The sequence below is a fragment of the Globicephala melas genome, chromosome 2 (genome assembly GCF_963455315.2).
Source record: "Globicephala melas chromosome 2, mGloMel1.2, whole genome shotgun sequence".
Classification (NCBI taxonomy): Eukaryota; Metazoa; Chordata; class Mammalia; order Artiodactyla; family Delphinidae; genus Globicephala; species Globicephala melas.
In genome coordinates, this window is record NC_083315.2 from 32179878 (window position 1) to 32289664 (window position 109787).

The 109787-nt window shown below is 44.7% G+C and overlaps 2 protein-coding genes and 1 long non-coding RNA gene across 5 annotated transcripts; 2 read left to right on the top strand and 1 right to left on the bottom strand.

Annotated features, from left to right (window-relative positions):
• Positions 1-16065: 16065 nt before the first annotated feature.
• On the bottom strand, positions 16066-74786 carry LOC115864580 (uncharacterized). Of its 3 annotated transcripts, XR_009562826.1 has the most exons (5): positions 52737-53017; positions 49998-50111; positions 38300-38384; positions 26429-26511; positions 16066-16841 (listed from the first exon to the last, which is right to left on the bottom strand). It is a non-coding gene; the product is annotated as an uncharacterized lncRNA (long non-coding RNA). The 3 variants fall into 3 exon arrangements; XR_009562827.1 differs by lacking the exons at positions 26429-26511; positions 52737-53017 and adding an exon at positions 74603-74786; XR_009562825.1 differs by lacking the exon at positions 26429-26511.
• Positions 51903-63052, top strand: ANKRD34C (ankyrin repeat domain 34C). The gene is made up of 2 exons (XM_030878444.2): positions 51903-52309; positions 60521-63052. Exon 2 carries the CDS (start codon positions 60565-60567, stop codon positions 62170-62172), a length of 1608 nt encoding a protein of 535 aa, XP_030734304.1. The 5' UTR covers positions 51903-52309; positions 60521-60564; the 3' UTR covers positions 62173-63052.
• On the top strand, positions 74669-85937 carry TMED3 (transmembrane p24 trafficking protein 3). Its single transcript, XM_030878445.2, has 3 exons — positions 74669-75265; positions 76955-77203; positions 85075-85937. Exons 1-3 carry the CDS (start codon positions 74705-74707, stop codon positions 85309-85311), a joined length of 1047 nt encoding a protein of 348 aa, XP_030734305.1. The 5' UTR covers positions 74669-74704; the 3' UTR covers positions 85312-85937.
• Positions 85938-109787: the final 23850 nt, after the last annotated feature.

Genomic DNA, 109787 nt, shown 5'->3' on the forward strand with positions numbered 1-109787 from the left:
AAGCAGAGATCAAGGTCTAGGGGAAGAATCCCCGGCCCCACTCTGGGTGGGGCTGAGAGAAACAGTCTACCTGCCTGGCTGTCTTATTTCTGTGTCTCTGCTGATCGAGCTGACATATAGCCAAGCTACGGTTCACCAGTTTGGCTGGGTTATTTTTGGAATGATTCTGTAATCGTTTTGCTTCTATGAGTGCAGGGCAAGCTTAACAAATGTCTCTCCTAACCTACAGTATGCCTCCTGATGTACCCAGAGACACTAATTGGATACTAAGTGCTTGCTTTCCTGCTGAGGGAAATGTCAGATTCTAATAATGTTCCATTATTAGGCCCACATAATTTCCTGCCTGGACTATTCTAACAGCCTCATCACTGGTCTTCCTGCTTTAAATACTTTCCTTTATGGTCTATCCTCAACACTGCTGATTTGGAATTGCTATTTCTCTACTCAAAACACTTCAATGATTCCCTAAGATATAGGTCTAGGAACTAAGAGATGAAGGAAGAGTGGGCCTGCTCCCAGGACCCACTTTCAGAATGTCTGCATCCTGTTCCCACAACTTTGGACTCAGTGGGTTTGGAGGTCTTGACGCTCGAGGCGGGGTGGGGAATGATTCCATCAAAGGAGATAACATGAGTTCCACTAAATTTCAAATTATGGCTACTGCCTGCTCCCTTTGGGCTCTTTGTGCTGACAGGGACAAAAAGGGAGTCACCATCTTGACAGTGGTAACTGATTCATCACCAGGTGAAAATAGGGCTCCTGTCATGCAAAGGGGGCAAAGAAGAATACATCTGGCACCAAAGTGATCCACAAGGGCGTCTCTTAGGTCTCCCCTGTCCAAATTTGATGGTAAATGGTCAGTTGTTATAGCCACAGCCTGAGAAGGGCGTAATGACCAGGAGCTCAGACCACAGGGTAACCCACAAAAGGAAACCACCTAGATCAGAAGAGGTGCTTCCTCAGAGTGGGGGGATCTCACAGGGGTAGTAGAGGAAGGAGCTGATGCAGTTATGACCTTGAGACAAGCTGCAACGGCAAAGCCTTCTCTTTGTAAGTTTCCCCCAGGAAAAGAGGCCCACCGGAATCCTGACGGTGCTCCTCTCAAAACGTATACAAAGCAAGTGGATCTGAGTAGCTCAAGGGATGGACTGTAGTGGATTCTGTCATTTCCCACCCAGACTTCTCCCATGTTCAGTACTGCAGCACTTGTTCTCCCAGCTACAAAGAATGGTGAGTGCTGACAGTTTTCAGCTGAGTCCCTTTCTCCAGTGATTGTCCTTAGCTATGAGAGCCACCCCACCCCAAGTGATGCCCCTTCCTAGTGCAGCCTGCATCTGCTGACAGTTTTCAGCTGAGTCCCTTTCTCCAGTGATTGTCCTTAACTATGAGAGCCACCCCTCCCCAAGTGATGCCCCTTCCTAGTGCAGCCTGCATCTGGTGACTGGGTGAAGTGGGGATAAAATGATCTGGTCCCCTTGCCCCATTTGGGAAAACTCTTGAGGACCATCTGCAGAATTTCCTGTAGGATTGGCTGAGGTCTTATAGTCCAGCTTCTCCTTCTGCCCAGTCCAACTTCTGTTACTCACCCCCAGCGGTTGACCTTAGGTGTACATCCCAATGAAATTCTTGTATGCAAGCAACCGTCTCCGAGTGTGCCGCCCGTGGAATTTGACCTGCAACAGCTCCTTCATCACCCCTTCCTTCATCATGCTGCTTGGAACTCTGTTACGATGGATGGGGCTCCATCTTGTGCCACGAGGTTGAAGGCCACACTCTAAGTGTGTTGGAGTAGAAATCTAGTAATGTTTGGGTCCTAGATGTCTGTGGAGCCGCCATGCTGGCCACAAATGGCCTATAGCTGAGCTTTTATCCTTTTAAATTCACCGACATTTTGGGTCTTTGCTACATGCAACTGAACATTAATTGAGACCCAAGTAGAGATGGGGTGTAGGCGATTGAATATATGCATCTGGATCTGGGAAGTAAGGATTGAAGCTAGTGATGTAAATTTGGGATTCATCAGCAGAGAGATGGTGCTGAAAGCTACGGGAGTGTGTATGTATGGAGAAGAGAAACAGGCCAAAAACTGAGCCTTGGGGCATGCTCGTACTTAGAGGGTGGAAAAGGGGGAGGATCATGACAAGGAGACCACTCAGAGAAGCTACTGAGGAGGAAAATCAGGAGTGTCCAGTGCAGAGGCCAAGGGCAGAAAGTGATTCAGCAAAGACGGTTTGGTCAGCGGGTCCCCATCACTAACTTGATGAAATACCAAGACTTGGAAGAGAGGACCCAAGGTGCTTCATGGCCACTGCCTGCCCTGGACTTGATGCGCCCATAATATGAACCTGCTTTTGCCTCCAGCACACACTATGCTGTTTCTGATCTCAGTGCCTTTGCTCATGTGGACTGCTCTACCAGGAATGCCTTTGCCACCTTCACTAGGCTAACTTCTACTCATCCAGTCACACTCAGCTCTGTCTTAATTCCTCCCGGAAGCCTTCCCTGACTTCTCTCCCTTCTCTCCCTCCCAAACAGTATTAAGCACCCTTCCTTTGGACAGACATCAGGTCTCTATCATGGGGCTGATGACGCTGCTTTGTAATTGGTACTTCACTTCTGTCTCCACAGTAGACTGTCAACCTTTTGATGGCAGGGTGTGGAAGAATCATCTCCACACCATAGCTGGTATGTGAAACCCAACAGGCACTCTACAAACATCTATGGGATGAAGTAATAGTTCTATGCAACTAATATAGCTTATTCAAATCTCTCCATCTATTTAGGAATCCCATAATAAATCCCTTTATTAGGCTATCATGTGTATTTATCCATTTTATTTGAAATGCTAAATATACAAAAGCTCTTTGTAAGCCGTAAGCTACCCACTGAATTTAAGGGATGCTGGAAGGGTCAGGATTAGGGAATAGCCCCTGCTGGTCTTCTCTGGGCTGAGGGCTGGGCCTTCTCAAAGGGACGCCCCTGGCTGTCAGGAGATCTGCAGGCTCGTTCCTCATTCTTTTTGCAAGAACGTTTACGTTCAGTTTCTCTCACTCACCCCACCTACATCTTTAAAACCTCTTCTTTGGAACAGCAGACTTCGCCTCCCACTCCAGACAGGTTTCTGTGCTAATCTTAATTTGGGAATAATCAGTACAAATTGGATTTTTATTCAGCACCTCCTACACCTCTCTATTAATTCCAGTACATTAACAAATACCAAAATATTCATGTAAAAATATTTCTCCCTTCAGAGAACATTGTTCCTTGTTCCGTGTTCCTCTGTTTAATGCCATCTGATCAGAGTTGACTATAGATTTAATTATTGTTTTACTGAAACCTGACATCTCTCTGTCAGACATGCAGGGAAAAGAGCTCAGATTGGGGACTAGAAGGGAGATGGGTGTGCATGACGATGGAGTACAGACGAACATGTAACCTCCTTCTCCGTACACTTAATAAGAAACAGACAGAGGAGGCACACCGGCTGAGGATCAAGGGGTCATGTTCAAGTAAGGCAAGTACTGAAACCTCTGACCACAAATGTGAAAGGCGTCATCAGAGATGGAAGTTTCTAGAACTCCGAGCAGTGGCTTTCTCCACAGCTGAGAAGCAGCATGTCTGCCATACATCTCACTCTGAAATCTGTATTTGGAGGGAACAGGTGCGCATAGGTGGGTGAGAAGCCTGACAGAAAGGTGTGGAACGGCCCTTCTAGGTGTGGATGGGCCCTTCTTAAACAGGGGAGATTTTTGTCCTCCAACAAACGCTTGGCGAAGTTTGGAGACATTCTTGGTTGTCACAACCAGGGGTGGGGATGGGGGAGTGCTACTGGTACTTAGTGGGTAAGCCAGGGATGCTGTGACATATCCTACAGTGCACAGGACAGCCCCACTGCAAGAAATATTCCAGCCCCAAAAGTCAATAGTGCCGAGGTTGAGATCCTGCTATAGATGTAAGAGCTCTTATCTTCCTTCTAGGGATAAATTGTATTCACTGGGAGTGGAGGAAATATTTTGTTTTTCTCTGACCATATTCTTTGTGTTTACTGGTTACTTGGACGGTATGTATCAGCTCAGTGAAAACCCAGCTGTATGCTGTCTACAAAAAAACTCATCTAAAAGAGCAATTCGGATCAGTAAAATGCAAACAAAAGGAAAATGCATACAAATGCGTATCAGGAAAAGGCAAACAAAAGCAGAAGTATATTAACATCAATAAAAATGTAAGATAACAGGAGAAACACAAATGGGGGAATTTCATACAGATAAAATTGACGGTTTCCAATGAAATCCTTAAATTCTAAGTAAAATAACATCAATGTAAACTTTTTAGAAGTTGCAAAAAAAAAAGAGGGAAATGAATAGATACAAAATAATAAGAGGGCTTCCCTGGTGGCAGAGTGGATAAGAATCTGCCTGCCAATGCAGGCGACATGGGTTCAATCCCTGGTCTGGGAAGATCCCACATGCTGCGGAGCAACTAAGCCCGTATGTCACAACTACTGAGCCTGCGCTCTAGAGCCCGCGAGCCACAACTACTGAAGCCCATGCACCTAGAGCCCGTGCTCCGCAACAAGAGAAGCCACTGCAATGAGAAGCCCTCTCGCCACAACTAGAGAAAGCCCATGTGCAGAAACGAAGACCCAACACAGCCAAATAATAATAATAATAATAATAGGAGATGTTACATTAGTTTATGGTGGTTTTATGGTAGATAGATGTATATCACTTGGTTCATGGTAGACCTCCCCCCCACATAATAGACATAAACAATGAAACGAACACTACACCCAAAAAACAGACAATTCATCTCTTTTGCAAGGACCCATGGAACATTTATTTAAAAATATGATTAATATTAATATGACATACATCAGCCAGTTTCAAAAAATGGAAAATATCATATTTTCCCATCAACAATCGAATAGATCATATTCCCTGATCCCAGTGTAATCAAACTATAAAGACAAAACATAAACAAAAAGCCTAACTCTGCTTACGTCTTAATCTCTTCCTTAAACACCTCTGTCGTAGAGGAGACCAAAGCTGAAATTCTGAAGCAGTGCAGCTCCATATGGTAGCTACGAGCCCCATGTAGCTATTGAAACGTGGCGCCTGACACGTGGCTAGTCTGAATTGCTGTGGGCGTGAACACACTGGATTTCCAAGACTTAACATGAAAAAAGAATGTAAACTATCTCATTAATGTATTGATATTTTTATTGATTACATGTTTAGATGATAATATTTGGGGTATACTGGGTTAAATAATAAATATTATTAAAATAATTTCACCTGTTTCTTCTTTCTACTTTTTAAATGGGGATACTGTACACTGTAAAATGACAGATGATGTCACATTATATTTCTATTGGTAGTTCTGCTCTAGAATATCCACAAAAATAAAATGTGATGACACAACAAACACTACATATTAAACACTATAGAATGTGGCTAGAGCAGTGTTTGGAAAAAAATTACTAGCTTACATATCTATGCTACTAAGTAAGAAAGAATGAAATGAAATAAAATTAAGCAATTAATATAAGAATTTAGAAAACATAATTAAACTAACCTAAGGAAAGTAGAGGGAAGACACTAATGAAGAGAAAAGTAGCAAGCAATTTAGAAGACAGAACAAAAATGATACAGAGATTCAAGAACATAAATTGAAGATTTGCTGAAAAAATTATAAAATATAATAACCACTGCCTTACCTATTTTTTTTAAGTGGAGAAAACTCAAACAAAATTTGAATTAAGAAAAAAAAGAAATTAAATTTAAAAAATGATTATAGAGTGATTTGCACAACCTCTGTGGTTAAACATTAGAAAATCTAGATAAAATGCATAATTTTCTAAAAAATATTATGTCATCAAAATTTAATAAAGAGGAGTCAGACCATGGAAGAAATTGGGAAAGGGACCTAAGACCTACCCCTTTCAACCATCCCACCTCCACAAGGATGAGGCTGGTTTCGTAGGTGAATTCCATCTGTACGGAAAATATAAGGAGTTATGATGACTGTTTAAAGGTTCGAAGGTGGGGATGTATGTATATGTATAGCTGATTCACTTTGTTATACAGCAGAAACTAACACACCATTGTAAAGCAATTATACTCCAATAAAGACGTTAAAAAATAATAAAGGTTCTAAGGTACAGAACTCAATTGATAAAATCATAATAAAGCTACTCTCTTTAAAAGTACTAAGTCCCTAGATTTCACAGGTAACTTCTTCCAAACCTTTGAGAAACAGATAACCACAGTGCTACTTAAACTGTTCCCAGAGACAGGAGAATCTCACCAAAACTTTACCAAAGCCTGAAAGAAAAAGGCAAAAGAGAAAAGAAAGACATCTACAGATCAAACTCAGTTATGACAACCAACGCAAAAATCCTTAATATAGTATCAGCAAAGAGAAGCAGAAGACACTAAAAGAAAGATACATGAAGAGAGATCAATCTGAAGAATGTAAGGATGGTTTAATATTAGAAAATTTTATGCTAAAGAATGCATTTGCTATCGTGCAAACTTCATTTCAGTTTGTATTTTATTTATTTATTTACTTATTTAAAATCTTAACCTTTTTTGATTTTTATGCAGAAGTTATTAGGACCACTTTAAAAAACTTTGTTTATTTGACTGTGCCAGGTCTTAGTCGCAGCATGTGGGATCTTTCGTTGCGACATGTGAACTCTTAGTTGTGGCATGTGGGATCTAGTTCCCCAACCAGGGTTCGAACCTGGGTCCCCTGCATTGGGAGCATGGAGTCTTAGACACTGGACCACCATGGAAGTCCCTCAGTTTTTTTTAAATTAACAAAATAAATACTAATGGATATTTCCTTAACATTATAAAATATTATAATCTTCCATCCAAAAAGCTAGCACAGCTTAATGTGAAAAGCCAGACACATTCCCGTTAAGGTCAGAAACAAGAACTCCCACTATCATATATGAGAAAGATATAAAAGGTACAAAACTCAGAAAGGAAGAGGCATCTGGTTGTAAAGTTTATGCCAAAAATCAAACCTTTACTATATTACAAATAATAACCAGTTAGAAAATCTAAGGGAAGAAAAGATGCCATTTACAATAGAAACATAAAAATACTTAAGAACAAATGTGTTAATCAATGTTAGTACAGTCCTAACCTTATATAGTACAGTACAGTGTAGTCCTAACCCTATGCCAAAAACTTAAAATTCCTATTAAAAGCTGCACAAATTATTTTAGTAAGTGAAAAACCTCCCTTGTTTTTCTTTGGAAGACTATTCAGTAGGGTAGTTTTAATTCCTGAATTTAATCTCTAAATTAAGTGTGTTCCCAGCCCAATTACCAATAGATTTTTGTTTGGAATTTGAATTAAAGCTAAATTTCATCTCGTAAAATAAACACATGATTGGAAGCAGAGGAAGATCTGAAAAAGAATAACAAGTATGACTATGATACTATCAGGTATATTAAACCATTGTTTAAGGCCACAGACATTTCAGAGTAGGAATATACCAAGAAATCAATGTAAGAGCGTCAAAAAATAAATTCAAGCACGTATGGGAAATGAGTATTTGATTAAAATGGCATCATTAAATTTATCAGCACGGATGGGGCATTCAATAAACTGCATTGGGAAAACTGGTTAGTTATGTGGGACTCGAGGGACATTGTTCCAGCTAATGATTAAGAACTCTCCAGACAATAGGGGCTTCTTAGACAATGGGTGAATTTCCAGGATGTCCGGCCCCCTTCCGAGAAGGAGGGAGATAACAAAATGTAAAAAAGGTGTCTGTCAAAGACCAATCAGGAAGCTGGGGAGAAGGAGGGAGATAACAAAATGTAAAAAAGGTGTCTGTCAAAGACCAATCAGGCAGCTGGGGACAAGTTCCCTCTCTGGTTCGAGCCTAAGCCGGGACCAATCAGCAGGAGAACACAACCAAATCTATAATTTACATACGGGGAAATGGGAACCTATAAAACTGACATATTCGCGCCCAAAAGGGTTCCTTCTTCGACCTCCTGCGTGAGGACCAAGGAACCCCGGTGCACCGGCCTTCAATAAACCTCTTGGTTTTGCATCGACTTCCGACTCTTGTTGTTTCCTGGGCGAGTCGAAACTCCTAGGAGACCGCGCAGGTCTAACATTTGGGGGCTCGTCCGGGATTCCACTCGCCCCGGACCGCAAGAACATCGGGAGTTGGAGGTACCAGGTAAGCTCGAGCTTGATTGTCTGTTTGTCCCTTGTTCTTTGTGGGCCATTATCGGAGGAAAGCCGTAAGAATCGGCTTATTATGGAATCTGTATCGGACCTCTGGCTAGGCAGACGTGCTAATAGCCGGCGTCCATGAGCCCTAGGGGACGCCCTGGTGGCTCATCTGGAAGGAGAGGCAAACTCTGTCTCCCCTTCACTCGGTTTCGGCAGTTCCCTTGGTGATAACTGCCATCTGAAGAAGTTTCGGTTTTGAAGCGAGCTCGCGGTGGCCCATACGTATATGTGTTTCGTGGAGTTTTAACTGTTTCTGTATTGTGGTCTATTCTTCTTCTCTGACGGACGACAATGGGACAAACTATGACGACTTCTCTTTCCCTTACCCTAAGCTATTGGACCGAAGTTCGGGCCAGAGCCCATAATTTTTCGGTAGAGGTAAAGAAAGGAAAGTGGCAGACTTTGTGTGCCTCTGAATGGCCAACATTTCAGATAGGATGGCCCCCCGAAGGATCCTTTTTATTAGACAAGATTAAGCTGCTGAAGTCTAAGATATTTAATATAGATCCCCACGGACATCCAGACCAAGTACCATATGTCTTGGTCTGGGAAGATTTAATTCTCTCCCCACCTCCGTGGGTCCGGCCCTTTGTTTCCTCAACAGGTACGTCCACGCATACATCAGCAGCGTCGGAAATATTAGCCTTAAAGAAAAACCCCAACACGGAGAAGCTACCCGACGCCCCGGATCTACCGAAGGCGATTTATCCTGACCCGCAGTCCGATTTGCTTCTTTTGGATTCCCCACCCCCTTATCCTCCGGCCCCGAATCCCCTACCACCTAGAGGACTCCCAGCTCCACTGCCCTCGGCACCAAGGGAACCATCCATGATGGAAGAAGAAAGGGGTCCCTCAGTGGGCACTAGGAGCCGGAGGGCTATCTCCCCGGACTCCACTGCCCTACCTCTTAGAGAATATGGCCCCCCCAATGGCCAAGGGAATAGACCTCTCCAATATTGGCCCTTTTCCTCTGCAGATCTTTATAATTGGAAAATGCATAACCCAACTTTTTCCGAAAATCCACAGGCCCTTACCGCTTTAATAGAATCTCTTGTTTTCTCCCACCAGCCCACCTGGGATGATTGTCAGCAGCTGCTCCAGACTCTCCTAACGACTGAGGAGAGGCAACGGGTTCTTTTAGAAGCCAGAAAAAATGTATTAGGCGCCAATGGGCAACCTACCCAGCTGCCTAACGAGATTGATGCTGGTTTCCCACTCGTCAGGCCAAACTGGGATTTCAATGCCCCGGAAGGTAGGGAGCGCCTGAAAATGTATCGCCAGGCTCTGGTGGCGGGTCTCCATGGAGCGGCCAGACGGCCCACTAATTTGGCTAAGGTAAGGGAAGTAACTCAGGGGCCCCAGGAATCGCCAACTGTGTTCCTGGAACGTTTAATGGAAGCCTTTAGACGCTTTACCCCTTATGATCCAACTTCGGAGGGACATAGGGCTACTATAGCAATGGTTTTCATAGATCAAGTGGCCCCTGATATTAAGAAGAAATTACAGAGGCTAGATGGCTTGCAGGGATTTTCGCTTCAGGAGTTAGTAAAAGAGGCAGATAAAGTATATAACAAAAGAGAAACAGAGGAAGAGAAGGAAGAAAGAAAGCAGAAAGAGCAGGAAGCCCGTGAAATAAGACGGGATAAGAGACAGGAGAGGAATTTAAGTAAGATACTGGCCACTGTGGTTGGAGGAAGAAATATAGGGGATAGAAATAGGCAGGAAGGGCGAACGGCAGACAGAAGGCGGCCATTAGACAAGGACCAATGTGCCTACTGTAAAGAAAAAGGACATTGGGCGAGAGAATGCCCTAAGAAAAAGAATGGAGGAAGGCCAACCAAAAACAAAATCTTAACATTGAAAGAAGAAGACTAGGAAAGTCAGGGCTCGAACCCTCTCCCCGAGCCCCGGGTAACTCTTAAAGTGGAGGGGGAACCTGTTCAATTTTTGGTAGATACCGGAGCCCAGCACTCCGTCCTTCTCCACTCAAAAGGTCCTATCTCAGCTAAAAGGTCATGGGTACAAGGAGCCACTGGGAATAAACAATATTCATGGACCACACGAAGGACAGTAGATCTTGGGATTGGACGAGTAACCCATTCATTTTTGATTATTCCGGAATGCCCCTATCCTTTGCTGGGAAGAGATTTACTCTCCAAAGTAGGGGCTCAAATCCACTTTCAGCCGGAAGGTCCCACCATAACTGATAATAAGGGAAGGTTACTTCAAATATTGACTATGAAATTAGAAGATGAATATAAATTATACGAGCAGCCTTCATCCTCACGAGTTAATGTTACTGATTGGGTAACTCGGTTCCCTCAAGCCTGGGCAGAAACTGCCGGAATGGGGATGGCCAAAAATCGGTCCCCCGTGCTAGTGGAACTCAAGGCAACTTCCACCCCAATAACGGTCCGTCAATACCCCATGAGTAGAGAAGCCAAAGACAGTATCCGTCCCCATATACAGAGGCTACTAGACTTGGGCATCTTAATAAGATGTCAATCAGCATGGAACACCCCTCTCCTGCCGGTAAAGAAACCAGGAACAAATGATTATCGGCCGGTGCAGGATCTACGAGAGGTAAACAAACGGGTGGCAGACCTCCACCCCACAGTTCCAAACCCTTACAACCTCCTGAGCACTCTTCCACCTCAACATACGTGGTATACTGTTTTGGACCTTAAAGATGCTTTTTTCTGTTTAAGACTCTCTCCCCTGAGCCAACCCTACTTTGCCTTCGAATGGAAAGATCCAACATCGGGAATGTCTGGTCAGCTGACATGGACACGGCTACCTCAGGGATTTAAGAACTCCCCGACCATCTTTGATGAAGCCCTCCATCAGGATTTGGCATTATATAGAGAATCAAATCCCCAGGTAACATTACTCCAATACGTTGATGATATTTTATTAGCTGCTGAGACCCAAGAAGATTGTATCAAGGGTACTGAAAAACTGTTAACGGAACTTGGAACCCTGGGATATAGAGCCTCAGCCAAGAAAGCACAAATATGCCAACAACAGGTCAGTTACCTGGGGTATCTATTAAAAGGGGGGCAAAGATGGCTCACGGAGAGCAGAAAGGATACGGTGGCCCAAATTCCGGCTCCCAAAAACGCCAGGCAGGTTAGAGAATTTTTGGGGACGGCCGGATTCTGTAGACTATGGATTCCAGGGTTTGCTGAGCTGGCAGCCCCATTGTACCCCCTAACCAAAAACAGCACTCCTTTCGTTTGGGGCGATAAGGAACAACGGGCTTTTGACAAAATCAAATGAGCTTTACTTTCAGCTCCAGCCCTAGGACTGCCAGATGTAACCAAACCTTTTCATTTATATGTGGCCGAAAATAAGGGCATTGCAAAAGGAGTATTGACTCAGAAATTGGGTCCCTGGAATCGCCCAGTTGCTTATTTGTCAAAAAAATTGGACCCTGTGGCATCAGGATGGCCCACCTGTTTAAAGATAATCGCTGCAGTGGCCGTTCTAGTCAAAGATGCTGACAAACTAACTTTAGGACAAAATCTAACGATAACAGCTCCTCATGCCCTGGAAAATGTAGTCCGTCAACCACCGGATAGGTGGCTAACTAATGCCAGGATGACCCATTACCAAACCCTGTTGCTAAACTCAGATTGCATCAAGTTTGCTCCAGCCACAGGACTCAATCCAGCCACCTTGCTACCTGATCCTGACTTGGAAGGCTCCACCATCATACATGATTGTCAGGAAGTACTAGCCGCAGCACACGGCAGTAGGCCAGATCTGATGGACCTGCCCCTCCCTGATGCTGATTTCACCTGGTTCACGGATGGGAGCAGTTTCCTGGAGGAAGGTAAGCGTCGAACTGGGGCAGCCGTGGTAGACGGAAAACAAGTCATGGGCAGCGGCGCTACCACAAGGGACCTCAGCCCAACGAGCTGAATTAATTGCCCTGACGAGGGCATTAGAGATGGCAGAGAATAAAAAAGTAAACATCTACACAGACAGTAGATATGCGTTTGCTACCGCTCATATCCACGGTGCCATTTACCAACAGAGAGGGCTACTAACTTCAGGTGGCAAAGAAATTAAAAACAAAGACGAAATCGTGGCTTTGTTGACTGCACTCATGCTTCCTACTAAAGTCAGTATCATCCACTGCCCTGGACATCAAAAAGGAAATACCCCAATAATTAGGGGAAATAATATGGCTGACCAAGTGGCCCGAGAAATAGCATCGGGAGAAGTCATTTTAGGACTGTCAGATAAAGTTCCTGAAAAACCAGGCCGCGATGAAGAAATCATCCCGGCCACAACAAAAGGAACTTTGTCCCCTCAGCAAGCAGAATCCATGTTACAACAGATGCACAGATGGACACATTTGGGGACTAAAAAGATGGTAGCCTTGTTACAAAAAGCCGGGTACGAAACCCCTGGAATGACAAAATTAGCTGAACAAATTGTGCAGGAATGCGTCCCATGTCAACAGGTAAATGCTCACAAAGGGAAACTTGAAACTGGAAAGAGACTCGGGGGGACCGCCCAGGAACTTACTTGGAAGTGGACTTTACCGAAGTGCGTCCTGGAAGGTACGGTAATAAATACCTTTTAGTTTTTGTAGACACTTTTTCAGGATGGATAGAGGCTTTCCCAACAAAGAAAGAAACAGCTGCTGTAGTAGCCAAGAAGATTTTAGAAGAAATTTTTCCTCGATTTGGAGCATCAAAGGTAATAGGGTCTGATAATGGTCCAGTCTTCGTCGCCCAGGTAAGTCAGGATGTGGCCAGATATTTGGGGACTGATTGGAAATTACATTGTGCCTATAGACCCCAAAGTTTAGGTCAGGTAGAAAGAATGAATAGGACTCTAAAAGAGACCCTAACTAAATTGTCCTTGGAGACTGGCGGTACCGATTGGACGGTGCTCCTTCCTTTGGCCCTATTCCGGGTTAGAAATACACCTTCCCGATACCATCTTACTCCTTTTGAAATATTATATGGTGCCCCGCCTCCCCTCCTCATTTTAGGAAAAGGAATAAAACCTGATTGTCAAAATAACACTGACTTATATGCTAGGCTACTGGGACTCCAATTGGTCCAGAAAGAAATATGGTCCCAACTCGCCAAGGCCTACCAACCGGGAACACCGGGAGAAACTCATCCTTTCCAAGTCAGAGACTCCGTATACGTCCGTCGGCATCGAACCCAGACGTTGGAACCTCGATGGAAAGGACCATACACCGTCCTCCTCACCACCCCAATGGCCATAAAAGTGGACGGCATCGCTGCCTGGATCCATGCTTCACATGTGAAGGCTGCACCAGCGACGGCATCATCAGGATGGCGGGCCCAAAGAACCAACAACCCGGTCAAACTCAAGCTTCTACGAACCTAAGACTTATAATTTTGGTTTTACTGCCTTTACTGACTGTAAGTGATTTTAGCCCTCACCTCCCCCAACGTTTAACTTGGCAGGTAATTTCTCAGACTGGAGATGTAACCTGGTCCATTAGTCATACTGCACCCCCCTGGACCTGGTGGCCAGATCTTTTTCCTGATGTTTGTAAATTGGCTATAGGAGCACCTTATTGGTATACAGAAGATTCTCATGATATGAACACTGCCCCTTCCAAAGTTTCGGAAACTGATTGGTTTGGGCCGGGTTGCAAAAATGCAGGCAAAAGAATGATGCTTGGTATCCTCACTTTCTACGTATGCCCCGGGTTCCACCGCCCTTGATCTCTGAATTATAAATGTGGTGGAACTGAAAACTTTTATTGCAAAAGCTGGGGATGTGAAACTACCGGGGATACTAATTGGAAACCCACCTCAACTTGGGATTTTATTACTGTAACGGCTAATTATTCTCATAATGAGGATACCGGACACCGGAGTAAATGTTCAGGATGGTGTCATCCCCTTAAAATTTCCTTTAGTAATCCCGGAAAAAGAGATAAAAAATGGATAAATGGTCATTCTTGGGGCGTTAGATTTTACATGAGGGGATATGATTTAGGAATATTAATGACCCTTAAGCTAAAGATTGAGACTCCTGCTCCTATATCAATAGGCCCAAATCCCATACTTGGCCCCCCTTTGCTTCCCCCGGCCCCTTCAACTACGTCAACAAAGAATGAGACTAATGAAACCTCTGGATCCAAAGAACCCACAGTTAAGCCTGGGACTCCTCAGGATAGGATGCTTTCTTTGGTGCAGGCAGCCTTTACGGTTCTCAATGCTACAAACCCAGAGGCTACAAAATCATGTTGGCTTTGCTATGCTGCCCCTCCCCCTTATTATGATGCTATAGGATATAGCTCCAACTATACTAATTCTACCTCCTCAGACCAATGTCGATGGAAGCGAGAAGGGAACAGTAAATTAACCCTGTCCTCGGTTTTTGGAAATGGTACTTATATAGGAACACCTCCCCAGTCCCATAGACACCTTTGTCATGATTTTAGCCTCCCTTCAGGCTCAGGATATCTTGTACCTCCTCAAGATGGATGGTGGACATGTAACACGGGGCTCACCCCTTGTGTCTCTTTAGAGGTTCTTAATACTTCAGCTGACTTTTGTGTGTTAGTGCAATTAGTCCCTAGACTTATCTACCATTCAGACTCATCCTTTTTAAATGAATATGTAGGAAAAACAAAAAACAAAAGAGAACCTGTAACCCTCACATTGGCTGTCCTTCTAGGACTAGGAATATCTGCCGGGATAGGAACAGGAACCACAGCCCTCATACAACAACCCCAGTATTATGCAAGTTTAAGACAGGCTGTAGACATCGACCTTCGAGCATTAGAAAGTTCCATAACTCAACTAAAGGAATCACTCACCTCACTTTTCAGAAATGGTGTTGCAGCCTAGATTTGCTGTTTCTTAAGGAAGGGGGATTATGCGCCGCTCTAAAAGAAGAATGTTGCTTTTATATTGATCATTCAGGAACCATTACCAAAACCATGGATAAACTAAGGGAACGCTTAGATAAAAGGCAAAGGGAGAGAGAGAACGAAAAAGGATGGTTTCAATCATGGTTTGATAAGTCCCCCTGGTTTACCACCTTAATCTCTACTCTGTTGGGACCTCTTATTGTTTTATTGTTGATTTTAACTTTTGGACCATGTGTTCTAAATCGCCTGATAGCATTTATTAGAGAACGTATCAGTACTGTACAAGTTCTAATGTTAAGACAACAGTACCAAAGTTTACGAACAGAAGGTTGAGATTCCATGATTGGAATCAATAGTCACAAGAAAAAGGGGGGAATGTGGGACTCGAGGGACATTGTTCCAGCTAATGATTAAGAACTCTCCAGACAATAGGGGCTTCTTAGACAATGGGTGAATTTCCAGGATGTCCGGCCCCCTTCCGAGAAGGAGGGAGATAACAAAATGTAAAAAAGGTGTCTGTCAAAGACCAATCAGGAAGCTGGGGAGAAGGAGGGAGATAACAAAATGTAAAAAAGGTGTCTGTCAAAGACCAATCAGGCAGCTGGGGACAAGTTCCCTCTCTGGTTCGAGCCTAAGCCGGGACCAATCAGCAGGAGAACACAACCAAATCTATAATTTACATACGGGGAAATGGGAACCTATAAAACTGACATATTCGCGCCCAAAAGGGTTCCTTCTTCGACCTCCTGCGTGAGGACCAAGGAACCCCGGTGCACCGGCCTTCAATAAACCTCTTGGTTTTGCATCGACTTCCGACTCTTGTTGTTTCCTGGGCGAGTCGAAACTCCTAGGAGACCGCGCAGGTCTAACAGTTATCTGAAGGAAAAAAATGGTTTATTACTGTTACCAAGTCCAAGCTCGCTCTGCTCACCGTGTGACAGGCCAATGAATCGGAGACAAGGTGTTGAGGCAAAGGAATACGACTTTATTCGGAAAGCCGGAAGACCGAGAAGACGGCAGACTAATGTCTCTAAATAACCGTCTTATCAGGGCCTGGATGTCAGTTTCTTTTATAAAACAGAGACGGGGAGAAGGTGAGGAAGTAGAGTAAAAAGACCATAAGTCTTGCAAATATCTCCTGGAATGGCCAGCCTCTGGGAGAGGATGTGTTAATTTCTTCTTTCTTGCAGCCATCCATAGGTGGACAGGGTCCGGATGTTCCCCTGAACAAAGGCCCTTTGGTTTAACATTCAGGCAGAGGGGCAGGGCTCCCCAAGGCAGGCCATTATGTATAAACAGTATCCTTTTAGTGAACAAAAGCAACGGGAGTAAAAGAAACAGATCTAACAGGTAGCCAGATTTTGTTCTCCCCTGTAACATTACCTTATTCTTCACATGCAAAGAAATTCCATATGGATCCAAGAGTTATATACAAAAATGGATCTATAAAAGCTAAAGTAAGAGAATGATTACAGAATTGTCTGTATAACTCTATGCAAACAAATTTTAAAACTTGGATTAAAACAAAGGTAAAAAAACTCCAAAAACCCAAAGGTGAATTTACCAGGTGAGTCCCAAAGGCTACGTTAAGCTCAGGTAGGTGGCCAGGTGAGAAGTGTGTTCCAGGACAAGTCTGGCCCCCTAAATGCCCTTCCTTCCACCATCTTTTGTCAAATCTGTCCACTCATCCAGGTGGGCCCCTGAAGCGGAAATGCAAATAATAAACATTAGGCCCAAAGTCGGCAGTATTATTATTCAAAAGACACCTTGAGAAAGACAGACAAACCAGCTGTCAAAAAGGACTAGAAGTAAAGAGGTCAGAAAAATGAGTGATTACCGATGAATGCACAGGATGCTATATGAATACCAGGCATCGTCAGTTAGAAAATCCACAGCTAAGGAGAGCCCATTCACAGTAACAAAATATAGTAAGTACTTTGGAATAAACTCAATGCAGGATGTTTGTGACCGGGTAGAGAAAACCATAATACTTGTGATTCCTGCAGGAGAGCAGAAGGAGAATTGCATTTTCCTGGCAAGCAGGAGTAATATTGTGAAGATATCGACCCTCCTCATGTATAGGTCACGTATGGTCCAATTATTGATACAACGAATCTGGCTTTGTTGCAGCTCTTCTAGATTTGCCGGCATCCTTCCTTCAAAGTTTCTTCTGCGCAGCTGACCAGGCTACCAGCATGCCTGAGATCTCAGAAATAAGCAGAGGTAGACTTTGAGTAAATCTAAGCTTGTTTAATCCAGTGGCTCTCAATTTCAAGCATTCAGTCATGGGGAGGCTTGTTAAAAAAACAGATTGCTGGGCTCCACACCCAGATTCAATTCTTGGGGTGAGGCCCAAGAATTTACATTTCTATCAAGTTCCCAGGGGCTGCTGGTAGGGAGCCCTCCACCTGGAAATCCACTGGGATTTCCACTGGGATGTAATGGGAAACTAGTAAAGCAGGTCTAGACTCCGAGGTTCTTAGGATTTCCCTTGAACTTGCCCATCACTGGACTAATTTCCAGCCTCATCCCTATGCCTTTTAACGCGAGGCAGGCCTGGCAAGGGGTCATAATTGGGTACCAGATGGTTGTCATTTACTGTCTTCTTCCTATCGGTGGGGAAGGGTTGGAGGGGCAAGCAGGGAACAGGGTTGGCTGTGTATATATGTGTACGTGTGTATGTCCATGTATGTGTGTGTGCGCATGTATGTGTGTGCGCATGTATGTGTACTGTGTACATGCATATATGTGTGTGTGCATATGTGCATGTGTGTGTGTATGTGTGTGACCACTTGAGATTTCAAGGCTTGTGGAATTCCCCAAAGTGCTAGCCCTCACATCCTCTGTGTACCCAGCAAATCCTCGTTTAAAGCTCCAGAACTTCTCATGGAACCTGACAAAAGAGTATGGCTGGAAGAATAAGTGGCCAAGAAAAATAAATAATTCGGGTGGGGGTGGGAGAGCAGGAGTGGGGAGATTTATCTGCCTGGTTATAAGAACCTATTTTAGAGCAAATGGTAATAAAAACAGCTGGAGTGCAGCTACAAAGAGAAAACTATATCTAAGTTATGCAGAAGAGGGCCAAGAATTAGACCAAATTATATGAGAGACTGTCATATACGATGAGTAAGCAATATGGAAGGGAAAGCTCACTTAATAAATCATGTTGGAAGACCGAAGATTGAGTTTGAAAAAGGAATTAGATTTGTACCTTACCCTACTCACCAACATGAGAGTCAAATATTTAAAACTAAGAAATCACAGAGGAAAACGTAGCATGATCAGAATGTACCATTTGCTGTACTTTGCAAGTATGGGGCGGGGAGGTGAAGGAAATAGCACTTGCTGAGTGCCTACTGTATGCCACACATGTATTACCTTATCCCATTAGGACTCTCAGCAACCCTGTGAGACAGGGATTACCCTCAACTTTCAGATAAGGAAACTGAGGCACAGAGAAACCAGTTACTTTCTCAAATGGAGAGCAATCAGAAGCGCCTCACTCTGTCTGACTCCATGCCCTGTACTGCCCAGTCACTGCCCACCAGCCCAACGGGTCCAAGGGAGATGGGGTGCCTAGTTCAGTGCCAGCCTATTCCTAGATGGACCTGGGGTGGTAGAAAGTGAAACAAGTCAGAACCGAGGTTGAGGACAAGGCAGCTGCACAGTGGTACAGAGCTGATGAGTTCGGCCAGGAGAACAGGGGCAGTAAGTGTGTTCCAGGGGCCACCTGCCTGGAGTTGGGAAGCAGGATGAATGGCTGGGTCCCAGGAAAGGTTGGGATGTTTAATGTGGTGACACTGGGGCACACAACAGCTGTAATTTGTGGTCCATCCCTACTCCTTCCTTCTACCAGACATAACCTTAACTCCCCTTCCTAGGGGCCTGGAGAAGCCACGTGGTATCATGAAAGAGCAGGTGCATGAGAGGTCAAGAAAACTTGGGTTTAATTGTGCTTTGTCGCTTTCTAGGTGCATGGCCTTGATCCAGTAACCTAACCCCTCTGAGGCTTAGTTTCCTAATTTTCACATCAGGGTGCCCACCTCACAGAATTCATGTGGGGATTAAATGGACAAGTCAGGTAAAGCGTTAAGCATAATAAATGGTGCAGAGTAGGTGATCAATCGATATTTATTGAATAAGCGAATTTATACATTTGCTTAACGTGTGCGTTTATTCATTAGCTCTGAAGAAAACTTGAAGTCCAGGGAAAGGAGGTTTATCCGCCTAGTTCTGCTAGGTAGACAAGAATTTCACATCGTTCATCAGTTGTAGTTGAAACATTCTAATTTGGGAAACTGGGTCAAGCCATATCACTGTGCGTTAATTATAAGTTGTGATTCTAGCAACCTGTGGAAAGATGAGAAAATGGTCCAGTGCCTGCATTTCCCACAGCAACAAATGTGCCTCCGATGACACTTCCATAATCGCCACCCCTTCCAACTGCATACATCTTGGCACCTTACAAAGAAGTGCTCACACCCAGGGTGACAGAAACCCGCCTTCAAGGAAGGTCATGTCATCCCATTTTGTGGATGAGGAGACTAAGGCTCTAGGAGGTGCAGGGACCTTCTCAGTGGTTGGCGGCAGAGCCGGAGCTGGAATCCCCGGATGTGCATGAACTGATCATCACTACGGCATAGGCTTCGTTACCTTGTTACAGGCTTAAAGGGTGATGCTATACAGTGTCCTGCTTGCTTGCATCTGCTTCTGTCTCCCCTGAGGCCCTCATGTGGATCTGAGGCTCTGAGGATCCCATCTGTACATCTTACCCCATCCCCATTCCAGAGCCAATTTGGAAGGAGACAGAAGGAGTGCAGCAGCCTCCATCCTGCAGACGTACGAGGCCACAGGAACTTTGCAGCCCATCATCTGGCAGCGCAGCGTGGATGCTGGAACCCATGCTGGAGCTGCAGAGATCTGGCCAGAGAACTTGGGTCAAGTCCTGTCCAGGGCTAGGGGTGGTGATGTTTGCCTGGAGTGACAGGCTGTTACACAGGTGAGGAAGAGCCTGCTGTTTAGTAATCACCTCTACGTGACAGGCTCACACATTATCAATAATTCCCACAGCATCTTGTGATACTATCATCGTCGTACTGATGATGGAACAGTACCTTGGAGAGTGACATCTTATGCAGCATCTCGAAGTGGGTAGTTGTCGAAGATTCAAACCCAGCTCTGTTTACTATGACCCCATGCCCTTCTCAGCAAGGCCCCTGTCACAAGTTGGACTCTGACATCCTCTATGCTTTCTGGAGAGAAATGGGTGACAGCCTTTGATTACCACTGCCATTGGGAAGGTGGGAGTTAAATGTAATGCTCTGTTTAGATCCATAACTGGTACCTACTCAGCTGTTGGGTTCCTGTAGAGCCTGTGCAGATGGAACAAAGCCTCCCTCCTGTACTCTGCACATACGTAGGAGGGTAAGACCAACAGGCAGAACCAGACTGGAGTCTGGAGCCCCAGTAGCCATAAAGATGTCTGTGGGGACCTCACATGGGACCCAGCACCTGCTACCTCCAGAGACAGGGAGCTGTGATCTCCTTGCTCCCTGAAGGCTTTCCCAGCCTGTCTCTTACTCTTCCTCCCTGGGGCAAAGGGGAGAGTCTGACACACCTGATGAGATTGGAGAAAGAGCCTGAGATTGCGCCCGCCAGCCCCTCCCAGGCGTCCTCCCCTTTGACCCTCCTGCACACGAGCACCTGTTTCCCGCCTGGTCCACCCCTCCATGCTGCTGAGCATGGCGGGCTCTGCCCTGGTTGGGATGTGCCCGTAGTTTGAAGTGGGTAAGCCCAATTCAGAGGAAAGTATTGGGAAAACAGACTCTGGCTGCAGAGTCAAGATGCTTTTCCAGGGGAGCTTTCGCAGCTATCGATCTGGCTCTCTGAAGCCTCCTTTGTCATACTGCTGGGGACCCATGGGGGAAAGGGCTGGATTGATTTCCATCTTTGTGGTTAGTGATAAGCCCTGAAATTCCATCGTGAGAAATGTGTGAGGAGGAGAGAAGGAAGCAGAGGTGGCACACAGGCAAACATTCACGTCCTGCAGTAGTTCCTGCCCCTGAGATAGTTGCTGCTCCCTGGCTCCCAAACTCCTCACTCTTTCACCAAACACGTCCAGGGGAGGCTGGGGTCCCAATTCAAGCTCCGTCCACGCGTCCAGACTCCTCTCCCATGTGCTCTGACCCACTTGGTCGGTACTAGCACTGTACCCAGAATACCCCTGCTCAATTCCTGCATCTGTGGCTTGCTCCCTGCTGGCAATGCCAAGGTTAAATAATAGAATCTGGAAGGAGCTGTGGAGGTCACGTTGCTCAGCCCTCCTTCTGGAGAAGGGGCCATCGGAACTTGCTTCCATGTCTTGCTGCTGGGAGCAACCTCTCCTGTAACTTGGCATTTCTGTTTCTTTTACATTTTTATTTTTTTTTTAGACAACAAGGCATCTGCCTTCTTGCTACTCATGTCTGGTACAGGTGTCTTCTTTGCCACCTACACACATTCCAGGCAGCCCTCCCTGGGCACTTCAACCTTACCATAGGAATTAGGTGGTGTTTTATCATCATGCAGGCATGAAACAAGCACTGCTAGCTTCCTTTGTCTGCTCTCCTGGGTGCCTTTAGAACACGGGGTTCTAAGCTCCTTGAGGCTGAGGCTGCGCTCGAGCCTGGCACACAGGAGGTGCCCAGGAAACCTGTGAGTTGTCCGGGCCCAGCAGACATGTCAGATGGGATTGCTCGGTGGGCCATGCACAGTCCTGTTTGTTCATCGCCCACCGAGGGTCTTCTGTGGGTCAGCCCAGCCCTGAACTTGCTCACCGCCTAAAGGTGGAAACTGACACACTCACAGAAAACCACAACACAGCGTGCCGCCTGCTAGGAGGCGTGTTGGGGATGCTGAGGGAACGTGGGAGGGAGCAGTCATCAGGCCAGCACTGGGGCGAGCTGAGCCCAGAAGGATGAGCAGGAACTCGTCGGTTGGTAGCGGCAGGAAGGGCAAGCAGCAGGGAGCACCGGGCCGGAGAGGTTAGGCTTCCCACTCTCCACGGCCTCCAACGTGGCCTTTAAGCTAACATCAGGCAGACAGCCACAGAGATACACTGACGGTTCTGAAGGAAGAAGGCCATCATACGCCTGTCAACCGCTGTTTTATACTTACGGTGACCAGCGTGTCCTGCTTTGCCCAGGCCTTTCCTGATTTTACCACTGACAGTCCTGCTTCCTGGGAAACCCCTTAGCCCTGGCAGACCTGGAGAGATGGGCTGGAAGGGCAGCCTGAATGATTATATTCCATAAACCCTTTCATTAACTTCTTTTTGTTTCATTTTTAACTCTTTTTTAATTTTATTTTACTTTTTTTCCGGTACGTGGGCCTCTCACTGCTGTGGCCTCTCCCGTTGCAGAGCACAGGCTCCGGACGCGCAGGCTCAGTGGCCATGGCTCACGGGCCCAGCCGCTCCGCGGCATGTGGGATCCTCCCGGACCGGGGCACGAACCCGTGTCCCCTGCATCGGCAGGCGGACTCTCAACCACTGCGCCACCAGGGAAGCCCTAACTCTTTATTTTATATTGGAGTACAGTTGATTAACAATGTTGTGTTAGCTTTAGGTGTACCAGGAAGTGATTCAATTATACATATACATGTATCTATTCTTTTTTCAAATTTTTTTCCCAATTAGTTGTTACAGAATATTGAGCAGAGTGCCCTGTGCTATACAGGAGGTCCTTTTTGGTTATCTGTTTTAAATATAGAGGTGTGTACATGTCAATCCCATACTCCCTAACTATCCTCCCCACTGGTAGGTAACCATAAGTTTGTTCTCTAAGTCTGTGAGTCTGTTTCTGTTTTGTAAATAAGTTCATTTGTATTATTTATCTTTTTTTCAGATTCTCATTATCCTCTGACTGGCACAATTACATTGCATTACAAGGTCTTTGTGACAAAGGCATTAGCGAATTAGTTGTAAACGTTGAAAATATGCTGCCTTTTTGGAAACCCTGGATGGGGATTTCTTTATATTTTAAACATACCGAGCTCTCCTCTCCCCAGGCTTCAAAGGGCTGTGGCAGCAGCGGAGGACGTGCTGTGAGAGACAGCATGGTGGATTTGGGGGCCTGCGAGGAGGGAGAATGTCCGGGGCACAGGGGATATGACTTTGTGCAGGCAGGGTTGTGGAGGTGAGACTGGAGCGGGGCAGAGGTCACAGAGCTCCCGGGGCCGGGCCAAGGTCTCAATCTCACAGCCTTGGGGAGCCCAGAATGCTGTCACACAGAGGAGTGTCACAGTTGGATCAGAAAGTTTACCCAGGTGGAGTTCTGGAGAATTGATTTGGGTGGGTGCTGTAGAGGCCATGATGAGAGACGGAAGACCACTCTGGGTGCTGCCGTCATTATGCAGGTGAGTTTCACAGAGGTGGAGAGAAACGGACAGGACAGTGATCTGAGGGTGAATGTGTGGCAGGGGGAGGTGACTCACTTGTGCTCTGGCTACAATGACAACCACCAAGACAGGGACTTAAGGAGGAAAATAGCTTCAGGGGTAGACGTTGCGTTTGGCTTTGGATGTGTCGTTTGGGCCCTGGGACCGCCAAGTGGAGACATCTCCTGGGCAGAGGGATATAAATGTCTGAAACTTTGGAGAGAAAGGTAGCCTGGAGATAAAGATTTGGCTTTCATTCACCTTCTAAGTCCAAGGTGATTGAAATGGGTGAGTTACTGATGGTGAAACTGAGTCCCCCTAAAACTGAGTTCCCTTACCGAGTTTATGATTAATCTCTCTATCCAAAACTTTATTCCTTTTCTTGTCCCCTCTGACCTCAATCCTGTGCTAACTGAACAGTCAGATGACTACCACTGCTGTTGTCAGTAACATTGTAAATGTACTAAAATTACCGTTACAGATCACATCATTAACGTACAAACTCAGGTTGTTTCTCCAGGGCAAGATGAGCTAACGGACCCCCAGCTGTGAACTTGGTCAGAGAATCACAAACCAGAGATACCTTGACTCCCAAAACTATGATTAAGCAATGTTCCAAGATATGAGTAACCCCGGCTTCTTTGTTCTTCCCCTTAAAAAAAAAAACCCAAACTCAAAGACCGAGTGGGAGTGGTCTGAGGCTTGTCTTCCACTCCCTTGCTTGGCACCCTGCAATAAACACTGTCTTTTCCTTCACCACTGCCTTTGCTGCCCACCGCGCCGGGCAAGCAGACCCCATTTGGTTCAGAAACAACGGAGGATGTGAGTGAGAAGGCAAGAGGCCCCAGCCCCGCAGGGGAGAGGATGGTTGATTCTCTATTTCCTAGAGGAAGGGCTGTGATGGTTGACAGGCTTGAACAGGGCAGCAGCTTTTGCTGGTGTCTTCAACGTGCCTGAGCACAGTCGGATCCCTGGGAGCCATCTGGAAAGTCAGTCTTTTCTGGTGTGACCCAGTTCTAGATAAGATGACACTAATAATACCCATTCACTCCTCGGAGCTGTGAGGAATCGGGAGCTAAGGTATGCGCGGGGCTCGTTATGCAAATAACCTGTCCTGCGGCACAGACAGGGCTGGCTGGTCCTTCACTCCTTCCTCTCCTCTCCCAGGATTCTGGAATGGTCTGCTGCTGCCCACACACAGCCCTTGCCTTCTTCCTCCGGGTACCTGAAGGCCTCCTGGATGTAAGCATCTCTTGAAAAACAACAATCTTCATTTGCCAGAATTGTTTTAAAACAATTCTGGCTATGAGAATGCTCAGATAAAGTCAGTTTCTCTTTCTCAATAAGAAAAATGAGGAAAGAGAAAGCATTGCACGGGGCGGGTGGGCTGGGGGTGGACTCAGGAGATGGATGCTGTCCAACTAAGCACACGTCTGTCTCTGAATTTCTGTGAAATGCGGGTGTAGAGCTGCGTGAGCCGTCAAGACCCGGCCCAGACGTGCTGAGTATGATTCTAGCCAACCTATACAAGTCAGCGCTTGCTAGCGCGTGAGTCAGAAATATTAAAATATGGCTCAAAACAAGGAGTTAAAAATGGTAATTTTCAAGGTCTTATGTATTTATTCAATAAGTATGTATGGAGCACCCACTGAAAGTCAGGTACCGTGGTAGCTGCAGGTGAGGTAAAGGGGAGCAAAGGTGCTCCAGGGGCCCCCATAAGAGTCTAGTGGAGGGCACGCGACTGGGGCAGTAGCTGCACAGTGTGAGGGGTGCGTGTTGGGGGGAGGGCGGCAGGGAGGCCGGAGAGGAGGCTGTTCCAATAGTTCTGCTCCTTCCCTCCACTCTCTGACAACGTTCCCACAGGATGTTCCTGGCCCACCTCTATCTCCATAGGAAAAATCTCGGAAGCGCCCAGAGGATGTGGTGCACCCCACACTTTGCAAGGAGCACCCCGTGCTGGGAGGGAATGCACTCATCCTTCCAGACCGCCGACGGGAGCTTTCCCAGTGTCAGTGCGCACTGACGCCTCAACTTGTGCCTGAACTATTTTTAACTGCCTGTCGCCATGGCAGCGTGAGAACCGCTGGGAAAGATGTGGCCTTTCTGACAGCAGTCAAGATGCTGGCTGCCCTCTCATCTCACTTAATCCCCTGCGCGCCAGAGCCGAGATAATCTACATTAAATTCCCGCCTTCTATTGGCAGAGCTGGAGCCCAGACACCACTCTGTGCTTCCTCATCTGCAAAGTAGGGATCTTAATAAAACAAAACCCAAAACCAACAAAACATCTCCCTTTGTGGGTCTGTTGTGGGAATCAAATCAAGTCGTTAATGCATGAATGCACTCTGCATGGCCCATGTTAGTTTCTTTCTTGCTTTCTTTTTATTTTTTTTAAAGATGTTTTGATGTGGACCATTTTCAAAGTCTTTATTGAATTTGTTACAATATTCCTTCTGTTTTATGTTTTGGTTTTTTGGTCCCGAGGCACGTGGGATCTTAGTTCACCGACCAGGGATGGAGACTGTACCCCCTGCACCGGAAGGCGAAGTCTTAACCACTGGACCACCAGGGAAGTCCTGGCCCAGGTCTTAATGGCAACACCAATCCCCACCCCCTTCTGCCCTTCATCTCTGCTTTATGGGCTGATGCCCGTGAGCCTTCTACAGGTTTCCACGAAGTCTGGAAACATAGGCAGTATCATTTCTTTCTTGACAGACTGGTGATGTCCTTGACATTCTGCACATTTGCCCACGTTTCCAGACTTTCCAGACCCCCTGCAGGACCAGGTCAAGGGCCTGCCTCTCCCTGGCAGAGGTGGGAGCTGATGCAGACAGGGAGCTCTCTCTGTCACTGGGCTTTTTGCAGTTACATACCTGGATCCCTGCCTTGTCTTTACTCCTTGAGGGCCGGGACTGTGTGTCTTTTCACCTTGTACCCCAGCACCCAGCACCAGGCCCTGAGGACAGGTAGACACTTGATTAGTATTTATTGAATGAAGAAAGGAAGGAAGGAATACAAGGGCCAATGGAGAGTGCAAGTGTGACATTGTGATTTATAATAAGAAATATATATTTGGGACTTCCCTGGTGGTACAGTGGTTAAGAATCCGCCTGCCAATGCAGGGGACATGGGTTTGATTCCTGGTCTGGCAAGATCCCACATTCCGTGGAGCAACTAAGCCTGTGTGCCACAACTACTGAGTGCATGCACCACAACTACTGAAGCCTGCGCACCTAGAGCCTGTGAGCCACAACTACTGAGCCCCCGTGCTACAACTACTGAAGCCCGTGTGCCACAACTACTGAGCCTGTGCTCTAGAGCCCGCGAATCACAACTACTGAGCCTGCCTGCTGCAACTACCGAGCCTGTATGCTGCAACTACTGAAGCCTGCGCGCCTAGAGCCCGTGCTCCGCGACAAGAGAAGCCTCCGCGATGAGAAGTCGGTGCACCGCAACAAAGAGTAGCCCCAGCTCGCGGCAACTAGGGAAAGCCCGCGCGCAGCAACAAAGACCCAATGCAGCCCAAAATAAATAAAATTAAAAAAAAAACGAAATATATATTTGGTCTTCCCATTTCTGGCAGAGCTCCTAAAATCTCTGGAATTTCCTAAGGGCTGACCACGATCAAAGTGTCTTTTGTTATGTAAACTTAGCTGACTTTTGAAATGCCCCTAAGTCACCTATGGTTGCATGCTGGTCATCAGAGGAGCTGACCATGGGATGAGAAGGGTGGAACAGTTCCACCCCTCTGAACTCTGGGGAGAGGACAGGGGCTGGAGATTGAGTTCAGTCACCAATTGCCGATGATGTAATCCATCATGGCTATGTAACAACGCCTCCTCCGTGAAAACACAAAAGGATGGGATTTGGAGAGCTTCTGGGTTGGCGAGCGTGTGGAGGTGCTGGGAGCTCTGCGCCCTTTCCCTGTACCTTGCCCTCTGCATCTCTTCCATCTGGCTGTTTCCGAGTTATATCCTTTTATAATAAACCGACAATCTAGTAAATAAAATGGTTAAGCTCTATGACGCCTGCAGCCAGGGAGAGGTCAGCTGGCAGGAAGTGATGTCTTTCTGGAGAAGAGCTGCCATGGAGGGGAAGGAGTGGTTCCTGGGAGCACAAGGCTGGGACAGACTGCTCACCTGCATGGTGTCATGGAGAGCCACATGGCCTGGAAGCCTGACCTCAGGGCCCTGAGCCCTGGGGAGGCGTTTGATCTGGTCTTGGTTCTGCAAAGAGCCTGAGAAACATGCCCTTGATGGAGGGAAGGAGCATATCCAGAGGGAATGCATCTTGATTCCTCCTCTGGGGAGTCGTGGGGAAAACTGGAGGGAACTTCTGATTGAAGAGGTGAAGACCCTATGTCAGGGTCCCTTCAGGTCACAGTAGTTTTGCTTGAGACAGGAGATAGCCATCCCCAGGAAAAATGGTCCAGGCTTTTGCAGAGCATTCAAGAGCATTTAAGCAGTAGTTGGAACTTTCAGGAAAACGAAGGAGACAACCTGTGGGTTCTGTCTGCGTAGCTGAGAGACTGACTCACCTATTCACCCTTTGCCCTCCCTCCCTCCCGCCAAGGTTATCCATGAAGGCTGGACTTGAACAACAGGGGTCTGATCTATGTCGTCATCCTAGTCTCCTCCCCAGGCTGGTTTTTAAAAATAACTTTTATTTTTTCTTAGAACACAAGTAATTGACACTCTGTAGATTCAGAAATGCAGAAAAGAACAAAGAAAAAGAACCAGCTGTAATCCAGTTGCTCAGAGATAATCACTCTTCATATTATGGTATCTAGTCTTTTCTGCATGAGTATGTATTATACATGCACATACGTGTATGCACACTTATTTATAGAAATGCGTATTTATGCAACGTGTAATTCTTTTTAGAAAAAAGATGTCAAATCGTGTTTGAGAGCTTAGACACTGGAGCCAGGTTTGGGTTCTAATCCTGGCTCTGTTGTGTGCTGCCTGTGTCGTCTTGATTGGAACCTTTCTGTGCCTCAGTTTCCTTATCTGTAAACAGCCAAATTGGTTGATGAAAAATAGTATCTCACTGTTGCCTGAAGTTGAAGTTTTCTGTTGGTCATTCATGTTTCTTGGAACTGCTCGGTCGTACCCTCTGTCCACAGGAGGGTATGCCTCATGCTTTCATGGTGTGTGAAGGTGCTGTGTGTTCCTGCCACTTCCAAGTTTGGGGCTCTGGACCCCACCCTTAGCCTCTGATTATCCACCATCTTTGCTGTCTCTTCAACTTCTCCCTCTGTGTTGCCGCCTTTCCACCAATCAATACAATCAATTAAAATGTTGATTTCAATAATAAATTCTGGAGAAGGTGCGGAGAAAAGGGAAGCCTCCTACACTGTTGGTGGGAATGTAAATTTGTGGAGCCACTACCAAGAACAGTACGGATGTTCCTTAAAAAACTAAAAATAGAACTACCGTATGACCCAGCAATCCCACTCCTGGGCATATATCTGGAGAAAATCATAATCCAAAAAGATACATGCACCCCCGTGTTCACAGCAGCACTATTCACAATAGCCAGGACATGGAAGCAACCTAAACGTCCATGGACAGATGAGTGGATAAAGAAGATTTGGTACATGTATACAATGAAATACAATTCAGCCATAAAAAAGAATGAAATAATGCCATTTGCAGCAACATGGATGGACCTAGAGATTATCACACCAAGTGAAGTAAGCCAGACACAGAAAGACAAATATCATATGATATTACTTATATGTGGAATCTAAAATATGATACAGATGAACTTATTTACAAAACAGAAACAGACTCACAGGCATAGAGAACAGACTTACGGTTACCACACGGGAAGGAGGGTAGGGATAAACTGGAAGTTTGGGATTAGCAGGTACAAACTACTGTACATAAAATAGATAAACAACAAGGACTAACTGTATAGCACAGGGAACTATATTCAACATCTTGTAATAACCTATAATGGAAAAGAATCTGAAAAAGAATCTATATGTATACCTGAATCACTTTGCTGTACACCAGAAACTAACACAACATTGTAAACCAACTATACATCAATAAAATAAAATTTTAAAGGGTTGATTTTTAAAACATGCTCAAGTCTCTCCCTTTTTAAATAAATAAGCAAAAACTCTTGCTGAATGCTATGTCAGCCAAACTTCCTTTGCCAGCCAAACTTCCTATGGGTTGTCTATACCCATCATCTCTCTTCCCCATCCCCCTTTCTCGATCTCATTCTGGTTGCTGTCCCACAGCCCCACCCAGATTGCTTGGGAATGGGCTCCCAGTGGCCTCCTTGCTACCAGATCCACTAGGCACCTCTGTCTTTATTCTTCCCGGGCCTCTTGCCTTTGGCACTACCTCCTCCTCCCTCTTTCCCTTGTCTTCCTGGACCACAAACTCTCCTGCTTCCTGGGCTCCCTCCCATCTCCTCCCCTCTGCTCATTCTTTGCTGGTCCCCTTTGTAAGCGTCCCTCCTTGAATGTGCTTTTCCTCAGCCTTCCTCCTTGCTTCTTCTCCTCTCTGAGACTCTGACTGAACCCAAACATATCTTCACTATGTAAATGCGGTCCATTCTCAAATCTCTACCTCTTAGCTCAGACGGCTCTTCTGAGCTCCCGATCAATATACCCAACTGGACACTTCCATTAAGACATCCCCTAGAGCCATCAAATCGATGTGTCTCAAATAAAATTAAATATCTTCTCTGCTAATACAGCCCTCCCCTTTGGTTTCTATCTTTGGGAAGGGTCAGACTCATCTCCCTGTTAAAGTGTCAGTGAGTCATTTTGAAAGAAATCAAAGCAGTGTTCCATTAATAGTTGAATTTTGGGAATAGAACGATGGAAGGGTGGCCGGGGCATCTGGGTCTTCTGATGTCACTGAAATCACAGATGCTACTGTGCTTTGTATTCTTGTCCTGTACGAGGCAGACCCTGATGCCTGAGAGACAATCAACACTTATAATTACTAAATGCATGGAAACTCATGGGACCAAGAGGAATAGCTTTTCACAGAGTGCTTTAGCTGGAAGGGCTCTCAAAGATCATCTGGTCCAACTGTAGCCCCGAGAGGAGTCTGTGGTCCTCAGCACATGTCTAGTGGTGCAGAGAAGTGACCTCAGACCCTTCCCAATTCCCACTGTGATTTCCCGGGGGCCACTAGGCATGGCCATCAAAGATACCCCTGCGATGAGCTGGGAGTCTTGGCCCCAGGTAAGAGCATTTGATCTGACGTTGTTTTCCTTCACCCTCCAGGTCCCTGTCCTTAGGCGCCCTTGGAAAGGGGTGGGAACTCCGTGTTGCTTACAGAGGATTTTCTTACCTCTGGCTGGGCTCCCAGGCCCTGAAATCACAGGAAAGCATGGGCAGGTGTAGTTATCAACAACCCAGGGAGGGAAATGCTCTCTTTAAAAACCTAATTAATTACAGAAATTTGAAGCGTACTAAGAAGAGAGAGAAGAGTACAAAAGAATCTGCATGCATCCAGTCCCCAACTTCAACTCACTCCTGTCATACATGTAAGTCTCCTTCCCCTCAACATCTTTTTGTTTGGTTTTGTTCAATATCATTTTATTTTATTGTCATTCTTTTTTTAAAAAACTATTTATTTATTGGAGTACAGTTGATTTTTTCTTTTGGCTGCTCCACACGGCATGTGGGATCTTAGTTTCCCGGACCAGGGATGGAACCTGCACCCACTGCACTGGAAGCTCAGAGTCTCACTAGACTGCCAGGGAAGTCCCAAAATAGAGCTGATTTACAATATCGTGTTAGTTTCAGGTGTACAGCATAGTGATCCAGTTTTATATATAAAACTTTTAAGATTCTTTTCCCTTATAGGTTATTACAAAATATTGAGTATAGTTCCCTGTGCTGTATCAAGATCATTTTAAAGCAGGGTTTCTCAAACTTTTTGGTCTCAGGACTCCCTTGCACTTTCAAAAGATATGAAGGACCCCCAAAAGTTTTGGTTTATGTGAGTTAAATTTTTGATACTTCTATTAGATATTAAAACTGAGAAACTTTAAAATATTTACTTATTAATTCATGTAAAAATTATAACACTTATTACATGTTAACATAAATGACATGCTTTTTAAGGAAAAATAACTATACGTAAACTAGTAAGAAGAGTGGCATTGTTTTACACTTTTTACAAGTCTCTCCAGTGTCTGGTTAATAGAAGACAACTGGATTCTTAATAGAAGAGAGCTGAATTCTTTTTGCGGTACGCGGGCCTATCACCGTTGTGGCCTCTCCCGTTGCGGAGCACAGGCTCCGGACGCGCAGGCTCAGCGGCCATGGCTCACGGGCCCAGCCGCTCCGCGGCATGTGGGATCTTCCCGGACCGGGGCACGAACCCGTGTCCCCTGCATCGGCAGGCGGACTCTCAACCACTGCGCCACCAGGGAAGCCCTGTGCTTTTTTTTTTTTTTCCTTAAATTTAAATTTGTCACCGTAGCCTGGAGAGCCCTCCATGGTAGAGCACAGAAGTCTTTCCTTAACCATTTTGGTTGAACAGTTTTACTGAGGTATCATTTACATAGCATAAAATCTACTCATTATATTATTCAATAATTTTAGTAAATTTATAGAGTTGTGCAAGCGTAGCCCGGTGCATCTTAGAACATTTCCATCATCCCAAAAAGTTCCTATCAGTAGTCAATCCTAACAACTCCAGCCCTAGGAAACCACTGGTCTGCTTTTTTATTTTTTTCTTTAAAACAGCTTTTTCTAAATATTTTATGTGGTCATATGGTCTTTTATGTCTAACTTCTTTCACTTAGCATAATGTTTCTGAGTTTCATTCATGCTGCAGAATGTGTCAGCACTTTGTTCATTTTAAATGTCTAATTGTGTTCCACTGTACGACTGTACCACATTTTGTTTATCCATTCACCCGTCAATGGGCATTCGGATTGCTTCCAGTTTGGGGCTATTACGGATAACACTGCTGTGAACATTCACATATGTATCTTTGTATGAACATATACTTTGATTTCTATTGGCTAGATTCCTAGAAATGGAATCACCGGTTGTCCTCATTCATTTCTACAATGGCATCGAACCCCATGGCGTAACTTATTCAACCAGTAACTTATTCAAGCAGTCCTCTATTGATGGACATTTGTGTTGTTTCAGCTTTCCTTTTTGCTATTGCAAAAACAGTGCTACAATAAATAGCCCGTGCATGTGTAATTTATTCCATTTGCCAGTGTATCTTTTTGATCGATTCTTAGACATGCGTTTGCTGGGTCAAATGGCAACCACATATGCAGTTTGGCTAGATATTGCCAAGTTCCCCTCATAGATACTGTGTCATTTTTCATCCCTACCAACAGTCTGTGAGAGTTGTTTTCCATAGCCCTGCTGGCAGCCTGTATTATTCAACTCTTGTATTTTCATCAGTATGTGTAAAAGATGTTATCTCAGCATAGTTTTTAATTAGGAATGCTCTCTTTTCTAATGTGTCATTTCATTCATTCATTTATTCATTCATCCATGCCATACCACAAAGAGGCAATGCCCCATAGGTTGCTCTAATTGCTATTCTTATTGTCACAGGTGCCAAGCAGAGCTCAGAACAAGGCAGGAAATATTCCCGCTACCCTGGAGCTTACATTCCGATAAGGAAAGGAAAATAATACAGCTAATTAATATGAACATGTTCACACAGTGGTAAGTACTCTGATGAGAACTGAAAGAGGGTGACAGATCAGTGGACGACATCCATTCGTTCAATTGCTGAGTCACACCTACAGTGTGTGGGGCTCCAGGTGAAGTGCTAGAGCTTTCCTGGTCAAGGTGCAGCCAGTCTTTTGTGAAGGTGATGGGGGTGAGTGTGTACGCTGCCTTAGGTCATATAGAGCAGTCGGCACAAGCTGACCCTCTTCTACTGGGCCCTGGGGACACAGAGAAGAGCAGAGGTGGTCTCTGTTCACAGTCTAGTGGAGGAGAAAGACAATGAAACCAAGCCATTCCGGAAGGAAAATGCCCTAATAGTGCAGTGGGAGCATATGAGGAGATTCCAGAAAATTCCTCAGGGTGGTTGAGGCTCAGGGAAGGCCATGCAGGGCCTCTGAAGATGAGTGAGGGGGCCCAGCAGCCTTGCAGGGAGAGGGCATGTCGGCTGCCCTGGGCACGGAGCACGGCCCCCGTGGTGGAACTGTGAGGTCATGAGGGTCTCAATCGATTAGGCAGCGTCTGAGGGGCAGGATAGTAGCCATAGGTGTTCTTCTCTTAGAGTTCTTAGCACTTCTTTGTTTGTTTGTTTTTAATTGGGGTATAGTTGCTTTACAATGTTGTCTAGCTCCTGCTGCACCATGAAGTGAACCAGCCATATATGTACACATATCCCCTCCCTTTTGGATTTCCCTCCATCCAGGTCACCACAGAGCACTGAGTAGAGTTCCCCGTGCTATACAGTAGGTCCTCACTTGTTATCTATTTCATACCCAGTGGCATATATACATTAATCCCAATCTCCCAATTCATCCCACCCCAACTTCCCCCCCTTGGTGTCCACATGTTTGTTCTCTACATCTATGTCTCTATTTCTACTTTGCAAATACGTTCATCTGTACCATTTTTCTAGATTCCACATATATGCGTTAATATACGATATTTGTTTTTCTCTTTCTGACTTACTTCACTCTGTATGACAGTCTCTAGGTCCATCCACCTCACTACAAATAACTCAGTTTCATTCCTTTTTATGGCTGAGTAATATTCCATTGTATATATGTGCCACATCTTCTTTATCCATTCATCTGTCGATGGACATTTAGGTTACTTCCATGACCTGGCTATTGTAAACAGTGCTGCAATGAACACTGGGGTGCATGTATATTTTTGAATTATGGTTTTCTCAGGGTATATGCCCAGGAGTGGGATTCCTGGGTTATATGGTAGTTCAGTAGGAGGGGTTTGGGCCGGGTGCTGCATTCTTGACCTGGGCCGTTGCCCTTCCCTCCCGTTTAGAAATCAGTGAGAGATGATCCCTGGTCCCTGTGCTCCTGCTGCTGAGATAGTTCTCCTAGCCCAGCTTCAGCCACCCTACCCCCATCCTTACTGAGCCTGCTTCCAGAAAACGGGCCTCACTGACCAACTCCAGTACCTCCCACTGCCACTGAACTTCTGTCTGACATGTGGCAGAGTTTCCCAAAGTGGTTTTCCAGAACCCCTGCATCAGAATAACCTTGGATACTGCTGGTTAAAAAGTTAATTCCTGAGCCCTGCACAGGATATATAGAGTCAGAATATCTGGGCTCAGAGATGGACATTTTCAATCAGCTCTCCAGGTTCTCCCTGTGTACACCAAAGTCTGAACGTCACTTTTCTAAGGTAGTGGTTCTCATCCGGGGTACTTGTTAGAAATGCAAGTTCTCTGGCCTTGTCCATGCCACCTGCATCGGGAGCTCTGAGGGTGGGCTGGGCAGGCTGTGTTCTGACAAGCCTCGGGGTGATTCTGATGCACGCTCAAGTGTGAGAACCACTGGATTAAGGCCAGGGTCCTCCACCAAGGCTGCATGTTAGAATCACATTGGAGAAGTCCCAAGGAGCTTCTAAAATTCCTGCTGCTCAGGCCCCAGCTCCCAGGGATCCTGGTTTGGGTGACCTGAGGTGGAGTCTGAGCATCTGTGAGCTCCCCAGGCGAGCTGAACGTGCAGCCAGCGACGAGAACTACTGGTCCAGGACAGTGGTTCTCTGGGCGCAATTTTGCGTATCACGGGACGCTTGGCGAAATCTGGAGACATTATTTGTTGTCACAGCACGGGCATGCCACGGGCATCTAGTGGTGAGAGATCAGGGATGCTGCTAAACATCTTGCAATGCACAGGATAGCTCCCGCAACACCCGGGCTAAAAGGTCAGTAAGGCCAAAGTTGAGGCATCCTGTTCTAGGGAAACAGTCATACCCAAGAATCTTAGCTTCTAGACTTAGCCCCACCCCTCCCCGCAATAAGATATATATTTGCAGAGTATTTTTTTATTCTCAGAAACAAGACATTCCATAGAGCTTAATTCTCACCTACATGACAACTAATACAGATATGCTTATACACACTAACATTCGTAAAAAGGTATCCCCGATACGCACGTAGATGCATGCAGAAAGATACATGTAAGTGTTTGTCTGCACAGATGCCCGCACTCATATTTACTGAACCACACACATGGAGCCATACCCCCTACGGTAACTCACAGTCATTAAAGTGCACACACACATATACACACTCACACACTGACAACCCCATTTGTTAAGTGCAAGGGCCCTAGTGTCACCCAGAGTTCTCATGTTCTCCCCATCCCCATTCTTTTTTTTTAAATTAATTAATTAATTTATATTTATTTTTGGCTGTGTTGGGTCTTCGTTTCTGTGCAAGGGCTTTCTCCAGTGGCGGCGAGCGGGGGCCACTCTTCATCGCGATGCGCGGGCCTCTCACTGTCGCGGCCTCTCCCGTTGCGGAGCACAGGCTCCAGACGCGCAGGCTCAGTAGTTGTGGCTCACGGGCCTAGTTGCTCCGCGGCATGTGGGATCTTCCCAGACCAGGGGTCGAACCCGTTTCCCCTGCATTGGCAGGTGGATTCTTTAACCACTGAGCCACCAGGGAAGCCCTCCCCATCCCCATTCTTGCTCTGCTTTGCCTGAATGGCCTAGGTATTGACATGGTGGAGACTCCACATGCCAAGGTCATGGTTGCATGTCCTTGGGGTGGCAGATAATCAGGCGGGGTGGAAGGAGAGCCTGTAGCGGGCATGGTGCTTGGGTGCAGCACGAGGGGACAGTGAGAAGGGACTTGGGGTCCCAGGCGCTCCAGGAACCTGAGAGAGATGAGGGCAGGGAGGGGAAAGGAGTCAGACTGATGCTCAGGGAACTCCAGGGGGAGAAAGGGAGGAAGGGAGGATGAGGGGGAGGGTGGACCTGAGCCAAGGTGCCCGATGGAGCACACTGCCATCGCTGTCTGCTTCTGCTGTCTCCTCAGCGCCTACTCAGATTCAGGCAGAAATATTTGCTAAGGGTTCACTCAATATTTCTTTAGACACTCATGCATACCTTAAAGGATGGTAGTGGAAGCACATAGGTCTTTGAAGACAGGTAAAGCAGATCTGAATCCCAGGCCTGCCACTTGCATGGATAAGTTTCCCAAACTCTCTAATCCTTTTTTTTTTAATTAATTTTTTATTTTTGGCTGCGTTGGGTCTTCGTTGCGGACTTTCTCTAGTTGCGGAGAGCGGGGGCTACTCTTCGTTGCGGTGCGTGGGCTTCTTATTGCGGGGGCTTCTCTTGTTGTGGAGCATAGGCTCTAGGCACGTGGGCTCAGTAGTTGTGGCACACGGGCTTAGTTGCTCTGCCGCACGTGGGATCTTCCTGGACCAGGGATCGAACCTGTGTCCCCTGCATTGGCAGGTGGATTCTTAACCAGTGCGCCACCAGGGAAGCCCTAAATTTTTTTTTATTGAAGTATATTTGATTTACAATGTTGTGTCAAACTCTCTGATCCTTGGATTTCTTAGGTAAAAAGTGGGGATGACAATACCTACTCCAAATGGCTTTGTAAAGATTAAATTGCATGATATGTATACATTTCTTACAAAGCGCCTAGCACAGGGTAAGCCCTTAAGAGTACTAGATCCTTTCTCTTACCCTCCATCTCCTCCAGGTATTTTTTGTTTTTTATTGAAGTATAGTTGATTTACAATGTTGTGTTAATTTCTGCTGTACAGCAAAGTGACTCAGTTATACACATATATACATTTAAAAATATTCTTTTCCATTATGATTTATCCAGGATAGTGGATATAGTTCCCTGTGCTATACAGTAGGACCTTGTTGTTTATCCATGCTATATGTAATAGTTTGCATCTACTAACCCCAAACTTCCAGTCCATCCCTCCCTATACCCCACTGCTTTGGCAACCACAAGTCTGTTCTCTATGTCTGTGAGCCTGTTTCTGTTCCTCCAGCTACTTTGGACTCATTCATATATGTCTATTTCCTAGAATAAAAGCCTCATCATGCCTTATTGAACTGGAAAACATTTCCAGAAACATGATAAGTGAGTTAAAGGATATGACCATTTTGATGACCTTTCAGATTACTGTCGATTGCTTTTCAAATACTATTTCTGGATATTTTTTTCCAACGGACGTCTCTCAAAGAGATGAAAAACTTATGTATGAAGGTGTTCATTTCGGCATTATTTATAAGAACATCATTATACAACAGAAGGATAATAACTGACTTAATCCTGTTAGGAATAAGGCAGCATGTAGTCAAATAAGCAATTAATGGTTAAACCACTTGTGAATGATACTACTTCTTGATAGATTATTGATCAGCTGTTGAATAATAAAGACAAATACTAAATAGTAAAATTTAAAACTCTACCTGACAAAATGAAAAGAGAAAGCTTGAAATAGATTCTCAATAGATTCTCAACAATTGTTACAATGTTTTAATACACACACATTCGAATACAACTTTAGATAATACTTTAAAATGAAGCTTGGCAAACTTTTTCTGTAAAGGGCCAGACAGGAAATATTTTAGGCTTTACAGGCACTGCCCAGTACTCAGTACTGCCCCTGTAGTGTGAAAGCAGCCATAGACATACAGTATGTGAATGAATGAGCATGGCTGCGTTCTAATAAAACTTTATTTACAAAAACAGGTTGCAGGCTGGATTTGGCCCACGGGTCAGTTTGCAAACCCCTGTGTTAAAGGGAATAGAGGGACTTACCTGACGGTACAGTGGTTAAGACTTCATCTTCCAGTGAAGGGAGTGCATGTTCTATCCCTGGTCAAGGAGCTAAGATCCCACATGCCTCGTGGCCAAAAAACCAAAAACATAAAACAGAAGCAGTATTATAACCAATTCAATAAAGACTTTAAAAAAAAAGGTTCACATTGAAAAAACTCTTTAAAAAAAAATAAAGGGAAAAGAACTGTGTTTGTGAATATATGAGAATATTTTTCTAAGTTTCCTTTTATAACCTTACTATATGACCATCTTTTAAAAGTTTAAGAAAAAGGTGGACATATAATATAAAAATGGGCAAAAGTCCTGACCTGATGATTCACAGAAGGAATACCACAATACCATAAACACAGGAAAAATGAAGTATTCACCACTTCTGAAATATGAAATGGAACTTTTAAGAACCCCAAAATACTTAGTGCTCACAGAAGTGTAGTGAGGTAGTCATGCTATTACAGTACCAGTTGGAAAGTCAAATGGCAACCCTCCTCTAGTCAGAAAGGTGTTAATATGCCAAGAGTCTGCCACTGTTCAAAGCCAAAACTTCAGAAAATATAAGTAATGAGGGGCAATTCATCCAACCAACTGTGAAAACAAAACGTAAAGTTTGAGTAACGAAATTAATGTGGAACATAGGAGAGAGACAGAGCAATGGAAAAGGAGAAAAGGTTCAGAAATAAACACCAAAGTATGTGGGAATTTATTATATCTTATAGGTGGCATTTCTGATCAGAGAGCAAAAATATTAGGACAACTGGACAGCCATTTGGAAAGAAAAACTGGATCCCTACCTCACACCTTCCCCCCAATTAATTCTATATGAAAGATTTGAAGAAAAAAAAACTATAAATGTACCTTTAAAAATTGGGCAGTTTTTTTAAAAGAGCAAACTCAGAGAGAGGAAGGCCTTTTAAAGTATGCTGCAGAAACCATAAACAATATGACTGTGGGATAATATTTTTCTTAAAACTTTTTTTCAGACTTAGGGCTTCCCTGGTGGCGCAGTGGTTGAGAGTCCGCTTGCCGATGCAGGGGACATGGGTTCGTGCCCTGTTCCGGGAAGATCCCACATGACGCGGAGCGGCTGGGCCGGTGAGCCATGGCCGCTGAGCCTGCGCGTCCGGAGCCTGTGCTCCGCAACGGGAGAGGCCACAACAGTGAGAGGCCCACGTACCGCAAAAAAAAAAATTTTCAGACTTACTGTATCAGAAAATTATAAAAAATTTGATAACACACTGTGTTGGGGAGGGTGTGGGAAAACATGTCCTCTTATGCTCTGCTGTATTGAAATGCAGTGATATCTAGCTAAATAAAAACGCACATACCCTCTGACTCAGCAATAATTTCACCCCTAAACATTTACTTTATAAATATAATTGCACATTTAAATGAAATATATATAAAGGTCATTATGTCTTTCAATATTGCTTGTAACAGCAAAAGATTGGAAACAAAAGCTTAAATGTCTATCAACAAGGGAGTTAAAAATAATACTGTATACGTTACATGTATTTATACAAGTGAAAACTGTGAAAACTATGTCATTATGAAGAATGACAATGCTCTTTCCTTACTGATATGGAAATATTGCAAGACATCTGGTTAAGTGAAAAAGGCATGGGGGAAAATTGTGTTCATATCATGCTAAAATTTTATTGGAGAGAAAAGGAAAACGTATACTTATAAAAGTGTAGACGGTTTCTGGAAGGATATATGAAAAACTTGTAAAAGAGGATGTATCTGGGGAGAAGAGATGGGTGGCTAGGTGGAGGAAAGGGAAATAAACTTAGTTTTCATTGTATACCCTTTTTTAAGTTCTTTAAATTTATAATAAAGCATTACCTATTTAAAATTTAGATTTTCTAATAATATTTAAAGACTCAGGGAAATATTTTTCTCAACAGCATCCCCTATTTTTCCACTTGGATGGCTAAGAACCAACTAAAACGCAACATGTCCAAAGCTGCACCCCAGATTCTGCCCAGACTCTGCTCCATCCGCCTCACATCAGTTAATGGCAACTCTATTCTGGTAGTCGTTCAGGCTGAAAATCACGGAACTATCAACCGCTTCGCTCTCTCACGTCCTACATCCAAACTCTGGCCACACTCTGTTTCTTGTTACCATCCAGTCTTTGGGCGGTTGTACTGGCTGTGCTGTCCCCGCTGCAGGGCTCCTCCTCGCAACCTGCATGCTTCACGCCCTCTCTTCGCTCAAGGCTGTGTCCATAAATCACCTCACTGAACTGAGAAGGAACCAGCCCTCTAGCCAGCACTCCTGACCCACTTTGCTTAAAAAAATTACAGGGTATCCATGACCTTTTAGCATAATGTACAACTTCCTTTTATATTTGTTGTCTATCTCTTACTAGTTGACTAAGCTTCATGAGTGCATTAATTTTTGCCTATTTTGTTCATTGATGTTTCCTTCGTAAGCCCACAAAACTATTCAGTAAGCCCACAAAACTATTCGCTGAGTGAACGAATTCATTAATGTAAAGTTTACAGAGCACAATATAAAATTGCACCTACAGTATAATGAGTTTTGTAGAAAAATATATTTAAAATATTTAAAGATTTTTTAAAAAAGATGTTACATTATGGGCCTTTGCGTATTTTGCAATATTTTTTCCTCCTGTTGCTCGTGAAAGAGTATTCTCTCATTGTTGGCTTGGCTTCTTCTCCTCCAATTTCTGGGGGAAGGAATGTATCTGCTTAGCTCAGATTCTTCCAGGTAGAACTGGGGAAACGGGCAGAAAGAAAAGATGAACGGCAAGAAGTGAAACAAGTTTAATTAATTTAATATTGGGAATGGAAGCAGAGTCTCTGAGAGGAAAAAGAAACTTGAAAAAGGTGAGGAAGGGAAAAAGGGAAGAGAAATCCCTTGATGTTGGGCTTTATGAGAGATTTTTGCTGGTAGGTGAGAGTGAGGGCTAAGGAGTTTTGGGGAAGCTGCAGGGTGTGGGAGGTGACAAGAGGATGGAAATGGGAAAGAAAATTTTAAGAAGTGTTTCTATTGATTATAAATGAGATTCCCTTTGATTTTCTTTAAGAATCTCCAGTGAAGATCTCAATGGCTTTTGATTACTTGCTGGCACTGGACCACATAAATTCTTGGCTTTTTTAGGGAGAAAGAAATATATGGCAATATCGTAAAAAGGAACGAAATTGTGTCATTTGCAGAGATGTGGATGGACCTAGAGGCTATCATACAGAGTGAAGTAAGTCAAAAAGAGAAAAACAAGTATCGCATGTTAATGAATACATGTGGAATCTAGAAAAATGGTACAGATGAACTTACTTGCAAAGCAGAACTAGAGACACAGATGTAGAGAACAAACGTATGCATACCAAGGGGGAAGGGAGTAGGGTGGGATGACCTGGGAGATTGGGATTGACATATATACACTACTATGTTTAATAGCTACTGTATAGCACAGGGAACTACTCGGTGCCCTGTGGTGACCTAAATGGGACGGAAATCCAAAAAAGAGCGGATATATGTACACATCTAGCTGATTCACTTTGCTGTACAGCAGAAACTGACACAGCAGTGCAAAGCAACTATACTCCAATAAAATATATATATAATAATATATAATATTATAATTATAATATTATAATATATAATAATATATATATATGGCAACATTACAAATGGTTTGTTCAGGGTGGTGGCTTTCTGTATTATTTTAATTTTCTTCTTTATATTTGTCTGTACTTTTCACATTTTCCTCCATTATAAATGTATTCCTTTTATAGTATAGAAGGACATGATTTAACATTTTTCTTTACCCTTCATCCTTCAAAGAGTCTCTGTAGCAGTCAGTAGCTGCCTGAGGCATCTGTCCTTTGCCTGCCTATTTTAGGCAGGCTCCTGGACCAGGAAAGGGGGCCTGCTGTGCTGCAGACGGAGTCTTCTCCTGACCGTGGCTCTGGCCCTCTTCCCTCTGACTCTCACATGACTTGCACCCTGGCTGGCTCTGTTCTGTGCTGGCCTCAGCTCCCCAGTACCCTCCGCAGCTGGCTGCTTTGGGTGGGGTCCTTTGTCTTAGCTCTGGCCCTTTGGACCGGAAACTGAAGCCAATCTACCTTCATCTCTCCCGAAAATGGGGGTTTGGTTAATAGCCGTACCCATCTGACTCCTGTACATGAAATCTTTGGTTTTTTAATTTTAAATTTTATAACATTTCATCATGATACTCAGCAGGGGCTACCCTTCCACATCATAAGAGTGGTGGCTTTGGGCTGCCACCTAGGGTCACCAGTTGTTCTGGTTTGCCCAGGACTGAGAGGGTTCTTGGGACAATGGCCTTTTCAGTGCTGAAACTGAAAGTCCCGGGCAAATCAGGATGAGCTGGTCACTGCTGTCATCACAGGCACCAGTAGGCTTTATCGCCACTGTCTTAGTTGACTTCTGAGGTTAGCGGTGAGGACACTCTCCTCACTCTGATACAAGTATATTCTCTCCACAACAGGTGAAGACCATGCCCGCTTCTCTCCCCAATCATGGCAGGAATCAGATTAAAATGCAGGATTTTTCCTCCACATCTGTTGCTCTAGAGGGACTGACAAAAGTGTCAGAGCAGGAGAAGGGGCTCCACACCGGCCCATGCCACCAGCGGAGAAACACAGCCCAAAGGAAACATGGCTGAGGGGCTCCAAAGGGTCTTCTACTCAGATACTGTTCCCGGTACAAACAATACGGCTCTTCCCCGGGGTTGTGCAGACAAGAGCTGTACCTCTACAAACAGGTCAGCTCAGTGCTCCCAGTTCCTGGAAATTTGCATATCATGAATCTCCTTTGAGAGATGAGAAGGGTTTTTAGACAAAATTATTTTAAAAACACAAGGCTCTCACAGGACCCAAAAGCACAAACTCACAGCTTCTAACTAGGTTAGCTAAACAAGGACACTCCTTGGAGGGAACTGCTAGCACAGACTCTATTTTAGGCATTTCAGGGGAACACTGGTGATCATGACTTACACTGGATAGCGTGACTATTTAGGGACATTTATTTTTGCTGAAATATTTGCTGAGTATTTTTATAAAGCACTTCAAATCTGAAAAGATAAAAACAATTTCTGTAGGAGCCTTTAGAAGAGGGTGGGAAGGAAGATGGTGATCATAACACTGTAGCATTTATGTTGTGACACTTTCTGATACATTCAATGCCATTTCTTTAGAGTGAAGCTAAGGAACCAGAGCAGAGATGACAGCATAAACTTGGCATGAAACAAATGTTGTGAGCTTGGTGCCTCTGTTGGTTTTCCCACAGCTTTCATCTTCCCAAAGGGATAGGATAATAACTAAAGTTCCAAGGAGGCAATGACTCCTTCCATTGGGTGGAAACGGGCGGTTGGGAATTGTGGATGCATTCAGGTTTTGGGATTTGGTTTTCAGGCAACTTGCCAGGGATGGGTTCCAGCCACCCAGACCATTGTCATTGTGCCTCCTCCAGGAGCACTTGCACCCCTGCTTCTCAGAAAGAGTTAGGGAGTCTTGGAGGAACGGTATACCCGAGAGCCTTAGTCCTGCTTCCACACTAACATTATCTGGAGATCTTTTAAAGCCATTCACGAGGGCTTCCCTGGTGGCACAGTGGTTGAGAGTCCGCCTGCCGATGCAGGGAGCACGGGTTCGTGCCCCAGTCCGGAAAGATCCCACATGCCGCAGAGTGGCTGGGCCCGTGAGCCATGGCCGCTGAGCTTGCGTGTCCAGAGCCTGTGCTCCGCAACGGGAGAGGCCACAATGGTGAGAGGCCCGTGTACCGCAAAACAAAAACAAAAACAAAAACGAACAAAAAAACCATTCATGCTTGTGCTCTCCTCCATCTAAGAAACAACTTCTGAGGGTGGGACACAGGTATGGATACTTTTTTTTTTTTAATACTCCAGGTAAATTCTAATGGACAGTCTGCGTGAGAACCACTGCTGAAATTCAATGCTGTTCAAACTTGAATGAAATAATCACAAGCTAGGTAGGTGGATAGATAGATTGAATGATAAATGGTTGGATAGATGGGAGATGCGAGAGGGAGAGAGAGAAACAAATATATAACCCGTATGAATAATAGATGAATAATAGTGATTATCTGTGGTTAGGGAAATTATGAACAATTTTATTTACTTTATGTCTATTTTCTAGTCAACTGTGAAACACCAACAGAAAAAGGATTAGAAGATATAATGAGTAATTTTACAGAAAGATAGACAATAAGCATTAAAAAAAATCAACTTGACTAGTAATAAAAAAATACAAATTAAAACAATGACATGATACATTTTAAAATGATCCTACTGGCACATTTCTTTAATAATGAGCTCCAGAAAGGCACCCAGGATCTCTGTGTGTTCTTTCTCACGACTGCATGGGAATCTACAATTACCTCAAAATTAAAAATTTAATTTAAAAAAATGATACAAAAAAGAACAGATGCATACTAGAAAGACTGATTCAAAATATTGGAAAGAGAAAATATAGCTGTGGGGAAAAGCCCAATAGATGTGACAACCTCCACTGGACAGAGTTAAGAGAATAAGTGAACTTGAACCATCAGGGACCAGGAAGATTACCTAGTCCAGGACGTGAAGACTCAGGCGTCTGCGGGAGTAGGAAGTCTCAGAGTGAGTGAAGTGGGATGACCAGGGACTACGGTGAACAGAGAGGACACATCCTTTCTAAAGAGGCATCCACTACTCACCTCCAAGACGTTTTTGCCAAGCGAGGAAGCAAACCCAGTGTCAGATTTTCCAATTTTTTTTAGAAAAAGTAAAATCTGAAGTTTAATAAGAAATCGTCCCATTTTTAAACGTTGGCAACTAATTGAAAAATTCCAAAATGCTATGCAGGTCAAATAAAATTAACTGTGACTTGTATTCAAACTTATAAAAACAAAAATGAGATCCAGTGTGGTTGATGATGCATTTAAAAATGAGCAAGGGGTAATGAAAATTGGTACAATCTTTCTGGAGGACACATTTGCAATCTGTATGAAAAATATTAAAATTTTGCATACCTTTTTGTCTAAAATCTCAAATATTTTGCTCTAAGGAAATAATTCTGAAATCTGAAAAAGATTAACTAAAAGATCTTCAGTGCAACGTTATTTACAAAAAAGAGAAACTATGTGAAACCTTCACATCTTTAGCAGAATTGAGTAAAGAAATTATGCTTCATGCATACATCAAAATATAATGTAGCCATTAACAATGAAGTAGAAGAACAGCATGAAATCATGTGGAAATAAGTTCTCAGAGTGAAAAAATATATAATTTAAATTGATAGCTTTATAGCTGATGTTTTGAGGAAGGAAAGGATGCAGTATAGAGTATACTCTGTTTAATTCTAGCTTTGTAAAATTATACTTATATTACATATTATAAATATTGTATATAGTCTCTTTTTATTGCTCATCTGCATTTTCCAAGTTTTCAGTAACAAACCCTGCTATGGTCACCTTATCCATTTCCTATTTTTTTCTTGCTAACAGAATTCTATTTTCATTGGGGTGGCATTAGACCCTACCAAAGAAAGGCGTCATTTCTTGGTCTAAGCCAACCATAGCAATCTTGCTTTCTGTTTCCCCAACATGTCTTGCATCTGACTGATTTCTAACAAAGATTCAAGGAGGAATCGGCTGTGAGATGTACCGGGGAAGGTGTGCTCATCTGATAGAAGGGACAGATGTGTCTGGCTCTACTCTTGGCAGTTTTCCTGTCTGGAAAGTGGATGTCGTGGCTGGAGCCATAGTCACGGCCTTCTAGCACACTTAAGGGAAAGGCTACCAGCATCACTGCTGGTCCTGAAAGTTCTGAGCCTCTGAACCATCAGTAACAACTGCCCACCTTCAGACATTTTGTTATGTAAGAAAACAAGTCCCTCTGTTTAGATGGAGTTTTCTGTTACTTGCAGCAGAAAGCATTTCTAACTGATTTAAATGTGCCCCCAAAACGCTTGAAAGAAACTATTTTTTTAAAAAAATTAAGAGGTGGAGGGCTTCCCTGGTGGCACAGTGGTTGAGAATCCGCCTGCCAATGCAGGGGACACAGGTTCGAGCCCTGGTCTGGGAGGATCCCACATGCCGCGGAGCAACTAAGCCCGTGAGCCACAACTGCTGAGCCTGCGTGTCTGGAGCCTGTGCTCCGCAACAAGAGAGGCCGCGATACTGAGAGGCCCGCGCACCGCGATGAAGAGTGGCCCCCGCTCGCTGCAACTAGAGAAAGCCCTCGCACAGAAATGAAGACCCAACACAGCCAAAACTAAATTAATTAATTAATAAAAAATTAAAAAAAAATAACTTTCTGATAAAAACAATGATTTTAAAAAAAGTGGAAAAAAAGGACTGGAAGAATAAGTCTGTATCTTATCTGTATTTTCTAGAATATACCTGTAACGCATTTGTAATAATAATCCAGTAAAAGTTATTTCAAATTTTCTAATAGTCTGGAGCACATCCAATCCCGGCAATGCTGGTCTCCCAAGACCTGGCAGTCCTGGTATTGATTTGCTGTGTGATCTTGGGAAAGCACCTCATCATTCTAGAACTCAGCCTCCCAAACTGTGTAGTGACAAGGAATCAAATGATTCTTAAGGCTCCTTGTTAGCAGCTCCAGCGAAAGAGCTCAGTGCTCGTCTCTGAGTCTGTCATTCTCTTCCCTATGGACAATGACTGATTGAACAGATACTCTATGCAGGGAAACTGCTCAAGAATGGGAAATAAACACTATACTTCCTTGGCTTAAAAACAGGGGGCAGGGACTTCCCTAGTGGCGCAGTGGTTGAGAATCCAGCCGCCAATGCAGGGGACACGGGTTCGAGCCCTGGTCCGGGAAGATCCCACATGCCGCGGAGCAACTAAGCTCGTGCGCCACAACTACTGAGCCTGTGCTCTAGAGCCCGTGAGCCACAACTACTGAAGCCTGCGCGCCTAGAGCCCATGCTCCGCAACAAGAGAAGCCACCGCAATGAGAAGCTTGAGCACCGCAACGAAGAGTAGCTCCTGCTCGCTGCAACTAGAGAAAAGCCCGCACTCACCAACACAGCCAAAAATAAATAAATAAAATATAAATAAATTTAAAAAAACAACAAGAGAGGGCATACTCATGGATACAGAGACCAGATTGGTGGTTACCAGAAGTGGGGAGGGCATGGGGGGTGTGGGTGAAATGGGAGAAGGGGGTTAAACAATACAAACTCCCAGCTATAAAATAAGTCATGGAGATGTAATGTACAGCATGGGGACTATAGTTAATAACACTGTACTGTATGTATATTTGAAAGTTGCTGAGACAGTCAATCTCAAAAGTTTTCACCACATACACAGAAAATCTTGTAACTATGTATGGTGACGATGTTAACCAGACATTTATTTCACAATATATACAAGTATCGAATCATTATGTTATACACTTGAAACTAACATAATGCTATAACATAATGATATAATTATATCAATAAAAAACAAACAACAACAACAAACCCAGAGTGCACAGGGAACTAAGCCACCAAAGATCACTTTATAATTTTCTTTGTGGTGTCAGAATACCATCTAATGTGATTCTCTTCTGTTAAGTGTGGAGGGAACTCTCCCCAAATCTCCCAACCAAAGCCCAAATTCTATAACACGTTCTTTCTAACACCTTCTTACTGAGATGCTCCATGCTTTTCCATGGTGTGCTTTCCCCCTTGCTGCAACAGGTAATAAATCCAACTTGTTCAACTACAGGTGTGTTCCTGGAGGTCTTTGATTAGAGGGCACTGACAATATTAAGCATTCAAAACCATTTATTGCTATTATTAGCAATTGCTATTTTATATATTTATTTGGCTGCGTTGGGTCTTCGTTGTTGCACACGGGCTTTCTCTAGTTGCGGTGAGCAGGGCTTCTCTTGTTGCGGAGCATGGGCTCTAGGCTTGCAGGCTCAGTAGTTGTGGCTCGCGGGCTCTAGAGTGCAGCCTCAGTAGTTGTGGCGCACAGGCTTAGTTGCTCCGTGGCATGTGGAATCTTCCCGGACCAGGGCTTGAACCCGTGTCCCCTGCACTGGCAGGCGGATTCTTAACCACTGCACCACGAGGGAAGTCCCAGCAATTATTATTTTAAAAAATAATTATTACAGTAAGTCCCCTACATACGAACCTTCAAGTTGCGAACTTTAAAAGATGTGAACGTGTGTTCTCGTGTCCAATCACGTAAGTTAATTCACGAGTCTGGAGTACATTGTCATGTGCGTGCATCCTCTACAAGTGGTTGTGCTTTTGTGTACTTCACTGTACAGTGCTGTACAGAGTACAGTGGATGTCCAGAAGCAAAAATAAAAGCAGCGGTATATAGCTGATTGTGTTAGTTGGGTACCTAGGCTAACTTTGTTGTACTTACGAAAAAACTGGACTTACGAACGCGCTCTCGGAATGGAGCTCGTTTGTATGTAGGGGACTTGTATTGTTATTAATCATGTGAGTCTAGCATATAAGGTGCATCTCTGGGGATGTGGCTGAGATACCACCAGAAGGCAGACTTGGAATAGGTTGCAAAAGGCCTTTGTCTCACATTGTCTTGTATGAAATGGATGGCAGAGCCCTGATACACACCACACACACACACACACACACACACACACACACACACACAGATACTGACAAATCTCAATCTTTAGAAGGTTCCTCCACAAAGGGAGAAAACTTGTCTTTCCTGTTCACCGCTGAGTCTCCAGCATGCAAAGGAAAGCAGGTCACATCATATAGCCTCAACTCGGTAAATTTTTCCTGAATGAATGAATTCAAGCATCCTGGGAGACTTTAACAGTTTAATTTAAACATTAATGGATCAGGTAGACAAACATAGCTAAGACATCTATAGTGCTTACTCCCTACCAGGAACTGCACTAAACACTGAACATGTATTAACTCAGCTGTCTCTGGTCCCCATCCTATGAAGTAGATACTATTATGAACTCAGTTTTACGGAGGTGAAAACTGAGGCATAGGGCGGTTTAGTGGTTCACCAGGGATCCCATGGCAGGTAGGTGGCTGAGTGAGGATTTAAATCCAGGTAGTCTGACTTCAGAGCCTGCACTCATAACCAACATGCTTTACTGCCTTGCAGTATAAAATAAAGATATAGAGAGTAATAATGTGCAATTAACTTTGCAGGCAGATTTGTGTTGTTTGTATCTAAAAACACAGAAAGTACATTTTTTTCTTCCTTGAGTATGAGGGAAAAATGCTCTTTGCGTATTTTTAATTGGTCATTTCATGGGCCACAGAGTGGAAATTACGTAGATCATATAATTTGACCACAGCAAAATAACATTAGCTATAAACACCAAAAATAACAGGGGGAAAGCAGGAATGAAATATCAGGAATGAAAAAGGGGATATAAGAACAGATTCAGAGGAGATGAAAAATTATAAAGGTGTTCTATTTGTAACTTTATGCCAATAAATTTGAAAACGTAAATGAGACAGACTTATTTTCTAAGCAAAGATAAATGATCCACAATTGACTCAAGAAGAATCAGAAAATGAATACTCCATTACTTACCAATAACTTTGGAAAGAATAATTAAAGATCTAGCCTTCTAAAATCCATCAAGTCCAGATTGTTTTGTAGATGCATTCTTTAAATCATCAATGAGCAGATAGATATCTTGATAATTTAAAAATACCAGTGTGGGGCTTACCTGGTGGCGCAGTGGTTGACAGTTTGTGCCCCGGTCCGGGAGGATCCCATATGCCGCGGAGCGGCTGGGCCCGTGAGCCATGGCTGCTGAGCCTGCGCGTCTGGAGCCTGTGCTCTGCAATGGGAGAGGCCACAACAGTGAGAGGCCCGCGTACCGCAAAAAAAAAAAAAAAAAAAAAAAAAAAAAAAACAACCAGTGTGTAGGAAAAAACCAGGATGCTTTCAAAATCATCCTAGAAAGTTAGCATAACCTTGTATCAAATTTGAATGAGAACCTCACCGTCCCCTAAAAAGGAAAAAAATAATTTTATTTGTTAATATGGATGCCCCCTAAAAGCCCTAAGGTAAATAAATAATTCCAATCCAACAGTGTATTTTAATAAAAGAACATACATTGACCACATAAAGCTTGTTGGGGGAATATATATGTGGTATAATTAAGGGTGGCATCTTGAATCAGTAAGAGGAGGAAGGACTATTCAGATTTGGTGCTGGGACAGCTGGCTTCTCGCCTTCATCAAATCCTTGCCCTACCTTATGCATAAATCTAATTTCCAGATGAATTGATAACCTAACCAACAATATCATCATCAACAACAACAATAACAAAAAAGTTCTAAGTTACTAGAACATTTAAGCAATTATTCTTGCGATTCTGGGTCTCCTTAAGCAAGGTAGGAAATCTAGAAGCCATGAAAGATAAGACTTACAGATTTGAGTACACAAAACCTTGTAACTGCTTTACAGAGAAAGACCCCCCTCAATATTATTCGGTACTTAACAAATAATGGATGCCACATGAAAACATTTCCATAGGTAACACTATGGAAACATTAAGTGACAAAGGCAAACTACAGAACAATATTTATATTTTTAAGATTGATAAAATCGATAACGCTCTGGCAAGTTTGGTAAAAAAAAATTGGCATGGGGAGGGAGAAAATACAAATCAACAATATTAAGAATGAAAAGGGGGTATAATTTCAGAGAAAAGCAAACACTATAAGGTAATACTAGTTGTAACTTTGTGCCTGTGAACTTGAAATTGTGAGATGGACAATTTTCTAGGAAAATGTAAATGTATAAAACTGACTCAAGAAGTAGGACTTTTTTTGTAAAGGAAAAATAGAACTTTGTGTGTGTGTGTATAGATAGACAGATACAGATATAGATAGATAATATATATCAGTGGGTTTGTGGTTTGAAAATGCAGGTTGCCTCGGGGAATGGGACTAATAATGGAAGGTGACCAGCTAGGCTGAGGGGGGACAGCTGCTTTCTAAATATAATGCCGCGTGCTTTGAATTCTATACAAGCCACGAATTACTTCTGTTAGAAAGGGAGCAAATATTGTTGGTGAATGGCTCCCCGGGAAGTCCTAGGAACAAGCAGGAGGTGGGCTAAAGGATGGAGTTGGAATGGAATCCAATAGTTTGTCTGTGATAATCAGATTCCTCTCAGGTCTTACAGTCTCACTCGCCCCCTCTTCTCTCCCTCTCCTTCCCACACTGTGGACAGACATCCTGAGATCCGAGGGCGTTTTATGAAGGAAGGCAGAGCCGCGGAAAGAGCAAAGGAGACAGGAGTTCAAATCCCTACCCTAGTCTGGGATCTGCAGTGTCAGACTTTGGGAGCGTCCCCTCACTTCGCCTGATCCAAGGGTCGCCGTGTCCCAACTGCACCCACCCTCTGGGGCTCCTAGAGGCTCAAGTTAAGTTGTTAAGCGAGTCTAATCCCTCAAGAGCTGGAGATGAGGGGGCGGGGTGGCCGGCGCCTCTGCCCGCAGCTGCAGGTAGGCACATCCCCACCCCCGCTGCCCCCTCCTTCCTCCTTCCTCCCCAGCACACACACCCACACAAACCGCTCGCGTCGCGGCTGGAGAGATGCTCTCAGGCGCCAGCGGGCAGCAGAGCCTCGGCAGCCAGTAGAGCCGAATAAAGAGCTGGAGGGCTGGGGTTGCGCAGGAGATCTGCAAACCACAACGGGGGACAATTCTTATCTTTCTTTCATGCTTCTTTCTTTCTCTTAAAAAAAACCCTCCCTTGTTCCCACTGTAACTTGGAGGAACAAGGAGTGGTTTGAAGGAACTGACGCAGAAGTTTTATTTATAAACCTTAAAGAAGTTCTGGGCAAGTCACTCAACAGAACCCGCGAGGCCCCAGGTAACCCCAGCTCCCGGCGCTGGCTCAGCCTGGCAAGCCAACCCACAGCCTCAGGCAGGGGTGCGGGGCGCCCTCTGACTTTGCTTTTGGAGTAATGACACGACCCGTGACGTGGACCCAGGTGGCCTCGCTTGGTGAGCGTCCCCACCAGGTAAGCGCACTCCCGGGGTCTCCACTGGTCACCTGGGTGGGACCTTCAGCTCCTAAGAAGTAAGTCTGCACAGTTTAGCCACATGCATGAGTGGGAGGTTGGTAGGAGAGAGTCTGCTTTTATCACAGGAAATTGTGGGAGATAGGAGTGAAAGATGGTTAAAAAAAAATTCCTTTTTTTAAAATTTTTGCATTGACGCGCGGGGATGAGATGCATAGGGGGATGAAGTTTTGTAGGAAATGGTTGTGGATCGGGGCTGGAGACGGGCGTCTGAATTTCTGCAGGGACTGAAGGGGGAGCAAAGTCCACATTATTGCAGAAACCTATGATGAACGGGAGGTGAGAGGTTATGAGCCTGAAAATGTGCAAGAAATGGTAAAGAGTATGAATCTAAGCATTTTAGAGAAATGATGGGAGAAGCACTTACCGTCCTGGTTTCACCTGACCCCCGTGCTCTGCCTTCTCCACGAAGATGCTCACAGACACTGACAACAGTGGACGCCCTCACGCACTGCCCGCGCGCCCGGAGTCCGCGGCGTTCAGCACCTCGGACAGAGCCCAAAAGGGCTGCGCGCGGCGCCCTGTGAGCCCAGGGCGTCCTGTCTCCTTCGCCCCAGGCCACCGCGGCTCGCCTCTGAGGGCGACTACCTAACCCCGCCCCTAGAGCTGGGAGAAAGGATTTTCGAATCGCAAGAGCAAACGTGGAACTCAGTTTCTGATCCGCTTCTAACTGCTTCCCGTGACTGTAGAAGGAAGAGGCGGAGTATAAAGATAGCCCCCAAGCTTCTGCAAATACTACAGCTGAACGGGGTGGCCTCCTGGATTTGGAAAGGTGTACCCAAACTTCTTCAAATTTTAACATTTATTGAGCGTTTTCCATGTGCCAAGGCCCTGTGCTAGGAGCTCTACCTGAGTTATTTTATTGTTATAGCACACCACAAATGTGTCTGTGATTATCCCCATTTTACAGATGAGAAAACTGAGGCAAGAGAGGCTGAGTAACTTGGCCCAGTTTCTACAACCACCGAATGGTAGAGCTGTGTTCTTAAACTCCACTCCCGGCTGCAGTAGTCAGGAGATGTGTCCGAGCAGAATTCTCACTGTGAAAGAGCTCTGAACTTGGGCTCAGAGGAACAGAGTTTGAATCCAAGCTATACCACTTACAAACGTGTGCTCTTGGGCAAAATTACTTAACACGTCTGAACTTCAGACTCTGTATCTGTAAAATTAGGATAATAAAGCTTCCCTTGCAGAAGTGTGAGGGGAGGGTGGTCAAAGAGATCATGAATGTGGAAAGACTCAGCAAACTTTGAATTGTGGTTGGGTGGTGGAGGCAAGAAAGGAGGCAGCAGGTGATTGGAAGAGAAAGAGGACTGGTAATGGCATTAGTGGCACTCTACAGGGTGCTGGGAGGGCTTAGAGGTAGGATTCTGGATGAGCTTAATTCAACATAATAACCCCGTGGCTCTTAGAGGACTTTGTAGATAGTGTTCACATATAGCCTACCCTTTGATCCTTATAACAATCTTGTAAGGCAGCATCGGAGTTCTATTCATTTGGAAAGACGACGCTTGCCCTTAATTACTCAGCTACCTAGTAGCACAGCTGAGGTTAGAATCCAGATCTCCTGCTTCTCTATCCTGTAATCCTTCCACCATGACTGGTGCATCCTCCAGAGCTTGGATTACGGAGCAATTACAGCACCAAAATATACGGAGATAAGCACTGTAAATATCAGGTTGGACCGTGTGAAACTGATGATGGTTTGACCATTTTTTACCTACAGACACAGTAACGTCATATGGACCAATCTAATAAATGTTCATTGATTATATTCTATTTTGTTCCACACAGAATTTAAAACAACTTATAAAGGTCCACAAGATGCCAGGTTTATATATATTAGAAGCAGTCAAGAAAATAGAGGAGAAACAAGATGAAGGCTGTAGCCAGAAATAAGATGAATATAAACTATGCATATTATAAAGTCCTAGACACTTGCTTTGGGTCACAAAGTACAATAAAGTGTATATACAGTCCCTTGCATAGGGATATGAGAAACTTTGCAGACGTTTGTAGGAGTCTGTTGCTCCTCCACTTTTGCATAATTTTTCTGCTAGCACTAATATAAGTAGTCTTGAAACCAATGCAATGCCTCAACCCTCTGAAAGATTTACCACTGTGCCAAACAAGGGAAGTTTAACTGGAAATCTGATGCCAATGAGACTCAAGAAAGGGGAGGTAAAGCGAATGGTATTTTATCTGCACTGAAGTAATGAAGTGTTAGCTATTTATAATGGTTCACACGAGCACATCATACTTTAAAGTTTATAAAAAGGGCTTCTGTATCCATCAGCTCGTTGGAGCCTCCTAACAAACCTGTAGAGGTGAGAGACTAGGAAGCGAGGGGAAGAACAAAAACACAACATCATGACTTGTAGCCCATGTATTTTACTCTTTATGCTTCATGTCATAAACCCACATACCTACAGAGGCTAGGTAAGTCACTTGAATGTGTGAACTGGGCCAAATGTAAGACTACAGAGAATGGCAGGGCCTTTGTCAAACTGGACAATGAATAATCCATCTTAAAACATTCAAATTAAAAAAAAAAAGTTAAAGCAGGTCTTCCCTGGTGGCGCAGTGGTTGAGAGTCCGCCTGTCGATGCAGGGGACATGGGTTCGTGCCCTGGTCCGGGAAGATCCCACATGCCGCGGAGCGGCTGGGCCCGTGAGCCATGGCCGCTGAGCCTGCGCGTCCGGAGCCTGTGCTCCGCAACGGGGGAGGCCACGACAGTGAGGGCCCCGTGTACCGAAAAAAAAAAAAAAAAGTTAAAGCACTGTTCCAGTGGAGCAATACATAACTGGGCACCACATTTAGCCCTCAGCCCAGTATTATGCAGCCTTGTTCTACACTAATCAGGCTAAAGGTCTGGGAAGACATGGGAGTGAAGGAGCCTAGATTCAGTGAGATTAAAGACTCAATCTCTGTCTTTAAACTTTCCACTTATAAACTGGGAGAGATTGAACAAGATGGCTCCTCTCAGCTTCAAAAGTCTAAGACTTCCATAATTTTGTGGATAATGAAATAATTCAAAGATTTCTGGACAAAAAAGGCAAATAATTCCACCCATTCATCCCCTCCATCAAAACAATTTTTTTTTGGGGGGCGTTAGTGATGTTTTAGTTTTCAGCATTTCTTTTCCAGTCCCTGTGCCTTCAGAAATTATGTTAGTCACCATTATAGTGGAGATGAATTAAACAGAAAACAGCCCTGAAAAGTGAAAAGGATGGCGGGGGTGGGAGGTGGGGGTGGGAAGGGAGCACGACAGGGAGGAACCCGCCAAACTTTGCTCACTTCTCAGTTTACTCCCTTTCTGAAACACTTGAAGAAACACCTCACCACTTTGGGGTTGCTAATTTTTAAAGATAAAAACGTGGTGCCTAGAGCAGCCAAAGGGGATGGGATTTCAAAATTCTGGGCATGTACCAGCTCTTTTCACTCAGGACTGCTTCCTTTTCTTCCAAGAAGCTTAGAAAGCCTGAAAGGCATCTGCTGTTTCCAGCATTAGGTGTTTTTAACATTCATTCTGTGTGATGCACAGTAGGAGATAAATTCCCAAATTAAAGTAAATTCGGGGACTTTCCTGGTGGCACAGTGGTTAAGAATCTGCCTGCCAGTGAAGGGGACACGGGTTCGAGCCCTGGTCTGGAAAGATCCCACATGTCATCCCTGTGTGCCACAACTACTGAGCCCGCGTGCCACAACTACTGAAGCCTACGCGCCTAGAGCCCGTGCTCTGCAACAAGCGAAGCCACCGCAATGAGAAGCCTACGCACTGCAACGAAGAGTAGCCCCTGCTCGCCGCAACTAGAGAAAGCCTGTGCACAACAACGAAGACCTAATGCAGCCAAAAAAAAATTTTAAAAAGTAAATTTGGTCTTGGTTGACTCCCACATTCGATGGGTCACTATGCAATTCTAGCTTTCGAACATCTCTGCAGCTTGATTCTTCCATAACTTCCTCATTTTGGTGCTTCTGAGCCTCGTCATCTCTCAGAGGCTCCTGCAGCCTCCCGTCTCACCCTTCCAATCCTGAATTCTATAGATTTCTTTAGAATTCTACAGATTTCTTTAACACCTAATGTGGAGTGGACACATTGAGTGTTTGATGATGAATATATGAATGAATGAGCCAGCAAGTAATGCCAGTGTTTTAGTGAAGGTTTACCATGTTATAAATAATAAAAATTAACTCAAGCTCTGCTAAACAGAAACATGGCTCCTCGAGTGTTCACAGACCCCAGAGGGAGCTGAACTGCTGAAGAGAACGGGGATTCTCTCCACCTCTCATATCAGCTTCTCAGTGTGTTAACTTCATTCTTCTCACTGTGCACTTCAGCCTTTCTGCTTCTCTGTGCATGTGGCTACCTGACCAAAGCAGCCTTATCTCCAGAGTCCCTAACACTTCAGTTCCTACAAACAGCCCAAGATAACTGGTGTTTCTCAGTCTCAATGTCAAATTCTACCCAAGGTCAAGTCAGTCAAGCACATGGGGCAGGTCAGAGAGTACAAAGTCACCTACCAAAAGCTGAACACTGTGCGGGGAGATGGATGACAGAGAGAAGGGTCAGTGTGGGCTGGTGGGACATCTCAGAAGAGTCACCCACTCACTGATCTCTGAATGACCCAGGGCAAGCCAACCCTTCACTCTTGGCTTCAGTTTCTTCATTTGTTAAGTGGGGGAGAGAGGACATCTGATAGGGCCATTTGACGCTTCAAAGAAGGCAGCTGGTATCAGCCTGGGGCAAAAACATACGCAGTAACACTTCATTGGGTTATAAAACCTTGGGAAGTCTAATGAGAACCTGCTGCATAGCACGGGGGACTCTATTCAATGCTCTGCGGTGACCTAAATGGGAAGGAAGTCCAAAAAAGAGGGGATATATGTATACTTATAACTGATTCACTTTGCTGTATAACAAGAAACTAACACAACATTGTAAAGCAACTATACTCCAATAAAAGTTAATTAAAAAAAATAAAAGTAAAAGATTGCAGTTCACGTAGCTAGTTGACAAGAGCCTTGCCAATGACGCCAGACTCGCTTTATGTATCATCCCAGTTTCACACAGCCCTGTCTGCTTACCCTCTCTGGGGGTTGGCCGCTCACCTTGCTCTCTTGCCTGAGTGGCCTTAGCAGGTTCTATACCTCAGTCTTAGAGTCAGGACACTGCTGCTGCTGTCACTGCTACAGACGGCTGAGCCCCACACCTGGTTCCAACTGATCAGGAGAAACTGACTATTGTAGAAAGTGTTTCTCCAACAGCTGCCTGGAGAGACAGAATTACTCAGCTCAGAAGTGTGGGGGGATTAGTCCTTTGTAGAGCACAATATTGACCAATGGGAGATGGGAAGTAGACGTCAGGAAAACGCTTTTCCCTTTCGTCTCCTAATAGCCTGGTTTTGGTGAGTTTAAAAGATTTGGGTGGGATGCAATGGATTATACAACTTCCGCAAGACTGAGCAATCAGTGCACTTGTCTTTAACACGTGAGTAGCTCAGTAATGTAGCGCTTGTATTTGCTCTTCCTCTTGCCTGGCCTCGTGTTCCATTTCCCCTTATTCCTACTTCCCAAGGGTTTTGTTTGTTTGGTTTTTATTTTTTAATTTTTATTGGAGTATAGTTGATTTACAATGTTGTGTTAGTTTCAGGTGTACAGCAAAGTGAATCAGTTATACATATACATATATCCACTATTTTTTTAGATTCTTTTTCCATATAGGTCATTACAGAGTATTGAGTAGAGTTCCCTGTGCTATACAGTAGATTCTTTTTTTTTTTTTATTGGAGTATAGTTGCTTTACAATGTTGTGTTAGTTTCCTGAATCTTCCCATCTTTCTCCATCCTTGGTACTGTCGGTCTAATTTTAGCTGCGCTGGAGGGTGTACTGGTATCTCATTGTGCTGTAATTTGATTTTCCTTGATTACTAACAAGGCTGAGCACCTTTTTCTGGGCTTATTGGCCATTTGTGTATCCTCTTTTGGAGGAAGTGATTTGTAGGAGTTCTTTATATAGTCTGGATATGAGTCAGTTGTCATTTTATTCCTCTTTCTCCCTTCCAGCCTGAGTGATTTTTCTCTTGATTAAAAAGGAAGTAACATTTGAGCTGAGATTTGAGGGATGATGAATAATTAAAGAAGAGCAGGGAGGTCTTAGAGTTAGAAACATGAACAGGGTTAGAAGGAAGAGAAATAAAAAGTGGGGCATTTGAGAAATGACCAGATTTCAAGATAGATGGAGTATAAAGAGAACAGGAGTAGCAGGGCAGATGCTGAAGAGGTGTGGCCAGGAGGTGAAGGGCCCCTTGGATGGAATGGAAAACAGCATGTTTTCACCGCACATTGCCTTTTCTTTATTTAGCCCTTGAAAATTCCGCTTTAGATGCCCAGAGTTTGGGGACTAACAAGCTTATAGACACATAGAACTGTAGTAAAATGATCACATGACCACAGAAGAGTTAAAATGACAGAAACAGAAGAGAGAGAATGGCCACATTTGGGGGGCGCAGGCGGGTAGAGACAGAGAGGGAGAGAGGAAGAAGGACTCAGTAGGAGATTGAAGAAAGAAGCATAGAGTTGAAGAGACAGAAACAAACGTCTTGTGAATACATTTAATAATATACAGTGTCTTTGGAGGGTAGGGATTTTACAGAAAATCTTATAGGAACACACAAACACAAGTGCAACAAGATCAGACTGAGATGGCATTATCAGAATAATGCATTTGGAAGAAGCAGAAAATGATCTGAAGCAGAAAGATACAACCTAGACTGTTAACCACAGTTAATTCTGAAGAGATGAGTGGCTTCAAGGTGGGCTGGGGGCGTGTAAAGGGTACTCTTCTTCTTTATATACTTAAGTGTGATTTGGGCTTTTTTTTTTTTTAAACAAAGTATCTATTCATGGATTAAAAGTTTTAAAAGGCAATACACCCATCTCTCAACTTTAGCCAAGAAAAGCTGCTGACTTCCTGTTTAATAGAGGAATAGAAATTGATCAATAACTGCTCAGGGTAGTGGGGTAAGAGGAAGGATGACATGCATCAGAGAAGGAAAACTCAGGCATTGTGACACCTGCCCAGTGGAGCCTGAGGGACAAAAAGTCCACATGGAGGGGCCATGCTGGCAGAGCATGGCCAGTGAGGGACCCGGGGCTGGTAGGGCATCAATTCTGGGAGACCATTTCTCCTTATTCGTGGGAGACCTCGTGACCAACACCCATTTTGGAAGCTCTGAGTCCAGGAATTAGGTAATTGACATGAGGAGAACCAAAGCAGAAAACCCAGGTTTGACAGACCTCAGCGGGGGGAGCTCTGGAACGAGCTTTATTTCCTAATATTGGTGAGCAAAATGGCAATCCCCTTGTCCATCCTCTGCCTCAGATCTGTTCAACCAGAGAGGACGATGTAGCATTGCATTATTTGAGCTATTCTGAGAGCCTGAATGAGGTGGATGAGAACTCGGACATCTGCTTGAATAGTGGGGACTACAACATGGAAATGGACAGCTGGATTGCTTTTGTTTTACATTTCCCCCCTACGACAATGGTGATACACGTTTAGTTTAGGAAGTACAGCAAAAAGGAAAACTCTTCATAATCCTATCACCATTTTGGCGTACTTCCTACTGGTCTTTTTGATGCACACCTAGAACTACACTGCATTAAACCATTATTTACGAGGTAACCTATTAAGTGTGGCTCATTGCTAAATGCTGAGGCTACAACAGTGAACAAGATAGACTCAGACCTTTCCTTATGGAAACTTAGACTTTAGTGATGCCAACAGACAGAAAACAAAGTTTCTGCTATCACAAAACTGCATTTGTGATAAGTGTCATGCAGTCAACCCAGTAAGAGCTTTGCACGTTTTATTGCTTGCTCTCTCCTAGGCGTCATGCCAACCGCTTTACGTGTGGTACACTGTCTCATTTAATCTTCACAAAGTCAGGTAGTTTGCCACTATCACCACAGTCACCCCTGCCATGTTACAGATGAAGGAATAAACCCAGAGAGGTTAAATAACCAAGCAAGGTGGCATAACTTGGGATCAAACTGGGACACGGCTGTATCCAGAGTCTCTAACAGCCTTGCTGCTCAGATCAGCTCTATAGAATACATGACCCTTTTCTCTCTTCTTCCCTTGCTAGGTCTGATCGCCACTGTGGCTCAGAGACTCTAAGCTGTAGCCAGTATGATGGATGACAACACCGAATTAAGGACTGATGGAAACTCACTTTTAAAGGCCGTGTGGCTGGGGAGGCTCAGGCTGACCAGACTCCTCCTGGAAGGGGGTGCTTATATCAACGAAAGCAACGACAAAGGCGAAACGGCTCTCATGGTGGCATGTATCACCAAACATGTGGACCAGCAGAGCATCAGCAAGTCCAAGATGGTGAAGTATCTGCTGGACAACAGGGCAGACCCCAATATCCAGGATAAGTCTGGCAAGACCGCCCTCATCCATGCTTGCATCAGAAGAGCTGGGGGAGAAGTGGTCTCCTTGCTATTGGAGAATGGAGCAGACCCCAGCCTCGAGGATCGCACAGGGGCTTCAGCTCTGGTTTACGCAATAAATGCAGATGACCAGGATGCATTGAAACATCTCCTGGATGCCTGCAAAGCCAAAGGCAAGGAGGTGATTATTATAACAACGGATAAATCATCTTCAGGAACCAAAACCACCAAACAGTATCTTAATGTCCCTCCTTCACCCAAAGAGGAAGACAGACAGTCACCTCCACGGTGTGCATCTCCCTCGGGTATTGAACTGAAGGCTCCAGGCCTGGGCTCTCCACCCAGTGAGAAGGAAGATGACTTCTTTAGCCTCCAGTCAGGGCATCCAGGTGGTTGCAACACCTCCAAGCCTCCTAATGATCCTGGGTCACTCACTAGGAAGGTCGGGAACCTCAAAAGGGCCCGTTTGCCTCAACTGAAGAGGCTCCAATCTGAGCCCTGGGGCCTGACCGCGCCCTCCGTGTTGGCCGCCTCTATGCGCCAGGATGGGAGCCATGGCGCAGGTGCAGACAGCGAGGTCATCAAGAGCATCAGTGACATGTCCTTCCCCAAAAGGGGCCCCCTTTCCAGAACCAACAGTACTGATGGCAAAGACCCCAGCCTCTTCCTCACGGTCACGGAGCAGGTTCTGAAGATCCCAGCCTCTTTGGCACCAGCCTCGTGGAAGGCAGCCTACGAGAAAAGTCAGCCTCCCCACCCACGTCTGGCCGGAAGAGGAACTCTCCCTATTGACCAAGAGAAGGGTGGCATTGGCCCATCAGGCCCCTCTGCTCTCAAAGACGCAGTGTCCCTCAAACGGCTGGAAAATGACCTCTATGATTTAGATTTACAGCCAGGGGCCGATCCGCCCAACTCCATCTCCCTTGAATCAGGCAAAGGACCCGTAGATTGGAAGAAGCTCAACAACTCCCACTTGTCTCTCTTCCAGGGCTCCAGGGAGGCCCTGGATGCTGCGTCCTGCACATCTCCCAGCTCAGCGCGCCACAGGCCACCCCATCTTCTAGAAAGACGGGGTTCCGGAACTCTGCTACTAGACCGAATTTCCCAGACCAGGCCTGGCTTCCTTCCGCCTTTAAATGTAAATCTGAACCCACCTATCCCGGATATTAGATCGAGCAGCAAACCTTCCTCTCCACTTGCTAGTGGCTTAAAATCCATGGTACCTGTTGCTCCAAGTTCACCAAAGAGAGTTGACTTGAGAAGTAAAAGGAAGCTCCTCAGAAGGCATTCTATGCAAGTTGAACAGATGAAGCAGCTGTCTGACTTTGAAGAAATCATGACCTAGAAGCTTTTTCAGCGAGGTTTTTTTTTTTTTTTAAATCTACGTAGTTTATGAAAAGTACCATAATCTAGACCAACACGGTCATGCAGAGTCTCTGCATCTTGATCACTCCTTACTGTGGGTGTGTGGCTACTTCAGGAGAGATGGAAACGGTGCCGCTTCCCTTCTGAAAGAACATCTGGGTTTTTATAGGCCTACTCGAAAAGAGCCCAGTATAATTGGGTTTTGGAGATGAAAATATCTCCAAAGGAAGAAAACCTTTGGAGTTTGAAAGTCACACCGCAGGTACAATGATCTAAGCGGCTGACGCCCATTATTTTCTACCAGACAAACAACTTAAATCACAAGATGGTATCTGGAGGACGTCATGGGTAATAAATCTATAAAGTGCCTATAAAGAAAACGAGGCTTTTTCGAATGTGCAAAAGTTCAAAACCGATCTTTGGGCTGTTAAATATGGGTATCTGTGTCACATCTGGAGGAACAGAAGTAGAATTCTCCCATCAGAGGGGTTCTGGTATTCGGGTCCTGCCTCTTCCCATGTCATGGGGCACTGGCTGGGGTAGCATAGTTGAGATCTTTCAGAACTCCGGTAACAGGCTTTATCCACGTACTAATTCGGGTGTGCTTTGAGTCCCCAAATATTAGATCTACGTGTCCCCCAAATTCTGTTATGTCACAGTAGCTGGTGCCTCAGAGACGAATCTTGCCCAGAAATGAAACTGGCCTTGGCCTCCTGCCCTGACACAGGTTCTGTGTTGAGATCTTGTGAAAAACAGTCAGGGGCTATTGGCTAATTTGGAGTTTTGTACATACAACTCATAGAATAGACCCATAAGAAGCGTTTCCTGATTATCCTTTAAAAAAAAAAAACACTTGGTAAGATCTCTCCAAACTAGAATGATACATGGTGATGGGAGATGCACATCTTACAAGGTAGAGTAGATGGTTCTCAGGCCAGAGGCAGTGGGGACCACTTGTAGCCTGAAAATTTTAAGGGATGCAAACTGTCACTTCCCCTTCACTTTTCTGGGAAATTCAAGAACATCTGGTTTCTTCTTTGCCTGAATTATCTATGTGATGAGAGGTGTGTAGAAATAACCTGTACAACCTTTTCGAGCCACTTTGTACGAACCCAAGAACGGAAGCAGACATTTAGCACGTTTGGTGTAATGTAGCCACGTTCTAGATGAAGATATTTCTGGTTATTTTCCCATTTACTGTTTTCTTTCATGCTGCTTAGATATGTTTGCTCTATGGTTAAAAAAATTCAGTAGTCCTTGGGGATAGCATCACATAGAGGAAAGAGGAGAGACTTTGAGATTTGGGTTTGTATCTCTATTTCATCATTTACCAGCTGCGTGACCTTGAGGAAGTGGCTTAACTTCTCCAAGCCTCCACTCCCTCCTCTGTAAAATGGGGTTAGTAATGCTTCACCTTACAGGTGTGTGGTGAGAATTAAATGAGATAATGTATGAAAGTGCCTGTAACTGTGCCTGGCACAGGTAGAAGTAATTGGAAACGAGGCAGCTGATTTTCATACTCCTTTAGACCGCCGGAGCCTCAAAATCTCAAATAATACCTAATACCCTACACAAAGTGAAGCAAAGTCTAGCTGCAATATTCAAAGGGCCCCTTGAGATTCTCAGGGGTTCTGTCAATACTGAGCCTTAAACTCACTTGTAGAGTAAAAGAAATTCTGCCACAGAAGCTCTGCACATCAGACCATTTCTATAATGACATTTGCTAGAAAGGTATCTGTATATCCCAATCAAAAGTGCTAATGATGGTTATAAATACACCGAGTGTTTGTTCTTTAGTAATTCCTTTAGGGAAGGCACGTGCTCAGCCTCGGCACTATGGGTCTTTCGGGCTGGATGATTCTTTCCTGTGGGAGACTGTCCCGTACGTTGTAAGTTGTTTAGCAGCATTCCTGGTCTCTACCCATTAGATATCGGTAGCATCCTCATCCTAAACTGTGACAACCAAAAACGCTTTCAGACGTGGCCAGACATCTCCTGGAGGTGATATCACCTTAGCTGATCACCACTGCTCTAGGAGAACGATTGTGTACACGGTAGAAATATGCCAAGAGCAACCAAGCTGCATGAAGGTGTAGGTCTGGCTGGCTGGCTAGGCTGTTCCACTAACTTCAGGGCAATTCAAACTGTAACTTAGTAAGATGACTCATATACAACGTGCGTCTTCAGGATTCTCGACCTCAGTGCTAATGGCCTCTTGTACTTGGCAGGAAGGGAAGAAAATGAGAAGAATAGCACATAAGCTAGTGAAACTCTAGGGCTCATGACCTCGGTTGAGTGTCCCAACCCATACGCTCTTCAGGACCATTTAGATGGTAATAGTTCTCACCAACTGGCCATGATTACAGGCAAAGCAACAACTCTGATGTATTAAAGAGAGAACCAGGCAGACAACCACTGTTCTCAGCAGCTCATTAAAGGAACGCACACACACTATTTTAAGTACTTTTCCAATGGTCGTCAGTGTCAGTTAAAACTAACGTCTGCCAGTATTGATAGTATCTAACTGGGGCGAGAGCAAGACACTGCATAAGGGAATTTTTCTAAACCTTTAGCTAAGATTTGAAAGCCTAATTTATCCTAAGTAGTGAATGTGGTACATTCATAGCAATTAGCTTAGGTGAAACACTAAACATGATGAGTTGCCCGTTTGGAATAGCCTGTCCATCCGTCACACAGATGCGTAACAGCAGGTACGCTCATGCCACTTACTGCCTGCATCCATCAGTTGTGACCTTTCCATTGGCCTTTCTGTAGACGGTCATCAGGATAGTACCTTGTTTCATGACTATCTGACGATGCATTAGTTGAACTAGACCGTTCCAAACTAGGACAACCACTGCAATGCTTAATTACGGTTAATGCATACATGGGCAATTTTCTTCGTGTTAACAAACCTCAGAGAAATGCTTTTTAAAAGCATATTTGGATTGAATCATGCTTCCTAGATCAGAGGTTTGGGGGAGCCTAGGGTCACTACAGAAGATAGCCACAAACTAGTTTCAATAACCCATCTACTTAAGACTCTCTGGAATGTTTATCAAAATATATTATAGAATGTGAGTCTAAAGTTTCAAATCTGGAATTTGGGTTCAATTTCTAGACATTCTAAAGCCTTTGTCTGCTTGCTTAAGTCCCTCGTCGAGCCTCTTAGAATTTCATCAAGTAAACGCAGGTTTTGTCTGACCTTCCTCCTTTGTGTGTGTTGGTACTTCAGATGTATCGTGTGTTGCTTGAACTGGTTCTCTACCGTGTTCTATCCTAGTCTCGAGCTGACGATGTGCTCAAGGATGTATCAAAATCCATGTAATGGAACTATTTAGATATTTCTAATATGTCAATAAAAGATATATTACAATCCTTCAATAGTAAGTATTTCCCATTTTTCTTAGTGAAATCTCAATTATACATATTACCTTTTCCTTAAGATGGGTTTGGCATGACTGCCTGGTAACATCGACCTGAGCAAACACCTACTATTTTATGTACACGTGATTTAGAAAATGAATTTTTAACTACACAGGTATTATAGTTTCTTTTCTGGTTTAAAAAAAAAAGCTAAGAAGGAGAAGGTGCATTGCCGCAATGGGGGTGAATTCTTTTCCTCTGGCCCTTCTGCTCAGTTCCCCCCAGGGCTGCACCTGCCATCTGCTACTGGTAAGGTCCCTGGATATCCCTCCTTGGGCCCTATTTCTAATGTCGATGAATGTTAACATAAGCTGATTTCTCTTAGCTCTTACTCCAGGGCAGGCTGGTAAGTATCAAATAAACCAGGTGGATGGTCTCTCTTCTCTCTTAAACTCTAGAATTCTGTGATTCAGACTTCATCCAGACTTCCTCATTCCCTGGAAAGTTCCAAACCTTACCCCTAGGTTCCTTCCTAGACGGTTGAAATAAATTATATTGTTTTGTGCCCGTCTCAGCCTGTTGATAACCAATGTTATGGCTGGACCAGCCCTTGTGGTTCTTATTGTGGTTGCAAGAAGCCCTCAGCAATAATCATCAGGAAACTTTGAAAAAAAAAGGTTTGTTGCTTACAGGTCCTGAAAATTACGTGGCACACCTGGGGTCACACAGTGAGGCTGTGGGTAGACAGACGGCCCAGGCCTGGGGTTCTGCTTTTATTGGGGTCCAAGCTGAGGACCTAGGGTTTCATGGGCTCACTCTTTATGAGTGAATTTAAAACATAAGAGAAGGAATTTAAAGTGTGAGAAGAGAAAAAACAAGGGGCCCAAATGCTCAGTCACTGAAATCAACCAAGATCTCTAAAACAAAGCTGGGGAGCGGGTGGGGGCATGACCTGGCTCTTTATTTAGTCCTTTGTGGCTGGCAATGTGTATTTATCGAGATAGGCATCTCTGAGGTGGAGGCCCCCTTTGAAGTGGATGCCTCAGACATCAAAATTAAGTCAGGCACTTGCATGGCAAAAAGAAAAGCCAGCTCTCAGGCTTACACTACAGTTAGCAAGGGGGAGAAAAGGGAAGCAACCTAAGTGTCCATCAACAGACGAATGGATAAAGAAGATGTGGTATTTATACACATACAATAGAATATCACTCAGCCATAAAAATAAATGAAATAGTGCCATTTGCAGAGACCTGGATGGACCTAGAGACTGTCATACAGGGTGAAGTAAGTCAGAAAGAGAAAAACAAATATCGTATAATATCGCTTATATTTGGAATCTAGAAAAATGGTACAGATGAACTTATTTGCAAAAGTGAAATAGAGACACAGATGTAGAGAACAAACTTACGCCTACCAAGGGGGGAAGCGGGGGTGGGATGAATTGGGAGATTGGGATCGACATACATACACTACTCTGTATAAAATAGATAACTAATGAGAACCTACTGTATAGCACAGGGAACTCTACTCAATACTCTGGTGACCTAAATGGGAAGGAAATCCAAAAAACAGGGGATATATGTATACGTATAGCTGATTCACTTTGCTGTACAACAGAAACTAACACAACATTGTACACAACTATACTCCATTAAAAATTTTTTAAAAAGCGGGGGAGGGGAAAGGACTAGTTTGAGCATGTCTTTTCCTCACTTCTTTCTGCAGGAAAGGGAGGTCAATGTTGTTTCCAGCTCCTCTGAGGAGAGATTAGGAGGGACCCCCTGGGAGGAGAAGAAAGTGCTGGGGGAGGTGGAGGTGTGATGAGGGACAAGCCCCCCCCCCCCCGTGAGGGAGTACATTCCCAAGATTATAGGAGGCTCAGAAGTTGGGGTCCCTTGTGTGGAACTTGCTCCTTTCCAGAGCAAAACCTTAGAGGGGAGTGGCTAGATGTGTGTTGACTTAAAAAAATGTACAACGTGAGAGTTGCGAGTTAAGTTTTATTTGGGGCAAAATGAGGACTGCAGCCTGGGAGACAGCATTTCACATAGCTCTGAGAAACTGCTCCAAAGAGGCAGGGGGGAAGGTCAGTATATATGTGATTTTGGTGAAGGGGGTGTACATACAATGAAGCACATATATATATATTTTTTAATATACTTGGCAGTTTGCACTGTTTTTTTAAAAATAAATTTGTTTGTTTTCGGCTGAGTTGGGTCTTTGTTGAGCACAGGCTTTCTCTAGTTGTGGTGAGCGGGGGCTACTCTTCGTTGCGGTGCACGGGCTTCTCATTGCGGTGGCTTCTCTTGTTGCAGAGCATGGGGTCTAGGCGTGTGGGCTTCAGTAGTTGTGGCACACAGGCTCAGTTGTTGTGGCTCGTGGGCTCTACAGCACAGGCTCAGTAGCTGTGGTGCACGGGCTTAGTTGCTCCGCGGCATGAGGGATCTTCCCAGACCAGGGCTCGAACCCGTGTCCCCTGCATTGGCAGGCAGATTCTTAACCATTGCACCACCAGGGAAGCCCAAGCACATATTTTTTGCAGCAGGTTCTGCTAGTCTCCTGAGGGTTACTGCTAGTCACGAGGAGCAGACGTCACCATGAAGGAATTTAGAGCTTTTCTAGATATGAGGAGATGCAAGAATTGGGCTCATAAAATCGGCTCCTGAAAATATCTCACTATCTGAAGACCTGTTCTCCCAGTTTTTCCCAGAGCACAGAGGGCCTCATTCCTGATCTTCACCCTGAATCCCTTTCAGGGGGTGTTGAAAGTCAGCAGCTGCAGCGGCACCTGCTTTAATCCTTGTAGAGGTAGATGTTAAGCGCCCATGACAAGTGCCAATTTGTAGCTGACATGTGCATCTTGGGAGAATGGGCCTGGGTCAAGCGGGGCAGGAGGGCAGCTGATGCACTTGCCTTGAAGAAACACTGGAGCTTGGACAGTGAACACATCGGCACAAGGACCCCAGGGCTCCCTGAACCTGAAGGCTATGCACTGCTTAAGACATCTACAGAACACAGTGGAGAGAGCTCCACCATGGCTGAGATGGATTTTCTTATCAGTGTTGGGAAGGAGGGGTTGGGAAATACAGTCAATTTTAACTTGATTTAGCAAAGTAAAGAAATGTGACATTTCTCACATCCAAAGGTTAATGAGGTGAAATTCACAGCAGTCCGTGTCCTGTTGTTAGGGGAACCACTGATGGAAAAACGCCAGGCCCTGGCCAAACAGGATAGTAACTACTTGCATGAGTTATCTTACCACAGGAGGTCCTGGTAAGGAACGTGGAACTAACAAGCTACCACCAACTGGAAGAATTCAGGAAAGGTCAAAAGAGACACCAGTCCATATATCCTACCAACCTCCCAGGCTCCTCCTCGCTGGAATCCATCCTGGCTGAGCGATGCATGTGCCACCAGGAAGGACCCTGAGTCAGAATGATTGGCCAGAGACAACCTGGAAACTAATCCCATCACCATAAAACCCGAGACTGCAAACCACATGGCAGAGCAGTCCCCCTGGGTTCGCTTACCCTGCTGCCCTCCGCCCGGGCTTCCCTTCCCAGTAGTGTCCTGCTTTGTCAGCACGTGTGTCTCCTCAGACAATTCATTTCCGAGTGTTAGACAAGAGTCCATTCTTGGGCCGTTGAAGGGGTTCCCCTTCCTGCAACACTACGGTCCAAGTTACAAAATGGCACGCATGCAGTAGGAAGGAAGAAAACTTGCTCACACTTGGAATCTATCTGTGGCAAGACATCAAGAATAAGAAGCAGATCTCAGAAAAGGAAAGGAGGTAAGTATTTTAGAACTGTAGCATTATCTAATAAGTCAACACAGAAATAAGTGTCTGGTAATTCTCACCAGGACACCTTAGCTGAAGGTGATGTTGTGATCCAATTCCAGTAGACTGACTGCGAAAGCACAGAGTTAAAAATCTAGAAATTTTCATCGGAGAAAAGGGTAATCATTACGCATGAGAATTGGGGTCGGGGGAGAGGAAGAGAAGAGAAAGAAGTGAAAGGCTAGAAGAGGTCAAGGTTGATGAAATAAAAATTCACATTTTAAGGCAAGACAAGAAAAATGGAAACATCAAACCTTTTTCTCTGTCCTTTGACCTCCTTCTCCAGCCCCCACTCTGGTGTGCACTGTGCAACTGCATTATATGTTAACCAGACCTCCCGAATGGCAGGAACCTTGGGAGATACTGGGCCTCACCTAATGGAAGTGCTTAGCTTAAATCCCTATGACCTATGAATGTCGCTAGTCATATTACTTGCATTCTGCCTGTTTCACAAGATTATCGTTTATTGCATTACCAAATGTGTGACGGAGCCACAGATAAAATTAATGCTGATTGGGCAGTTTGCAATGATTGATCAAAATATATAGTCCTATAAGATCAACGATTGTAATAGTTTAACTCTAGATATGGGAAGAAGCAATAAGAGGGAACCATTTCCTGGACCATAACCGTAAGACAGGTGATCCAGAGGCTTTTGGCTATTGTTAACAGAGCATAGTCCAGTAATAGCATGTAACGTGACCTATCAACAAAATCCTCACTTGACCTGGGAATGAGCATTCCTAGTGCCATGAGACAAATTGGTCACAAAATGCTCCCCAAACGTTGGTTGAAATTAAGAGTAAAACGGGCCTTCCCTGGTGGCGCAGTGGTTGAGAGTCCGCCTGCCGATGCAGGGGACACGGGTTCGTGTCCCTGTCCGGGAAGATCCCACGTGCCACAGAGCGGCTGGGCCCGTGAGCCATGGCCACTGAGCCTGCGCATCCGGAGCCTGTGCTCCACAACGGGAGAGGCCACAGCAGTGAGAGGCCCGCGTACCGCAAAAACAAACAAACAAAAAAGAGTAAAAGGGAAGGGACTGTCAAATAAAGACTGTTGCCCACCATCTCTAGTTCTGCAAGAATCAAGTCATTCACCACTGCAGTTGCTGACCTACGACACACCCTGAAAGGAATTCAGGGCGAAGATCAGGATGAGGCACTCTGTGCTCTGGGACAACTGACAGAACCGGCCCTCAGATAGTATCTTTAGCAGAAATTTTTTATGAACCTGGATTCTTGGATCTTCCCATACTTAGAAAAGCACTAAAACCATTCACCAAGATGTCTGCTACTGTGACTCGCAGCAACCTTCTACTGAGAAAGATGTGTGCCTGACTGCAGGTACCCCCTTTGCCAAAATCACATTTTGGCTAGCTTCCTCCTTCACCTCTTTGGAACAGTTCTCAGAACTCTTGGAGAGACTGTCTCCTGGGTTATAATACTCAGATTGGCTCGAATAAAATTTCCCATTTTTTTCTTAGATTGACTATTGATTCGATTTTTCATGGACAAGGTCTTGCCAGTGTGAACCAGTCCAAATAGCCGGATGAAAGAAGCCCACCTGGCTGTCCCTTCTGGAGTCCTCTGCCTCCTCTGGGATGATGGACCCAGAATCACAGACACTCCTGACCTAGGGCAAAAACGATTTCTCATGGGGTGAGAGGTAAGGGTCTAAATACATTTTTAAATTATCCCATTACAATTTAATCAGTACTTAATCCTTTCTTTGCTTCAGTTGGATATTGTTGCCTACCCAGTTTGATCCTCCTTTCTCCTTCCCATTAGATCCTGATTTTGTGTATGTAGTCTGTCACCCCGTATCCTTGCAGCCCTTTTGACTTCATCCCGAGCTCCAAGGGAAGCCCTGATTGGTCTGAGTTAATTATGACGATCCCCATTCTCCTTATCAGTGATTGGCTAAAGGATCCAGCCTAAGCCAATCAGTACATGACTTTCCCCTTGTCAGTGGCTTAGATCCAGATATGGGCACATGACCTAAGTTGGCCCAATTGTACTGAAGGAAAGGACATACAGGTCATGAGTGAAGGAAATATTTCTCTTCCTTCTGATAGACATGACTAAATAAACATGTTGCTCAAGCTTGTTTGTTTGGTTTGACAACCTTTTTATGACAATAAAATAATAGAGCCTAAGAATAAAGCCAACATGCAGAGGAGGGAGTAGCCAAGAGAAAAGCAGGGAAATGGACTGGAGCCCTTATCACACTATGCCTGAAGCTGAATTCACCTCTGAACTTTCTGCTATATTCAATGGTATATTTTTTGATATATATGATATGAGTAGTATATTTTAGAATTCTATAGTCTATTTAATATAGGTTATATATCATTTAATCTAGTTGGAGTTTAAAAAATTTACTTGAAGCTAAAAGTATCTTGATATCATTCACTGATTTAAAATATCCTTGTAACATGCTAAATTCTTGCTTTTAAAATTCTTGAGTCTGTTTCTAAACTCCCTCATTTCATCCCATCCCACTTCATTCCACCCCATTCTGTTCCATTGTATTACACTCCATTGGTGTATTTGTCTTTCTGTTCCATATCAGAGCATCTATTTTAATTACTGTAGGTTTTTAACTCACTTTCACAAATGGTGAGTCACATTCATTCTCAATTCTCATTGGACAAATTATTTCATAAAATCATTTTATTAAATGTTAAAAATGTTCTGAGATTATGACTGGGATTCTTTGACATTTAGTTATTTCAGTGCAAATTAACATTTTAAAAGATTAAGTCTCCCAATGCAGAAACATGAATTGTTACTCTAAAAATTCATATCTTCATCTTTTTTATCCTTCATTTATAAAACTTAAAGTGTTTAGTATTCCTACAATGAGGTACCACCTCACACCGGTCAGAATGGCCATCATTAAAAAGTCTACAAATAACAAATTCTGGAGAAGGTGTGGATAAAAGGTAACCCTCCTACACTGCTGGTGGGAATGTAAGTTGGTACAGCCACTACGGAAAACAGTATGGAGGTTCCTCAGAAAACTAAAAATAGAATTACCACATGATCCAGCAATGCCACTCCTGGGTATATACCCAGACAAAACTATAATTCAAAACGATACATGCACCCCTACATTCACAGAAGCACTATTCACAACAGCCAAAATATGGAAACAACCTAAATGTCCCTCAACAGATGAAGCGATAAAGAATATGTGGTATGTATATACAATGGAATACTACTCAGCCATAAAAAAGAATGAAATAATGCCATTTGCAGCAACATGGATGTAACTAGAGATTAGCATACTAAGTGAAGAAAGTCAGAAAGACAAATATCATATGATATCACTTAGATGTGCAATCTATAATATAGCACAAATGAACCTGTCTATAAAACAGAAACAGACTCACAGACATAGAGATCAGAATTTTTTTTAACATTTTTATTGGAGTATAATTGCTTTACAATGGTGTGTTAGATTCCGCTTTATAGCAAAGTGAATCAGCTATACATATACATATATCCCAATATCTCTCCCCTCTTGCATCTCCCTCCCACCCTCCCTATCCTACACCTCTAGGTGGACACAAGCATCGAGCTGATCTCCCTGAGCCATGAGGCTGCTTCCCACTAGCCATCTGTTTTACATTTGGTAGTATATATATGTCCATGCCACTCTCTCATTTTGTCCCAGCTTACCCTTCCCACTCCCCGTGTCCTCAAGTTCATTCTCTACATCTGTGTCTTTATTCCTGTGCTGCCCCTAGGTACTTCAGAACCAGTTTTTTTGTTTTTTTAGATTCCATATGTATGTGTTAGCATACGGTATTTGTTTTTCTCTTTCTCACTTACTTCACTCTGTATGATAGACTCTAGGTCCATCCATCTCACTACAAATAACTCAATCTCATTTCTTTTTATGGCTGAGTAATATTCCATTGTATGTATGTGCCACATCTTCTTTATCCATTCATCTGTCGATGGACACTTAGGTTGCTTCCATGTCCTGGCTATTGTAAATAGAGCTGCAATGAACATTTTAGTACATGACTCTTTTTGAATTATGGTTTTCTCAGGGTATATGCCCAGTAGTGGGATTGCTGTGTCATATGGTAGTTCTATTTTTAGTTTTTTAAGGAACCTTCATACTGTTCTCCATAGTGGCTGTATCAATTTACATTCCCACCAACAGTGCAAGAAGATTCCCTTTTCTCCACTCCCTCTCCAGCATTTATTGTTTGTAGATTTTTTGATGATGGCCATTCTGACTGGTGTGAGGTGACACCTCATTGTAGATTTGATTTGCATTTCTCTAATGATTAGTGATGTTGAGCATCCTTTCATGTGTTTGTTGGCAATCTGTGTATCTTCTTTGGAGAAATGTCTATTTAGGTCTTCTGCCCATTTTTGGATTGGGTTTTTTCTTGTATATTTTGGAGATTAATCCTTTGTCAGATGCTTCATTTGCAAATATTTTCTCCCATTTGGAGGGTTGTCTTTTCATCATGCTTATGATTTCCTTTGCTGTGCAAAAGCTTTTTAAGTGACAGGACACTTTGGTCTTATCCACGTGGAGACCTATATAGGCAGTAAAACTCTTTGCTAAAATCAAGATACACCTCACCTAATGATGTTCTGAAAAAAATTCTTTACTGAGTAGCGAGACTACAATCTTTTTTTCTTTGTCTTTACCTGATCGTAGTGAATATAAAACGCTATAGTAATGATTATACAAAATATCTTCTTAGGTAAATGGTAATAGATAAGACAATAAATTAATTTATCTGCTTTCAGCGCTTTTGAGAAGTCAAAGGGAAAAAAAAAAAGATTGTTTTGTCCCAGAAGAACCTTCAACTTATACAGACAACCAAGAGATACCTGAAATCCCTGAGTGAGAGACCTGTATTCGTATCTTCAGGAAGCTTCAGGAAGCTTTGTGTGTGAGCGCGCCTGCCGGTTTTCCCCAGAACAGATGTAATTGTGGGGTTTCACTTACTCTCACCCATCAACCCCCCCTGCCCCGTGGCATACTTTTTCACCTTGGGAAGGGGATGGGAATGAGAAAGGGGGTGTTAATTGGGTCCCCAGAGTTTGCATATCTTTCCTCTAGCCTTCCTTGCTATTGTGGATAGTAGGTTTGGGCACACCCAGTTCTAGACCAGGAGACTGATTCTCCAGAGAAGCGTGAGACAAGTTACAGAGCCAGTCAGAAGCAGAGCCTGTACCTTGTAAAACCCCATGGGCTTCGTGCTGCTGCAGCCAGAGAGGATGGACTGCGTGGACCTGGGCCAATTCCGGGTAATCCTCAAGCCTGCGGGTCCCAGAAGATGCAGAAAACGTCTGTCGGGGATGTTGGCAGAGGGCCCTTCCGGGGAGGTGCGCGCTGGGGATGGGCGTCCCGCCTCACCTTCGCCGAGACGCCCCAGCAGAACAGCGCGGGGCGGGGGAAGGGGCGTGTCCCCTTTGCCAGCCCAGCCAGCGCGCAGGCGCAACGGGCAGAAGGGGCGGGGGGAGGCCGCGGCGCTCTCTGGCCTCGGTCCCGGGACCACCCCCGAGCGCGCGGCTGCGCGCTGAGCCTCCCGCCCTCCCGGAAGCGCAGCGCCCCGCAAGCGCCACGTCTGTCCCTGCACCTTATCCCTGGTCCCCCAGCCACCGTCCCATCCGCGAGGAGCACACGCCCGAGCCGCCGCCCACGGGACTGGACCGGGAGCATCATGGGCAGCGTGGCCTCGCGCTCCGCCTGCGCGCTGCCCCTTCTGCTGCTGCTGCTGCTGCTGCAGGCGGAGCGGCCGCGGGGCGCGGAGCTCACCTTCGAGCTACCTGACAACGCCAAGCAGTGCTTCCACGAGGACGTGGAGCAGGGCGTGAAGTTCTCCCTGGATTACCAGGTGAGGCCCTGGCGCCCGGCAGCGCCTCCTCTCCCCCTTCCAGGTCTCCATTGGTCACTGGTGCGCCCCAGGCTGGAGTGGCTGGAATTAGCCAAAGAGGCTGAATGGGGCGGGAATGACCAGAGACCAGCTGACTTCCCCGCGAGGAAGTCAGAGCCCACTCGAGACAGGCCCGACTACCCAGGGCGGGAGGTAGCGCCGAAGGTGCGCTACCTGGATGCGGATCCCCGGGGGGCGGGTCCTGCATCCTGGGGAGTTGTCCTCAATGACCTGCAGGCCCCTTGATTCTAAGGAATGCCATGTCTGATTAGCTGGACACAGGCTCTCTGTCCCAAGTTTTTTGGACCAGTTTGTCCCCGCCCGTACTGAAAAATGGCAGCGAGAGGAAATGGGTCCTTGGCATTATTTTTCCCTCTCTCCAGTGTTTGAAGTCAAGTTGGGGTGAGCGCGGCAAGTGATGAGAAATGGCGCTTTGGAAAGGAGGTGTCAGCGCAGGCTTTGAGCCCTGGCAGTGTTTCCAAGGAGTGGTGTTGTGGCTGCTGCCATATGGCTCAGAAAAGCTCCTAGCTCCTGCAGTCCTGGCTCCTTTGAGAGATTTCATGGCTCACGGTTCAGGGGAGCAGGTCTTGAGTGAGAGATCTGCCCCTAAGGTTGAGTGAGCAGATCTAAGAGTAGGGAGCTGAGTGGGAATTATACCCAGACCCGCGTCTGCTTGTGGACACATACTGACAGGCGTTACAGAGATGAGTTGGCACGGGAAGCAGGAGTAGGGGCAGGCCATGTGGTGGGCCCTCTCTGACCAAAGCCACTAAAAGAGGCGTGTGCTTGGGGACAGCACAATGTGTGATGACCTCCGAGTCACTGGTGTTGCCACTTTCACATGTCCGTGGACAGTGTGGAAATTGCAGCTGGGTTAACAGGGGTAACCTAGATACAGTCACCAAAACATGATCGTTGTGAGGATGGAGGGGGCTGAGAGGTCATCTGGTCCCTGCCAGGTCAGGAACCCCTGTTAGAGCAGGTTCAGCATAAGTTTACACACCTCCAGCATTAGGAAGCTCACTAATCACAAAGCAACTTCTTCCATCTGAACAAAAGGAAATTGTAATATTTGGAAGCAGATGGAGGCCACTGACTGTGTTCTTTGATGGACCTTAGTTATAGTCATTGACCACCTCTGTGATTTTTGCCCTTTGCAGGTCTTATCTTTCCTGTGTTGAGAGTTTGAACTAATGATTCCCGAGGGCTCTCCCACCTCTGGTAATCACTGATTCTGTGAAGGCTTCAGTCTATGTTTGCGTTCCCCTTGCATTCCATCAGCAATAATATTAACGTTTACCAGACACGTTCAGCAGTTTACTTAACCTCGGAGCCTCAGTTACCTCTTCTGTAAAATGGGGAGGATTAGGCTCTTGGCACTCTTGCAGAGCAAAACTTTTGGAATCAGACAGACATGGTTTCAAGTCTTAGCTCTGTCACTTTCAAGCGGCATGACCATGGCCAGTTAACTTCAACTCTCTCAGTTTCAGTGTCATCCTCTGTAAATTGGGGAGTGTCAGCCTTTAGAAGACTGCGAAGATTAAATGAAAAAAATGTTTGTGACATGTAATCACTGCCTGGTCGGCCTTTGGTAAGTGGTGTTTGCCTCTCTGGTAACAGCAGACTGTGGGTGTGTTTTGTGGTTGTCAGGTCATCACTGGAGGCCACTACGACGTCGACTGCTATGTGGAGGACCCCCTGGGGAACACCATCTACAGGGAAACCAAGAAGCAGTATGACAGCTTCACACACCAGGCTGAAGTCAAGGGCGTTTATCAGTTTTGCTTCAGTAATGAGTTTTCCACCTTCTCTCACAAGACCGTCTACTTTGACTTTCAAGTGGGCGACGAGCCCCCCATTCTCCCAGACATGGGCAACAGAGTCACGGCTCTCACCCAGGTGAGTGGACGCTAACAGGCTGAGATGAACCCCCTCCCCCCCAGCCTGCTCCTCCTTGTCTGTGCCCGCGTTGCCTGATGAACAGTCACCAGCTATCCAGCTCCAGTCTGAAGTCTCAGTATTGACTCTGCCCCTCTGTTCACATCCAGTCCTACAAGACCCTATGTTCTCCTTTTGGTCTTCCTCTCCATTCTTTAACTGGATCCCTGCCATGCTTTCCTCTGGTGTTCCTGCGTTCCCATTTAGTCTTTGACACAGCACCACTTTCAAAGTACACATAGCATATGCCTCTCTGCTGATACGATGTATCTGCATGAGAAAGACCGGTCCTCCTTTGTGTGGTATATATTAGTCAGCGTAACAACGGCTGGCTGCTATAACAAATAAACCCCAAATATCAACGGCTTAGCACAATGAAAGTTTTTTTTTTTTCCTCACTCAAATAATAATCTAGAGAGTGGGGATAGGGGTGGAGGACTTTCCTCCATGGAGTGACTTAGGAAGCCAGGCTCCTTCTTTCTTGTCATATTTCTGATGTCCCTTAGGGCTTCAGAGTCCTCTGTTTCTAGCCACCAAAAGAAGGAGAGAATGATAAAGTCCCATCTGCTTCTTAAAAGCCCTGGCCCAGAAGTGATGCCATCACACCCACTCATATCTCATTGTTGAGGAATAGTCCTGTGGATAGACTGGATGAAACGAAGGCGGCAATCAGTTCAGTTGGGCAGTCAACTCCTAGCAACAAACTTCACAATCTGGAAGAGAAACGGTGACACTTTGGAGGACGGATAGTCATCTCTGTCACCCATGGCTGTCACAGTTAACTATAATCCGACCCCAGCCTCCTCCCTCAGTCTTCCCTCCTGCTATTTAAGCTTTTCCCTCCCTCCCATATGCAGGCTCTGAGGCTAGGACTCTGTATTACCCCTGAATCCCCAGCGCCCCAGTGCCTGGGGTGTGGCACAGACTAAGAGCTCACCAAATAGTTATCAAATGACTGAGTGGCAGGACCCAGGGAAACCTGCGAGACAGGAATGACCTTCTGTGGCTGCACCTGTTCCACACCCAAAGCCAGAGCATCTGAGTCTCCAGCAATGCCAGATTACCTTCTGGGCTGCCCTCCAAGGTGACCACAGGCTCCATTCCTCTGTGGCTTTGACCATGGGCTCATGCTCTGAGCAGTTGGAGGTTAGCACTGCACTGTCCGGTCAGTGACAGCTATCTACATATGGCTGTTGACATTTAATTAAAATTAAATTAAAAATTCCCTTCCTTGTTTGCTCTGTACCAACATTTCTAGTGTTCAGTAGTCACAGGTGGCTGGTGCCCACGCATGGAGAGTTCCACTGGACAGCAGTGCGTTTGAACTTAGCGGCATGACTGCTGATAGAAGTTCCAGCCCAGGATGTGTCTTCTGTGTAGGATCCTTCATAACCTATCCTCTCAGGAGGTCTGTTGGTCGTTGATGAAATAGCTTCTGTTTTGAAGATTTTATGAGTCTCCAGAAGCTGAGCTGAAGGATTTCTCTCTCTAAGCAGTGGAAAAGAAACCAGTAGAGAAAAGGCTTTGTGGATTAACGCACTAGAGACGTTCTTTCCTGGAGCCTTAGAATTAGAGTTTGGTTTTGTTGCAGGAAGGAGTGATTGCACTTCCCCTCTTCTACATCTGGGAACCTCATCCTTCCTTCTGCCCAGCCACAAAAGAGCTGTTTCCTTCTCCTTCTGTACCTCTGACCCCCCTGCCTGGTCTGTGCCTGTCTCAGACAGCGCCCCCTCGCCTGTGGTGGGCCCGTGCTCAGTCTGCACACTGTACTGGGTGGTGGGAGTATGAGGTCAGAGGGCGCTGTCCCAGCTGTCAGGAACCCCGTGTGGAATGCGACCCTGTAAACCGTGGAGCTCCAGGATGCTCTGATCAGAGCTGAGATTTAAGGGTGAGGGTTGTCAGGGGATGGACCAATTGACTCTTCCAGGAGGGTCAGGGAAGTCTTCACAGGGAGAGTTTTAGCTTAAAGCGACACTCTGGGTGCTTGCCTGGGAGTGTGTCTGGCACGGGAGGAGGAGAGGCCTCCTGGGTGGGGAGAACAGCAGGTGCAGGTGTTCAGGGCATCACTTTACTTTCCTCACCGGCCCTGATCTTATTTTGCTTGGCATGGATCCCCTATCTACCTGCAGCTGTCTTCTCTCTTCCCCTGAGGCTTCATCCAGCTCAGTGCTGGGCCAGAGGCTGTGTGTTCTGGCACCAGTAGCAGCCGGAGGGTGAAAGAATAGGATCCAGAGTGACCGCGTCCTGGGCCAGGGCTCCAGGCCGGAGGGACTTGTCTTCGGCCTGAGTTCCAGCATGACCAGGCTCCTGGCAGAGGACATGGGCTAGGAATGCTGCTGAGGGAGGCCAACCTTGAGGTGCCCTGGGCGTCCTGAGAGTCTGGGCAGATCCTAGCGGAGGCTGAAGGTTCCTGACAGAGGTCCAAGGTCCGGGGCTGCCTCAGTGGTGGTCGAGGGAAGATGAAAGGTTTTCCTAACTCTACTCTGAGGCCAGCTCCTGCGACGCTGCCTTTGAGCTCTTGAAGAATTTAAAGAACCAAGTGTGGACTTCCCTGGCAGTCCAGTGGTTAAGACTCTGCGCTTCCATTGCAGGGGGTGCGAGTTCGATCCCTGGTTGGGGGAACTAAGATCCCATGTGCTGCGCGGCCAAAAACATAAAATAAAATAAAAAAGAGCCAAGTGCTTCTATCCGTGGTGGTCCTGATGAGGTGAGGCTGCAGGAATTTGCTGCTGGTTACAGAGTGAAGACCTGGGCATCAGCAGGTGATAGAGACGGCATGGGATGTGGGCATGGGATGGAGGAAAGGGATGGTCCTGGGAGGGAGACAGGTCAGGGTGTCTCCAGAGACTACCTGTCATGATGGAGTGGTGCCCACGATCCCCGTGAGGTGCCCGGACACTTTGAACCAGCCAGGGCTGGAGGTCTCAGCGGGGTGAAGTTCGCACTGCAGGAGAGCTGGGGACCCATGGCCCTGGGAGAACAGGGCTCTTTGCAACAGAAGGGCCTCTGCTGGCTTCCTGCTGGGTAGGAAGCAGGCTGGCTGGGTTGCCTAACTGAACTTTTGTGGGAACAAGCTGAAGTGGTACCTTAGACTAACGCCAACAGCAGATCCCAGTGGACAGGGAAGTAGCATGTTTTTACGGTAAGGGGATGCTTCCAGGTGTCTGTGAATCTTGGTGATGTGTGGCCCTGGGGTCTCCTGTGAGGCCCGTGCCAGGTTCTAAAGGTGTCTCCTGGTTTTAGACGCCAGGAAAGCCGTAGAGTACCACCTCCTGCTCTGTTACCTCCTGAAAACTGGCTTCCTTCCCTGTCACTGATCAGATCTGAGGTGGTTCCTGTAAAGACCTCAGGCCCTCTTCATAGAAGTGCAGTGCTGGTCTCTGGCTGATGACATCTGATCCACGTCTTTGAAGTGATGCCTTACGTGGCATATCTGATGTGTCCTCTGCCCGGGGTGTCGGCACCCGTGGTTTCTGTGTCCTCCTCCGTTTCTCTCCCCCCCACCCCCCCACCCCCACCCCCACTCCTTCTCCAGTGATTCTGGACCCTGGGAGGAGGCTGGAGGTACCAGCCTATACTGCTGAACGCCTGGGCTAGGGCTCAGGGGTCCCAGGAGCCCCCAGTTCAAGTGAGTGTAATGTACATTTTGAGTTTCTGAATGAGCTTGTGATGGAAATAAACACGGAGGGTGGAATTCTAGCCTGGAAAACCAGTGAGCCCTTCCCTAGTGTTTAACAACAAAGCCTCTGTGTATTTATACATTCTAAACATGTGTGTGTGTATGTCTATGTGTACACATGCATATGCATGCATATACACACGGGCATGCGTGTGCGTGTATACACATGTATATGTGTATCTCTGTTCATCCCACTAATTTCAAGAACGATCTTCTCTACTTTGTTACCGAGTCCCCTAAATCGCTCCCAGATCCACTCTTCTCACCCCACTTGGTGACCTTCTTAATTGAGGGCCTCGTCTTTTCTTCCCAGCAGAATTGCAGCCACCAAAGTGGTTTCCCCACCACCAGTCCGCCTCTGCATCATGGCTGGCAGGGACGTTCTCTTAAAGTGGGATCCTTGCCTTGCCAATCTTCTGCTCACAGAGCTTCGTGTTAAAGTCTTGACTCTCAAGGCCTTTACCGTGAGCTTCCACCTACCCATGACTTCCTTCCCACATATCCCCGATGGGCTGCACATACTGGGCTCTGCATGTGCTCTTTGCCATGCTTTTCTTTCCTTTTTTTAAAAAATAAATTTATTTTATTTATTTATTTTTGGCTGCGTTGGGTCTTCGTTGCTGTGCGCAGGCTTTCTCTAGCTGCGGCGAGCGGGGGCTACTCTTCCTTGTGGTGCGCGAGCTTCTCACTGCGGTGGCTTCTCTTGTTGCGGAGCACAGGCTCTAGGCACACGGGCTTCAGTAGTTGTGGCACGCAGGCTCAGTAGTTGTGGCTCACGGGCTGTAGAGCGCAGGCTCAGTAGTTGTGGTGCACGGGCCTAGTTGCTCCGCAGCATGTGGGATCTTCCCCGACCAGGGCTCGAACCCGTGTCCGCTGCCTTGGCAGGCAGATACTTAACCATTGTGCCACCAGGGAAGCCCTGCCATGCTTTTCCTGCGTGGAATGCCTTCCCCTCATCCTCTGCCTGGTGACATGCTGCCCATCTGTCAAGGTTCAGGTTATCTCTTCCCTGTGTCAGGTACGCCGCCATCTCTGGCAGGATTAGCAGCTTTCTCTGAGGTGTTCCTATAGCTCCTCTCACCCCTCTGTTGTTAGCTCTTTTGGCATTGCAGGAAGCTGATAACATTCTCTAAATTATGACCTTCTTGGGACCCAGGACTGTGTCTGACTCATTTCATCTCTCAGTTCCTAGGGCCCCGCACAATGTCTGGAAGGCGAGTAGGCACTTAATAAATAAACATTTGAAAGAACGAATTAGTGTAGTTTGGGCTATCAGAGAAAACCGAGTATGATTTGGAATTCCTGTAGTGTCATTTTGAGAGGTGTCTCTCCTGAGTTTCCCAGCCCTACCTTCAATAACCGCGGTCTTCCGAAGATCACCAGGGTGCTATAAATATAGAACTAATGGCCTTACCAAACCTTCCTGTGTCATGGTCACAGGGAGTGACTGGAAGGGCACAGTAGGGAAGCGTCTACAAATGCCACACCTTGGTTCCACTTGGACACAGGTTTGCGTAGGTGAAGCCTGACTCCACTCTGTGACCTCTTTCCTGGTTCCTTCACAGTTTAGTCCCCTTCCTTCCTCTGTGACAGTTGACATGCCTTCATCAACTCTGGAAGCATTACCAGGAGAGCGAGGAGGGGTGATGCCACCATCGTCTCCAGTGCAGAGGTCTGTACCCTGAGAGGTTGGCATCTGAAGTCAGTTGTCACTTAGGAGTCCCCTTTGGAATCAACTTCTTGATGTCAGGAACCCTTCTCAGGATCATTTGTCCATTTCTCAACATCACACATCTGTAGGTACAGACATACCTTGTTCTACTGCACTTCACAGGTGCTGTATTTTTTACAGTTGAAGGTTTTGGGCAACCCTGTGTTGTCAGATGACGGTTAGCATTTTTTTCAGCAATAAAGTATTTTCTAATTAAGGTATGTACATTGATTTTTTTTTAGACATAATGCTATTACAGTCTTAATGCACTACAGTATAGTGTAAACGTAACTTTTATATGTACTGGGAAACCAAAAAATCCCTGTGACTCACTTTATTGTGACATTTGCTTTATTGTGGTGGTCTGAAACCACACCAGCAGTATCTCCAAGGTATCCCTCTACACCCTACCTACCAAATGTGGGGAAGGTGAAGAAGCCCCATGCTAACTCCAGTCGCAAGAGAAGACCGTAATATAGCCCAAAAATAGGACACGCAGGTGTCACTGAGAAAGCAGGATCAAGGTTCCCCTTGGGGGAAAAAGTGAAGCACAAATGACCTTGTTCTTTACAGTGGATTCTGCCCCTTGACCTGATGCCTAGTCGAGGTCCACTAATTCCATCTCGTACACAGTGACCTTGTCAGTTTTCCCTCCACGTGACATTTCACCACCTCTTCCCTATAGATCAGAATGAGGGCGTCAGCCAACATGTGCAGAGGAAACCCACACCCCTAGGAGGTAGACCAGTTGTCAGACAGAAGATGCTGCCTTGTCAACACAGGGGCTAAAGGGGAGCTTTTCTCTCCTCACGTAGTCTAGTTTAGCTCCTTGAATGGCCCAGAATCAAGAATATCTATGAAGCAAGTAAGGGCAACATCTTTTTTTGGTCATAGCCTCCCCTTTGGCGTCCAGAAACTGTTCAATTTGTGAGACAAATGAGGGTTTCACGGGGGTCCGTCAAGGTGGTGACACAATGGTTTGGTCCCTTCTAGCTTCTTACGTTGAGCTTTATAAGTAGTTCACCTTTGGAATTTGGGAAACAAACGTCTGTTGGATGCTTATGAACTTCCGTAGCACAAGAACTTATTGTTGGGATAGAATTTGCTGGGTTTTGGATAAAATGATTGCTTTAGAGGTTGCCTGTGAGTAAGAACACATGTTCTTTCACAGGCGTAATATCTTAGTTTTCTATTGCTGAGTCAATAATTACTACTAATGGCTGAAAACAACAGGCATTCATTATCTCACCGTTCTGTAGGCTCTAAGCATGGGCCAGCTCAGTTGGGTTCTCTGCTCAGGGTCTCAAGGCTGAAATCAGGTTGGTCTGGCCTCTTCTCTGGAGGCTCTGGGGAGGAGTCTGCTCTCACACTCATTCAGGTGGTTGGCAGAATTTAGTTCCTTGCAGCTGTAGGACTGAGGTTCCTGTTTCCTTGTTGGCTGTTGTGCTGTCCACCCCTAGAGGCCTTTTTCTGGTCCTTGCATGTGACCTCTATCTTGAGAGCCAGCAACGGTGCACTGAATTCCTTTGAATCCAGCCTCTCTGACTTCTCCTTCAGCCACCAGCTGGAGAAAGCTCCCTGCTCTGAAGGGCTCCTGTGATTCGGTCAGGCCCACTGGATGGTCCCCCTCTCTTAAGGTCAGCTGTGACATATAACATAATCACAGGAGTGGCAGCTCATCACATTCACAGCTCCCTGGGATTGGAGCAGGGGACCTTGGTAGTGGGGGTGGGATGTATTCAGAATCCGGCATGCTACACGTAATATTTTAGCAGGTAAAGGAAGTTGTGAAGTAGTGTGCGTTATGTGTGAGTATATGCATGTGTGTGTGCACATTCATGTGCACACATGTCTGTCTTTGCACATGTTTGTATGTGAGTGTGGTTCTGTGTACATGAGAAATGTATGTCTTCATGTGTTTCTGTGTATACATAGAAGTGTAGGCTGCAAATTTAATAGAATGAACTCAGAGTCCAACACAATTGTGGTTTACTTCACACCCTGCCGTTCATTAGCTGTGTGACCTTGGGCAAGTCATGTAGCCTCTTTGAGCCTCAGTTTCCTCATCAGTATATGCAGTAAGCAATCAGTCAGTCCTCCTTAACATTGGGAGTAATGATCCCTGCCTGTCAGGGGTATGGTGAGTATTAAATAAGAACACAGGGCAGTATTTGAAAGCATAGGCTCAGGACTCAGACAGTTGAGTTTAAATCCTGACTCTGCCATCTACTAACTGTGTGACTCTGAACAAGTTACTTAACCTCTCTGAGCCTCAGTCAGGCTTATTATGAATACAGCCGTGTCACATCCTTAGCACAGACACACAGTTAGCATCCAGGAGAAATTACCGAGGATGTTGAAGATCACACTTGCTGTGTGTGTGCCGGGTCCTGTTCTTCTTTTCTGAGGGTTCACAGTGACTGCTCTTCTCTTCCTGCCTAGATGGAGTCCGCCTGTGTGACCATCCACGAGGCTCTGAAGACGGTGATTGACTCCCAGACGCATTACCGGCTCCGGGAGGCCCAGGACAGGGCCCGGGCCGAGGACCTGAACAGCCGGGTCTCTTACTGGTCTGTTGGTGAGACGATCGCGCTGTTCGTGGTCAGCTTCAGCCAGGTGCTGCTGCTGAAAAGCTTCTTCACAGAAAAACGACCCGTCAGCAGGATGGTCCACTCCTAGTTGGGGCGCTCTGCTCCCAGGCCCCTCCCACCCCAGGGCGGAGCAGCTCCCTTTGGTCACAGGCTTCTGGGGCTGGTGGGTGCGACCCAGGAGCTGCCTGGAGAAGAGCACGGGGTAACACGTTCTCACCTTGCCTTCTATTCAGATGCTTGGTCCTTGTACTCCAGCAGCCAAAGCTCATAGAGCCCAGAAAGCGGAAGGCATCCAGCTGCAGCATGTGTGTAACACTGAATGCAGAAAGGGTACAATCAGGCTAGGGATTGGCCAGTGTGGGAGGGCAGGCAGGCAGCCATCCAATGGCCTGGCTCGTAGGAGGAACCCCAAGGGCCCAGGCCTCCAGGGGGCAGCTCAGGGCTCTCTTTTTGCTCCACGACGCATGGCCCATTTGGCTTGTGTGTCCTATCCCGCGTGGAGGAGACAGGGCCCTGTCTGGCCTTTCCTCACGTGGAGCTCTCTGTACCTGTGGAAACCAGGCATTGAAGCGGCTTTGCAGAAGTCCCCATCCCAGGTGAGCCGTGGAATCAGCCCTGCGAGCAAGAACAAAATGGTAGCTGGGTGCCTTGGTTGGCTGTGTATCTCCTAGAAGGCAGGACTCTGGCTAATAAAAACTGTCTGTGAGCACCATGGAGACCTGTGCCATTATTTCTCTGCTCTAAAGGAGCTCACGGCTTAATGGGGAGCATTGGTGTGCGTATAATTAATTACAGCCTAATAGAGCAAGTGATGCCTCAGAGATCTGTATGTGTAGACGTTTGTGGAGGGAGTAGTAAACAGCTCTCAGTTGAATGAAAACAGTGAAATAGGGAGTTGGTTATTTTGTGTTCTCAGACCCTAGTGCTTACTGTCAACACCTGAGTCATCATTTAATCCAAATAGAGGGGCTAAGAACAGAAAAAGAAAAGACTGAGCAATGATGAGTGGCTGTTCCAAGGCCATTTCCACAGCAGCTACAGTGGTCTCTTTAAAACCTAAGTCAGACCCTGTCGCTCCTGCTCAAAACCTTCCCAAGGCTCTGCATGTCATTCACAGCTCATGAAAGTCCTCACCGTGGTCTCTGAGATCCTGCATCTGGCACCCCAGCCTCTGGCACCCCAGCCTCTGGCCCTGGAAATCCCCTACCCTACTCCCTCCACTCACTTCTCCATGTCTTCCAGGTCCTGCTGTTCCTATCACACCAGGCCATGCTTCTGCCCCAGGGCCTTTGCACAGGTTGTTTCCTCTGTTAGAACACCCTCTCCCTGATATCTGCGTGACCTGCTCCATCATTTCCTCCTAACCAGTGTCACCTTGTCAGTGAGGTCTCTCCTAACCACTCTGTTTAAGATGGCATCATCTCACCTGTCCCTGTCCCTCTGTGTCTCTGTCTCTGCTTTACTTCTCTGTATGTCATTTATCACCATTGACAGTTATGTTTACTTGTTTGTTTATTGTCTAGATGTAAGCTCCATGAAGGTAGGGACTTTGTTCACTGCTGTATTTCTTAGTGTGTAGAATAATGCCCGATATATACTAAGCTCTTAATAGATATTAGTTATTAGATGAACAGCCTTGCCCATTAGTAAGAGATTAATGCATACTGATCAAGTGTCTGTATAGTAGGTCTTGAGGGAAGATGATATGATGTCTGTCCTAAAAAAACCTACCAAGAAATCTGAAATCCTGAGCTGTCTAGCAAGTGTTAATCGTGCATTGTAGGGAACAAAATAAACAATCCCATGAGATAGAAACTCCATAAGCCTTACTTAGCTTGATTGAAAGATAAATCCTACTTATACCTGTTCATAGAGTTTTGATGGTATTTCTTCTCTAAGTACCAAGTATATATAAAAGATTTTTTTTGAAATACGTTTGCAGTATAGTGAAAAACAATACAGCACATCCTTATGTGCCACTACCTGGATTAAGCAATATAATGTGACTGTTTCCTCTTAGAAGCTGACATTCTGTGCCTGCCTCTCCTGCATTTTGCCTTGGGGCTACCATGGCCCCCTTCCTTTGCCATGATTTGAGTGGCAGGAGCCAGGCTGCAGGTGCCTGTGTAGGGCACGACCAGGACAGAGCAAAGGCCCTGTCCCTGGGTGGTGAGTGGTGGTTGACCAGCTGCCCCAGGGCGTCTCCTCTTCCCTGTCCTCCCCTCCCTAAGATCCATGGCTGGTGGATTAAAAACTAAGGCCACTCTCTCATCCCAAGGCTGTTCTTTCCGAGTGTTTAAAGTGAACATTAAGGGACTTCCCTGGTGGTCCAGTGGTAAAGAATCCACCTTCCAATGCAGGGGATGTTGGTTCAATCCCTGGTCTGGGAACTAAGATGCCACATGCCGTGGAGCCACTGAGCCCGCGCGCCGCAACTGCTGAGCTCGCGCGTCTCAATGAGAGAGCCTGCATGTGCAAACTACAGAGCCCACGTGCTCTGGAGCCCGTGCGCCACAGCTAGAGAGAGAAAAACCCACACGCCATAACTTGAGAGGAGCCCACGTACTGCAACAAAGAGCCTGTGAGCCACAACTAAGACCCAATGCAGCCAAAAATAAAATAAAAATTAAGAATTACAAAAAATATAAAGTGAACATTGAACAACAAGGCTGGCAAGTATGAGCAAATGAGGGTTACCCATTGTGATTCTCCATCCTGGGGCTCCCTCCCCCGCCACCTCATTAAATCCTTTGCAGAGACACCAGCTAGGTCCTAGACTTTAGCCCTTGTCAATACACATTCCCAGACCCCAAGGGAACATGAATACCCAGGCAGAAACAACCAGACCCCGAAGGATACCAAAAAGATACAACGCCTTGACCACCATTCAACCATGTCATTTGAAGCAAAGTTGTTGGAACGTGTGGACCCCAATTTTTAAGTAACAAAATAAATATACTCTAAACGAGAAAATGTTAATAATATTTAGCTGTAGCAAGAAGTTGTAATAAAGAACCAAGTGGAAATGTTACGGATGAGGAATATAAAAGTAGAAATGAAGACTACTCCAGAGGAAATAAAAGCATGACATAGAGCTGATCTGTATGAAAAACCGTCCTAGATGGCAGCAGGAAAAAAGGAGAAAATATTAAAAGAAAAAGAAAAAAAAAAAGCTAAGAGATAGGAAAGGTGAAAATAGAAGAGATAAGAGATGGATAATAGGTGAACCTGAAGTAGAAAAAATATATTTGAAGAAATAATAAAAGTACATATATTGGAATGAAAGAAAGGAAAGATCTCAGAGCAAAAGCGTCACAGAGTGACAAACAGGGTTGAGGTTTGACCAGGTGAATCCCCATATGGACACGTAATGACATTTAAGAATACCAAAGGCAAAGAGAGAATTCCAAATGCCTCCAGAGAGAAAAACAAATCCTCTGTCGATCAGACTTAAATTAGATTTCTCAACAGCAACACTGCATGCAAGAAGAAAATGAGGGCACATTTTTTTAAATAGAAAAGGCAAGAATAAAATAACCCTGGACTTTAGCCAAATTGTAGACATGAAAACCCACAGAGAAATCTCAGGCACATAGGACCACAGCAGAGGAGAAGAGAACTAAACCTCAGAGGCAGTGGTGAAACATATGAGAACTGATATTTATTGTCTAAAATTCTTGGGCCAGAGTAAAGGAGGAAAGAAAATACATGCCAACCAAATACTGCCATTCTGAACAAGATCCAGAGAGTTTAAGAGACAGGCAGAGAGACTAAAGAGAATGAGGGTATACTAAAGGTTCTTGTCTCGTTTGGGAAAAGATACTGATATTGATGATTTTAAGAAATCAATAGAGGGCTTCCCTGGTGGTGCAGTGGTTAAGAATCTGCCTGCCAATGCAGCAGACATGGGTTCGAGCCCTGGTCTGGGAAGATCCCACATGCTGCAGAGCAACTAAGCCCGTGTACCACAACTACTGAGCCTGCACTCTAGAGCCCGTGAGCCACAACTACTGAGCCCACCTGCTGCAACGACTGAAGCCTGTGTGCCTAGAGCCCGTTCTCTGCAACAAGAGAAGCCACCGCAATGAGAAGCCCGCACACCACAATGAAGAGTAGCCCCCGCTCGCCACAACTAGAGAAGGCCCGCATGCAGTGATGAAGACCCAACACAGCCAAAAGTAAAATACGTAAAAAATAAAGAAATTAAAAAAGATAAAATGGAAAAAAACAGCTGGAAGTTATCAGGGAAAAACTGAGAGATCTCTATAACAAAGGATATCTGGCATGCAGGTAATTGGGATCCTTGAAGAAGAAAGTAGAACCACCACAACAAGTCTAAAGACATAAAAAAAGAAAGCTTTAATAGAAATAAAGGAAGACCCCAATCCTTGGTTTAAAAGGGTACCTTGCATTTTAGGAAAAATTGAAGAAGAATGATCAACACAGACATATCCTAGTGAAGTTACTTAGCTTCAAAAAAAGATAAGGAAACTATCAACATCTATGTTACATTAACTACAAAGACAAAAAGCGCAAGCAATCGACGAGAGGAAATCATGTGCTCTCCAACTTTTCTATGACATTTACTGTGAGACAGATGGCAAAGTAGCGTCTACAAGGAATTTAGGTAAAGAGAATGTAGACTAAAGAAGATTATAAACTGCTAGCTTGTCATTCATGTACAAAAGCAGGTGACCATTCTAAAGCTGGAAGGAACTCAGGGGACAGAGCACTCGTGAACCATTATTGAATAAGCTACTCTCCTGAAAAGCTCTAGAGAACCAGGAAGGAAAGAAGGCATCATAGAAAGGGCAGATGGTCAGGAAGTGTTTCATCCCTTAAAATAGACCCCTGAGATGAGACAACTATGGAAAATCTAGTTAGAATAAATTTTATAAACTCTAATGATTTAAAAAGAACAATACAGGCAATGGGGAAGATAGGAGGAAGTGTAAATGCTAATGTTCTTATTTTTAAGGTTTAAGAATACTAATTATGACAACTAAAAAGAAATTCTATTGAGCTCTTGCTATGTGCACATTTCTAAATGCTCTCTGTGTATCATTTCAGTTGATTCTCACAACAGCTCTATGACATAAGGATTATTAATATTCCCATTTTATAGATGAAGAAACTGAGGCACAGAGAATTTATTCAACTTGTCCCAAGGCCATACAGCTAGGAAGTGTCAAGTGAGAAAAGCTATTTGGTCATCTCAAGAGGCCTTGAAAAATAAGTTAATAAGATTAGTAAAATCCATTCCTGCTGGAAACTTCTGATCAAGGAATAATTGGTCAGGGGTGTGTAAGGGTGGCAGCTGGAGTGTGGCTGCAGGCTGGAGCTGATTCTGTCCTTTGTGATTCTGGTGCCCCTGAGGTGGGACATTTCTTCTAGACTGGAGTATTAGTCACAGTTCTCCAAGGAAAAAGAACCAATAAAACCAAAGAATTTTATTTTAGGAATTGGCTCACGTGGTTATGGAGGCTGAGAAGTTCACCATCTGCCGTCTGCAAGTTGGAGACCCGGGAAAGCTGGTGGCATAACTCAGTCTGAGTCCAAAGGCCTGAGAACCAGGGGATCAATGGTGAAAGTCCTGGTCTGGATCTGAAAGCCTAAGAACAAGTGCTGACAGAAATCTCTTGTATTCCTATACACTAATGGTGAAAAATCTGAAAGTGAAATTAAGAAAACACTCCCATTTACCATTGCAACAAAAAGAATAAAATATCTAGGAAGAAACCTACCTAAGGAGACAAAAGACCTGTATGCAGAAAATTATAAGACACTGATGAAAGAAATTAAAGATGACACAAATAGATGGAGAGATATACCATGTTCTTGGATTGGAAGAATCAACATTGTGAAAATGACTCTACTACCCAAAGCAATGCACAGATTCAATGCAATCCCTATCAAACCACCACTGGCATTTTTCACAGAACTAGAACAAAAAATTTCACAATTTGTATGCAAACACAAAAGACCCCGAATAGCCAAAGCAGTCTTGAGAAAGAAAAACGGAGCTGGAGGAATCAGGCTCCCTGACTTCAGACTATAGTACAAAGCTACAGTAATCAGGACAGTATGGTACTGGCACAAAAACAGAAATATAGATCAATGGAACAGGATAGAAAGCCCAGAGATAAACTCACGCACATAGGGTCACCTTATCTTTGATAAAGGAGGCAAGAGTATACAGTGGAGAAAAGACAGCCTCTTCAATAAGTGGTGCTGGGAAAACTGGACAACTACATGCAAAAGAATGAAATTAGAATACTCCCAAACACGATACACAAAAATAAACTCAAAATGGATTAAAGACCTAAATGTAAGGCCAGAAACTATCAAACTCTTAGAGGAAAACGTAGGCAGAACACTCTATGACATACATCACAGCAAGATCCTTTTTGACCCACCTCCTAGAGAAATGGAAATAAAAACAAAAATAAACAAATGGAACCTAATTAAACTTAAAAGCTTTTGCACAGCAAAGGAAACCATAAACAAGACAAAAAGACAACCCTCAGAATGGGAGAAAATATTTGCAAATGAAGCAACTGACAAAGGATTAATCTCCAAAATTTACAGGCAACTCATGTAGCTCAATATCAAAAAACCAAACAACCCAATCCAAAAATGGGCAGAAGACCTAAACAGACATTTCTCCAAAGAAGATATACAGACTGCCAACAAACACATGAAAGAATGCTCAACATCATTAATCATTAGACAAATGCAAATCAAAACTACAGTGAGGTGTCACCTCACACCAGTCAGAATGGTCATCATCAAAATATCTACAAAAAATAAATGCTGGAGACGGTGTGGAGGAAAGGGAACCCTCTTCCACAGTTGGTGGGAATGTAAATTGATACAGCCACTATGGAGAACAGTATGGAGGTTCCTTAAAAAACTAAAAATAGAACTACCATACGACCCAGCAATCCCACTACTGGGCATATACCCTGAGAAAACCATAATTCAAAAAGAGTCATGTACCAAAATGTTCACTGCAGCTCTATTTACAATAGCCAGGACATGAAAGCAACCTAAGTGTCCATCAACAGATGAATGGATAAAGAAGATGTGGCACATATATACAATGGAATATTACTCAGCCATAAAAAGAAACGAAATTTGTAGTGAGGTGGATGGACCTAGAGTCTGTCATACAAAGTGAAGTAAGTCAGAAAGAGAAAAACAAATACCATATGCTAACACATATATATGGAATCTAAGAGAAAAAAAAAAAAAGGTCATGAAGAACCTAGGGATGAGATGGGAATAAAGACACAGACCTACTAGAGCATGGACTTGAGGATATGGGGAGGGGGAAGGGTAAGCTGTGACAAAGTGAGAGAGTGGCATGGACATATATACATTACCAAACGTAAAACAGATAGCTAGTGGGAAGCAGCTGCATGGCACAGGGAGATCAGCTCGGTGCTTTGTGACCACCTAGAGGGGTGGGCTAGGGAGGGTGGGAGGGAGGGAGACGCAAGAGGGAAGAAATATGGGGACATATGTATATGTATAACTGATTCACTTTGTTATAAAGCAGAAACTAACACACCATTGGAAAGCAATTATACTCCAATATAGATATTAAAAAAAAATAAGTACAAGTGCTGATGCCCTAGGTCAGAAGTCGGATGTCCCAGCTCCAGCAGAGAAAGCAAATTCCTCTGCCTTTTTCTATTCAGTCCCTCAATGGATTGGATGATACCCACCACATTGGTATACAATCTTCTTTACTCAGTCTACCTATTCAAATGCTAATCTCTTCCTGAGATAGGCTTGCAGACACACCCACAAATAATATGTTACCTGCTCTCCGTGTATCTCTTAGCCCAGTCAAGCTGACATATTAAATTAACCATCACACCTGGGTTGGAAATATCCCCTTCCCTGAACTTCAGCTCTAGCAGGTAGATGTGAAAACGCAAAAAAAAAAAGAAAAGATAGAGCCCCGCCCTAGGCTGGCTTGTCAGCTAGACTTTAGGCACTTCCTACACTTTGAGCTGTTGGCAAACCACATTGTTACTCTGGGTGGATCAGATCCTGAAAACTCTACCTACCAGAGTGGATTGATTGGTTTACAGAATCGAGGGACATGGACATTTCCACCAAATTCTGAGTATCAAGGCACGATTAGTAATCACCACAAGTTGCTTTGGGAGTCTGTCATCAAAGCAGAGGGCTGGCAACCTCTGTTAGGTATTCCATCCGGGCTGTGGTGGACCCTGGAGGACCACGCCTCACTATTACCAAGGCTGCATCTTGACTGACTGGAATCCAAAGTATCTACCCCCCCCCCCCCCACCGTTAGCTGCTCTCTCTTGCAAGCTGTATTAGTTTGCTGGAGCTGCTGTAACAAACACCACAGACTGGGAGGTGTAAACAGCAGATTTATTTTCTCATGGTTTTGGAGGCTGGAGGTGTGAGATCAAGGTGTCAGCAGGGTTGGTTCCTTCTGAGGCCTCTCTCTCTGCCTTGTAAATGGCCATCTTTTCCTTGTGTCTTCACACAGTCCTTCTGTGCACGTCTGTGTCTAAATCTCCTCTTATAAGGACGCCAATCATACTGGATTAGGGTTCACCTCAGTGATCTCATTTTAACTTAGTTACATCTTTAAAGGCCTTGTCTCCAAATAGAGTTTCATTCTGAGATATTGGATGTTAGGACATAAATATGAATTTGGGGGAGATGCAATTCGGCTCATAACAGATGGAATTGGATAAATCCAACTCTTTTAATTTTTTCTACTTTAAAAAAATTAAATTACGTTCTTTTCAGAACCTCTATTTTGTCAAGATTAGATACATTTCATAGCTTGAATCAGGCACTTATTTCCCAGCTTCTTTTATGAGATATTGGTCGTACTCCAGTCTCATTGGGAACATGCACAGAGATGCCTGGAGTGCAGAACAGTTTGGTAGCAATCGCGTCCTGACTCTGCCATCTGGGAGCTGTGCAAGGGTGAGCAAATCACATGGTCTCCCCGCTCAGAGCCTCTGCGTTCTCATTTGTGATACGATGTGATATTAAGGGACATGGATAATGATGTTCATTGCAGCATTGTGTGTGGTGCTAAAACATTGGTATAAACTAAATGTCCATCAGCAGGAAAAGAGAGAAGCAAAATGTAGTATGTGAGAATACTTTACAACGGTTAGAAATAAATAGAATAGCTCCCTATACAGCAGCATGAAATGGTATTGAAAACATACTGTTGAGTGAAAAAAAAAAGTTGGAAAATTGTTCAGTGTGATACTACTTATGTATCACTAAGAACACACAGAAAATAGTATTCTGTATGGCTTATGGAAACATATGAATTTATGTCTGTGTGTATTAAATATACTATACATGTACATACTAAGATGATAAAGACACCCACTGAATACAAAGTTGTAAAACAAATGGTTACCTTTGGGAATGGAGGATGGGAAATGGAGATGGGGAGGGATGGAGGGGAATTTCTATTTCATCTTGGGGTATTCCTTTTTCCTTTTTTTAAATTAAAAAAATCTCAAGTATATATGACAAAATATTAGCATTTGTTAATTCTGGGTGGCACATATGTGGGTGTTTGTTGTATTACCTTTTGTACTTTTCTGTATTAAAAATTTCAAAAGCAAAGTAAATACAAGGATGGTAATAGTACTTACTTCACCTCTTAAGGCTATCGCAAGGTTTCCATAAGAGTATTTGTGAAAATTCTTTGCAAAATGAAAAGCTCTCTACAAATATTGTTTTATAGCTAATCTGTTCCATTTGCTGTTGATTCTGTTAACTTCCATTTCAAAAGTCTACGTGGTCTGATAGCTTCAACCTTTGGGCGGTGTTGGCAGTGATTATGGTAGTGGTCATGATGGAGGTGACAGTGGTGGTGGTGATGATGCTGGTGGTGGTGAGGGTGGCGTGTGTGAGGAGTAAAGTCAGATCTGTGATCCAGTTCTGTGCCTCACCACGTACTGCCACAAAATATAATACACTTCTGGGCAGAGTGTCTTACTTCTACGGAACGAGTAAAGTCTACAGAGGCAAACTGCATGAATGTGTATCTCCCACTACTCCCAGCAAACACTGCTCGATGTACTGTATTTAGCACTGTATTTTTTTTCCCTGTAAATACCAAATGAATTCCATCTTTTTCTTGGAACTGCGGCAATATGAGGAATGACCACAAGAGGGCAATAGAGAAACATCAATAAAGCTTACTTTTGCTTGGAGGGTTGGGCTGGTTAGTCACTGCTTCGGAGCAGAGACAGGTGTGCTGCCGAGGAACTCAGTTCGTGGGAATTATTCAGGGCTATTCAACGCGTCACAGAATGCCATGGAATTTAAGAGCTGTTGAGAACTACCTAGTTCAACTACTTAGTTCAGCCCCAGCCAACATCTTGACTGCAACTCTATGAGACTCATCCAAGGAGATGAGGAGCTGTAGGCTGGAGGATAAAGTTTTAAAGGAGTTTTGCTCTAAAGCTTTGCTGTGTTTGAGCTGTAGCCAGAAGGAGATGTGGGGTAGACTGTTTCTAAAGAGGGTGGGTAGTGCAACATATGGGAATCTCATGGAAATGCTCAAGTAGAGAGAGAAAAGGGGGAATAGTAAAGAGAGAGAGGGAAAGCTACAAACTGAGATGAAAAAGACTACCAACTCAATGGAAAAAAATGGGTCAAGTGTCCAGAAAAAAATCTTTAATTACTAGTGCTTCAAAATAGATTCCTTCTCCTCTCTTTCCGAATAAAATACTTCATAAAATTAAATGGGGAAATTGGGTTTAAAAAGTCCTCTTTGACACACATTTATGTGGCACAGACCATTGGTTCCATTTTTGGACAATCACCCCCATTGCTGGCTCTCCAGAAAGCACAGGTCAGCATTCAAATTAGCTCTGGTACTTGGTGAACATTCAAGGCTCTCTACTCACCTGTCACAAGTCTATGGTTATTTTTTTGGAGACAAACTCTGTCCAGCCCCAGCATGCAGGGTGTCCTGTGCTCAACCCCAAACAGGGCTGTCAATACGATTTCAGATACAGCAAAGCAGGGGGATGCTTACAAGGTTTACTTATGGGCCATGTTCCTTTGAAAATTGATTTTTCTTTATGCACTTAAGCTTTCAAAGTAAAATAAAAGTCATAATTTAAAAATAATCTTTATTTGTAGCCAAGACGATTCTGTATGTGGAAACCCCAGGGTAATTAATTAAAAATCTATTAGAACTAACAAGAGTACAGTAAGGAGGCTGGTTAAAAATATATACAAAGTCAATATTTTCTTGCAAACCAAGAGCTGGTTAGAAAACTTAATGGAAAAAAGATCCCATTTACTATAACAACACAATTATATATATTATACCACTAGAGGAAAGAGCTTTCTTAAATGTGCAGGAATATTATGAAGAAAATAACTTCCTTGAGTTATAAAGCAGTATCCACAGTACGGTCCCATTTGGGGTTAAAATATGCAAACACAGGGCTTCCCTGGTGGCGCAGTGGTTGAGAGTCCGCCTGCCGATGCAGGGGACACGTGTTCGTGCCCCGGTCCGGAAAGATCCCACATGCCGCGGAGCGGCTGGGCCCATGAGCCATGGCCGCTGAGCCTGTGCGTCCGGAGCCTGTGCTCCGCAACGGGAGAGGCCACAGCAGTGAGAAGCCCGCGTACCGCACCAAAAAAAATAAAAATAAAAAAATAAAAATGTGCAAACACACACACAACATGCACACACGTTCTTGCATAAATAAAAATCCCAGAAAGAATATCATAAAAATTTCACCACGTATTTTTTTTTCTTGATGGCAGATCAAGTGTGATATGTAGGTTTTTTAAAAAATATATATTTTAATTTTATTGGAGTATAGTTGATTTACAATGTTGTGTTAGTTTCAGGTGTACAGCAAAGTGATTCAGTTATACATATATTCATTCTTTTTTAGATTCTTTTCTCATATAGGTTATCGCAGAATATTGGGTAGAGTTCCCTGTGCTATACAGTAGGTCCTTGTTGGGTATCTATTTTTTATATAGTGGGCTATGTATGTTAATCCCAAGCTCCAGATTTATCCCTTCCCCCAGGTTTCCCCTTTGGTAACCATAAGTTTGTTTTCAATATCTATAAGTCTGCTTTTGTTTTGTAAATAAGTTCATTTGTATCTTTTTAAAATTAGATTCTACATATAAGTGGTATCATATGATATGTGTCTTTCTCTGTCTGACTTACTTCATTTAGTATGATAATCTCTAGTTGCATCCATGTTGCTGCAAATGGTATTATTTCATTCTTTTTTATGGCTGAGTAATATTCCACTGAATATATGTACCATATCTTCTTTATCCACTCATCTGTCGATGGACATTTAGTTGCTTCCATGTCTTGGCTATTGTAAATGGTGCTGCAGTGTGATTTGCAGATTTTGTTTTGGGTTTTGCTTATCTATGTTTTCTACTGAAAAAAAAAAAAACTGAACACATATTCTATAATAAAACAAAATCTAAAAAAGAAGGAAGCCTCACTACCTTCAGCAAAATGGTGCCACTCCTTCATTTTTATTGATTCTTCCCATTGTGCAACGGTTGACCTCTTCGGGAGGACTGAGTGACCCCAGCTTTCCCATCACAAGCAGGGCTCCAGTCCTGGGAGTGGCTGGAGTTTCAAACCAGACCTCCATCATAACCAGTTACCTGACATGGCTCGACCACTCCATGCACCCTTGCCTGGCTTGGTGCACACTGTGACCCTCCCCAAAGGGACAGCAGATTAGAGAGTGGGAGAAGAACAAGTGCCAGTCTTTGCCCCTTGGTTCAGGTCTGGCTCAGCATCTGGGGTGGACGTGCTGGCAGATGTGAGCCTTCAAGAAATCCAGCTTCGGGGCTTCCCTGGTGGCGCAGTGGTTGAGAGTCCGCCTGCCGATGCAGGGGACACGGGTTCGTGTCCCGGTCCGGGAAGATCCCACATGCCGTGGAGCGGCTGGGCCCGTGAGCCATGGCCGCTGAGCCTGCGCGTCCGGAGCCTGTGCTCCGCAACGGGTGAGGCCACAACAGTGAGAGGCCCGCGTACAGCAAAGAAAAAAAAAAAATCCAGCTTCAAGGAGTCAGCCTTGACCCTATCCTGCCTGGCTTGTCCTCCCTTTCTCTGAGCCCGTCCTTTACCTTTTCCATCTGTGATTTTCTGGGAGTCAGCTGCTGCCCACTTTACAGCTAGTTTTTAATGGATTGACTGATCAAAAGTTCAAGAAAGTGCAATTTGATATTAAATTTTAAAGTGAGAGGTTTAATTGTAGATGTTTTGGCCCGAGCGAACATCATTATTGTAAATTAAATGTCAGAGATGTCAGCAACCTAACAGTTTTCTCATCCAGCTCTTTGTCATTACTGGGAGAGCTGGCCTTAATGGAACATTCTGATGATCTGTTTGCTGACCCCCCGGCACGTGTCTGGTGTAGCAAGTACACAGGAAGAGACCACCTCTAGACCTAGAATCAGTGTGGGTCTGTGTGATGCTTTCCCGCAGGGATGCGGCAATCCAACAGAGTCTTGTTAGACTGGGGAGGAAAAACAGTCTGCTCTGAAGAGTTCAAAGTGTTCTCCAGCCCCAAATATTCCCCCACTAGAACGAGCCCTTCATTCACTGAATAACAGGGTGGGATTTTTGTCCACTTTCATTAGTGATGTATTAGAACAGTGTTGGCATGTAATAGGTGCTCAATATACACTTAGTGAATGAAGGAAGGAATAAATGAGTGAAAAAATGTTTATTTAACACCTATTATGTGCTAGACACTGTTTAAGACCTGGATCACACCAGTGAACATCTGCAGTTGTGAACTGACAGCGAAAGCCCCTCCTGTCAGGAGTTTCCAGAAGGGAAGATGAATGATAAATAAATGTATATCGTCTCAGATGGAGAACCAAAAAAAGCAGAGTAAAGGGATGGAGAAGGTCAGCAGATGGTGGCGGGCTAGAAAAGGAGATCAGGAAAGCCCACTCTAAAAAATACAATTGAAAGTGCTCATCTCTCTTACCTTGCATTTCCACTTTTAGAAATTTATCCTACAGAATCTCAGCAACGCACAGAGATCTATACGGAGATTCTCACTGCAGCATTCTTTATAACTTCCTTAAACTAGAAACAACGCAAATATCCATCAATACGGTAAATAAGTTAGGATATATCGACACTATGGATTACTAAGCAGACATTCAAAAAGAGGAACATTTATATGTGTTGACGTAGACAAAATGTACTGAATACATTAAGTAAAGCAGAAAAGCAAATCTCAGAATAGAGTGTGTAATACGAGCTCTCTTTTGTGAAAGAATGTATGTATCTATATGCGCATTTGTAAATAAATACACAAACATATACAAATATGTGTATGTTTATTTATGGATAAAAATGTTTGAAAGGATACACCAGCTGAGTAGCGAATGCCTCTGGGGAAGGGAGATCTGTTTTCCATGTTATACTCTTCTATATTTAAAACAAAAGCATGCATTAGTTTTAGAATTTAAAAAGTTTTTTGTTTTTTGTTTTTAAACAAAACACACTCTTCTTGAACTAATGTTATACCTCCTTCTCCCTAGGGTCCTTCTGTCTGTGGATGTGTCTTCATACCCCTCCCCCACCCAGCTCCTGGGGCATTCAGAGCCCTCTCTGATTTCAGTTGATATCTGAGTCAGTAAGAAAAGCACTGGCCTGGAAATCAGGAACCACGGGCTCTACTTCTTCATTATGATGGAAAACCATTGCAAAAGTCACTTCCCCTCCTAAATCTCAGTTTCCCCATCTGGAACACGGATGTACTGGTCTATAGCATCGCTGAAGTCCCTCCATGCTGTCATACCCTAGGATTCTTTGATCCTGTGATTGTAAGTCCAAATGTCATGAAAATTCTGTATCAACATCCTTCTTGGGAGATGAAACGCTTTGTTAAGCTACTGGTCGGTCCCAGTTTCTACATGAGCACAGGTTGGTTTACCAGATAAAGCAGACTACAGACCCCTAAGGGAATGGGCATGTGAAGGGTGCCTGTTTACGTGAGGAAAACCAGGACATGGGGACAGACCTGGGGGAACAGGCATGCCCATTGTCCTCCATCGGGGGCCCAGGGCACTGGAGAGTGGGCTGAGGGGTGCCATGCTGGGAAAGGCTGTGCTGGAAGAAGGTGGCCTGTCTTGGAAACCCTGTCATCAGCTAGGAGAGGTGGAGGCCTTGAGGCGTGCCGGACAGAGGTGAGGACTTGAAGCTAGCGCACCTGGGTGTGACACCCATCTCGCCGCTTCGAAGCATAAAACTTTAGGTGACTCACTCTTTCTTTCTGGGGTTTCAGGTATCAGACCTACAGGGTATGTCTAGGCAAATGGTCCACCAAGGGGCCTGACTGAAGAAAGTTCCATTTTGTTGGCCACGAATTGCAGTTTAGACTGAGCAGGCTGAGAGTGACCGGTGCCTGACTGGGGTGGAAGGTGGCAGGGATGGAATGTGTCTTTTATGACAGTCACCTGAAGGAGCCGGCTTCAAGGTCAGGAGGTCGAGGACAAAGGCATCCCCTGGCCTGGCCCAGAATAGGTCACGGGTCCACACCAGGCCCTCTGACCACTGCCTCCCCACTCCATCAGCGGGAGTTATATTCAGCTAAGAAGAATTACTTTCAAAGATCCCAACATTTCCTTATCTGCCAAAGCTAAGAAGGAAGCTTCTCAGGAAGTAGGCCAGCTCTATGCAGCTTTCCCTGGGTGTAAGCTATTTGCATCTTGAGGAGCAGTTTGCAGAAAACTTTTCAGGTACGTGAGTAACAGATAGCGGGGCAGGAGGGCTGTGATCTGAACAGGTCCCTGAAGGTCAGTCTGGATAAATCGGGGGAGCAGAGAGAAGGGGGGATGGGGGGGCTTTTCTTCCCACCTTGTCTGGACTGCACACCATCTCTGCACTTACTAGGGGTACGGGGGCTGGCACCCGAGAGTGGAAGCAGCAGTCCCATTTGTGGCAGGAGATAAGCCATGGACGCCCCAGAGAGAGGTTCTCGGACAAATAAGATTTTGCCCAGGACGGGGAAACAATGTGGGGCAGGAGGCTTATGTAGCCAGAAGGAAGAAAAAGCAATTCAGAACCAAAGCACTGTATCTGCATCTGTACACTTAGAAGTGGCCTAATTTATTTAAAGGTGATGGATCCTTATACAGAAAGATCACCTAATGGACCTCTGAGTTGAAGAGGAGGCTTCCCTTCCCCTGGGCAGGAGGGGAAAGAAAAGAGGAATACACGGCTCCCTAAATAAAGGATGCAGAGTTTGGGAGCTGTTTTCTGGCCGCTGGAATGACTGAGGGGATCTCAAGCACAGAAAAGAGAGAGAAGGGGAAATGAGAAGACGCGTGTATCAAAAAGGTGACAGTCAGCGGATCATACCCAGCAAGAGAAATACATGAGTACAGACACGTAAAGACCTTATTATAATACCTGGAAGGCCAGGAGCCCTCAGGAGTGGCTGTTATTTCCCCTTAGGTGCGCACAGAGCAGGTCTCTTCCTTACGATTCAGGAAGGCCCATCAGAGGAATAGTCGATACATTTTTAGGACATTAAAGTCTAGTGTTAGATTTAATCTGTTGCCTGTACTTTGCTGTAATCTCCCTCCATTACTCCAAACCTTTAGCAAAATCTGGTAAAGCCAACCAGTGATGGTTAGTGAGACTGCATGAAAATGGAGTTAGGAGCTGGGGCCAGGGTAGGGGGCGGCGAGTGGGGAGAGAGGAAGGTAGCCGCAGAATCTGGGAACAAGAGTGCAGAGAAAGCAACAGGCTGCAAGGAGGACCAACCGGAGTATCGAATCTACTTGGAAATGCCTGGGACCTTTGGGGTGGGGCCGCGCTGGGCGGGATCCACACAGAACACGGGATGGGATTCGAGGCATCTTATGTGGATGCTACAGTAGAGGGTCCAATATTTAAAGCGTACATCTTAATGAGTTGTGACATATGTATACATCCGTAAAACTATCACCATAATCAAGCAAATGCACATAAAATCACCTCAAAATTTCTTCGTGTTCCTTTTGAGTGTTTCCCACCTCTTTTGCCCTTTTATCCCGGACAACCACTGTTCTGATTTTTACCACTAGAGATTAGGTTGTATTTTTAGGAATTTTATTAAAAAATTAATAATGCAGTATTTATTCTTTTTTATCTGGTTTCCTTCACACAGCATACTTATTTTATGATATATCCACGTGGCTGTATGTGTCACTAGTTCACTCCTTTTCATTGCAGTAATTTTTGTTTTATGAATATACCATTATCTATTCCTTTAAGTGTTGATTGACATTTGGTTTGTTTCCAGTTTGGGGATATTACAAATAAATATTCTATGAGCATTACAAAAAATAAATAAATAAAGCAGAGGGTCCAGGTTTGCATGGCATGTACTTGATCATGCTGTCTGAAGAACCAGGGCTGTTTAGGTGGGTAAACAGAATCTTCTGGTGCACACAGTTACTTTTTAATTTTTTTTTGATAAAGGACGTTCCTGAAACATAAGAAAGAGGCCTGCTCTGTACAGACTTAAGGGCAGAAGAAAAGGGACAATAACAGCTACTACTGAGGGCGTTTGATATCCCAGGCATCATAATAAGGGCTTTACATGTTTTTATTCATTTATTCCTCACAGGGACGTACTGTGGTGTAACACTGCAACATGGGTGTCTTTGCACATCAGTAATTCAGAGCATCCCAAATGCAGTGCTTTAAATGGGTTATAGATGTCCTGAGACATAGGTGTCTAGAGGGCCAGAGCTGCAAGCTGGTTGTCCACTCAGCCCCATACAATATTTTCATTTTCTATGTGTGCTGTGAAGTGAAAAACAGTCCAGAAACACTAAATTAGACAGTATTCTACAGAATCACGTACAATAAATGTATAATACTCCGTATAAATATATGTAATTGAGATTTTTAACCAATTCTCTGCGTTCAGGTTCCAATGCTGTCATTTGCCAGTGGTGTCGATTCAGCCTGCATTCCTTCATCTGTGAAATAAGGACCCTAAATTTTATCTCGTATAAGTTTTGTGAGAATTAAAGGAGGTAATCCAGGTGAAAGTATTTAATTTTAAATCATAAAACTATTTAAACTTTCAATTATAGTTACAATTTTTACATATTTTGCCTAAATAGCTATTAAATTGATCACCCCAAGTTATCTCAAGAGAATCAAGTGAAGCATTTAGAACTAAAAGGAGATTTCAAAATGTGTCCTGTTATAAAATAAATATACCAAACCTAATTATTTTCCTTTATAAGAGCATTAATAACTTGGATAATATAAAGAATAAAAGATCGCATTAATTATTGAAAAATAGATACCATAGGAATTAAACGTTCTAGGGTCTATGAGAATAATAAAACATTCTAGGGTCTATGAGAAGGAAAACAAGGTCATGAACAATGACTTACAGAAGTAGAACGACATTATTTTATAGGTCCTGGATTGCAAAACCAGTTAATTTATCAGAATTAGTTAATACATTTACTATAATTCCAATTCCCATTTCAGTGGGATTTTTGGGAGGGAAATTTACCAAACTATTTAAAGTTGATATAAAATATTTATTTACGCATATAAATGGCTGTAAAAATTAAAAAGGGGGAAGGATATGGGACTTCCCTGGCAGTCCAGTGGTTAAGACACCGAGCTTCCAATGCAAGGGGCATGGGTTCGATCCCTGGTGGGGGAACTAAGATCCCACATGCAATAGAATATTCCAGATCCAGATCAGGTATATATAAAAATTCATTAGATGACAAAAGTAGCATTTTATGTTGAAGAGGAAGAACTGGTCAATAAACAGATTAGGAATAACCAGACAACTATTTGAAAAAATAGATTTTGTGATCTCCTCCCATACATTAACATAAATTTCAGGTGGACTTAAATGTAAAAAAACCCCTCAAACAAACCCTTAAAATCACTAGCAGGAAGTATAATTACTTACATAACTTTTATTTTAAAAGGACTTTTTACTCATAAAACAAAGGTAGAAATTATAAAAGAAAAGGTTGATAGACCCAGCTAATAACTCGTTCAACCTTTGTGTGTCAGATACCAAACGTGACAAATAACAAGCTAGGAAAAATCCTTGCAAACTGTATCACAAAGAAATGGCCAATAACTTTAATATGTAAGGAATGCTTACAATTTCCTTTTTAAAACTCCAAGTGGAAAATGACAACCAAAGGCAGGAAAAAAAATCATTCACAAACTACAAATGGTCAATAAATATATGAAAACGATTTCACCCTCTCTAACAATATATATTCATACTAAAAGAATAGGATAGTTACAACTGGGCAGCAAAAACAATAATTTAAAAAGCAAATTCTCAATTTTCTTCAGTTGTAATGTAAAGCAAAAGCACATTTGACTCTTTTTGTCCTGTGAGCGCCTTTCCATCATGCATGTCTTTGGGAAGCCTAGTCACTGAGATCCCAAAGCTATTTGAATGTTAGGCACATAGCCTGGGGCTGACTTGCAAATCTAATTCTCCAGGGTGATGGTCAATGTCCCATTGGCTGTGTGACTTTGAGGAAGGAGTCACAGGACCCTTGGCACTGAGCAATCCAGCATCCCTCTGTGTATTTAACAGGATGTACTTTAAGATGCATTTTTTTCTTTCACCGATTGCCAAGTGACGGGGTTTGAACTCAGAGGATGCTAACTTCCAAGTCAGCAGCAGAGACTAACGATGGCTACATTATTGTTTTCAAAAGGCACAGAATAGTTTCAATTCCGTTTTCTATGCTCCCTCAAGATGAACGGATTCTTCAATACTTCCACTAAGAAAAAGTTGGAGATGAATCTGTGCCTTGTAAATTGTGGAGAGACAGGTAGAATTGTTCACTGATCACCCCCAGAGCCCTCCTCAGGTTGTCTAGAAGTGGGCTACCTGGGACTGAAGGTCACCTGCCGTCAGCTGAGAGAGGCTGTGCACACACTTAGTTTCCCATGGAACTAGAGGCTCCTGTGTCCCTGAAGCTAGAACGCCACTTCTTACAAAGTCACCAAGTTCTAGCATCTGGTGTGTGAACTCGGACAGCATGGCACCCGTGCACTGGCGTTTCCTCTCTCTGCATGCCAGGCTGCTCTCATGCTGGCACTGTGCAGATGACGTAGCCAAGGCAGGGCCTACCCTTGGAGCATACCAGGGTTTGCCCGATGTGCTCTGCCCCTTTGTACTTCTCCATGGATGAGGACAGAGCAGGGGACTGTATGTCTCATCGTACTAGCTTGTACGTTTCCCCGATAAAACCCGTTCCTTACACCCATTCATGTATAAGGTGGCCTTCGGCCTCCCCTGTCTCCACATGAATGGACCTTCTTTAAGTCAGTTTAATTCATTCCAAAGTAGGCCTCAGTACCCCGGGCATTCAGAATGGATTTAATACTTGGGTGATTCGCATCTTTTAGTTCACAGAGATAGTGGTTGTTAAAAGCCACGATTAGCCCTCGGTCCTAGAGAAAGAAACAGGGAGTGTCTTCATGCATATTAATGATTTCTGGTAATGATCGAATGACCTATTATTGCTTTCATTCCTGTGTTTGTTGGGTAAGTGGATAAAAATAAAACCTTCCAGGTTGTCAAGTTCCTAAACGAATCGTTTGGTAGAGCCTCTTGGCTCCAACTACCTGGTCTGGAGAGCTGAGAGGGAATTTCAATATTGCAATATGTCTAGGAAAAAAAAATTTCTCATTGGTCCTCAACTTTCCAGGGTTATCCTGGAGTTCTGGAGTTCTATACCTTATTCTGAATTATAAGTCCAAATACTAAACATTCAAAAATAAAATATATAAATATGTAGAACCAGACCCCATGTTACACTGGAGGGGCTAGGGTTGCACCAGCAGTTTTGAGAATCTGTTAGCTCCAAAAACCATGAGGTGACCATGACAGACCTGGCTCAGTGCTGCTGTTGGTGACAATGACAAGGAAAAAAAGTGGCATTGGAGCGTTTTTCTCTGGTATTAGGAAAGAAGCCCCAAAATGCACAGGTTTTCACTCAAAATAGGTAGGTGAACAGCAATAGCAGTTAAGGGTGCTGTAGTGGACACGCATGGTTTTTCCCTGCTCGGCTCCATTTTCCCTAATTCTGGTCAGCGCTTCTCTAGCTTTCCTTGGGAATCACCCTTTTCCTTTTCCCACTCTCTGTGTGGTCCAGCTAGAGCTGATTGGAGCCCAAGCTCCATTTTTAACTGACCCAGGCTGCTAGGTCCTGGATTAGTCATGCAAAATTACAACACAGAGCGTTCCATTCTTCCTTCTGGGTGGAGGATTTGGGTGGAGACCTAGAGCCATCTTTAACTGAATGCACCTCATCTGGTACCCGACATAGGCCAATATTATGCAAGTATGGTACGAGAATAGAGCTAGTCAGCAGTTGACTAGATACGATAGAGAATTGAGTTAGTGAGGTGGACATGATTTCAGCACTAAGATGGAATGGATAAAGGATATTAAAAACAAGGAAAACTGTTGAGAAATAAGAGGAGAGATAAGAGGACAGTTCCAGGTGATTCGAAACAAGCATTGTGTAATTCATCCCATACACCTACCTCTTTTTTGTAGTGTGCTGGTAACACATCAATAAGCTATTAACCTTGGTTCTTAGCCAATGCTTGTTTAATTGCCTAGACTACCTGGTGACCACAAGGGAACTGGGGGTGTCTCAGTTGAGAGTGTAAGAAAGAGTCGATTATAGGGTTTGGGCTTGTGGCAGGTGATCTGGGGGAGAGTTTAGGGAGAGGAGCTTGCTCTGGGCTAGATGCTGTCAGGAAGTGGGGTAATTCCATGACTGGGTGTCTTAACAAATCTGATCTAGAAGGATGGACGAGCAGTGTGAGGCCCAAATTGTCCTTGGTAAAGAAGCAGCAGATGCTCACATCAGCCAGAATGGGGATGTTTGCTCATGTTGTCGTTTGAACAGTACTCCTGTGTTGGCCAAGTTCACCCACGATGGTGGAGCGGTCGTGTTTGTGTCTTGCCTCAGCTCAGCTTGGCCAGAGTGATGGCCTTGTCTGATGTGGATGTTCTGTGAAAGGGTTCGTGTTCACAGGAGAAGTCCGAGGCCCGCTCCTGGCTGCCAGGGGCTGCTGGTCTCTGTCTCAGGAGGGAGGGAGATGCCTTTTTGCCCCCTGCATCTGAAGTCACCACCAGCAAGTGGCAACAGCAGCCCCCAGGCAGCGCAGGCTCCTGGGTTCTGCTCAAGCAGCGGCACAGAGCCTGGGCTCCGCTCCAGCATGAGTGACATCTGGTAACTCTAGGCTCCTAGTTGCCTGCAGCTCCCACGGGCGAGCGGACTCCGCTTTCTCTCTCTGCTACTCCTTCCCTTCTGACCCTCTGAAATTGCTAGAGTGGTTCCAGTTTTCCTAACTGAACACTGGTTGATAAGCTGGTTTATAAGCAGGCCTGCTCTTCAATGTCAAATGTCTACCTCTGCTTTTCTCACCTCCCAAGTGACAGGATTTAATGATTAACGAAGTGTTTTTCAAACGGAGGCCGTGGATCCTGAGGAATCCACAAGCGTCTTGAGACTGGGAGCTCTGAAATGGAAGGAAGGTTGGGGGAGCCCTTTGGCTCAGGGTGGCTCTGTGAAGAAAACCGTCAGCCTCGTGAACGCCTTCTGCCTGTGTGGCTTGCTTTGGCGTGGACACAGATCTGGCTTTTCTCTTTGTGGGGGTGTTTTCTATCACCTGAAAGTACAAGCAGCCCTGCACTGGTCAGAGCTCAGTCACAGGGGGTGTGAAAGGCGTCTGATTGCAGAGTTTTCCCAGCCAGTTTCTGCAGACAGGCAGACAAGCTATTAATAGTTTGCTGGTAATCGAGCCGAAACTATATGCGTTGGGTTCTCTTGAAACTGCCTTACGTTTTAAACTCTAAAACATTTGAGACTGTATCTTAAAAGATGTGCCAGATAGGTCCCACTTCAGGAAAACCAAATGCACACAGAAATGTGGATTCTTTCTGTTTTTTGCGGTACGCGGGCCTCTCACTGTTGTGGCCCCTCCCGTTGCGAAGCACAGGCTCCGGATGCGCAGGCTCAGCCCAGCCGCTCCGGGGCATGTGGGATCTTCCCAGACCGGGGCACGAACCCGTGTCCCCTGCATTGGCAGGCGGACGCTCAACCACTGCGCCACCAGGGAAGCCCAGAATTCTCCTTTCTTATCCGTGCCCCTACTGTACCCATAATGTGCTCAAGCCTTTTCAAGTGGACTTTCAGGTTATGTCCAAAAAATGAGCTTTTCCCTTGTTTGTCTGATCAGCTTGAAAGGGCGTATCCACTGTTTCTTGATTTATCTATATGGGATTGTCCAGACCCAGCTCACAGCCTGCCTTAGACCAATCTAATGAGTGGTGGTGGAAGGGAATGGAGCCCTTGTGTTTCTGATGTTTGCAGATTCTTTTTAAGATTTTTCTTTTTTTTTTGATGTGGACCAATTTCAAAGTCTTTATTGAATTTGTTACAATATTTCTTCTATTTTATGTTTTGGTTTTCTGGCCCCGAGGCATGTGGGATCTTAGTTCCTTGGCCAGGGATTGAACCCGCACCCCCTGCATTGGAAGGCAAAGTCTTAAACACTGGACCCCCAGAGAAGTCTCTGCAGATTCTTTTTAAATTTTACACCTGCAAACAAGCGCCTACTAGTTATCTCTTGCTACACAATGAATCTGTGTTTTGTAAACACCACTAATCATGCAGATAAGACCAGTCATGGGCTGTTTTCTCTTTTACCTTCCAGTAAAGGAAAGGGCTGCATTTTCAACGCGATTATACCAGATTATACTGGTCTGGGAGCTTTGTCAAGAACTGTCCAGCAAGACATCTTAAATCTCTTTGGTTTCCCTCTTGGGCTATTTTCTTTGGCTGCTCAATTGTCTTCAACTGCAAAATGTTATAAATACAGCTTAATGCAAGCAAGCCCACCTTCCGATGAATTCCCCATGCCTCCCAATAGTACTTAATCATCTGTCCCTTTCACTGCTGCAAATGAACAGAAGATGAAGTACTGGTGTGAGGACAAACTCAGCATACAAAGCAAGGTTAGGCAGCCTCTTTGAGCTGCTCTGCCTCTGGGGTTCATGGGCTCTATAGTTGGTTTGAGGCCTTTCCTGCCTGACGTAAGATGACCTTTTAGGATCTGTTAAGCAGCTAGAAATCGCTCGAAGCTTAGGTGGAGTCAGTTAAAAATTCCCACACGGAAAATTGAGTAGAACCTAGATGGAAACTGATGAAATGCAAATACATTGTCTCCTATCCCCAACCTCTCTCTCGGCCATATGCCTGTCCAAGTACCTGCTTCATTAACAAGGATTTGGGGGTTTAGGGATATTTCTGGATGAAGCATGGCTAATTTTGAGGGTCTTCTTATTTAGGCTGATTTGCAAATGAGCCAAGGTCAACAGGTGGATCAGACCAACCCCGCTTTGGGCCATACCTCCTTTAGCCAGTTGCCTCCCAGATACTGAGCCCCGAGAAACAGGGTCTAGGGGATGTTTCAAACTGACCAAAGCTCTT

Coding starts and splice junctions, on each gene's coding strand:
- ANKRD34C (XM_030878444.2), top strand. CDS start 60,565: ATGATGGATGACAACACCGAATTAAGGACTGATGGAAACTCACTTTTA.
- TMED3 (XM_030878445.2), top strand. CDS start 74,705: ATGCAGAAAACGTCTGTCGGGGATGTTGGCAGAGGGCCCTTCCGGGGA. Junction 75,266..76,954: donor AGTTCTCCCTGGATTACCAG/GTGAGGCCCTGG, acceptor TGTGGTTGTCAG/GTCATCACTGGAGGCCACTA. Junction 77,204..85,074: donor GAGTCACGGCTCTCACCCAG/GTGAGTGGACGC, acceptor CTTCCTGCCTAG/ATGGAGTCCGCCTGTGTGAC.